Source organism: Peromyscus leucopus, chromosome 8b (assembly GCF_004664715.2).
Source record: "Peromyscus leucopus breed LL Stock chromosome 8b, UCI_PerLeu_2.1, whole genome shotgun sequence".
Taxonomy (NCBI): Eukaryota; Metazoa; Chordata; class Mammalia; order Rodentia; family Cricetidae; genus Peromyscus; species Peromyscus leucopus.
This window is the reverse complement of record NC_051086.1, coordinates 43,744,442-43,888,620: the sequence shown is the minus strand read 5'-3', so window position 1 is coordinate 43,888,620 and position 144,179 is coordinate 43,744,442. Positions and strand designations below refer to the sequence as shown.

At 46.9% G+C, this 144,179-nt stretch overlaps 2 protein-coding genes across 2 annotated transcripts; one reads left to right on the top strand and one right to left on the bottom strand.

Moving 5' to 3' along the window:
• Positions 1-43,069: 43,069 nt before the first annotated feature.
• Usp22 (ubiquitin specific peptidase 22) lies at positions 43,070-71,763 on the top strand. The gene is made up of 13 exons (XM_028857475.2): positions 43,070-43,407; positions 50,652-50,784; positions 52,671-52,784; positions 57,065-57,166; positions 57,904-58,073; positions 61,701-61,848; positions 62,490-62,595; positions 63,827-63,985; positions 64,945-65,071; positions 66,047-66,138; positions 67,704-67,766; positions 68,163-68,312; positions 68,991-71,763. Exons 1-13 carry the CDS (start codon positions 43,237-43,239, stop codon positions 69,031-69,033), a joined length of 1,578 nt encoding a protein of 525 aa, XP_028713308.1. The 5' UTR covers positions 43,070-43,236; the 3' UTR covers positions 69,034-71,763.
• Positions 71,764-76,512: 4,749 nt separating this feature from the next.
• Tnfrsf13b (TNF receptor superfamily member 13B) lies at positions 76,513-96,983 on the bottom strand. Its single transcript, XM_028857515.2, has 5 exons — positions 96,889-96,983; positions 86,828-86,954; positions 84,629-84,874; positions 78,895-79,074; positions 76,513-78,495 (listed from the first exon to the last, which is right to left on the bottom strand). The coding sequence occupies exons 2-5, from the start codon at positions 86,931-86,933 to the stop codon at positions 78,272-78,274; spliced, it is 756 nt and encodes a 251-aa protein (XP_028713348.1). The 5' UTR covers positions 86,934-86,954; positions 96,889-96,983; the 3' UTR covers positions 76,513-78,271.
• Between the last annotated feature and the right edge of the window lie 47,196 nt (positions 96,984-144,179).

Here is a 144,179-nt window from a genome sequence, read left to right as displayed (position 1 = left end):
GTTTCCTTCTTCCATGTCCTTTGCACAGGCTGCCAGCAGAAGGTGTGGCCCAGATTAAAGGTGGATCTTTAAAAAACCTCAAAAGATCTGGATTAAAGGTTTATCTTCCAACCTCAAAGATCTGAATTAGAAGTGAGTCTTCCCACTACAAATGATCTAATTAAGAAAATAATCCCTCACAGGTGTGCCCAGGCATTTTGGGTTTTAGATAATTCTAAACATAAGTCAAATTGACAACCAAGAATAGACATCAAATATATGAAAGCTACTGACTTTAGTCAGTTGATTTTGTGTCCTGCAACTTCACTGAAGGTGTTCATTACATCTAAGAATCTTCTGGTGTAGGTTCTTCTAAATAGAGGATAATGGCATCTCTAATTAAGGATAATTTGTCTTCTTTATAATTTTCATTTACTTTATAGCTTTTTTGTGTTCCAATGTTCTAAGACTTTAGATACTGAATGAAAGTGAAGAGGGCAGATGCCCTTGTCTCATTTCAGGTTTTAGAGAAAATGCTCTCAATTTTTCTCTGCTTCATATGTTGGATATAAATTTGTCATATATAACCTTTATTATTTTGAGGTGTGCTCCATCTAGTCCTAATTTCTCCAGAAATGTTATCATTCAAGGCACGTTGAACTTTGTCCAATGCTTTTTCTACATCCATTGATCATTTTTTTTTAGTGTGTCATCTTTTGAATCAAGCTTACATCACTAGAATGAAGCCCCTTTGATTCATGATGTGTCCTAATGCAATGCAAGTATTTTGTTGAGAATTTTTCCATCTATGTTTATCAGAGAAATTGGTCTGTAGTCTTCTTTTGTTGTGTCTTTAACTAGTTTTAGCTTCAGGACAGTAACTGACTTCATAGAACAAATTTAGTAGTGTTCCTTCGTTCGTGGAGTCATTAGAGAAAGATTGGCATTATATCTTCCTTTAAAGTTTGATAAAAGTTACTGCTAAATCCATATGGCCCTGGGCTTTTCTTGGTGGGGGACTTTCAATTACAGCTTCAATTTCATTGCCTGCAATGGTCTATTTAAGTGTCTTTTATATCTTCTGGCTTTAAATTTGGCAGGTCATATTTGTTTAGAAATTTGTTTTTGGTTTTCCAGCTTTTTAGAATACAAGTTTTTAAAATATTTCCTGATGACCCTCTGGATTTCACTCGAGTCTGTTGTAACATCTCCTCTTTCTTCTGCAATTTTATTATTATTTTTTCCTCTTTCTTTCTATAAGCGAGGGTGCAGTGAAACTTCCAAATTGGACCACTCCACAGGTAGAAAGAAACGTTAATTGGAGAAACTACTTGTCAGACCGCCTCTGGGAACAGAAGACAGCAAGTTGGCGGAAAGCAAGTGGATCTTACCTGATAGCCAGCAAGATGGCGGTGGAGGGGAGGAGGGGTTGAGCTGATGCAGGTGTTAGGACTGATAAGGAACCAGGTGCCTTGGTCTGAGGTAGTTAGCCATTCGGGAAGATAAGGGAGATAGTGGTTTTTCTGGTAAACAGAACTTGGCTTTACAAGATTCCTGAGGAATGCTGAATTTAGGATTCTGTTTATCGAGTCAGAGTCTGAGGTAAAAGTTCAGCACATGGTATTGATATAGGGAAACCTGAGTCCTGTGAGTTTGACAGAAGTTTTCTGTCTTTCCTCAGACCAGCTTTTAAGTTGGGAGGTAGGGTGCTGGATGCTTATGGTCACACAAAACTTCCACCAAACCAGTGGCCACTGGGTTCTTCCCTTGAAAATGTGGGGAATGAAATTCATGGACCAGAAAGGTTGAGTTTTGGAAAGTTTTATCACAGGTTCATGAGGGGAAGCTTAAGGCAAAAAGAAAATACAGCTCTTGAACAGAAAGCGGGGTCACCTGAAGTGGGGTACCGTTCAGGGTCATCATACTGGCATTTATAAAGCTTTGCTGGGTGGTTGCACGGAGTAAGGAGAAACTGGTCAGTCCAGTTGGCCTGTTCCCAGGCGTCCAGGTGCCTCTCAGTCTCCGTCACACCCTCAGATATGGTTTCCAGGAAGAGCGATCATTCAGGAGAAGAAAGATGATTGGAAGCCAGAACTTCCTCCTAATACCCCTGGCCTCTAGCGAGGCAGGACCAAAGTGTTTCAGGCTCAACACTTCTGGCATCTCTGGCACTCGGCAAGGACAGACCTGCTGACAGGAACAAGGACATCCTGGCTTTTAGTTGGGAAAAACCTTTCGGGGTCCTCTACCTTTAGACCAGCACCTGGCCAGTTTCTGTAATCCTGTGCTCATTAATACCAAACATCTATTTGAAACAACACAGTTTTCTTTAAATGTTACTCGTGGTAACTTTTACAAACACTGAATGACTGTAGTCTATCAAAATGACTACTTGGCAGATGCTGACACACTGGGATTTTTTAAAAAATGGTTTGGGTCTTTTGTCTGATATTTATCTGAGGGTCACACAAAATTGTTGATTTTTATAAATATCTATCTGTTCTTAATAATATTTCTAATAAATATACTTATGTTTTTCTCACTGAGCAGCCACTGCCATAACAGTGAGAAGATTTCTGTTTAAAGAATTATTCCTAACTGGTGCACTCTTGTCTAAATTACATAATAATTACAAAAACGTATCTTTCTAATCATAAAGATCGTTAATAGACAAATCCTAAAAGCTATTGTGCCTGTTGTCTCTAGTTCTCTAGACTGGTGACCCTTCTATATGGAAGAGACATTTAAACTTGCTTGATAAAAATTGACTAACTGGTAAAAATGATGCTTTGTTTTTACCTATACTGTAAGTTAAAATGATACTGTCTTTACTTTTTTAAAAAAAAATGTATTTTATTGTTTTATGTAATTGAGCATTTGCCTGAAAGTTGGTCTGTGTACCACCTGTGTGCCTGGGGCCCATGGAAGCCAGAAGACAGCACTGGATCCCCTGGAACTAGAGTTACAGGGAGCTGTGAGGCACTATGCAGGTGCTGAGAACCAGACCTGGGTCCTCTGCAAGAGCAGCCGGTGCTCTTAACCACTGAGCCATCTCTCCAGCCCCTGTGCCTGTACTTCAATCACATTTGGATACAATTGCTTGCTTTCCCAGAACTCCTACATTGCTTAAGTCAAGTCTTTATGTTTGCAGGGCTCATTCCCACATGTTAACTGATTCTCTTTTATCTTTGATACCATATACTATAACTGGGGACACCCAAAGAAATAAGTCAATTCTAAATGAAAACATGGCTCCTACACCTGCAACCTTTACTTCTTTTAGGGCATACTGCATTATTGATTGTTTTAATTCTAAGATTTGTGTAACTTATTTCAGAAACCAAGGGTTGGGGGAAACAGACTGGATCAGGGTGGCAAATAGTCTCACATGATCCAGGAATTTCTTCCTTAATGGCTTTTATAATAACTTCTCTCTCTCCTGAAAATCCACATTCCTGACTATTCAGCCTCATCAGACCTGGGAATAAGCTCCCAGCCACATAGGACAACATTGTCAAGAAACGTGATGTGTGGCCAACGTGATGTGGGTCCCGAAGTGATGACAGTTCCCAAAATAACTGCATCCATATTAGAACTTCAACAAGAAAGCTGTGCTTATTCCCAGACCAAGCTTTGATCTTAAAGCTTCAGACCCCAGCTGGGTAGTAGTGGTGCACGCCTTTAATCCCAGCACTCAGGAGGCAGAGCCAGATGGATCTCTGTGAGTTTGAGGCCAGCCTGGGCTACAGAGTGAGTTGCAGGAAAGGCGCAAAGCTACACAGAGAAACCCTGTCTCAACAAAAAAAAAAAAAACAAAAAAAACCAAAAAAAAACAACAACAACAACAACACACACACACACACACAACAGCTTCAGACCCCTCTCTAATCCCCCAGACAACTCAGTTTACCCAGACTGCTGCTGTTCAACATGCTACTTGGACTTAATGGATGATGTCCTCCTGTAACATGTCTCCCTGGTACATGGATCTGGATGTCAGCCTGGGACCAGGCTCATCCTAATCTACTACATCCCAATCAATCTCAAAGAAACATGAGAGCAAAATCTGGTACCCATCATCCCTTGAGTCTCCTGCTCTACCTTCACTGTCCTATAAGATCATTCCTCTGTTTATTTTGTAAATACAAAGGGGGGGGCTGGGAAAGTTAGATCACAGAAGCTGCCACTCCCTCTTGGAAATAAATCCACACCTTCCCCCATGGCTGTGGTCTCTACCTCCTTCAGATGTAGCCAGAACTTGTAAGCAGACCTTCTTCCTTATCTCTGCCACTCTGAGCAAGTAATTCTAACCCCTTTAAGTCATGGGCAGGTTCTCCTTCCCTGGGAAAACTTAGAAAAGTAGCAGATTTCTCTGACGACAGGCAGGCTTGTTTTTACTTTCTAGTTCTTCTCTTCTCTTCTCTTCTCTTCTCTTCTCTTCTCTTCTCTTCTCTTCTCTTCTCTTCTCTTCTCTTCTTTTCTGTTTTCCCCTCTCTCCCCTCCTCTCCTCTCTCCTCCTCCTCTCCCCTCCCCTCCTCTCCTTCCCTACCCTCTCCTCTTTTACCTTCTCTTCTGTTCAGAGTCCTGCTGTGTCTAAGAGCTCTCTGTCCGGCTTTCCCCCCGTTTCCCCTTTAAGTTACCTCTCCTACCTCAAGGCCTCATCATGGTATCCATGGTTTCAAGGCTTTCTCTTCCAATAAAGCCCTCTCGAGTTGTTTATTATGACATTTAGTGTACACACCACACCCTCTCGCTTCCCCTCCTCATCCATCATCCCCATTCGCTGCAGCTCTACACAGTGGGATGGGAGAGTCTGTGCGGCTGTGTACATGCCTGCCATTTTCTCCTGTTGACTCCTGTCTCAAGAGAGGACGACCACACTTTTACTTTCTCCAGGACAGTGGTTCCCACTTCTCTTTCCCTCCCAGAGGATTTGTGGCCGGTTTCAATGCATGAGTTTTCCCTTGAAGTCAGTCTGATCTGAGTGACTGGACAGCTTGGATCCAGAGTGAAACTCCTGTCCCCTGAGCAAGTGGAGAGGGTCTCCACTCTCAGGGAACACCCTGCTTAGAGCATACCTCAGCTGGCTCAGGCCAGTGAGATTGGTTGAGGGGACAATGGGGACGATAGTTGTCTCCATGAGATGCTTGCTAACTATTCAAAACGGCAAAGACATGAAATCAGTCTTGTGGAGCATACACACAATGAGATTTCATCTGGCCATACATAATCAAGTTATGCAATTTGCAGGAAAGTGAATGGAACTGGAAAATATTATAGTAAACAAGGTGATCCCAGCTAAGTCTGCTGCCTCTCACACATAGATCTTAGCTCCTAATCTTCTATATATGCATATCCATGTGAGGGTGATGGCCTAGAATCCAGAAAGGGCCCCATGGGAAGAAAAGATTACTTTCACCAGAAAACGGGCCTATAATTAAATCTCAATAAATAGTACCTATGCTGTATTTAAAACCTAAAATACCATGGTGGTTGGCTTAGCATCTTGACCTCTCAAGAGATCTTAATTTTCTGAGCACATTCTGTGAGGGGCCTGCTCTTCAGTTGACTTCCTCTCCTGGTGACTAATGCTACAGAAAATGCCGTGGCGTTCGTGTGTATGTGTGTGTGTGTGTGTGTGTGTGTGTGTGTGTGTGTGTGTACAGTTCTGGACATGTAACTATTTCTACTGAAGTTCATGTTTTATTTTGATCTTGATGTCTTTCATCTTCCATTGGTTTTCATTATGTCAATTAGAATATGCTAATAGATTAAAAAGGCTTTCTAGGTGAAAATTGCACTTCTGGGAGTACCCACACAACAGGTCTCGCACCCTCTATCCCCTATGACTCAGCCCTGGGATGTCAAACTGTTTGTTTAAATCGGACCCTCAGACTCTCAAAAGGAACTTATTTTCCTTTCTAACAAAAATTTATACCCACTCCAAGATACCACCACATGGCACATTAAGCTGTAACCAGGTCCTACAATTACTCTTTCAGCATAATTTAGAAAATGACTCTGAGATTCCCTGCATCCAAGGCACTGTGACTCTCAGCTGTGAGAGGGATGTCATATGTACCCCACTAGGCTCCTACACTGGCCGGTCTCTTTCAGCTCAGCCCCAGATGGCGTCTAGATGCACGCACAGCCCCAGATGGCATTCTAGATGCACACACAGCCCCAGATGGCATTCTAGATGCACACACAGCCCCAGATGGCGTCTAGATGCACGCACAGCCCCAGATGGCATTCTAGATGCACACACAGCCCCAGATGGCATTCTAGATGCACACACAGCCCCAGATGGCATTCTAGATGCACACACAGCCCCAGATGGTGTCTAGATGCACGCACAGCCCCAGATGGCATTCTAGATGCACCACAGCCCCAGATGCATTCTAGATGCACACAGCCCAGATGGCATTCTAGATGCACACACAGCCCCAGATGGCGTCTAGATGCACGCACAGCCCCAGATGGCATTCTAGATGCTCGCACAGCCCCAGATGGCATTCTAGATGCACGCACAGCCCCAGATGGCATTCTAGATGCACGCACAAGCCCCCACTCAAGCTTGAGCTTCTCCACACCATTCACAGTTCGCCCTGGCAATTCTGCTCACTCTTCCTCCTACTTAACTTCTCCGTCTCCCTCACACACTTTAGAATTTCATATATGGAACTGAAGGGACAATTCTCCTCAGAGAACATCCTTCCCCTTCATGAGGTGAATAATGGGGGCTTTGGTACCATCTGGTTACATATCCCCTTCTCCGTGTCTGACTAGTTCCAAATGCAATCCGGAGTATGGTCATTTAGCCAAAATCCCTACGCTCTCTTTCAGGAATTCAAAAGACACACTGTGGCTTTTGTCTAACCCGACAAGATCCTAACCACCCACTGCACACATAAGAAATCCCGTGTCTGCTCTTTAGCACAGACGGGTTAATTGGTACCTGAAATCTAGTTACAGCCAAGCCAAGCTCCTCTGGGCTGCCTGGTTTGGAATCTCACTGATCATATCAAACCACTGACACAGGAGGTGATGGGGAAGGACCTGTCAACTACTTTATAAAACCCACTACCATAACAGGATGCAGGGATAACACGTGGAACTCCTTTGTCGTCAAAGCTGAAGCCTGGACCTCCAAACTCGGGAAGGTCAAGCCAGCCTGGATGCACATTCGTAAGCCAAGCCTCTTCAGATTGTAAACAAAAGCTTCAAACACCGCATCATGGACCCTCTCCCACTTTGTTAGGCATAGCCTTCAATGTCTCTAAGAGACCTTTGAGGGTGAGAAGGACCGAATGGAAGAGTAAAAAGATAAATTCCAAGCGTGGGATGCTCCTGCAGCAACTGCCACGCCCCATGCGTCTCAGGAGGTCCTCGAGCTCCATCTAGTGACTGCCTGCTGCAGTCTCAGGGAGTGGAGCCAGCCGCTCCTCCAAGGACAGATTCCTGTTACCATGGTCCTCCGGCAATGTCCAAAGTCCCGGGTCTACCATGAGGCCATGTCTAGAATGCAAAATGGGGAACTACTGGAAGCGAGACTCTCCCTCTCCCCTTATGAGGGAAGGTCAGCCTCCATCCAGGGACCTCCCATTCAGGTCAAGTAGCTCAGCAATTCAGCCCTTGCCTAGCATGTGTGGAGATTCTAGATTTGATCTGCAGAAATGGAAGACAGTGAGGAGGAGGTAGGGGAGGAGGAGGAGACAAAAGATGAACCATAAGTGGACTGTTGTCTAAACTAGCTGATGACGGCTTACTTAATGACTAAATACATATATGTGTATAGGATATATATGATTATATATTTTTCCTTTTCTATTGTTGCAGTGCTGAGGATGGAACCCAGGTCCTCACTCATGCCAAGCAAATACTTTGCCACTAAACCATACCTCTGGTGCCCTAGAAGAGATGCTTAAAAGGCTATTTCATCTGGAAAGAGATTCAAATATACACTCCTTAAGATTTATTTGATTTTAATTATACTTACATATATGTGTCTGTCTGTCCAGGTATCCCTGGAGGGCAGATGTGTCAGATGCCCCTGGAGTGGAGTTAACTGCTGAGCCATCTCTCCAGCCTCAAGTACATATTTTGATGGAAAGATGTCCTCAGCATCAGTTTGAAAGGACAACTGCTGTGATGGTTGCTCAAGGGAGCATGGCATCATGGATTTTTTGTTTGTTTGTTTTTAAAAAGTCTTAAAATCATTATTGTGTATTTGGGTACGTGTGGGTGTGCATACCACTACACATATGTGGAAGTCAGAGGACATGGGAATTGGTCCTCTCCTGCCACCAAGTGGGTCCCAGGGATCAAAGTCAGGTCGTCAGATTTGGTGGCAAGCCCTTTAGCCTCTGAGCCATTGCACTGGCCTAGTGTTTCTGCTTTAAAGTACACAAGGTTCTGTGATAATCCTTCTATAATTTGTTCTTTGCTCTTTCTACGGCTCTAAAACTTCTTTCTTATCTGTGGACTATTAACACACTGTTTCAGTTCTAACAAAACCCATCAGGGCCAAGCCTAAAGTCCACACACAGTCAGTGTTCCAACTTCCACATAGCAAGTAAGGCATCTTACCAAAGGAACCTGGGCTTCCCAACACAGGCAAAGACTTAGGGATCAGTTTTGGGGGGTGGGGTGCGTGCCTAACACTACAACAAACAAACAATGAATAAAACAATAAGAAGCACAGAGAGGCAGGGGTTTCACAGGACCAAAGAATGCAAAGTGTAGGAAAATTTAAATGAAGCAGCCTTTTGATAGACTTAGTCAAACAGGATTTTGACAAGAATGACTGCATCTTGGTGTCATTAGTGCACAGGAAGTGCACCCAGGTCCTGTTTCCTCAGAAACTACAAAGTAAAGCAAACCTGGGATGATCTGTTTGAGAACCCCTTATCTGAAGCTCTTCATGTGGTCTGCTCTCAGCTTCAAGGATCTTTTCACATCCTCACTGATAGGTCAATCTGCGAGCTTTCTGCAAACCTAGGGTTTTGAAGATCAGTGTGTCTCAATATCAAGACCTGGTTCAAAGCAGTTCTGTAGGTCCACAGTCTCATCAAGCCCTGTCGAATAAGGCCAGCCCTCAGGATTGGTTTCCAAGGGAAAGGCTGGTCTGAAGCTGCAGGCACCGCATGCCCAGGTGGTCCAGAAGCAGCTGCATTCACAGTCCTAGGGCCATTCGCTGCACCTGCTTTCACTGTGGTCCTCCTTCCTTCCGTGTCAAGGGCCACTAGGTTGCCTTGTTGTCCCTTTCAAAAACTGATTGACACCAAGATGTAGTCATTCTTGTCAGACCCAGACAAAATTAGAGCTGGAAGCTGTGAAGGGTGATGAGTCATCTGTCAAGAACTTCGCAACAGCTCTGAAGAGGCTCTTTGCTTATTCTGTATGTATCTCATGAATATGGGCCTCAGGAATATGCATGATGTCTATAGCAATGTTTACCTCTAACGTTTAGTCCTTTATCATCATGGTGGGAATCATGGTGGCATGCAGGTAGGCATGGTAGCTGAGAGTTTTACATCCAGATCAGTAGAAAGCAGGAAGAGAGTACCACACGGGGCCTGGTCTGAGCATCTGAGACCTCAAAGCCCACCCCCAATGACACACTTCCTCCAACAAGGCCACACCCATTCCAACAAGGCCACACCCACTCCAACAAGGCCACGCCTCCTAACAGTGTCGCTCCTTTCTTGTCCTTTTTCCTTTTCAGTGGTGGGGATCAGACCAAGGGCCTCCTAACATGTGAGGCAGGGGCATGGCCACTTTGATTATACCCCCATCACCCTTCCAGCCTTTAAACTCTTCCCCTTGTTTTAACTTCCTTGAGCATACCCATCATTTCCCAATCTGCAGGTATCTGTTAAAACTCTGTTACTTCCAAATATATGCACTTTGGAGAGCATCTCCAGGTCGGTACCCTTCCAGGCTCTTGGGTGTAAGTGGGGTTATAAGAGACACTTAAGAGATGGTACAAACCCCCCAGACTTTTTGGTCTGGGGGGTGCACAATCAACTAGGAGCCACTGTCTCCACCCAATCCTTAATCACCAGAGGACACAGATGGTGCTCCCCCAGACTTTTTGGTCTTGGGCAGCTGGTGCATCTGTTACTGGGCAATCACGGTATCATCATACCAAGTGCTGCTCAGGTCTCTAGGCCTGGGCATGGGAGAGAGGAAAGGTAACAACTCCCTTGTGTCGCAGTACTCAACCAAGCACCACCTGCGACCCAACCAAGAGCCCTGGTGCTGGGTGGTTGGGCACCAATGTGGTGAGAAAGTACAGGATGGGAAGGTAGAAGATAGGGAGAGACTGAATGGTTCATGGGCTGGGGAGAGAGGTGGATCTGGAGAGTTGAGGGGGTAGAGAATGGGCTGACATGAATGGCCAGCTGGCCGCCTGAGTCCAGGGACATGTCTGGGCCCGGGCTATGACCAAGGGCCAGGTCTTGGTCCCTAGCCCTGGAGCAGCCGAGGGGACCTGTGCTCTTGACACCACTGGGGGTCATGCAGGGGCCTGTGGTCTGGGCCACCACCTGAGTTGGTGTCCGAGAGCCACACTGCTGCGGGGGCCATGCCAATCCGAGTGGCCTGCACAGCCACCTGGGGCCATGGTGACAGCTTGGCCTGGGCTGCTGCCATGGACCATGTCTGGGTCCATGGTCCTGCTACAATCGGCATCTGTGTTTTTGTCCCTGGTCCATGTTGGTGTCAGGGGCCACACAGATGCCCGGGGTGGGGGGTGGGGGTCTGGGCCACAACCTGTGACCATGTTGGTATCCAAGGGCTGTGCTGATTTAGGTGGCCAGGGCTGTCAACTGGGGCCATGGTATCGTCCAGAGCAGGGCTGTGGCCAAGGACCAGGGTCTGTGTTGATGTCTGTGGCTCCTGACACCATTGACAACTATGCCAATGCAGGGGTGGGGGAGGAAAAGGGGTGGTCTGGGCTGCCATCTGAGGCCATGTTGATATCCGAGGGCCACACTTCTGTGGGGGGTCATGCCAGTCTAGGTGGTTGCATTGCCACCTGGGACCATGGTGACATTTGGGCCAGGCTGCTGCCTAGGACCATGTCTGGGTCTGTGGTCCTACCACAGCCAGGGTCTGTATTGATGTCGGTGGTCCATGTTGCCACCAAAGGCCACATAGATGCCGAGGGGGTCTGAGCTGCAACCTGTGGCCAGGAGGGCATCTGGAGGCTGTGTCGCCACCAGGGACATCCTGATCTGAGTGGTCTGTACTGTCACCTGGGGCCATGGTGTCATCTGGGCCAGGGCTGCTGCAGAGGGTCATGTCTGGGTCCATGGCCCTACAGCAGCCAGGGTCTGAGTTGATATCAGGGCTCCTGTTGTCATTGAGGGCCATGCAGATGACTAGGGTCTGGTCAGCCACCTCAGACCATGTCATTGTCCAAGGACGGTGCCATGCTTAGGTCCAAGCTGATCAGGGTGGCCGGTGCTATTACTTGGAGCCATGGAGATGTTCAGGCACAGGCCACTGCCTAGAGCCATGTCTGGGTCTGTGGGCCTAGGGATGTCAGGGGTCTTGGGTTGTGTCCATGGTCCTGTGCCACCGAGGGCTCCGGGGTTGCCTAGGTCTGGTCAGTCACCTGGGACCATGCTGCTGTCGGGGCTGTGCTGATCTGGGTGGCCTATACTGCCACTGGGAGCTATGATAGCCTCCAGGCCAGAGCTGCTGCCAAGGGCCATGTCTGAGTCCATGATCCTGCTGCAGCTGGGGTCTGTGGTGATGTTCATAGCCCATGTCAGCGTGGAGGCATTGGAACCACTCTGTGCTGAGCCGGCCCTGCCCTTCACTGACCCTGGGATGGCTGGCCCTGCCCCTCGCTGAAAGCCACAACAAGCAAGCTGGCCCTAACCCTCAGGAGAAAGCTCACCCCTGCAATTGGGAAAGATGACCCCACCCCTTACCATAGGTGTACACTTCACCTGGGAAGCACACTAGAGTTAACCCTGTGGTCAGGGACATAGGTAAGCAGACCCTGAGGGCATGGGGGCAGGAGAGCTGCTCCCTGCCCCCCCATCTGCCATGTGGTGGCAAGGGTGAGGGAAAGATGACCTCCCCTCTCCGTCTTGCTACCTGTGGCAGGCAAGAGAACTGGTCCAGGGGTCACGAGAGTGAGAGAATGAGCTCTGCCCCACGCCAGCTACAGCACACAGGAGACAGGACCATGCACCCCACCTGGGCAGCACAAGATGGGTGACGCTGTTTGTAGGTGAGCCAGCCTTTAAGACATGAAATCAGAAGAGCTGACCCAGCCATCCCCTCATATTTTCCCCATAGCAATCAGGAGAGAGGGGCCTGTACCTTGCCTGTGCAAACATAGTAGAGCTGGCCTTGGTGATATGAGTGAAGGGGACCCAGAGCTGAGGGCCCAAGGGCAGGAGAACTGGCCCGCTCCTTGCTGTCGGCTGCATTGGGTGAGCTAGCCCAGGCAGTGCTGGAGAGCTCCCAGGGTAGTGATGAGGGAAAGCTGGCGGCTGACCAACCCACCTACCACCCGGCCCAGAACCAGGACTATGAGTTAGCCCACCCTAACATCTACCTCATCTATGAACTGTTGGAGCAAGGGAAAAGGACAATCCTACAGATCCGAAACAGCAGGATCTCTGTGACACAGGACAACAGCAGGATGTCCAGGTGAACTCCATTATTGGTGGTGTAGCAGAAACCAGGGGCCTCAAGTCAGACCAGTGACTCGTGGCAATGAACACTTGCAAGTAAAGATGAACGGACTAAGGGTAAACTGTGACACAGTGGGCCACACTGCAGCTTCCACAAGAGTCTTTTTTTTTTTCTGTTTTTGTTTTGTTTTCTTTATTTTTTTTTTTTTAATTTTTGGGGAGATTGCAAGGGCAGAGGGCAGATTCAAGGAGACAGGGAGATAAGTGGGATCGGAATACATGACCTGAAATCCACAAGAATCAATAGAAGGGAAAGAAAGAGACACTTCTAAGCTGCTTCTGATAAAGAACATCTGCTCCCCACTTGGGCCAACAAAGTAACTAAACACAGGACAAAAGCCCAGTCCCTGTGCCTTCATTCTGTGCCTGTCACCTTTGGACTGGACGATTGATTCCGCATGGGCATTAGACACTAGAGGAGAATCTTTCTTCTTAACCTATCTCATTCCCGCCCCCCTAGGCTGAAGGCAGAAGTAAGGCAGGGTCCTAAACCTGAAGTCAGCTTGGATTTCAGGAGAATAGAGCCTCTTAGGACAGAGCACCCTCCGAAGATGACGGTTATTCTTGATGGTGAAGCTGTACCCCGGAGCAGAAGAGAGCATCTGTAGGAATCATCTTGGTCCTGTCAGGCAATGACGATAATGAGCCCACTGATAATTTATTGGACCACCTTGGCAGGCCAGAGCTGAGACAATGATCAACTGGGAATTGGTCATGAATGCTTAATTATCTGTGTCTCTTTCCCTCTGCTCCAGCTCTACTTAAACTGGAAGTTTAGGTCATATCCTAAAGATGAGCTCAAGACCCCCTTTTCATTCCTCTTTCCAACGCACATTGACTACATTTCCTTTCTCTGCTCACACCGTACTGCTTCTGTAGTTGGCCTAAGTGGAGCATAGAGCCATGCCTAGCCTCTGCTCCAAACCTCCCGTTACAGTGTCCATGGCAGACAAACAAACCAGGCTCACCATATGGTGTTTGTCTCAGTGTGTTCCTTGTCGTGAACTAAATGAGAACACTGAGGTCCAGTGAGCTTGCACTGCATACTGAAGAGATGTCACACAGAATTCACAGCTGGCCATTCTGGATCCATGTCCAGATGTCCATGCTCATGTCCTGCAGATGTCCAGTGAAGAGGATGTGTTGGTTGGGTTGGCCTAGAGGCTACTTAAAATATGAGAAGAAAAGTTTAGCTGAAAGAGAGACTTTGTACACTGAGTGCCCATCTGGTAACTTGGAGGTCCCAGGTTCTTAGCGGTCTTGCTTGGTGGGTCCCAACTATCAACAAGCACCTGTCTGGGTCTTGGTTTGGGACCCATAATGACTGAACTACTTGCCTGCCATGGGTTTTGTGTCAGGGATCCCATAACATCAAGGAGGAAGCGGTTCCACCGGCCCAGTTCCCTGGATCAATTAAGCATATCACCTATCCTTCCTCCTTACCAGAAGTTCCCTGCAGTTCCCACTCAGAATGACAAGCTCCTCAGACAGATGAGTGTGTTCACTGTCCTGTCTGCATCTGTCTGTCGTGCCCAAGAGCAGTAGTCGGCACAGTACTTATTCTCTCCCTCATCTGTGTGTCACCCTTGTGCAGGAGTGTGAAATCTCCACGTTGTTCCAATGTTGGTGTCTGTGCTACACGTGTGAGCTACAGATCTCTTGAAATCTGACTGGTGTTACTGAGGACCTGAGTGTTTAATATTATGTTTTTTAACGTGTTCAGTCTTCCTGTTTTATTAGTTGCTAGTGGATTTCTGGAAGACACAATTTACAGCCCTCTGGTCACCTGCCCTGTGCATTCTAGCCATTACTGCTTCTCTGTATTCTTTATTGTTTTTAAATTGTAGTTTATTTCTTGTGTGTGTGTGTGTGTGTGTGTGTGTGTGTGTGTGTGTGTGTAATTAGAGGACAACTCTGGGGAATTGGTTCTATCCTTCCACCATGCTTTCCTGGGGATCAAACTTGGGGGGTTCTCAGGTTTGTGGAAGACACCTGAGCTATCTCTCCAGCCTGTGTATTCTTAATTCCAACCTTCCCAGGTTACCCAAGACTTAGTGATCCCAAAAAGAGCCTGTTGGTGCGGAGACTGAGAAGCCTTTGGCTCCTACCTTTGACCTGCATGTTGCAAGCTTTTAGTTTTGTTTAGTTACTTTAGAACTAATAGTTGCACTATTACTTCAGTTTCTTTCTTCCTTTCTGTCCAGGTTCACAGCTACTCACTTCCTGTTTTCCAGTGTTTATAATTTTTTTAATCTTGTTTTATTTTTATTTAACATGTATGAGTGTTTTGCCTAATTGCATGTCTGTATACCACATGCTCAGTGCCTGCAGGGGCCGGAAGAAGGCACTGGGTCCTCTAGAACTAGTTATGGATGGTTGCTAGCCACCATGGAGGTACTGGGAACTGAGTCCACGTCCTGTGCAAGAGCAGCAAGTGCTCTTACCCGCTGAGCCATCTGTCTGCCTCTACACTTTTCCAATGTTTGAAAGCCATTGTTTCTGAGCCCAGACTGGTGGCTCATACCCTAGTCATACCCCATCCACAGTCAAGAGCAAAGGAAGGATGAACACAGCTTTGCTTGCCCTCAACCCACTTTTTCCTCTCATACCTGCCTAGGAAATGGTGCCACCCACATGGGACTGGCTCTTCCACACCAACTAACAAGCTGACCACCCACAATCATGCCCACAGGCCAAACTGACCCTTATTAAGACTTCCTTCCCAACTGATTCAAGGTTGTGTCAAGCTGACTGTTAAAACTAGCCAGCACTGGTGCTGGACAGATGGCTCAGTGGCTAAGAGCAATGGCTGCTCTTTCAGATGGACCTGGGTTCAATTCCCAGGACCCACATAGCAGCTCATGGTTCCAGGGGAAGTAAGGTGGATGAGGATAAGGAATAATTACTAGTTCAACTGTGTTTATAAAGAAAACAACATAAGTGGATAAAGTGGCTGGGAGGGAAAAGTTGGGATACTATTAGAGTCCTCAGATTTTAGAGAATGTTGCATCAACGGAAGGTTGCAATTAAGAAGTAAAAACATCAGTTATGGTCTCACAGGTCTTTGGTCTCAGCATTTAGGAGCAGAGGCAAGCAGATCTCTGTGAAGCCAGTATAGTCTACACAGTGAGTTCCAGCCAGAATGATAGAGTGAGGAAAGAAAAATAAATAAATAAAAGAGGGGACCAGGATGAGAGAAAGAAGAAAAGGCATAGGAATGAGAGATGGGTGTGTGAGATGTGCCTGAAGGGTACAGCAAAGAATGCCTCATGGTAAACTGGAGTGGAGAAACAAGTACTGTAAGCAATGTACAAAGGAAACCTAAGTCATAGAAAGCAGGAAACAAAGAGAATACTCACACAGCCTTGCTGTGTTGAAAGGTGGTGTCCTCAGTCAGACCCACGTGGTGCTGTGGGGAGGTGTGAGTGGGAGCCTTGGGCTCTTCAGCCTCAGTGGTCTTGAGATTCTGCAGTGCAGCGTATAAGTCCTTTCCTGGTAGTTCCCTCAGCCCTCTGTGCTCCATGGTCTCTTTGGGTCCTACATGTCTATGTATGTGAGGGACAGCGTGTCTCTTGTATTTTCTGTTCAATTCCCGAGTAGCTGTAATTGGCAGGTCAGTATGGTATCTGTACAGCCAGAATATCTCCAGTTCTTCCTTTCCCATATATCTCTTCTGTTTCCATCTTGTATTGCCCAAGCTAAGACTTCCAGTACTATAATGAATAAGAATGGAGAGCATGAACAGCCTTGTCTTGGTCCCAAGTTCAATGGAAATGCTGTCAGGTTTTCCTCCATTTAATATGATGCTGGCTGTAGTTTTGTCTTGTGTGGCCTTTGTTGAGATGTGTCCTCCCTACTCCCAGTTTCTTCAGGACTTTTTTCATGAAACAATGTTGGGTCTTATCCAAAGCTTTTCAGTGTCTATTGAAATGATTATGTGATTCTACTCTTGGAGCTATTTATGTGATGTATTACACTTATTGATTTGTGGCTGTTCAATCATTCCTTCATTTCTGGAATGAATCCAACTTGATTGTACTGAATGATCTTTTGATGAGTTCTTGGTTTGCAAATACTTTGCTGATAATTTTTATGTTTTTCATCGGGAGATCACTTTACTCTCTCTCTCTCTCTCTCTCTCTCTCTCTCATGTATGTGTGTATTTATCTGTTTTTGATATCACTATAATACTGGTTTTGTAAAAAGAATTCGGCAGAGTCCATTCCTTTTCTACTTCATAGACAGTTTGAGACGCCTTGGTCTTAGTCCTTGAAGGTCTTGTAGAACTTACCAGTGACTCCATGTGGCTGCTTTGCTGTTGTTTGCATTTTAGTTATTGTTTTTGTTTTGCTTTTATTATTGTTTCAATCTCAATTTTTTATTTATCTCATCTTGGTTTGATTGTGGTAGGCCATGTATACCTAGAAATTCACTGATTTGTTTTAGATTTTCAGATGTAGGAGAATATGTGTTTTTTAAGTTTATTTTTTATGTACTATTATGTGTGTGCATGTACACATGCATGCTGTGGCATACCAGTAGAGGTCAGTGGACAACTTTGTGGAGTCAGTACTCTCTTCTTATCTTTAAATAGGTTTAAGGATCCAGCTCAAGTTGCCAGGCTTGTTGGGCAGGTGCCTTTCTCCACTGGTAGATTTATTTTTAGTGTTTTGAGGATTTTCCACACTGATCTCTAGAGGTGCTACAGCAATCTGCAGTCCCATTAACAGTGAGCAAGGGTTCCTCCTTCTCTCCAACCTTGACAGCTTCTGTTGTTAAGTGATTGTGATGATCTCAGCCACTCTGACAGAGGTGAGAGGAAACCTCCAATTTTTTTTTGTTTTTTTTGTTTTGTTTTTATGGTTTTACGAGACAGGGTTTCTCTGTGTAGCTTTGTGCCTTTCCTGGAACTCACTTTGTAGACCAGGCTGGCCTCGAACTCACAGAGATCTACCTGCCTCTGCCTCCCGAGTGCTGGGATTAAAGGTGTGCACCACCACTGCCTGGCCTCCAAGTTGTTTTAATTAGCATTTCCCTAATTGTTAGGCATGACGAAAACTTTTTGAGTTATTTTTTGGCCACTTTTATTCTTCTATTGAGAACTCTGTTTAGATCCCTCGCCCATTTTTTTAAATGGGTCATTTGTTTCCGTGACTCATTTTTGTTTTGTTTTTTCATTTTTGCGTATTCTGGATATTAGTCCTCTGTCAGATGCATTGCTGGCAAAGATTCTCTCTCATTCTGTGGGCTTCTTCTTCACTCTGTTGTTTCCCCATCTATACAGAAGCTTTTGAGTTTTATGAGGTCCCACTTGCCAGTGGTTTGCTTTAATTTCTAGGTAAATATGGTCCTATTCAGAAAGTCCTTTCTTTTTGGTGGGGGGGTTTTTTGTTTTTGGCTTTTTGAAACAGGATTTCTCTGTGTAGCTTTGGAGCCTGTCCTGGAACTCTCTGTAGCCCAGGCTGGCCTTGAATTCACAGAGATCTGCCTGACTCTGCCTCCCCCGTGCTGGGATTAAAGGCATGCACTACCACTGCCCAGCCAGAAAGTCCTTTCTTACACCTACATTTTGTAGGGTTCTGCCCATGTTTTCTTCTAGCAGTTTTAACCTTTCAGGTTTCAATTTGATGTCTTTGCTTCACTTGGGACTAATTTCTTTATAGAAATGGGCCTAATCTCATTCTTCTGCCTGTGGATATCCAGTTTTTTCCAGCACCATCTGTCGAATGAAGATGCTGTCATTTCTCCAGTGTGTGTGTGTGTGTGTGTGTGTGTGTGTGTGTGTGTGTGTGTTGCCTTTAACAAATATCAGATGGCTGTAGTTACGAGTACTCATGTTTGAGTCTTCTCCTATTTCATTCCACTGGTCTATATAGCCTGGTTTTATGCTAGTAGCACATTATATTTGTTACTATAGCTCTATAATATATCTTGAAGTCTGTGGTGGCAATTCATTCAGTATTATTCTTTTTGTTCAGGATTGCTCTGGCTAGCTGAGGTCTTTTCTCATTTCATGGTTTTTGTTTTGTTTTCAGTTCTGTGAAGAATGTTGTGGGTATTTTGATTTTGATAGCATTGAATCTATAAAATGCTTTTGGTAGGATGGTCATTTTCACAATATTAATCCTATCAATCCGTGAAACTGGGATGCCTTTCCATTTTCTAGTGTCTTTCTCAATCTCTTCTTCCAGCGATTTGAAGTTTTCACCGTAGAGGCCTCTCACCTCTGGCTTAGGTTTATTCCAAGATGTTTTATTGTCTTTGATGCTACTATTAATGGGTGTGTCCATGATCCCTTTCTCATGTTTGCCGTAGGTGTAGAGGAAACTGATTTTTAAATATTTTTATTGAAATTTATTTAATTTTTGTTTTTTTTTTTTTTTTTTTTTTTTTTTTTTTTTTTTTTTTTTTTTATGTGATTGTAGCTGGAGCTTCAAATACTACATTGAAAAGGAGTGAGGAGAGTGGACAGCCCTGTCTCATTCCAGTTTTTAATAGGATCAAAATTTTCTCCATTAAGGAGAATGTTGACTGTGAACTTACTATAGACAGCCTTTATTATGTCGAGGTATGTTCCTTCAGTCCCACTCTCTCTCGGACTGTAACATGAAAGCATGTTGTGTGAGTTTTGCAACTCTGGGATATGGTATCCGGAGTACTTGGGAAGTCAGGCAACACCTTGAGCTGCTAAGACAGCTCTGACAGCTGGAGCTGCGATGAGACAGCTCAGCCCTGGAGGGTGAGGTATCCCAGATACCTGGAGCTGCTTAGGACAGCTCAGCCCTGGAGGTATCTGACATCTCTGACAACGGGAGCAGCAACGAGACAGCTCAGTCCTGGAAGGGAAGGTATTCTGACTGCTCGGGAGAGTCAGGCCTGGAGCTGCTGGGACAGCTCAGCAGGGAAGGGTATCCTGACTGTTCAGGAGTCAGGGTATACCTGGAGTGGTGGGGGATGGTCTCCCCGCAGATTATAGCAATCCAGCTCCTCTCCTGGAGAGATGCTACAGCTGAGCTTTGCTCAGCCCCCACTTAAGGGGACTTCCTAACAGAGATCTGCTTCTTCTCTGGCCTCAGATGTTGCTTCTTTTGCTTCCTTCTATAGACAGGGAAACCCCTGCAGAAATGTAGCAGTCTCCTCCAGCTCCGGGGAAAAGTGTTACCTTTTCAGCTCTCCCTTGCTCTGTCCATTGAGAGATATCTCAGCAAGGATCTGCTGTCCAGCTCCCCCTTGCCCTGTCCGCTATGGGATGTCCCAACAAGGATCTTCTGTTCAGCTCCTCCTTACTCTGTCCACTAAGGTACGTCTTAGCAAGGTTCTTCTCTGTGCTAGTGAATGAAGATCTTCACACCAAAAACTCTTTTGAGAAAGAGATTTGGGGAGGAGTAATCCAGTTGAACAACCTACAACTGACCAGGCAGGGTAGTTTATATAGAATGTCTTAGGGGTGGAGTCAACCAGGGATTGGTTAGATTTTTTTCTGCCCAGAGATTGGTCAGTTTTGGAAACTGCTCTGTGATTGGTTGGTTTCACTGGTCAGTTGGCCAGGGGCAGAGACAGCTCTGATCTGAGAGCCAAAACTGTGTTTCTTTCACTGGCCTTTCTTAGCTTTTTGACACTAATTCTAAGGCCATGGTATATTTCTTTCACTGACTGATTCCAGGGACCAAGAGTGTTTCTTTGGTACTGGTTTCAGAGTCAGGCATGTTTCCTTGGTTCTGGGTTTGGGGAGAGAGTGTTGATTTCTCTGACTCAGGTCCCAGGCTGTGTTTCTTTCCCTGGTTCTGGTCTCTAGGCTCAGGGTGCTACTTTCCTGCTCTGTGATTGGTTGGTTTCACAGGTTAGTTGGACAGGGGCAGAGATGGCTCTGATCTCACTGAGTTTCTTTAACTTTAATCCCTACATGTTGGATTTTTATCAAATTTTTCTCTGCATCTATTAAGGTGATCATGTGATTTTTGTCTTCATCTATTGAAATGATTTTGGCTTTTTAAATTTTTTTAAATTTTTTTTTCCTTTTATTTTATTTTACAATACCATTCAATTCTACATATCAGCCACAGGTTCCCCTGTTCTCCCTCCTCCCACCCCTCCCCTCCCCCCCAGCCCACTCCCCATTCCCACCTCCTCCAGGGCAAAGCCTCCCCTGAGGACTGAGATAAACCTGATAGACTCAGTCCAGGCAGGTCCAGTCCCCTCCTCCCAGACTGAGCCAAGTGTCCCTGCATAAGCCCCAGGTTCCAAACAGCCAATTCAGGCAATGAGCACAGGACTTGGTCCCACTGCCTAGTTGCCTCCCAAACAGATCAAGCCAATCAACTGTCTCACCTATTCAGAGGGCCTGATCCAGCTGGGGGGCCCTCAGCCTTTGGTTCATAGTTCATGTGTTTCCATTCATTTGGCTATTTTTTTTTCAATAATTGAGTAAAACCGAAATTTGTTATAAGCCACAGTCGTCCTAGGAACCACCATGCTATATATATAGCCTCCATGGTTCTGTGGGTTGTGGTCTGATTGTTATTTATTTTATATCTAGAATCCACTTATGAGTGAGTACATACCATGACTGTCTTTCTGTACCACATTTTTTTCATCCATTCTTCCATTGACGGGCATCTAGGTTGTTTCCAGGTTCTGGCTATTACAAATAGTGCTGCTATGAACATAGCTGAGCATGTATCTTTATGGTATGAATCAGCATTCCTTGGGTATATGCCCAAGAGTGGGATGGCTGGGTCTTGAGGTAGTTCGATTCCTAATTTTCTGAGAAACCGCCGTACTGATTTCCACAGTGGTTGTACAAGCTTACATTCGCACCAACAGTGGAGGAGTGTTCCTTTTGCTCCACATCCTCTCCAACATTGGTTGTCATTGGTGTTTTTGATCTTAGCCATTCTGACAGGTGTAAGGTGGTATCTCAGAGTCGTTTTGATTTGCATTTCTCTGATGATTAAGGATGTTGAGCATTTCTTTAAATGTCTTTCAGCCATTTGTGATTCTTGTTTTGTGAATTCTCTGTTTAGCTCTTTAGCCTATTTTTAAATTGGACTGTTCAGTATTTTGATGTCTAGTTTCTTGAGTTCTTTATATACTGTGGGGATCAATCCTCTGTCAGATGTGGGATTGGTGAAGATCTTTTCCCATTCTGTTGGCTGTCTTTTTGTCTTATTGACTGTGTCTTTTGCCCTGCAAAAGCTTCTCAATTTCGAGAGGTCCCAATTTTGGCTTTTTATTACTCTTTCAATCCCATTATTTGTTTTTGATAACATCTTGGTTTAACTGTGGTAGCTTGGATGAATCAAGAAATCCATCCATTTCTTTTAGATTTCACAGCTTAATAGAGAACAGATTTTTAAAGCATTTCCTTATAATATTCTGTATTTCTTTGAGGACTGTTGTAATGTTCATGTTGTAATATCCATTCATTTCTGATTCTGTTAGTTTGGATCATCTCTTTCTTTCTTCCTCTCAGTTAGTTGGGCAAGGGTACATCAATCTTGTTTATCTTCTCAAAGAGTTAGCTCTTAGATTTTTGATTCTTTGTATTATTTTCTTTTGTCTTGAGGTTTTGTTGTGTTATGTTTCTTTTTCATTTAGTTCCAGAAGTATTTTGATTTCTTCTTTGACTCATTCATCGTACAGTAATGAGTTGTTTGATACCCATGAGTTTTAGTCTCCACAACTCTTATTTAGGGTTTTGTTTGCCATCCATTTTGTTTTATTACATAATGGTTGGATAGGATACATGAGGCTTAGTTAATTTTTCTGTATTTGTTGAAGTTTGCTTTGTGTCTATTTTAGAGAGGTTTCCATATGCCACTGAGTAGAATGTATATTCTTTGGTGTTTGGGTGGAATATTCTGTAGATATCTGTTAAGTCCATTTGATGTAGGATATCATTTAATTCTGAGGTTTCTACTTACCGTTTGTTCAACCTATTGGAGAAAGTAGCATGCTGAAATTACCTATTATTGGGTTTGTGTTAATCTGTCTTTCTTTTTATGCTTTTTTATAAAATGGGGTGCACCAGAAGTTCATGTACATATGTTTAAGCATTGTAACATTCCTTGGTTAATTGATCCTTGATTAGTATGAAGTGCCTTTGTCTCTTTTTAGCTTTAGTTTGAGTCTACAAAGTAGGATGACAACACCTGATTGTTTCCTGATCCCATTTGCTTGGAATAGTTTTCTCATCCTTTTTCTCTACAGTGGTGCCTATCTTTAGAACTAATATGGGTTTTCTGTAGACAACGGATAGATGGATTTTCTTTCTTAATAAATTCAGCAGGGCTGTGTCTTTTGATTGGAGAGATGGGGCCATTAATATTACAGTTATTGTGAAAGGTGAGTGTCAGCTGCAGTCTTTTTCTCTGGCTTGTGTTCTTAGTCATTCTTTGTATTTCATCAATTCTAGCTTCACTTGTTTTCTCCCTAGAGTCTCTGGGCTGTGCTTATCCCTCTCCGATTTAAAGTATTGCTTCCAGTATTCTGTTTTTTTTTGTTTGAACAAATGTTTTTTGTTCAATATGAAATTTTAGGCTGTTTATGTCATGGAAAGTTTTTTTATTCTCCTTCAACTATCACAGATAGTTATGCTACATACAGTAGTCTAGGTTGACCACCATGGTCTTTTAGAACCTAGAGTTCATTTCTCCAGGCTCTTCTGGCTCTTTCAGAGTTTCCACTGAGAAACCGGGTGTTATTCTGATGGGTTTTCCTATATGTGACTTCTCTTTTTTCTCTTACAGTTTTCAATATTATTTTTCTTTGTTCTATATATTTAGTGTCTTGACTATGACATGCTGTAGGGTATTTCTTTTTTGGTCTTATCTAGTTGGTGTTCTATATGCTTCTTGCATCTATATGGGTGTGTCTCTCATTAGTTAGGGGATTCTTCTATGATCTTGTTAAAGATCTGGTCTGTGCTATTGGTCTGGGATTCTTCTTCCTCATCCATGCCTGTAATTTGAAGACTTGTTCTTTTGATGATGTCCCGATTTCCCACATGTTCCTTTCCTGTGCTTTAAACTTTTTTCATATTTTGTCTAGATCCTCTATTTTATCTTTGAGTTCTGATTATTTTACCTTCTGTTTGATTCATTCTATTTGAAAGGCTTTCCCCTGAGTTTTCTAGCTGGAATTGAATTTTTTCATCTTCATTTCAGCTTTGTGTTCTCTTCAGTTTCTACCTCATTATTGAATTCAGTAACACCTGAATTATCTTCATCATTTCATTTAACCGTGCATTTGCATTTTCTTGACCATTGCTTTGAGTGTTTGTTATCCTCTTAGAGTTCAATGGAGTGTTTGTTCATGTTTTCATTAAACTCTTTGAATTCTTTTTTTTTTTTTACTCATTTTACATACCAACCACAGTTCCCCCTCCATCCCTCTTCCCTCTTTCCCCCAACCTCCTCCTCTGACCCACCCATCTGCTCCTCTAAAAGGGTAAGGCCTCCCATGGTGAGTCAACAAAGCCTGGTACATTCAGTTGAGGCAGGACCAAGCCCCTCCCAGCCTGCATCAAGGCTGAGCAAGGCATCCCACCATAGGGAATGGGCTCCAAAAAGCTAGCTCATGCACCAAGGATAGATCCTGGTCCCACTGCTGGTCATCCCCCCCCCCCGAAAAAAAAAAAACCAAACTGCACAACTGTCTCCCACATGGAGAGGACCTAGTTCAGTCCCAAACTGGCTCCAAAGCTGTCAGTCTAGAGTTCATGAGTTCAGTTATCATGAGTTCAGCCTGGTTCAGTTATCTCTGTAGATTTCCCCATCATGATCTTGACCCCCCTTGCTCATATAATCCTTTCTCCCTCTCTTCGACTGGACTCCCAGAGCTTGGCCTGGTGCTAGGCTGTGGATCTCTGCATCTGCTTCCATCAGTTACTGGATGAAGGTTCTATGATGACAGGGTATTCGCCAATCTGATCACAAGGGAAGGCCAGTTCAGGCACCCTCTCCACTATTCTAGTAGTCTTAGCTGGGGTCATCTTTGTGGATTCCTGGAAATTCCCCCAGCACCAGGTTTCTCCCTAACCCCACAATGGCTCCCTCTATCAAGACATCTCTTTCATCGCTCTCCCATTCCATCCCTTCTCCAGCTCGACCATCCTGTTCCCTCATGTTCTCATTTCCCATCCCCTCCCCTCTACCACTACCCCACCTCCAGTTTACTCAGGAGCTCTCATCTACTTCCCCTTCCCAGGGCGATCCATGTATCCCTCTTAGGGTTCTCCTGGTTACCTAGCTTCTCTGGAGCTGTGGGTTGCAGTTTGGCTATCCTTTGCCTTACATCTAGTATACACTTAGGAGTACATGCCATATTTGTATTTCTGATTCTAGGTTACTTCACTCAGGATGATATTTTCTAGTTCCATCCATTTGCCTGCCAATTTCATGATGCCATTGTTTTTCACAGCTGAGTAATACTCCATTGTGTAAATGTACCACATTTTCTTTATCCATTCTTTGGCTGAGGGGCATTTAGGTTATTTCCAGGTTCTGGCTACTACAAACAATGCTGCTATAAACATAGTTGAGCAAATGTCCTTGCAGTATGATTGAGCATCCCTTGGGTATATGCCTAAGAGTGGTATCATTGGGTCATGAATTAGATTAATTCCCAACTTTCTGAGAAGTTGACAGATTTCCAAAGTGGCTGTACAAGTTTGCACTCCCACCTCGCCAACATAAGCTGTCATTAGTCTTATTTGTCTTAGTCATTTGATCTTAGCCATTCTGACAGGTGTAAGATTATATTTCAGAGTCATTTTGATGTCCATTTCCCTGATGATTAAGGATGCTGAGCAATTCCTTAAACGTCTTTCAGCCATTTGAGATTCTTCTGTTGAGAATCCTCTGTTTAGATCTGTACCCCATTTTTTAATTGGATTATTTGGTATTTTGATGTCTAGTTTCTTGAGTTCTTTATTTTGGAGATCAGCCCTCTGTCAGATGTGGATATGGTGAAGATCCTTTCCCTTTCTATAGACTGTCATTTTGTCTTATTGACTGTGTCCTTTGCCTTAGAGAAGCCTTTCAGTTTCAAGAGGTCCCATTTATTGATTGCTGCTCTTAATGTCTGTGCTACTGGTGTTATATTAGGAAGTGGTCTTTTGTGCCAGTGTGTTCAAGGTTGCTTCCCACTTTCTCTTCCATCAGGTTTAGTGTAACTGGATTTATTTTGAGGTCTTTGATACACTTGGACTTGAGTTTTGTGCATGGCAATAGATATGGATCTATTTGCAATCTTCATGTTGATGTCCAGTTATCTCAGCACCATTTGTTGAAGATGCTTTCTTTTTTCCATTGTACAGTTTTGGCTTCTTTGTCCAGAAAATTTTATCCAGAAAATTGCCCACTTCTTTTAAAATTTCCAATTTTGTGGAGTACAGGTTTTTGAAGTATGATCTGATGATTCTCTGGATTTCCTCAGTGTCTGTTATGTCCCCCCTTTTGTTTCTGATTTTGTTAATTTGGATATTCTCTTTCTGCCTTTTGGTTAGTTTGGAAAAGGGTTTGTCTATCTTGATTTTCTCAAAGAACCAACTCTTTGTTTCATTGATTCTTTGTATTGTTCTTTGTTTCTATTTCATTTATTTCAGCTCTCAATTTGATTATTTCCTAGCATCTATTCCTCCTGGGGTGTTTGCTTCTTTTTGTTCTAGAGCTTTCATGTGTGCTGTTAAGTCACTAGTGTGAAATTTCTCCAACTTCTTTATGTAGGCACTTAATGCTATGAACTTTCCTCTTAGTATTGCTTTCATAGTGTCCATAAATGTGGGTATGTTGTATGTTCATTTTCTTTGAATTCTAGGAAGTCTTTAATTTCTTTATTTCTTCCTTGACTCAGTGGTGATTCAGTTAAGCATTATTCAGTTTCCATGAGTTTGTAGGCTTTTTGTAATTTGTGTTGGTGCTGAACTCTAACTTTAAACCATGGTGATCCAATAAGATACAGGGAAATATTCTAATTTTTTTTGCTTCTGTTGAGATTTGCTTTGTGCCCAAGTATGTGGTCAGTTTTAGAGAAGGTTCTATGAGATGCTGAGAAGAAAGCATATTCTTTTGTGTTTGAGTAGAATGTTCTATGCCTGTTAAGTCCATTCAAGTCATAACATCTGTTAGTTCCCTTATTTCTCTGTTAAGTTTCTGTCTGGCAGACCTGTCAATTGGTGACAGTAGAGTGTTGAAGTCTTCCACTATTAGTGTGTGGGGTTTGATGTGTGATTTAAGCTTTAGTAATGTTTCTTTTACATATGTGGGTGACCTTGTATTCGGGCATAAATGTTCAGAATTGAGACTTTATCTTGATGTATTTTTCCTGTGATGGACATGAAATGTCCTTCTCCATCTCTTATTAATTTTAATTTGAAGTCTATTTTGTTAGATATTAGGATAGCTACACCAGCTTGATTCTTAAGTCCATTTGATTGGAAAGTCTTTTCCCAACCCTTTACTCCGAGGTAATGTCTGTCTTTGAAGTTGAGGTGTATGCAGCAGAAGGATGGATCCTGTTTTCATATCCATTGCTAGCCTGTGTGTGTGTGTGTGTGTGTGTGTGTTTTTATCAGTGAATTGAGTCCATTGATATTAAGGAATATTAATGACCAATGATTGTTAATTCCTGTTATTTTTTTGGTGTGTGTGTGTGTGTGTGTGTGTGTGTGTGTGTTTCCCTTTTTTGGGATTTGCTGGTGTGGGATTACCTATTGCCTGTGTTTTCATGGGTGTACCTAACTTCCTTGGGTTGGAGTTTTCCTTCTAGTGCTTTCTGTAGGTATTGTTTAAATCTGGTATTGTCATGGAATATCCTATTTACTCCATCTGTGGTGATTGAAAGTTCTGCTGGGTATAGTAGTCTGGGCTGGCATCCATGGTCTCTTAGTGTCTGCATAATATCTAAGACCTGGCTTTCAGTGTCTCCATTGAGAAGCCAGGTGTTATTCTGATGGATCTGCCTCTATATGTTAGTTGGCCTTTTTTCTTTGCAGCTCTTAATATTCTATATTCTGTATGTTTAGTGGTTTGATTATTATGTAGCAAGGGAACTTTTTTTGTGGTCCCATCTATTTGGTGTCCTGTAAGTTTCTTATATCTTCATAGGTATTTCCTTCCTTAGGTTGGGAAAGTTTTCTTCTATGATTTTATTGAATCATTCTCTGTGCCATTGAGCTGATAATTCTTCTCTTTCAATCCCTATTATTCTTAGGTTTGGTCTTTACATAGTGTCCCAGATTTCCTGGACATTTTGTGTCATGACTTTGTTGGCTTTAATGTTTTCTTTGACCATTGAATCTATTTCCTCTATTGTATCTTCAATGCCAGAGATTCTCTCTTCCATCTCTTGCATTCTGTTGGTTATGCTTGCATCTGTAGTTCCTGTTCATTTACCCAGATTTTCCATTTCCGGAATTCCCTCAGTTTGTATTTTCTTTATTGCCTCTATTCCAATTTTCAAGTCTTAAATTGTTTCCTTCACCTGTTTGATTGCTTTTACTTGATTTTCTTTGCTTTCTTTAAGGAATTTATTGATTTCTTCCAATTTTTTGTTTGTCTTTTTCTTAATTTCTTTAAGGGAAGTTTTCCTCTTTAAAGGCCTCTATCATCTTCATAAAGTTATTTTTAAGGTTGTTTTCTTCTGCTTCATCTGCATTGGGATGTTCAAGTCTTGCTGTTGTAGAATCACTAGTTCTGGTGGTGGTGTATTGCTCTTTGTTGTTGAATGTATTCTTGCACTGGCATCTACCCAGCTCCTCCTCCAATTGGTGCAGGCAGCATCAATACCTCAGGCAGTGGGGGGCACTCTTCATGTGATCGGTATCTGTGTCTTAGGGAGCTGCTCTTGGTCCAGTCAATGCAGATGGTGTCTGTGTCTCAGGAAGCTGCTGAGATGGAGAGATATGGGTGGAGTTTGGGGGGGGTGGAGTGGGACTTGTAGATTACAGGATCTGATGAGGGGGTGGAAAGACCTGCCTGCAGGAGCCTTGCCTGCTGGCCAGCTAGTGGGGTTGCAATAGGTGGGGATGGCAGACATGGGGTGTGCCTTGGGGCCTAGGGCCTAGAGACTAGGTTGTCCAGTTTGGAGGACAGTTACTCACCTCTTGGTCCCATCAGCTTGCTGGTGATGTCTGTGTCTCAGGGAGCTACTGAGGTCACAGGAGATTCGTGGGTTTAGGGAGCAGAGTGGGATTTGTAGATTACAGGGTCTGGGCGGGGGGGGGGGGGGGAAGCCTGCCCACTGGAGTCTTGCCTACTGGCCCAATTCCTTAAATTCTTTGATAAAATGTGTTTGTATTTTTCATTATAACTCCTTGAATTATTTGATAAGGTTCATGATTGTTCTTTTAAACTCTGCATCCTGGGGTTCATCTAGGGAATTCTTGTCAGACACCACTTCTATGAGACTAGTGGAATTGATGGGAGACATGCTGTCATGCATTCACATTGCTTTTGATTTTGTGATTTGACGTGGGCACGTGGACTTCTTTGTGTGTATGATGTGATAATCTGGCTTTCCTTAGATTGGGCCAGTGCAGGAGATATGTAACCTGAGCTAAGATACTTAAAGTACTCAAATACATAGAACCCAGTTTCGAGAATGTACTGTTACAGCAGGGTTTAGACAAGTACCTTTTGGAGTGCGTTTCTAGTCGATCATTTCCCAGGATTGCCTGGGGAGGAGTGGGACAGCAGGCTCAGTGTTCTGCAGTGTGGAGTGTGATGCAGTGGTGTTCAGGGTGTGGCAAAGGGGAGGCTGGTAGTCATTATCTGAGGGGTCCTACGACCCTGCTTCCTGTACTCTGCTTCAACTTGTATTTCTGCAGGGCCAGTCTCTGTGAGGGGAAGAAGCACTTCCATGGCACATTCCACTGAGTTCATAGGTACAGCCTGGTTCAGTTGGGCAAAGATTCTCAGTGGCTCCTACTTGCTTTCCCTCAGAGACCTCACATGGCTCAGTAAGTTCATTCACAAATCTTGTCTCTTACAGGAAAAAGTTATTGTGTATTATCTCGACTGTTATGAGTTTTATTTATGCAGCTTCTAATCTCCTGTCTTATTCAGAAGCTCTCTATACTTAAAAGAAGTGTGTGTGTGTGTGTGTGTGTGTATGTGTGTGTGTGTGTGTGTGTGTGTGTTCTATATGTCTGGTATATACACAATGTGGTGCGGGTGTGTTGTTGGTTGTTTTTGCTCTTTTTGTTCTTTGGGAGGCCCACCACCAAGATCCCAAATAAATCACACACGGAGGTTTATTATTACTTATGAATATCAGGCCTTAGCTTGGCTTATTTATAGCCAGCTTTTTTTTTTTTTTAACTTTAAAATATCCCATCTGCCTTTTGCCTCTGGGCTTTTTCCTTCCTTACTTCTGTATATATTACTTTCACTCTTACTCTGTGGCTGGCTGGGTTGCTGTGTGGCTGGCCCCTGGCATCCTCCTCTCCTTGTTCTCTTGCTCCTTTTCTTCTTTCTTTTTCCCATATTTCTCCTTGTACTTATTCTCTCTGCCTGCCAGCCCTACCTATCCTTTCTCCTGCCTCACCATTGGCTGTTCAGCTCTTTATTAGACCACCAGGTGTTTTAGACAGGCAAAGAAACACAGTTTCACAGATGCAACATAAAAGAATGCATTTTAAAACAAAATTCCACAGCATAAACAAATGTAACGCATCTTAAAATAATATTCTTCAACACAGGTGCATACCGCCAGGCCAGAGGAGGACACTGATGTCCTGCTTCATCATTCCCCACCTTGTTCCTTTGAGGTGGGGGTCTCTCACTGAGCCTAGAGCTAGGCTGGCAGCCAGTGAGCTCCAGTGACACTCTTGTCTCTGCACTGGGGTTACAGGTATGCCCTCCACACCCTGCTTTTGGTAATGTGGGTGAACTCAGGGCCTCATATCTGTACAGCAAGCTCTTATCTGCTGAGGCACCTCTCCAGCTCTCTATATCATTCTTTTTAATGGCTCCACAGTACTCCCTAGAATGGCTATTTCATACATTATTCAACCATTCTCTCATTAATGGGCATCCAAGTTTGTTCCATCTTCTCCCTTAGGAAAGTTGTTGCAGTAAATGATGCCATGCATGTTTCCCCTGGAGTCCTCTCAAGAATACACTCTGCATTTTAAATTTTATGAGCAAAGCTATTCTGGTTATGGAGCTTTGGAGAGGTTTTTTGGCTTGTTTTCAGTTTGAGACCTTGTAGCCCTTGCCATCCTGGAACACTCTATATAGACCAGGCTGGCCTTGAACTCACAGAGATCCACCTGCCTCTGCCTCCTGAGTACTGGGATTAAAGGTGTATATTACCTCAACCTGAGGAAACAATGTTTTCAATACTCTTAGCTTTTTGCTGTTTTTCTCTTTTCCTGTTACACAGCCAGTGTTATAATTCGTAGCCACTTCCTAGCTACATGACCACAGATGCCTTTCCAGCAGTCAGGCAAAATGCTTAGTCACCCCAGGGCCTTACATCCTACATAATCCGCACACTGAGTGGTCAGTAATCTGCACGCAGCATGATCACGTAATCTATGCGCATGCATGTCATAGGTAAGCCCGTATCTACATAACAAGGGGTGACCTATAAAAGCAGCAGATTCCACCCATTCCCCACTGTCTTCCCCACTATTCATTTCTGGCAGGCCTATTCATGTTCCCCCCACCCCCAATAAAACTCTTATAGTGGATTCCCATTGTACCTCGTGTTCTCTCCTGCCTGGGAAATAGTGCCACAAGTAAATGACATTGGTGCTGTGACAAAGCAGGATCTCCCAGTGCAGAACTGAGGTTGGTTCATCTGTAACTGCCCACTTTTCATCTGCCCAGCCACCGGATTGATCCGCACAGCACCCGCTGCTTCAATTGGCAAGTTTTCCCCCTTACCAGCCAGCATAAACAGTTCCCTGAACCCATGGGAATGACTGTGGATCATCCTTCTGGTGTCCTTGGGACTGGGAATACTCCTGTTCACAGTCTTTATTGGCTACGGTCAGCCCCCCATCGCTGGCTATAGCCCTCAGCCATTCCCCACAACGGCAGTCTGAGATATCATTCTCATTCATTTCTTGTCTGCCGGACCCTCATTCGCAGGCTGTGGCCCCGGCCCTCATCCTTTCGCTTGATGGAGCATAGAACGACTTGTGCCATTCATCGATCCTCGCTTGATCTCAGGGATGTCTGAGATATTTTAGCCATTGGATCTCATTTTTTTATTTTATTTTTTTCTCTCTGCTGCAGCCATGGGAAACAAGGCTTCCAATCCCATTAGCCCCACATCTCCTCTGGGATGCCTTTTGGAAACCCTCAAACCTCTCAGCTAAATGTCTTACTTAAAGACTTCTAAGCTTATCCACCTCTGCACTAAAAAATGGCCCAAGTATCCCTTAGATAACAATAAAAAATGGCTACCTAATGGCTCGTTGGACCCTGATATTTTACAGGAGTCCTCTAACTTCTGTCAGGGAACAGGCAAATGGAAAGGGTTACCCTATATCCAAGCTCTCTCTACCTCAGCCCCAAGCCCTCCCTCCTTGCTCCTAGCTGTGCAACCCGAACCTGAGGAACCTCCCACCACTGCTGTAGACCTTGCTAATGAACCCCTGTGTTTCCAAACTCTCGCTCCTTCTCCTCCAGCAATTGCTCCCTCGGCTCCCCCAGCCCCTTCCTTCCTCACCAATATCAGGCCACTCCAACCGCTCCGACTCTGGCTCCCACCTTTACTCCTGTCACGCATTCTAGAGCAGCTAAGGAACCCCACCCCAGTCAGGCCAACCCAGAGGCTGTTCTCCCTTTGCAAGAGGTAGCCGAGGTGGACGGACTATACATGCTCCATTCTCATTAGCTGAACTCTCTCAGATTGAAAAAAACTGGGTTCTCATACAACTAATTCTACTTCCTTTATTAAACAATTCCAATACATCACCCAATCCTATAGTCTCACTTTTCATGACATATACACGATCCTCACTAACCACCTACTTCCTGAGGAGTGCAGACGAGTCTGGGAACAGGCTAGGATACATGCAGATGAGGTCCACCAGACTAATGCAGCCCATCCTCCCTGAGCAGAAGCAGTTCCCAATTGGGACCCACGATGGGATTATAACACCCCAGGTAGCTCTCTAGCTAGGGATTGCTTTACAAACTGCCTCCTAGCAGGTCTTCGTAAGGCTGCCTCAAACCAGTAAACTATGAAAAGCTAAAGGACATAATTCAGGATAAGGAAGAGAATCTGTCTCAATTTCTAGAACGACTTAGAAAGGCCCTCTTACAGTATACTAATCTAGATCCTGAGAGCCCAGAGGGCAGACAGCTCCTTATGATCCATTTCATCTCATAGAGCTTCCAGGACATTAGGACCAAACTTAAGCATCTGAAAAGAGGGCTTCTAACCCCACAGGCATAAGTCTTAGTGGTGGCTTTTAAGGTGTACCATGGGCAAGATGAGAAAGCCCGTAAACAAGACTGCCAAAGACTGCTGGCACAGGCTATCTGACTGGTCTCCTGAAGGTCCCCAGGTCCCTGGTTTTAAATGTGGTTGAGAAGGTCACTGGCTTGTACCTGCCCTGCCCCATGTGGGCCACCTGGGCCTTGTCCAAATTACCATCAAGAAGGACATTGGTCAATTTACTGTCCCCATGTACCTCGTGGCATGGGGATATCAAACAAAGACCACCCTCCAGCCAATCTCCTAGGTTTGGCAATGGATGATTGAAGGTGCCCAGGTTCCAACCTGATGACAGTCATCTCCCCAGGGAACCTAGAGTAGCCGTTACAGTATCAGAGCGATCCATTTCCTTCCTTTTGGACACTGGGACCACTTACTCAGTCATGAGGGAGTTTTGGGGTCCAACCTCTCCTTATTGTCTCCCTATTGATGGGGTAGGGGGACAGCCTTACCTACCTCATCAGACCCCACCACTTAATTATATTTTCAGGGGTATCCCTCTTACCCACACACTTTTGGTTGTGCCAACCTGCCCTGTGCCCATAATGAGAAGACATTTTTTTTTTAGCTAAGGTAGGAGCTTCTATTTCATTTGTACCCTCCATTCACCTGACCCCAGACTCGACAGCAGCTCCTCTCCTCCTCCTCCTGCTAGCCACCCAGCCCACTAGCTCTAACATGTCATTTCCCTTGCCAGCCTCTCAGGTGGACCCCAAAGTCTTGGACACCCAGAACCCTTATATTGCTAGGCACCATTCCCCCATTATTATTATTTTTTTTTTTTTGGTTTTTCGAGACAGGGTTTCTCTGTGTAGCTTTGCGCCTTTCTGACTCATTGTAGCCCAGCTGCCTCGACTCACGAGATCGCCTGCCTCTCCTCCGATGCTGATAAGGCGTCGCCCCACCCTGGCCATTCCCCCATTATTATCTCGTTGAGGACCCTACCCAATACATCACCCAAGCTCAATACCCTCTCTCACTCCAGAGCCTAAGGAGACTTAAGCCTATCACTCTGACCTTCTCAGAAAAAAGCTACTTCACCCAACTTCTCCTTTTACAAACCTATACTTGCAGTTAAGAAGTCTAATGGAAGCTACCACCTGGTTCAAGACCTCTGGCTCATTAATTCTACAGTGGTCCCTCTCCATTCTGTAGTGCCTTACACACTTCTTTCCACTATCCCTTCAGGAAAATTCCAATTCTTAGTCCTAGATCCCAAAGATGCCTTCTTTTCTATTCCTCTCAGTCCTCAGTCTCAAAGTATCTTTGCCTTCACCTGGACTGACCCTGACACTCACCTCTCTATGTAGCTGACCTGGACTGTCCTGCCACAGGGATTCAGGGACAGTCCACACCTATTTGGTCAGGTTCTAGCCTCTGATTTGCTTTCTTTGTCCCTCCCTGGCTCTAAACTAATGCAGTATGTAGACGAGATTCTACTCTGCAGTCCTTCATTACAAGTTGGTCAAGCTCTGTTCTCCTAAATTTCGTGTCCAGCTGGAGTTATAGAGTCTTGCCTTCCAAGGTCCACTCCTCAGGTCACCTATCTGGGTTTAACTATTTCCCCAACCCATAAGGCTATTACCATAGATAGAAAGCATCTAATCCAGTCTCTTATCGTCCCCTCTATTAAACAGGAGATTCTGTCCTTTCTGGGAATAGCTGGCTTCTTACTGTCCTGGGTTCCATCTTTTTCTCTCCTTGTTTGCCCCTTATATGAGGCAACTCTTGTTTCCTGCATGAACCCCTCTTTCACCCCAATACTGAACCCTTCCAGAAGCTTGAACAGGCTCTCCTCCAGGCCCCAGCACTTCACCACCCAGACCTAACTCATCCCTTCTTCCTCTCTAGAAAGAGAGGGATTTGTCCTTGGGAGCCTAGGGCACCAGCTGGGACCCTCCTTTGCACCTGTAGCATGCCTGTCAAAGAAACCAGACCTCCCCACTCAGGGAGGGCACCTTGCATACATGCTTTAGCAGTTGCTGAGCTCCTCATTCATGAATCAAAGAAACTAACCTTGGGGTCACCCATCACTGTCTTCTCCCACCACAACTTGTCCTATCTCTTAACTTACAAAGGCTCACAAACTTTACCTCCTTCCCGAGTCCTTTCTCTCCAAGTGGCATTACTGGAAGATGCCACACTTACTTTCCAGACTTGCCCACCCCTTAATATTTCAAGCCTCCTCCCTCCACCTAATGCTGACTATTCTCTATCTCTTTCCTGCACTGAAACCCTAGAGAAACTATTGCCCCATCCTTCACACATATAGGAAGGTACATTGCCTCAGGCCACTTATACCTGGTACACAGATGGCAGCTCCTTTTTACATGAGGAGACCCGTAAAGTGGGCTATGCCATAGTGTTAGATACTGGGATGGTAGAAGCATAGGCATTACCTGCACACACCACTAACCAACAGGCTGATAGCTCTCACCTGTGCACAGGGGCAATCCCTAAATGTTTATACTCCAAATATGCTTTTCATATCCTCCTGTCTCACACTGCTATCTGAAAGAGCGCAGGCTTCTCACAACAAAAGGAGTATCATATCTAACTCAGGGCAAATAATGGCCATGCTAAAAGCCTCCCATCTCCCCACAGCTATAGCAATTATTCTCTGCTGGTCTCATCAGACCAACAGCTCCATCATCTCTAAGAGAAATAACTTGGCTGACCAGGCAGCTAGGACAGTGGCCCTCCAGGCCCTAGACTCATCCCAGCCACCTCAGAGACTCCATACAGTACAACCCACATCCTCACAGTCAGCCCGACACAGGCGAATCCTGTCCTATCTACACCAGCTCTTTCCCCCTAATAGTCACCTCTGTCTCAGTTTGTCAAAGCACATCTGCAGCCTACCTGTGAGGACTTACAGTTCTTAAGAACTATTACGGCTGCCCAGGCAGTGGTGGCACACGCCTTTAATCCCAGCATTCAGGAGGCAGAGCCAGGCGGATCTCTGTGAGTTCAAGGTCAGTCTGGTCTACAGAGCGAGATCCAGGACAGGCACCAAAACTATACAGAGAAACCCTGTCTCAAAAAAACAAACAAAAAAGAACTATTACTGCCTCGTAAAATTTGCCAAAAGTCAGATCCCAATTCCAAATATTGGAGCCAACCTTTTCCCACCCACCAGGCTACAGGTTCCCTTCAAGGGAATGGACTGGCAGCTCGATTTTACCCATATGCCCACCGTCAGGTGAATTAAATATCTTCTCATGATCATGGACTCTTTTCGAGACATTTCCAGTTTCTAATAAGCAGACTCAGAGAGTCACTGACCTCCTTCTCTGGGAGATCATCCCCCAATTTGGGATCCCTGCCTTCTTCAGTCTAATAATGGCCCAGAGTTCACCTCCCAGATTTCCCAGACCCTATCTAAAGCTCTTAACATTCCTTGGCATTTCCATATACCTTACCATCCTCAGTCCTCAGGGAAGGTGGAACGTACCAGCCACTTGTTAAGATGGCACAGGAACTTCACCTTGACTAGGTGAAATTATTGCCTCTGCTCTTTTCAGGCTCCAGGCCCTTCCCAAGCAACCCCTTTCCACCAAGCCATGTGAACTCATGTATGGGAGGCTGGTTCTAACCCCGCACCTCCTATCCACACCTTCAACCCTCCCTGACCACCTGCTCACCCCCCCCACACACACACACACTCTGTCACCTCTGTCTCTCTTATGGAATTTTGCTGACCATTCCTTACCCCAGCCATGTGACAATCCCTGCCTACCCCCAATCCACATTGGGGATCAGGTCCTTCTTTCCCCTCCAGGCCGGTGCACCTCACTCCTTTCCCCTAAATGGCAGGGACCCTTCAAGGTAATGCTTGTAACCCCCACAGCTGCTAAGCTCGAGGGCTTCCCCCACTGGATTCATCAGTCTCACCTGAAGCCTTTTACCCCACCCCCAACCCAGGGGAATTCCTCCTCATACACAGTGACACAAACAAGGTCCTGCTCTCTTAAGTTCCAGAGGACACGGGATCAACTGCCTGGTCTCCAATTCCAGAAGAATGAGGTTTCATCACACAACTGTACTCAATCCCACTGGATTGGGAACCCCATATATTTTTCTCCCTGATTCCCCTCCTCATTGTCCTGTCTCTACTGACCACATTCTGCTTCATCAGTTTCTCTCTGTCTCTAATAACATATTCAAATTTCTAATTAACTAACCACTCAGCTACTGTTACAGGACCACCATCAGCCATAAAGCTGGAGGCACAAGGACCATCAAATAATACACCCAGGCAGTAAGAAACAGTAACACTCCAGAGGTATTCATACCCTCAGACTCAAAGGGTCTGAACTCTGAAAACAAACTAACAAACAAACAAAACAGGTGCCTTGAGGCTTGTCTCAGATGAGGATAAAAAGCCTCACTGATAAAAATTTAGAAAACCATGTTCCAGATTCTCTCTCTCTCTCTCTCTCTCTCTCTCTCTCTCTCTCTCTCTCTCTCTCTCACTAACCAATAAAATTCTGATAGCAGAGTACTAAACATTATAATAGCATGGCTACCAGCTTAGGATATTAAATTCCCTTTGGCCGCTTCTTAATATGTTTAAAATTTGTCTCCTTCATAAACTTAAAAAATTTTCCAAGCTCCAGAGCCAGCTTGGACCCACCTGGACAGGTCAGATCCACTTCAGATAAGTATCATTCAAACTTCCCTGGTCCCGGGACCCCTCTCCCTCACTGTGGGGCCCATCAGGACCCCCCAACTCATGTCCCCTTTCCCCTCAAGGTAAAATTTTTTCTAAACTTCTTCTTCTGCCTCACCAGCACCTTGTTAAATCCAAACAGTCAGATCCAAGCAGCAATTGACGATTCCACAAGGCTAAAAGCAGCGGTGAAGACAATTCAGCTACCTCAGAATGTCCAGCTACCTCAAGAAAAGCTCCCCTCCCTACCCCCAAAAATTAACTGACACCTACCTAGTTAGCTGGAATCAGTTCCAGGAGACATGACACCCCATTCCTGTTTACCTGCCTCTCTTAACCCCTTATTTTTATAATAACAAAAAGGATGGACTGTTATAACTCGTAGCCACTTCCTAGCTACATGACCACGCATGCACTGTCCAGCAATCAGGCAGAGTGGTCATGTAATTGCCCAGCGTGATCAGATAATGTATGCGCATGCATGGCATAGCTAAATAAGCCCATACGCACATGCAAGGGGTGACCTATAAAAGCAGATTCCACCCATTCTCCACTCTCTCTTCTGCACTATTCATTTCTGGTAGACCTATTCACTTCCCCCACCCCCCCAATAAAACTCTTATAGTGGGTTCCATTGCACCTCGTGTTCTCTCTCGCCCAGTAAATAGCACCGCAAATAAATAACAGCTGGGGGGGTGGGGGAGGACCTGATCAGAATAGGGTTTAGAGGACACTTGACATGAACATGCTCAAGTCTGAGGCAAGTTAGGACCTTTTTTATCTCAGAGTCCACTCACAGCAAGCTTCAACCACACATGACAAGCACCGAGACAGCATAGGCTTAATTTAAATTATAATTAGCCAGATTTTTATTTTAAGCTGCAGCTGTCCTCAGTTCCTGTGACTAGATTTGGACCTAAGGCCCAGCTTGGGGTGGGGAGGTGCTTTTAAAGGCAGATCACAATTACTTCATTCCTGTGGAATTTATAGCTAAATGAGGAACTACCTCGCTCACAAGCAGAGTTTACAGAAACCAGAGCAAGTGGTTATCATTTCATAACCGTTTTAACAATTTGGGGAAGGCAGGGGCAAGGAGTCAGAGTTGCTAGGAGCTTATCTTTAGGAATTTAAAATGGGTGCCTAGTACAAAATGGAATTTTCCTTAGCCGTCACAATTTATATTACACTAGGCTGGCCTTGAACTTGTGATACTTTTGCCTCAGCCTCCTGGATGCTAGAATTGTAGACAAGAAGCACCATGTCCAGACTCACAATATTTATTAGAATTAACTACATACAACTTCTCTAAAGTCCTGGGGGTCAAATTCAGGTTTGAAACATGCTAGGTAAGCCATTGTGTGCATAGAATCCAAAATTCCTGATTGACTTTTTGTAGGCCAATATTCTTTTCTCAAATATACCTCTTCTTTAATCTGTGAAGTGTTTTATTCTGTGAAGGTGTGTGTGTGGGGGGGTGTGTGTGTGTGTGGGGTGTGTGTGTGTGTGTGTGTGTGTGTGTGTGTGTTGTGTTTGTGATTCTCCTATAAACATGTTTGGTTTCAATTACCAAGTATGGTTTCAATTACCAAGTATATCAACTTGACACAAGCTAGAGTAATTAGAAGGCACCTCAACTGAGAAAATGTCTTCATAAGATAGGACTGTAGACAGGCCTGTAAGGCATCTTCTTATTAATGACTGATAGGGGAAAGCCCAGACCATTGTGGATGGTGCCATTCTGGACTGGTGGTCCTGGGTTCTATAAGAAAGCAGGCTGAGCAAGCCATAGAGAGCAAGCCAGTAAGCAGCACCCCTCCATGGCCTCTGCATCAGCTCCTGCTTCTGGGTTCCTGCCTGTGGTGATATTGTGTTCCCCAATATATCGTGCACCCTAATAAATTTATCTGGGGTCAGAGAACAGAACAGCCACTAGATAGACATAGAGGCCAGAAAATGGTGGCACACACACCTTTAATCCTAGCATTCCAGAGGCAGAGATCCATCTGGATCTCTGTGAGTTCAAGGCCACACTGTTAACAGCCAGACGTGGTAACAAGAGCCTTTAATTCCAGGAAGTGATGGCAGAAAGATATATAAGGCATGAAAACCAAGAACTAGAGCCTGGTTAAACTTTTAAGCTTTTGAGCAGCACAGTTCAGCTGAGACACATTTAGATGAGGACTCAGAGGCTTCCAGTCTGAGGAAACAGGATCAGCTGAGTAATTGACAAGGTGAAGTAGCTGTGGCTTATTCTGCTTCTCTGATCTTCCAGCATTCACCCTAATACCAGGCCCTGGGTTTGTTTTTATTAATAAGACCTTTTAAGATTTGTGCTACACCTGCCCTGCTTGAGTTCTTACCCTCACAACTTTTGATGATGAACTATTACAGGGAACTGTGAGTGAAATAAACCCTTTCCTCCCCAAGTTGGTTTTAGTCTTGGTGTTTCATCACAGTAATAGTAACCCTAACTAAGACACCAAGTTACAAATCAGCAGGTAATTTTGAATACTCAAATATTCTTGTAGGCATTGAAGAGTAGGAAATAAAACACACAAATTACATCATCATCAATTTTTCCTTGGGAGTTAAAAAAAAAAAACCTAGGGGCTAGGAATGTGGCTCAGGTGTTAGAGTACCTGCCTAGCATGCATGAAACCCTGGGTTCCATCCCTAGAACCTTAAACAATGGGCATTATAGTGTTTACCTGTAATCTTAGCACTTAGAGGGTGGGTACAGGAGATGGGTCATCTTCAGCTACATAGTGAGTTTGAGGTCAACCTAGACAATATGAGACCCTGCCTATGCTGCACCCTACACACACACACACACACACACACACACACACACACCCCAAATAAACAAACAAAAAAGAAAACTAAACAAATAAACTGTACACTGTCAGATATACATTCTTTCAAGTAAAATAAAGTGGGACGTAGGGGTGGAGAAAGATGACTGTCATTTATAACAGTGTAGCAGTGGAAGACCTCACTGTAAAGGAAGCTTCTGATGAAGCCTGGGAGGGTAGGGAATATAAACTGTGGGATGCTGGGTGTGGTAATAAGTCTTTTAGGCAGAGGCTCTGGGTGTCTGGTAATTTGGGTTTTTTTTTTGTTGTTGTTGTTGTTGTTGTTGGTTGGTTGGTTGGTTTTTTGTTTTTGTTTTGTTTTTTTTTTTTTTTTTTTTTTGAGACAGGGTTTCTCTGAATAGTCCTGGCTGTCCTAGAACTTGCTCTGTAGACCAGGCTGGCCTCAAACTCACAGAGATCTGCCTGCCTCTGCCTCCCCAGTGCTGGGATTAAAGGCATGCACCACCACACCCAGGCTCAACATGGATTTTTTTTATTCTAGTTTTCCATCCATTAAACCCGGCAGCTTTAACAGTTCAGGATCACGACAATCTGGATGGCAGTTTCTGTTCTGTCCCACCTGTGTTGGGATGCTGCAAGACAGGGAGCATGTGGGATGTGAACACATGAATAGTACTACCTAAGCCAAGGGGCTTCCCTGGTCTCTTTGCTTGTACTTTTCTTCAGTTCCCCCCCCACACACACACACACAATCTGCCCTGGGCAACTCGTTTACAGTTTTCCCTCAGAACACCAAAACCCTCAGATGCTCAAGAGCTAACTGTAAAATGGTGTAATATTTGCCTCTAACTTTATATGGCCTGCATACACACTACTGGGTTGGGTTTTGGGGTTTGTTTGTTTGTTTCCCCTTCCTTTCTCTTTTTGATATGAGTCTCACTATCTGGCCGCTGGCTGGCCACAAACTCCTGGGCTCAAGTGTTCCTTCTACCTCAACCTGAATAGTTCCCAAATAGTGGTGTACACAGGCACAAGAACCCCCCCAATCTTCTGCATGTTTTAACTCATCTCTGAGTGATACTCAGTTCATCATAGATTGTAAATGCCCAGTAAGACAGCATGCTAAGCCACATCTAAGCTTGGGTAAGACCATCATTGCTTCAAGGCCAGGCTGCTGCTGATCAGACAAGCCTCACCTGCAGTTGCTCCTGGGAACCATGACATGGAAATGCGGTCTATTTACATAGGACAATCCCCTCTCCCTCAGAATGTCTGTTGGCAACTTCTCTCGTTGGTTTTGCCTGCTAGCTGCTGTTAACTTGCAGTGCATTTGATGAATTCTCTACTTCTGCCTTTTTCTGCCTTGGTAAATTATTTCACTGTTCCACATCATGGGTACCTGTCACCAGAATTTGACACCTAGCTGCTATAATGTTTAAGGAATAATGATGGGGGGGGAGCTAATTATTCAGTAGATACAATTTGTAGGGAGGGAAAACTTGAGTTGGCTGACTGCTCATCTGTGTAATCCCCAGAAAGGAGGGCTGAATGCATGATAGGTCTATACTGTCCCCAATTAATAGTATCCAGTGTGTGTAATGTGGCTAGTACAAATTGACTATGCTGTACCAAATGTGTAAAATACGAGATTTCAAAGCCAATGCAAACTTTTTACAATATCTCACTAACAATTTTACAAGATCACATGTTGACATGATATTGTCTTGGATTACTTGTTAAAATTAATTTTCCCTGCTTCTTGTTGCTTTGTAGCCACTAAAAAAATATTCGTGTGCCGGCTGGCATTCTAGTTCAACAGGAAAGCACTGGATTAGACCCTAGGGAAGGAATCTCAGTCTGTGTTCTTGCCGCACCCAATCCCCGCCGTGGCACTGCGGTACCCCAACGCAGTTGCCAAGATGGCAGTCTGCAGAAAGGCCCACACAAGAAACTCCAGTGACCAACAAACAGAACCTGCCACACCCGCTCAGAAGAGAAAGCGCAGACGCAGAGCCCCGCCCCACCCCGTCCGGCGTCCCGCCTCTTTGCGGCAGAGCTCAGGCCGGTGCAAACCGGTTCAGCGGCCTGACGGACACTCGGCTTTACCCAATCCTTAGCACGCCCCGCCTTCCAAGTGGCGACTGGAAACGCCTCGTCGCTGGCGTCTCGGGAGGCGGCTCCAAAGCAAACCGGACCAGCCCTCCAGCCTATGACAACCGCCGACCGTGAAGCAGACTGGAAAACAACCAATGGCGCGACGCGAGGGCGGGACTCCGTTGGCCCCACCCCCCTCGCCCCCAGCGTCTCGCGGGAGCCAGCGGGCTCGAGTGGGGCTGTGGGGCGGGGCCTTGCGCGGCGGAGCCTGCGCACTGCAGCCGCCGGGCTGGGTGACGTTATGCTCTCCCGTGGACAGCCCCGCCCCGCCCGGCCCCGCCCCGCCCTCCTCGGAGCTGGAGGGTGCAGCGCGAGCCGTCCGTGCTGCGGTCGCCTGCCTCGGTTCTCAGCGCAGTCTTTGTCCGCCCGCTTTGTTCTCGCCGCGCTGGCGTCGTCCTCGCCCCCGTCGCCGCCCGCCCCGCGCGCCCGGGCCTTGCCAGCCATGGTTGCTCGGCCCGAGCCTGAGGTCGAGGCCATGGATGCTGAGGTGGCTGTGGCGCCGCCGGGCTGCTCGCACCTGGGCAGCTTCAAGGTGGACAACTGGAAGCAAAACCTGCGGGCCATCTACCAGTGCTTCGTGTGGAGCGGAACGGCCGAGGCCCGCAAGCGCAAGGTGTGCCCCAGGCCTGCGCCGCTCTCCTGCCTGGGACGCGGGGAGTGGGGGGGGAGTGGGAGGGAAGCTTGTCGGTGCGGGGTGGGGGTGAGGGGAAAGCCTCGCGGTGTAGGGAGGGAACGAGGGGAGGGAGCGGGGAGAAGCCTCGCGATGCCGGGAGGGGCAAGGGACCTCCTGGGGCTGTGGGATGGTGGCGGGAGGAAGCCTCTAGGTGCTGTGGGGTGGGGTGGGGGGTCGAGCAAAAAAAATGAATCTGAGGAGGAAGACTCCGCCTTGGCCATCAGCCTAGGCGTTCGTGGCCGAGTAGTTCTTGTCTGTGAAGATCACCGTGCGGGGTCGGGGTCTGCAGGGTGCTCTGTGGATAGCGGCCGGAGCTGAGACCCGCAGCCGACAGCTGAGGCTGGCCGGAAGCGAGATTTTAGGTTGTAGGAGGTGATTGACATTCGCAGCCATCGAGGTAGTAGTGGCTGTTGTGGTGTTTACTGGTCCTGCAAATCCCAGCAACTGTGATTATGTTATTAGTGATTTGGAAATCGGAAAACGTTCACCTTTAATCTTAAACTTCATTATTGCAATTTGCTTTTGAAGGTGAAAACTGGAATGGGGAATTTTGTTTTTCCTTCTTGATTCGCATTTCTTAACGGGAAAACTGACAGATTTGCCGGGTTGCATGTCATGTCAAGTATTAAATTCTCTGTTCTGTAACAGTCTGTTAGGATCAGGGATTTTTGGTAATAGAAGCATATGCCCTTAAAGAAAATACTAAGACTTGGGTTATTTTGTATTTTGAGACGGGAGTCTTTCTGTGTAGCTTAGGCTGGCCTTTAACACCGATCCTCCTGTCTCAGTTTTGTGAGGACTGGGATTACAGAGGTGAACCATCATCCCTGGCACAAAAATGCCAGATTGACACCAGTGTTGCACGGGTCATAATTTTGTCACTGCGCCATTCTATAGCTTCCTGGATTGAGATGCGTTGTAAAACTTGTTTTTACATGGGAGTAAATGGGGGATCCCCCTATCCCCCTTTCTCTTTCTATTTTTTGCTCCCCTCCATCTCCCCTGGCTCTGGTTCTGTATAGCATCACATAAGGAAATGAAAATTTTCCTTTTAAATTAGGACTGCTCAGCTCAATATTTAAATTTTCACTATGCTAGAAATTCTTTATTAAATGATCTGCACAACCCAAAATTCAGAAACCAGTGCAACACTCACAAATCACCTTTTGTTGGGCTACAGTGAAGTAGGAAATAGAGGCAGGTAATCGTGCTCTCGAAGGTGCCTGAGCTTGTGTGCAGAACTCCACTCCTGAAGTTCCCTCCAGCTCAGGATGTTTTCATTTCACAAGCCACTTACTCTTTAAAAAAAAAAAAAAGTTAGACCAGGCCGGGCAGTGGTGGTGAACGCCTTTAATCCCAGCACTTGGGAGGCAGAGGCAGGCAGATCTCTGTGAGTTCAAGGCCAGCCTGGTCTGCAGAGCGAGATCCAGGACAGGCACCAAAACTACACAGAGAAACCTTGTCTTGAAAAACAAAACAAACAACAAGCAAATTTGGCCATGCGTAATGGTGAGAAAAAGAATACAAATATCTGGAAAAGTGTTGATCTTGAGTCATTAGAGCATTGCTAGTTAAAACTGCATGGAAATTTCATCCCACCCCGGGCAAAATAGTTACTCCCAAGAAAACTGACAGAAAATATGTTATGGGAGAAGGGGGAGCCCTTATGTACACTGCTAGTGGGGGTGTAATCTACAGCCTTTTGTAAACCAGTGGAGCTTTCTCAAAGGACTAGAGGTAGACTACCATGTCACTGAACCACACCACTCCCGAGTCGAGACCCAGAGGACTTTAAACAGGACAGTGATGCAGAAGGGGGACTTCTGAAGGGGGAGGAAATCCGAGAAATTGTGGGGAGGAGACAGATAGTATTGGAGGTGAGTTTAAATAAGGTACAGCGATAAATATGTATTAAGATGTCATAATGAAACTACTATATGACAATTAAAAAACTGAGATGCATCATAGGTGTCTGTCAGGGTTGTTTGCAGCCTGTAGGGTGTGACAGCACCTTAGTGTGAATTTTGTGACAAAGGCTCCATGCAAGGCCCATTCCAAGTTAACTTTCAGTTCCCACAGTCCACAGAGCCAGCTTTGGCTGATGGGCAGGCTGACCCTAGGCAGGCTGCTGCCAGCTCAGGAGCCACATTCCTCTGAAGAAATCACAACAGCCACTCTTTGTAGGTGGAAAGCAGCCCAGCTACCACTGGCTCTAGAAGCCAGGCTGTGTGGCTCTACAGGTGCCCCATCAGCACCCTGTGCACCCCCACTGTGCCTCTCCCTAGCTGTTTCATTGCTGGTGCCTAAATTGTTTTTGTTTTTAAACCTGAGCCTTGAAGATGACTGGAAATTCATCTTTAAATTTATAAGTATTTTTTTTAGGATGGAAACTAAGGTAACAGCTGATATGAATCCTGTGTCCCTGGCCTAGGACTGCTGTAACAAATGACAGTGTAAAACTTCTGACAGTGAAATGTCAGAAGGGCTTCTCTGCCAGGACTCTGAAGAATTCATCCTGGCCTCCCTTTTCCATGACCCTGGCTACAGTCTCCAGTCGCCATTTGTCATCCACATGGGTTTAGCTTCTGGTCCTATTACTATCTCTTAGGAGGGGAGGATACTGTGCCAGCATTTAGTGCTAACCCATACAGTCTGGTGTTATTAGACTGTAACACCTTTTCTAAATAGGATGGCCTCATGGGTTCTGCCTTTGTTTGAGCATCATGAGTTTTGATTTTGACCGTGTTTTATGAAATACTCTAGAGTTTTGAAGGTTTTTTCCCCCCAGCTCTATGCATTAAACCCTTAATTTAAAGTAAACCCTTCACTTGGGATAAATGAACCCAGAAGACAGACTACAAATAAGCTCTGTGGGTAAATAGCACCCACCTTAGGGTCTTAAACTGTCACACACAGTCACCACTGGCTGTATATGCCATTTTAAATAAAGGTTAAATTTCTGTTTGTGCTAGACATACTTCAATAGCCTGAAAGCAACATGTTGCTGTGAGCTACCACAAAGAACAGTGCTCACATAATATAAAAGATGTAAAGGGAGGGTTATTATTAATGTTTGTTTTTTGTTTGTTTGTTTGCTTTTTTTTTTTAATTTATTTATTTATTATGTATACAGCATATGTGACTGCAGGCCAGAAGAGGGCACCAGGTCTCACTACAAATGGTTGTGAGCCACCATGTGGTTGCTGGGAATTGAACTCATGACCTCTGGAAGAGCAGTCAGTGCTCTTAACCCCTGAGCCATCTCTCCAGCCCCTTGCTTGCTTTTTTAAAGGAAGCATTTCCCTATGTAGTTCATGCTGGCCTCAAACTCAGCAGTCCTGCCTCAACTTTCAAAGTGCTAGGACCACACGTGTGTGCCATTGTGTTTTGTTAAAAGTGAGGGTTTTAAGACTGTATCAAAGACCACTTCCTGTTCTCTGTATTCATTGCAAATTCTAGTTTGTTGTCTAGCTGATAATATTCAGAAGGGAAGCTGTCCTGGCATTTTTTGATCTACCAGCCCAGAAAGATAAGATGTGTCTTCCTTGCAAGTGGCAAACCAGCAGTTCCGCCTTAGTCTCACTGTGCACATCTGTGTACAGCAGAGTCGCCATGTGGAGAGAGGCAGGCCTTCCATGAGGACTTTCTCCTGCTCTGAGGCTAGCACGGAGACCCTGCTGATTTCATGTGTTGGAATATGACACAGGTTTATTCCACAGCTTTAACTCTGTTTATTTACTCTTTTCTCACCACTCCCCCATGCTCTTCCACTCAGGTATGAGTCTTTACATTATTGCAGCATTTCACCTATTAATTGAACTATGCAGGTCCTTTTTGTGTTGTGTATTTTGTATTCTGCTTTTCAAACCATCTGTAGAGGATGTGTACATTTGATGATTTAATAGAGTAGACATAAAAGACTACTGTGGGGCCAGCAGGACGGATCAATGGGTAGAGGTGCTTGCCACTGAACCTGATGGCCTGAACTTGGTCCCAGGACCCACATGGTAAGAGAGAGCCAGCTTCCACAGATGGTTCTCTGACCTCTGCATGTCCCCTGTGACATTTGTATACTCTCACACAAGTAAATATAATACATTTTGAGAACAGGACAGCACCACAGAGGAGAGCACCCATCTCTTTCTCCAAATCCTTACCCTCATCTTCATAAGCATCTAATAAGGTTTTCATGGCGTTTGGTTTGCTTGCTTGTCTCTGTACTTCATGTGATGGGAGCATTGTGGTATGTGCTTATTTGTGTAGCTCCTTTCTCTTGGTGTTGTGTATGTTGAGACTCATTCACAATACAGATTACAGCCTTCATTTTTTTGCTGCATAATACTCTGCTGATCAACTGTTCTAGCATTTATTTATACTCATAATGAACATTTTTATTTCTGGTGTTGGGGTGTTAGAAATTACACTGCTGTGAACATTCTGTTGTGTCTCATATAAATCCAGGAACTGTACAGCTTATATATTCACTTTAATACTTCCATAAAAACAAGATATCTACAATAAATAACTTGTCATAAAAGATTGTCATATATTTATGTAGGCTCATTGGTTCATTTTTGCCATTCTTTATTTTATGTATGTGAGTGTTTTTGCCTGATGTATGTTGTGTACTATTGTGGTTCTCTGCAGAGGCCAGAAGAGAGCGTCCAGGTCCTCTAGAAATGGAATTATAGAAAGTTGTGAGTTGCCATATGGGTATTGGGAATTGAACTCTGGTCCTGCAAAAGCAGCCAGTCCTTTTAACTGTTGAGCCATCGCTAGCTCCATTTTTGCCATTCTTTTCCTCAAATTGTCTGAGAATCAGTTGATGACATCTGGGTAATTATTGCCATCGACCTCCATAGAATGAGGACATAGTCCTATGACCATAATAATGAACACTGTCCAGGAATAACAAGTGAATATGGCCATCTCATCTCATACACAGTCCATACTTAAATACTGGCTTGCATTGCCTTCAGTTACAGTGAGAAGTGACTGGAACCACATGTTCAACAGGTAGACCTGCTCTGCACTCTGGATCCAAACCTAAGCACAGGTTTAGCAGCAAAAAACCAGAAACCCAGTAGTCCAAGTACAGCAGATAGAGAGCAGTTGAACAACTCTGTACAGCCATGCCACCCAGAGCATGCCAGTTTCCATCGTTGAAGAAACACTGGAGCATGAAGTGGAGTGTTCAGTACTATGCAGTCTGCCACCTCCACCAAATTTTGGCACATTGCATATGCTCCCTGTCCTCCCTAGCCGAAGTCTGCATGGTTGACTTGTACTGTGTGTTTCATAACCTGTGATCATGCCCGTGCCCATATCGGCATGTCTTTGGTACAGGGTAGTGGCACTATGTATCTATCTGTTCATTGACTTGGTAGATATTTGGTCTAGTTTTGCAATTTTTGAGTACTGTTGTTATTTCATCTGGTGATTCTAGGATCCACAAATGATTCTGTTTAAGTCAGTTGTTACGTGATGGTTATAGAAAACGGGCTTTGTTTTGTCTTTCCCACTGCAGTTGTTTTATGGAATTCTCCTAGCAAGAAGACTTTGGGAGAGCTAGTATGTGTGCTTGTATAGCAGTAATTATAGTACAGACTTGGGTGCCTTTTGTTTTGTTTTTCGAGACAGGGTTTCTCTGTGTAGCTTTGTGCCTTTCCTTGAACTCACTCTGTAGCCCAGGCTGACCTTGCACTCACAGAGATCCGCCTGCCTCTGCCTCCCGAGTGTTGGGATTAAAAGCGTGCACCACCACCACCACCACCACCTGGCCTTGGATGCCTTTTGTTTTTATCAGGTTTAAGTTTTTTGGTTTTTTTTGTGTCATGTGTCCCCCACCCCCTCCCCCCCAGACAAGGTTTCTCTGTGTAGTTTTGGAGCCTGTCCTGGAACTTGCTCTGTAGACCAAGTTGGCCTTGAACACACAGAGATCTGCCTGGCTCTGCCTCCCAGGTGCTGGGATTAAAGGCGTGCGCCACCACCGCCTGGCAGTGATTCATTCTTGCTGTTGATATCTGTGTCAAATTGTGCCCTGGTTGCCCAGTGAGCATTCATAACTCTGGCCCTTCCTCTTTCCATACTGGCCCCCTAGTGCTACAAACTGGCATGTTCTTGGGTAGTGTTGTTATGCCCAGATCGTGTCCCCAAAGAAGCCACCAGAGACCTCAGGTACAGAATGCAAAAGCAAGGTTTATTCAAATGAAGTTTACAAGCCTCGGCAGGGGGGCTCGTTCCCAACCTCTTGCACACAGCAGGGAGGTTGGAAGGAGCGCACGCGCCTTTCTTTGTGAGGCTAGTTTTTAAAAGCACAGACCGCATAATTCATCTCCCACCGCCCTCATCCCTCTTTTAGGTTCATATCAGTAGTTTTTCATGTTATCTTTATTTCTTGTTTGTTCAGCAACCGTGTTTAGGAGTTTTATGAGCTGTCTCGGGGTTTGGGGAGTTTGGGATGTTTTATGACCACTTAGTCTCTGCCAGATGGTCGTATATCCTAACTTGGTGTTTTCTTAAGTTTCTGTAGTTGATAAAGCCACCTGGAAAAAGGCATCTAAGTTCTTATCTACACTTAAGAATCCTGGTTTTAGCTTCTCTTTGTCTATAGGGGATGAAGTGGGGGGGCGGGGGTTTACTGAGGTTTCACAGTGTGAGCATGTAGAACTGTCTACCCCTGGATTCGTATTTGCTGTGGTTGAATTGCTGGGTTTCTGTGACCTTATTTTTAGCAGTGTATTTTTCTCTTTTGTTCCTGTGTATTGTTTTGATTCATGCTTCTTTTGGTGTTTTTGGTTTTTTGTTTTGTTTTTGGTTTTCTTTTAAACTCATTACATATCTTTTTAGGACTTTGATTCCCAGGCCTCAAAATGGTACCTGGATTAAAGATGGCTGGGTATGAACTGCTGGCCGGAGTGCTTGAGGCACTTGCCTGGGGCGCCATTCAGTACTGGGTTTGAGAAAATGATGGCTGCTCTTGTTGATTTGCTTTTGAGCTAAACTAAGCACTTTGGGGAAAACAGGAAGAGTGGAGTGATGTGTTAAGGTGGTAAGACAAGAAGACAGTTCCTGTACTTCCTCCCACTAGTGTCCTGTTTGTGACCCTTGACTTGGACTCCATGTTTCCCCTTGGGAACTCCTGTTGTGTCCACACTGCTCACAACTCCTTCTCCAAATTTCAGGCAAAGTCCTGTGTCTGCCATGTCTGCGGCATCCACCTGAACCGGCTGCACTCTTGCCTCTACTGCGTCTTCTTCGGCTGTTTCACAAAGAAACACATCCATGACCATGCCAAGTCAAAGCGGCACAACCTGGGTAAGGCACCCTCCTGCAGCGGGGACAGGAGCAGGCGTTGGCTCGGTTAGCATGTTGTCTTCCCCTAGAGCCCAGTATGATAAAAGGTCCTTGTGAGCCGGGCGGTGGCTGCACACACCTTTAATCCCAGCATTCGGGAGGCAGGGCCAGGCAGATCTCTGAGTTTGAGGCCAGCCTGGTCTACAGAGTGAGTTCCAGGACAGGCACCAAAACTATACAGAGAAACCCTGTCTTGGAAAAAACAAACAAAAAGGTCCTTGTGAAACTGAACTCTCAAGTGGGTGGTGCCTGTTTGCTTGCAGCCTTTTAAACTGGTGTCGTATTTTAGCAATGGGTTTTCATTAATACAGGTTCATGAAAGGCTAGCTGAGCATCATATGACATCAAATATATGAAGTAGTTGTACCTGTGTGTGAAATAGTTGTGTAGGTGCTTGTGTTTGTGTGTGTTGTTGTTGTTGGCAGTCTCAGGCTGTGAAATTGTCATGCAACCAAAGGCGACCTTGAATTGAACTTTTGTGATTAGCCTGCTTCCACCTCCCCAGTGCTAGCATTATAGGTTATGTCTACCATGTCCAGCAGTTGCTTTGTTCTTTTCAACAGTCTTGTTACATAGCCCAGGATAGCCTCAGACATAGGCTCCTCCTTTGCCAGCCTTCAGCATGCTAGGATTCTAGGCATGCATCATCACACTTGGCTTGGTCTTGGCTAATGTAAGCACATACAGCCACCAATTTCCATCTTAGTACTGTGTCCACCCGTTCCCCAAGTCCCTAAGTTCTAGTGTGATAGGGTTTTTTTTGTTTGTTTGTTTTGAGACAGAGTTTCTCTGTGTTGTTTTGGTGCCTGTCCTGGATCTCACTCTGTAGACCAGGCTGGCCTCCAACTCACAGAGATCTGTCTGCCTCTGCCTCCCGAGTTCTAGTATTAAAGGCAATGCACCACCACCACCACCACCACCACCACCACCACCACCAATTTCTTCCCTTTCTTTTTTTTCTTCTTGAGACAGGGTTTCTCTGTATACCAGCCTGGCTGTCTTGGAACTCACTATGTAGACCAGGCTGGCCTCAAACTCACAGAGATCCACCTGCCTCTGCCTCCTGAGTGCTGGGATTAAAGGTGTGCATCACCATGCCCGAGAGGTTTTTATTTTCATTTCTCTTGAAATAGTTTCTCATTTCCCTAAGATTTCTCCCTTGACTCGGATGGGGTGCTTTCTGTCCCATCTGTGTGTTTTCCAGGCTTTTGTTTTTTTCTTTCCCCTGCAGTTGTAGTAGAGTTCAGAGTCCGGCAGCACCTCAGAAAGTGACCCCTGGAATTTTCCCTGTCGCCCAGCAACCTTAACCCCTAATTTTGAAGTAGCAGTTGGGACAGATACCTTTATAGGTTCAGTTTCTGTGCTGTGACATCAAGGTTTTTTGAGTGGAACCTGTTTCACCTGTCCCTGGAGAAAGAACGACACATAGTCAAGATAAGAGGAAACAGCAGATAGCTATTAGTCTCTCTTACAAGATTGCCAGCCGTTCAGGATGTGACAAAGTCTCGTTTCCCAGTCAGGTCCCTGAGAACCCTTGTGGATCTAAAATAAAAACTCCATGAACTTTTGCCCTAGTTTTGAGTTCTGTGCTTGCACAGCTGAAGCAGAGCATCCTGATCCTTGAATCAGTACTGCCAGCCTCAGATGTGTGCCTCCCATTCTTGCTCAGCCCTTGGAAACTTCTGGAGACAGCAGACACACTTCACCCACCCTGGATAAACCTTCACAGTTGGCACTCCTGCAGCTCACAGGGGTGTCTAGAGCACTTGGCTCATGTTTAGCTTCCTGAAGCACTATCTTGCCACGATAGATTTAATTTTGTTCTCTTCCCTCCTTTCTGCCTGCAGCTATTGACCTGATGTATGGCGGTATATACTGCTTCTTGTGTCAGGACTACATCTATGACAAGGACATAGAAATCATTGCCAAAGAGGAGCAGCGCAAGGCTTGGAAGTTGCAAGGTATGTTCACAGTGCTTCGAGAGAAGGTTAGGGGACCAAAAAATGGTCAAGGAAGCTGGCTTGGCCTGGGGAGGAGAGAAAAAAGCAAGTCCTACTTTTCCTGTGCCAGTCACACAGCTCACAGAAGTGATGAAACTAATGCAGGAACCATGTAGGTTTAGCTGACATGGGTTATTGGTCCTTAGGGGAGGATGGATGGCTCTTCCACCAAAATATCCCAGGCTGTGTCCTTCCTCTCCACAGAGGGTCTGTTAGACATTACAAGCCCTCCCTTTTTTTTAACCCATTCTCAACCCTGTCAGATTGGGATGTTGTATTGCTTCTTGCTGGACTAGTGTGGAAATTCCTTAAATATTGGGCCAGGTGTCTGGCTCTGTGGAGGAGCCATTGCCTAGCATATACATGGCCTCGGGCTTGAACCTCAGCATTACAAAAAAGGAAGAAACAAAAACTGTTGAAATGTGCCTGTCTAAGTTAGGGTTTCTATTGCTGTGAAGAGACACCATGACCTCGGCAGCTCTTATAAAGGACAACATTTAGTTGAGGTGGTGGCTTACAGTTGAGAGGTTCAGTCCATTATCATCATGGCAGGACATGGCATTGTACAGGCAGACGTGATACTTGGGAGAGGTAACTGAGAGTTATGCATTTTGCACAGGCAACAGGAAGTAGTCTCTCTGACTGGGCATGGCTCGAGCATATGAGACCCTAAAGCGCCTCCACAGTGACACACTTCCTCCAACAAGACCACACCTACTCTAACAAGGCCACACCTCCAATAGTGCCACTCCCTTTGGGGACCATTTTCTTTCAAGCCACCACAATGCTTGTGCCTAAATGATATGAGCTACTCTTATTTTTTTTTTTTTTTTTTTTTTTTTTTTTTTGACAGTCTGTGAGTGGTTAGATGCATCATGGAGACAATACCATTTAGAAATTTTCTTCTTAAGATTTTCATACATAGAGGAAAACCAGCTTGTCTCAGCATTCACAAAATGTGGGATATTCCAGGTAAGCAAAGCCCAGAAACTATGCAGAAGTACCCCCTCACAGCACAGTGTCACTCTTGTAACTTTTATTTCCTGAATTTACATTTTATCTAGTAAAAGGCCGTTTTGAAACTTTAAGCACTCAACAAAAGCATATGGTAACAATCGCTCCTTAAATGCAAATTATTATGTCTCTTCTTGGTAACGTTTAGTATAGTAAGATAATCCTTCAGGTTGTTACCTATATGGAAACTACCCAACCCAGTTCTCGAATGTTTCTGTGTGTAGAAGTTGGCATCTTCTATTAACCCATCATAAAAGAGAAGTCTTCCATTATAATAAGTGCTACACAAAGATCTGAGACAGGGTTTCTCTGTATAGCCCTGGCTGTCCTGGAACTTGTTTTTCTAGACTGGTTTCAACTCAGAGATCCGCCTGCCTCTGCCTCCCAAGTGCTGGGATTAAAGGTGTGTGCCGCCACCACCTGATTTTTATATGCACTGCAGCCTTAACAAAATCTCATAGTTAACAACTGTATACACAGTAATCCTGGAAAGAAACCCATAGTGATGAAAGGAGTTTTGCATTTTGTTTATGTGCAATTGTCAGTGTGCAATGGTGTGCATGCCCTCATGTCAACAGCAGGTCTTCTGTTGATCTCCAACCTGGAACTCAACATTTCAGAAAGATCATCTTATCAGTAAGGCCCTCAGATTGGACTGACTCTGCCCCGAAGCACTGGAGTTAGGGGCACATGCTATTGTGCCTGGGTTTTACATGGGTGCTAGGATCCTAGTTCGGGTTGTCGAGCTTACATAGCAAGCACTTTAGCCACGAAGCCATCTCCCCAACCCAGTGAAATGACTTACGATACATATGATTTAGAAGCATTTTAAATTTTATCTCTATAGTGTCCTTAACACGGGAGGCCGGTCACAGTGAGCCTGCACCTCTTTGAGATGTGAGAGTAGAACTTGATGAGACAGTGAGACAAAAGGAGCAATGGAGAGGCAGCCAGCCAGTGCTGCATTTGTGCAGATAGGCCTCTCCAGCAGCTCATTCCTTCATTACCAGTGGCATCAGGTCTGGCCAGGTACCCCAGTGCCCCTGTGGTTGTGACTCCTAAGGGGTACTGCCTGAGTAAGGCAAAACTCAAATCTGAGGGCACATTTGAGGACCTGGCTTAGCCCAGCCCTTACCAAATCAGTGTCTCCACCCAGCTCATCCAGACTGAATGATTCTGCCTGCAGACATCCCTGACCAATGATTTACTCTCAGCCCTGCAATATTCTGGAAAATGTGCTCTCTGAAGTAATTTCAAAAGTAACATACCAGTTCCTTGTAGGAGAGGCACCATTTTCTGATTGTGGGTGGAGAATGGAGTGTCTAGCTTCCCCAGGTGGCTTAGACTCCTGCACTCCTGGCAGGTGCTTTGTGGCTCTGGTAGCACCATAGTTTAATGTTTCTATCACACACTTAGTCACAGATACAGCATTGTTCTTTATTACTTCTGGGTTTACCTGATGTCTTAGTTAGGGTTTTGATTTCTGTGATGAAACATTATGACCAAAAAGCAAGTTGAGGAGGAAAGGATTTATTTGGCTTACACTTAGATATTGCTGTTCATCTTCAAAGGAGGTCAGCGCAGGAACTCAAACAGAGCAGGAACTTGGAGATAGGAGCTGATGCAGAGGCCATGGAAGGGTACTGCTTACTAGCTTGTTCCATATGGCTTGCTCAGCCTCCTTTCTTACAGAACGCAGGACCACCAGCCCAAAATGCCTCACAGCTGAATCTTACAGAGCCATTTTCTGAATAGAGGTTCCCTCCTTTGGAATAACTCTAGTTTGTGTGTCAAGTTGACATAAGACTATCAGCACACCATCCCCCCTCCCCCCAAGAGGCTCACAGTGGTTTGCATTAACAGTGCTGGGTCTGTGTCCCACTTGACCAGTGAGCACGGATCTCTCATGTGTCAGCACCATTGCTGTGTGCATGGGGGAGGAGAGCACAACCCTGACTTGGCTGGTTTTTTTTTTTGTTGTTTTGTTTTTGTCTTAGTTTGCTTTCTATTGCTGTGAATAAAACACTGACCAAAAACATCTTATCCTTTCGCGTCACAGTCCATCACTGAGGGAAGTCAGGGTAGAAACTAAAGCAGAGGCCATGGAGGAAAGCTGTATACTGCCTTGCTTCCCATCTCACTCAGCTATCTGTCTTACACACCCCAGACCACCTGCCCAAGGGTGGCACTCCCCACAGGCCAGTTTAATGGAAACAGTTCTTCAGCTGAGGCCCTCTTCTCCCAGATGATCCTAGCTGTGTTAGGTTGACAGAAAACTGAGCAGCACACAAATGAAGGCAGAAACAGGTGCTCTTAGGAGTCAGAGTTCTGTGTTTAGCAGGTTGTTTCTGTCCCCTCAAAACAATACATATCACCATTATGTGAGGATATATTATTTCTTTGTACAGGACACTTGAACTATTAGTTGATGTTCACATACCAGTTTGTGTTCATTCTGATGCAGTCTGGCCAAGTGATGTATTATTAAAGCTTCTTGAATTAGAAATTTTAAGTAGTGTAGGACAAGTCCCTCTGAGTGAGGTAAGAACAAAGTGTGCTCTGCATTATCTTTTGGATATCATTGTCATGGATTCTGGTCCTCTGCAGTATGTTCAGTAAGCAGATCACAAGTGCATTTTCAGCAGGCTCACAGTCCTAGCATTTCGGGGATGGGCAGGCTGATCTCTGCGTTTGAAGCCAGCCCAGTCTAAATGGCAAGTTCCAGGCCAGCCAGGGCAACACAGTGAGACCATAACGCAGACGACAAACTAGCAATACAAATAAAATGCCTTTTCTATTTCTTCAGCAGTTCTAAGGGTCAAACATGGACCACACGTATGGTAGGCAAATGCTCTACCAAGCTGCATCCCAGACTCAAAGTGCTTTTCCCTGTCAGTCACATTTTCAGGAAGATCCTTCATGACTTACCAGGTTGCCCCCGTTGGAGCTGATGCTGCCATCTCTGTACCCCAAGATCTAAGGCATTTGAGAAACATTAGTGTCTGGCAGTTTGATGGGTTACCTTCCTTGACTCAGTAACCATAGTGTGTTTATAGACACTCACGGAGGGAAGCTCCTGCAGTGATCTTGCACCTCTCACAGCACAGCAGGGCCTTAGAAGAAGGGTGCCTGTCTGCAATGCAGTCCAATGGGTGTCAAGTCGTCACAGCTTTTATTTCCAAGAGAACTTAGGTAACAGTGCCTGAGACTGTTTTCCATTTCCTCAGGTGTTGGAGAGAAGTTTTCAACTTGGGAACCAACCAAGCGGGAGCTGGAATTGCTGAAGCACAACCCGAAGAGGCGGAAGATCACTTCCAACTGTACCATAGGTGGGTGAGGGGGCATGCAGTGTTAGACAGATAGAAAGCCTTGCATTTCTTAGTGCAGGGTTCTGGCTGGGCCTTGACCAAATGGCCTTCCAGGATTGGGGCTGCTGTAGATGTGGGTTGCAGAGGGATGAGTGGAGATGATCCCTCCTAGTTCCTTGGCATCTGTATGTTTGAACAGACTAGAGCATGTTCTGGTCAGAGTTGCTCTTCATGGAGAGATGATATGCCAATAAGTGAGGATATTGGGTTTTCCATACAGGGTTTCTCTGTGTAGTCCTGGCTGTCCTGGAACTCACTCTGTAGACCAGGCTGGCCTCAAACTCAAAGGGATCTGCCTGCCTCTGCCTCCTGAGTGCTGGGGTTAAAAACATAGGCCAACACCACCCCAACTGATGACCACCTCTTCTAAAAAGGAAGAAGTATATAGTTTAGAGCTTGTTTAAAGAGTGTCTTGCCTCATTAGGCTCCATTCTGACCTGCCTGTTTTCATAGTGAATACATTTGGACATTACTGTGAGAACATAAAGGACAAAGTGGAGGGGGCAGTGGTGATGAGCGTCCTACAGTCCACACAGAAATTAGAGAACACTACACTTTCCTACTCTGCTCATGCTGCTTGAATGAGTTGAAGAAAGTGACTGGTCATGGAGATGTAAAGGAAGCTTCTGCTGGGATTTGGTGTCCTGAGTCTGAGCTTAGTGCACAGGTGACCCTGCTCTCGATGGCTCCCCATTCAGGTCTGCGTGGACTGATCAACCTGGGAAACACGTGCTTCATGAATTGCATCGTGCAGGCGCTGACCCACACACCGCTTCTGAGAGATTTCTTCCTGTCAGACAGGCACCGCTGTGAGATGCAGAGCCCCAGCTCCTGCCTGGTCTGTGAGATGTCCTCTCTCTTCCAGGAGGTGAGTGCAGGAACAGCTATACAACCGCTTTCTTTTCCCCTTTTTAAAGAGAAATGAAACAGTTGATGATAACCTTGCCTAATTATATTTCACTATGTGACTGTACTGTGGAAGACATGGCTTTTACAAAGAGATTGCTAGAGATGGGTCGTTGGTTTGGTTTTTGGAGGCACATTGTTCACCAAGGAGAGGAACCCCAAAGTGGGCAGAGTCAGCTTATGGATGGTATTCATCTATCTCTAGGAATCCTGGCAGTTTCATGTGTAAATTTTGTTGTCTGGGCACTGGAGAGTTGGCTCAGAGATTGAGCACTGGCTGCTCTTCCAGTAGACCCCAGTTCAGTTTCCAGAACCCACATGGCAGCTCACAACTATCTGTAACTCTAGTTCCAGGGGATCTGACACTCTCACACAGATATACATGCAGGTAAAATGCCAATACATGTAAAATAAAGTCAATAAATCATAAGGTTTTTTTTTTGTTTTGTTTTGTTTTTTAAATACTGTTGTCTGCCCCCTGCATTCAGGAAATTCTGCAGATTTGCATCAGCCCCTTTTCCTGCTTCCTTCTCAGCGGAAGTGGATAACCCTTCCCAGGTGTGCTTTGTCAAAGGCCTCTGCTCTACAGACTGGAGCACAGAGAGTCAGTGCTTGCTAAGGCTGTCCTTGATCTCACGATAGCTGCACTTGTGTTGTGCCTATCCATATGTACCCCCTAAGCAAAGCAAAACGTCCCATGGCTCAGGCATGGTCTCAGCAACTACTTACTGTCTTAGTGGCCTTAAACCAGGAATCAGAGCTAAAATAACTTCTTTTTCCATCGTAGAAATGGGGTGCCCTGCCCTGCACAGAAGCCGGCAGGCTGTCCTCATTTCTTTCAGTGATCTTCTATCAGTGTGCATCTAGGTATCTTCGCTCATGTGTTGTCAGGGCTGCCTTGGGCAGGATTGAGCAGAGGGCAGAGTTATACAGTGGCTTTGTAACTGAAATGATTCAGCTGGCCTTTCCAGAACAAGTTTTCCAATTCTTGTCCTAGTCCAGCCTGTTACTAACTCCTGCAGCTACTGGTGACTGAGGATACTTAGTAGGGAAAAGGGCCTAGCTAAAGAAACCCACCCTGACCCTGGAGCCCAGAACTAGGAAAAGACGGCTCAGATAAGGCCAATGAAAGAAACACAGTTTGGCTCAGTCAGATCAGAGCCATCTCTGTCCCTGGCCAACTGGTTTGTGAAACTAACCAATCACTGGTTGACTCTGCCCCCAAGACATCCTGTATAAACCACCTTGCCTGGTCAGTTGTGAACTGGTCATTTGTTGGGGGCTGTTCTCTCCACCCTGATAGAGGCAGCTACTCTCCTGGACTCCTCCTCCTCCTCCTCATATAAAGCTCTTTATCAAAAGAGTTTTGAGTGTGAAGATCTGCATTCACTGGCATACGGAAGATCCTTGCTAAGATGTCCCTTAGAGGACAAAGCAAGAAAGAACTGACTGAAAGAGCTCAAAGAGCTGAAAAAGTAACACTTTTATCCGGAGCCAGAGGAGATTACTACATTTCTGCAGTGTCTTAGGCCAGGGAAGCAGAGCTCTGCTTGGAAGTCCCCTTAAGTGGGGGCTGAGCAAAGCTCAGCTCTATTGGCTCTCCAGGAGAGGAGCAGGATTGCTAAATCCTGCGGGAAGACCATCCCCCATCACACCAGGTATAGCCTGACTCTCCCAAACAGTCAGGATACCCTTTCCTGTAGAACTGTTCTGGCAGCTCCAGACCTGACTTTCCCCCCAGCAGTGAGAAAAATTTCCCTTCCAGGGCAGAGCTGCCCTGAGCAGCTCCAGGTGTCTGGGATACCTCACCCTCCAGGGTTGAGCTATCTCTTTGCAGCTCCAACCATCAGAGCTGTCCTAAACAGCTCAAGGGTTGGTTATCTTACTCCCCAAGTAGTCAGGATACCTTTCCCCAGAGTTGCAAAACTCACATTTTGGTGCCAAAACCTGGGACCAAACCCACAGAGTTGCAACAGATTTACTTATGGTAGTGACAGACAGGTAAAATTGTCAGAGGTTACAAGCGAAAAGAAAACATGCTGAGAAGTGAGTGCTGGGGTTCACTGGTTTTAACTAGCTATTACTTTGTGAGTAATGCATCTCTCTTGGATTATTTTTAAACTCAGGCTTAGTAAGGTATATGCAATAAAACTAATTAGTATATAGATCTGTGAGATATAATTATAGATCTATAAATGCTTAACACCTCCACTTTCATACCTTCCTGAAGCAAAGCCCCTGCTCCTGGTGACATAGGTTTCTGCCCCCTGAATTCCTATTCCTGTGTACATGAGATGGATGGATGTTTGGCAGGTGTCCTCACACCTTAAATACCTTTCTGCCTCCTGCCATTACTTCCTGGGATTAAAGGCATGAGTTACCGTGCTTGGCTGTTTCCAGTGTGGCCTTGAACTCATAAAGATCCAGGCGGATCTCTGCCTCTGGAATGCTAGGATTAAAGGCGTGTGCTGCCACTGCCTAACCTCTATGTTTAATATTGTGGCTGTTCTGTTCTCTGACCCCAGATAAGTTTATGAGAGTGCACAATATTTTGGGGAACACAATATCACCTCAGGAGGTCACACACACACAAAAAAAAAATCTGAAAGCACAACAACCAAAACTTGAAGTCCAAAGTACCAATCTGAGGTGTTTTAGCAAGATTTGCCAGGGTTGTGTTGTATGACTTCACCACAGCCTTGGTAAGTGCTGCCTGAAACACCTCAGTGACAAGACTGTGGTGTGATTTTACTATGTATGCAAAGTCTTCTGCTTTTACAGAAACGTGATAGTGTTATTACAGAAAAACGAAGACATTGAGTATTTTCCTACCATCATTTCTCAGCATGTAAACATCTTCGTATAGCTTTAGATTGTGATGTTGAATGTTTGATTTTAAAAATTGCTATTTGAATTGCTGGCTTGAGTTTTGTTTTTGTTGTTATAAAAAGGCTTGGAATTAAAACAGAATTTCCCAGTTTCTGAAATGGCCTTAAATGTACTTATTGTCATTGTGAACTTGGATTTCCACCAAGTGGCTTCTCAGGCAAAGGCGTAACAAATGACACAATGGAAGAAGCCCTGGTCTGACGATGAACGTGGGAGGTGCACTCTGGTAAAAGGGATGGCAGGTGTTCTGTGAGGCAAACGTGTGGAATGGATCACTTGGTTTTGCTCTTCAGTGTGTGCATTTATCAGCAGAAATAAAGGGGCGGAAAGTGAGACTCAAATCCAGTGATTCCAAATAAAAATACAATTTGCAGGACTGGAGGGATGGTTCATCAGTTAAGAGCACTGGCTGCTCTTCCAGAGGTCCTGAGTTCAATTCCCAGCATCCATATGGTGACTCACAACTATCTGTAACTGTAGTCCCATGAGATCAGATACCCTCTTTCGGTGCACAAATGTACAAGCAGACAAAACACCCCTATACATAAAGTACAAAAATCTTTTTAAAAAATACAGTTTGTGAGAAGAAAAACAAGGAGGTTTGTTTGATCAAACTCCCACCCAGTCTGCAGCTGTGCATTCTTTGTATGATGAAGACTGACGGGTGTCCTAGTTGTCCCTTTTCCTTCTCTCTGAACAGTTTTACTCGGGGCACCGCTCCCCACACATTCCGTACAAGCTGCTGCACCTGGTGTGGACGCACGCCCGGCACCTGGCGGGTTATGAGCAGCAGGACGCACATGAATTCCTCATTGCAGCCCTGGACGTCCTCCACCGGCACTGCAAAGGTGGGCCTGCCACCATCTCCCTGCTGGGCTGGGGCAGGCGGGGAGTTTCCTTAAAAATGGAACAGAGCAAGGCTTGTGCTCACCCAGGCAACTGTAGGAGAACGCTTGACTTGTCTTATAGACGGTAGAGTCAGGTTCTGTTTCCACTAAGGAAAATCGCATGCTTGCTGCTAAGGAGTTCTCCACAGTTTGTTTTGTTAGTACCAATTGATTTGGATATTTTTGGAGGCAGGGTCTCACTGTGTAGCTCATACTGGCCTAAGGCACTGGTCCTCTTCTCTCAACCTCTTGAGTACTGGGATTACAGGTGTGAACCTCTGTACAGGAATAGTGATCCCAGGCCAGTGTGCTGGCACACATCTATAATCCCAACACTCAGGTGCCAGAGGCAAGCAGATCTCTGCAAGTTCAAGGCCAGCCAGAGCTATCTTACCCTGGCTCCAGAAAGAAAGAAAAGGATGACACACCCCACCTCCACCCTGCCACCAGATAGATCTCTTGTTGAAGTAAATGCCTTCACAGACCTCTTAGAGTTGGTACTTCTGGTATCTTCCTGCCTTTGCTGGGTGGATGTGGACTTGCTGACTGCTTTGTGCTGTCTTGGTGACGTCACTAATGGTAATCGCACCCTCTGTCCTCAGGTGATGACAATGGGAAGAAAGCCAACAACCCCAACCACTGCAATTGCATCATCGACCAGATCTTCACGGGTGGGCTCCAGTCTGATGTCACGTGCCAAGTCTGCCAGTAAGTGTTCCCATCAGCTGGACAGTCACCAGGGGTGTTTTCATCTGCCATGGTTGTGCCGTATCCTTTGCATTTCCCAGTCAGCAAGGGAAGGTCTTGTGTGGACTTCTAGCCTAAAGCTCAGCACCACCTTAGAGAAAGCCCCCTGAATTCTGTGGTGTTCAGAGTGGAGCACCTACACTAGCTTCAGGTGAAGGACAATTTTATTTAAATAGCTATGCCCTGGTCAATTGAGATAGAAAAGACACAAGGAATCAACAGATTACCTGAATCTGAAGGCTGGGAGCTCCTCCCTTGGGGAATGCGCTGGCGATTAGCAGGGTGTCCTCGGCAGCTTCGTACATATGTCTCTACTTTCTTTATAGTCTTTAGGACTATAAGAAGCAGAACAAATAGCCCCTTCAGATGGCAGATCATTGAATCCCATGGTCTAATATGAATCGGGCCCTTTCCCATCTGCTGACATAAAGCCACAGTTCTCCCCAGGGATAGCCATTGCTTGGTGCTTTCACCTTCAGAGGCAGAGAAGTCCCCCACCCACCCTGCTGTGCCTGGTGCTAGCTCCACTGGCTCACCCCTGGGTTTGCACACCCTGGCCACCATCCCCCAGTGCCCACCTGTACTCTGAACAGGGTTCAGGACCAGGGTACAGGAACCCAGGGGTGCTCCTATGGTTTTCCAAGAGCAGTTCTCCTTTGAGGCCGTATCTTTAAGCAATGTAGAATTCCTCTCTCTCTGGCCTTATAACTACTACATTCTGTTAGCAAGAGGTAGCCTTGAATTCCAGTTCAAACCTGAACCCAATTTCCTATTCTGAGTGTCCTCTTTAATATTGTAATGGAAGCCTCTTGGCAGGAGTCAGCCTTGTTAAATGCAGCGGTCCTTGTTTGTAGGGCTGCCAAGTTTGGCCTCTGCACTCTGTAGATGGAAGTATCTCAGGGTCTTTGCCCATGCAGGGCACCTAGTTTCTGAGCAGTGTTGCTGCACTTCCTAAGTGTTGTGAGCTGGGTACCAGCACACAGAGCTCTGCCTGTAGCTCAGGACTTTATACTCTGCCAGATCCCCCAAATAAAGTCATTACTGTGAATACATACTTCTCTTCTGTCCTGAGGTGTCTGGTAGACAGGTGGGCAGAGCACGCAGCATGTTTGGCCTATCTCTAGGGGCTGCCTCAGGCCACAGTACACACCAGTCCTCATGTGCTCTCATGTGTTTTCATCTTTTCCTGCAGCGGGGTCTCCACCACCATAGATCCCTTCTGGGACATCAGTTTAGACCTGCCCGGTTCCTCCACCCCGTTCTGGCCCTTGAGCCCCGGGAGTGAGGGCAGTGTGGTTAATGGGGAGAGCCATGCATCAGGCACCACCACTCTCACAGACTGCCTGCGAAGGTGAGACATCTCTTGCGGTGTTGGTTCAGAATGCCACTTCTTCCTTCCATTTTACTACATGATTCAATCTTTAAAAATTAACAGAAAAAAAAAGAAGAAAAAAATCACCAAAAAACAAGAGAAAGAGAGAGAGAGAAACAAAATTAGCAGATCTTTGAAGATTATCCTGCTGCTATAAGGTGACATGGTGCTCCCTGGTATCTTCACCCATCCCCATCATGAGACCCCACAGCACAGAGGGGTGGATGTGTATGTCACAGCAGGTTGCTGAAGCTGGTGTAGGCAGGAGCATCATAGTTTGTCCCTGTCATCCACCACCCTGTCAGGTCCTCACCTCAGCAGTTCAGTTCTGGCTTCCTCTAGATTCTCAGGGAGGTTTGAGAGAATCTCACAGCATGTCACCTGTGGGGTGGCCCTTCTACTTGTCTCGGTCTCCCGCAGCCCTGAGAGCTGTGTGTGGGGTAGATCGTGCCATTCCGCTGCTGACTGGTGGCCCATAGTGATGACGCCATTTGTTTATTGAGCCCTTTGTGCACTGTGGGTCTTCTGGACTGCTGCTGTCACCATTTGTAGCTTTGTGTGGCTGAATGCACCACTGTTAGGAGACAGGTTGAATTATATATGACATGTATAATGGAAAATTACCACCATTTCCCCAGACCTTCCACTAAAATATGTATGTAGGTAGGAGATGGATGGATGGATGGATGGATGGATGGATGGATGGATAGAAAAGAAAGAATAAGCTTCAGAGAAGCAGGGGAAGATACAGTTCTTCGTGTTGTGAAACACACCTTTAACTGTTGACATGTACTTTGGGTGGTAAAATAACCTGTTCCCTTTTCTCCCTTGTCCTTACCTTTCCACTTTGTTGTTGTTAAATAAAAACATGTTTGTTTGTTTGTTTGCTTGCTTGTTTTTAGTAAAAACACGGGTTTGGTTTTTTTAATGCCTTGTAGATTTACCAGACCAGAGCACTTAGGAAGCAGCGCCAAGATCAAGTGTAGCGGTTGCCATAGCTACCAAGAGTCCACAAAGCAGCTCACCATGAAGAAGCTGCCCATTGTGGCCTGCTTCCATCTCAAAGTGAGTTTCCCAGAAAACCAGCCACAGGGGCAGCCCAGCATTAGCCTGGAGCCCAGCCTCAAGCTCACCAGCTCAGGTTAGAGCCCCTCAGAGTGCACCAGTCCCAAGAGGCAGGAAGTAGAGCTGCCTCCTGCGCTTCCGTCTCTAGCTGACAGAGTGCACCTCCTTGTGAAGATAGCAAGGAGCTGCTGTAGGAGGTAGGATTGGATTTTACTACTGCCGTCTCTGAATGTAGGCCAGAGGAGACATCACATGTCCTGCTCTATCATACCCACCTTACTGCATGGAGACAGGGTTTCTCACTGAACCTGGAGTTAGGTTTGAGATTGGCAAGCCCAGTGGCTCTCCTGTCTGTGCTGAGGCTACAGGTGCGTGTGTTCACTACTGGCATTTTATGTAGGTGTGGGGATTTGAACTCAGGTTCAAGCTCGTTACTGCTGAGCCATCTTCAGCTCCTCTTTTAACTTTGTTTCACTTCAAAATAAAGACCCAGGCTAGGGGGTGTGAGTCAGTGGGAGAGAGAGCTCTTGCCTAAATGCACAAGGTTCTGAGTTCCACCCCAGAACCCATAGAAACCAGAAGAGGGTGTTGGATCCTCTAGGACTGGAGTTACAGACTGCTATGAGCTGCCTTGTGGTTGCTGGAAATCAAACTGAGGTCTTCTGGTAGAGCAGCCAGTACTGGTATTTGAGTCTTAAAGGTTACGTATGATCTGTGTTTCCTATTCTTTATTTTATACCTTTTAAAATGTAAAAGATCAGTCTGAGCTTGGTAGTACACAACTGTAATCCCAGTGTTCAGGAGGGTGAGTTAGGAGGCTCCTGAATTCTGTGTCTGCCTGAGCAGAACTGTTGGAGGAAAATCAGCGAGTAAAGTAGAAGCTCTTCAAGGACCTTCTGCCGGGGCCTCCAGGCTGGGTAGCCCAACTGTTGCTTAGTCTGCTCATGTGTTCCCCCCCTCCCTTCATCTCTGCAGCGATTTGAACACTCAGCCAAACTTCGGCGGAAGATCACCACATATGTGTCGTTTCCCCTGGAGCTGGACATGACGCCCTTTATGGCCTCCAGGTACAGAGGTTTGGTGCCCCTGTGTGTGTTCAGGTGGGGAGGCAAGTTGTCTTGTAGGTGATCGATTGCCCAGTGCCAGTTTTAAACAAGCTGTATTACAGCTGTATAGACCTCATGTCCCCAACCTCAGTACTTACCTGGTCTCACCTTGGGTGCCTGTCTGTGCTGTGACTCCTTCATTGATTATTTATCAGCTTTCAAACTTGGCAACTCATCAAGATAAAGTCACAGGCAGACTGTGTAACATTTTTGGTTGATGGAGACAGATTTTGAAATACAGATAAATAGGATTGTATTGCAACAGTAGATTCTCTTCCTTGAGGTCAAATCCTGTGTACTATAGACCACATAAGATTTAACACTTAAAAAACTACAGTGCTTGCTAATGTGTTTGCTGTCTGTGGCCAGCATTATAAATGTGGTAGCTTAAAACAATGGGAGTTCCGCCGGGCGGTGGTGGCGCACGACTTTAATCCCAGCACTTGGGAGGCAGAGGCAGGCGGATCTCTGTGAGTTCGAGGCCAGCCTGGGCTACCAAGTGAGTTCCAGGAAAGGCGCGAAGCTATACAGAGAAACCCTGTCTCGAAAAACCAAAAAAAAAAAAAAAAAAAATGGGAGTTTATTCTCACAGTAATAGAAACCAAAAACATGAAACTTGGTGAGAAGGATCCTGACGGTTCCCTGGTCTCATTGAGCTCCTGGAGGTTCTGGGTCCTCTTCTGTCTGTCAGTCACTGCCCTGAACCCAAGGCCCTTCCTGAGTCTGTGACTCATCTGTTGGCCCCTGCTTTCTAGATACTGGTGGTTAGGGATAGAGCCTGTCTAAAAGGCCTCATTTCAGTTTCCCTCATCCTGTCTGCACAGGTTTTCTAAATGGCTCACATTCGCAGTTTTGAGGGTCAAGATACAGACAGTGCATTTTCAGAAGCCACTCCTCAGCCCACTGTACTGTCTTGAGCAGCTTCCTATTATTAGTCTTGGTGCCCTTCCTTGTGGCTGTGTTCCTGGGTCCACAGGTCACTGACTAAAATAATATCAGAGACCATGAGAATGTTCTTTAGAAAATGAAGTATTAACATGTCCAGGGATGGGGTGACATTGTTGCTCATACTAAGGCCTCACAGGTCTTGCTTTCTTCTGCTAACTTTGCCTGTAAGTAAATAAACCAAATTAGTTTGAAACCTGGCATTTCCTGCACAGCCCCTCCTCCCATTCTACCCGACCTGCTGCTAGTGAGACACTTCATGGTGTCCTTGTGCTCTTTAAGAATGTTGTATGGGACTAACTTACAGCCTTTGGAAGGAGTTCTTTATTTGGTGTGTTACAAGCAAAACTTCACAAAGCCAGTATCAGAAGCCCCTGAAGCAGAAAGTGGCTTCAGGATCTCCTTGTGGGAGGGGGTGCCGCCACAGAAGCATTAGGCCAGGGATCTCCAGCCCTTTATGTGAGGCAGTCTGCCTAGGAAAACTGGCCTAAATGAAGTGTACTGCTTGGCATCAGTACATGCTGTCATTGGAGCCTGTCTCTCTGGTAAGTTAGTAATTCAGTTTTATTCCTGCCTTACAGCAAAGAGAGCAGGATGAATGGGCAGTACCAGCAGCCCCTGGACAGTCTCAACAATGACAACAAGTATGTGGGGTTACAGGGCCTGGGGGCCGGGTGCGTGGGCATTCTCAGACAGCTGACCTGTCCTTCCCTCCTTCCAGTCTCTCTGAACAGTCTGCCTCCTGGTGGCAACCCCACTCTAGAAACCTGGTGTGAGGATCTACCTAGGAGAGGAGCTCGACCTCATGAGCTTGCTCCTTCGGTACCATTCCTCCTGTTGTTGATAGCACAGGCGGATGGCACAAGTAAAGCAGTTACTGCCACTGGGGATCGTCACTGCCGCCACCTCTTCTGTGCAGTGCAGTTCCAGGAATTATCTTTGCTGGGCCAGAGCTGAGTGGTGCAGACCTGGCTCTCCCAACTCTGCAGCTAGAAAGCTCTGCTTTAGGCCTATTCAGATGCTCTCTCCTTCCACACCAGGTATTCCCTGTTTGCTGTTGTTAACCATCAAGGGACCTTGGAAAGTGGCCACTACACCAGCTTCATACGGCAGCACAAAGACCAGTGGTTCAAGTGTGATGATGCCATCATCACCAAGGCCAGCATCAAGGATGTGTTGGACAGCGAAGGGTATGTGTAGGGGTGGGGTTAGAGGATCTGTGATGGTGCTTGTCCATCTCTCCTGTCTGACCAGAGCCACGGGCTAGGCTGCATCTGCCACAAGGGATATTCACCTGAATTTAGTCTGTTGCTGAAGGGACAGTGGCTCCTCGGATCAGATGTCACCTTTAGGTCGTGATTACAGGGTAGGAGTGTTGCTGAACACAGTTGCTGTCTGCGCCTCCTCTAGATCAAAGAACATTGCAGTTAGCATTTGTCCTCCCCATGCTGGGCTCATCTGCTGTGGTTCTGGATCAGCTTCTGCTGCTTTTGTTACTCGTGTGTCGTCCACCCTGAGCCTCCTCGGGTCCTTAGAATTCCCAGCCCCAGGGTCAAGACAGACCGCCTGCCACAGATGTAGATGGTGGATGTGAGGCTCTGGGCTCTGGGAGCCCCCTGGGGAGAGCTCATGGAGAAAGAGTGTGCTGCTTACTGGACAGGGTTGGGGTTGAAGGAGACATGGAGAAGTCATGGCTACGGGAGGTCACCGAGTCCAGTTGGGTGATGGGAGGCCGGAAGTGTCCCTTTCCTGAAGACTTAAGGTGCTACAGTATCATACCATCAAAAGTCAGACTTGTGGATCAGTCTTGACTGGCATAGTGATTTTGGAAGTTAGGACTAACCCCAGTTTTCCCTTTACTTCCTCAGGTACCTACTCTTCTACCACAAACAGTTCCTGGAATACGAGTAGCCTCCTGCCCCGCTGGACAGGAAAAACAAAGAGAACAAGTTGGCAAGTTTTCCGACATGACCCCTGGTCTCCCCACATCAGAACACCGTGGTATCCCTCCTGTGCAGACGTGCCTCGCACATGGCCCCTCCACACTAGGGGATGTCAGGGTGGGCACAAGCTATAAGATTGAGTGGAGCGCGCCCTTGGTGGACAGGAGCTGAGGGGCCACCTCTTCTCAACCTTGTGGGATGCTGAGGGTGGATGTCCTCAGAGCAGACCAGCCTCTGCCTAGTGCTTCACCCTGTCATCCCGCACGGGTTTACAGAGCACCTGCATCATTGAAAATGAGCCTGTTAACGCTGTAGAGTGGGCAGAGTTGATGCCGGAGGGCAGAGTGCTTGGCCTGCAGCAGCCTTCTGTGTTCTGTGGCATTAAGGGCAGGAAGTGTGCCTGTTCTTTCTAAGGTTGTAAAATAGCCCTGGGCCCAGGTTGAGGCCACCCACAGGCTAGAAACATCTGTCCTACAGATAACTTAGCATCAACTGCATGTGGAAACATCAGCCCAGAGATTCCCTTTGTTTTCTAGAAATAGGCATCTTTTCTCTACCCCTTGCTCTTTTTCCACAGTAGTGAATTCCATAAATGTGATAGTAGTAAAGTGAATGATTACCGAGTTTATATGGAAATCTAGGTGATCTCTTTCCTCTGAGAGCAGAATGTCTTGCTTTTTGATCAGTGCCGTTGGCTTGCCCTGTGCTCTGCTTTCTCACACGGCTGGTGGCCAGGCAGTTGATCTTTGCAGTAGATGGAATATGCCTTGGTGGCTCCGTTGACCCAATCTTCCCATGTCCCTTCCTGTCTTTGGTCCTTTTGCCTGCCCAGGTGGTTTGGTGGCTGTGTGCGGTTTGCAGCTGAGTGGTCCAGGTTGGAGACTGCATTGCACTGTGTCCTCCGCTTGCCTCTGCTCTGTGTTTGCTATAGTTTCAGTTACAGCCAGAATAAAAAGGCTTGGTGACCAGTTCTGCTAACAGGGTCAGTCATGAAGTTTCTTGTAAGATATTTTGCATGTGTCTTTGGACAAGGCTTAGGTTGTCTATTTCTAAGAAATTAAAGTCTAGGGTCCCAGTGTTTTCTCTTTACACCACTGCCTTTTCAGTGGTGCTTGCCCAGGAGCCTAGGGCACATTACCCCAGGAGTTTCAGGACCGGCAAGTATTTCCTAAGCCAGGCTCTGAGCTGTAGCTCTACAGCAGGTATCTGCATCATTTTCGCATAGCAAGTACAGCTGTATTCTGATTGTCCTTGATTTACACACCCTAAATTTGAATTACATAGTTATCATGTAGGCAGAATTTTTTTTTAACTAATTGAAGATAAGAAGACTTTTCTTCACTGACAGACTATGAAAAAGCAGGGCAGATTCCAGCCCGGCTCCTTAGCCATTGGCATGGGATGGGGTGGTTGTGGCAGAGCTAAGTGGTGCTGTTCTAAGTGGTGGTGTGAAATCACCTTCAGAAGCCAAGGACAGCTAACCCTCCTGTACAGTGTGCTCACTTGCCATGTTCTCTGCTGTTGTGTTCTTGTTTCTGCAGTTAGAGTAGAGAACAGACTTGAAGCATGTTTTAGAAGAAGCCCTCTTTGAGAAATGTGGGTGAGCCCAGGTTCTCAGGCATGGACCCATGTTTGTGGACTCAGCTGTAGAGATGCCCTCGGGGAATCATATTCTTCTGTTTGTGAATACCCATAGGAAAGAGTTCTCTGCAGTTGGCCTAGAGGAACCAGAGCCCAAAACTACTCCTGAAGGTCTGTCTCCTTGACACTCTGGTGGATGGGGCATCCAGAAACAGGGGAAATGAGCAGGTGTGCTGGCCAGGCCTGCTTCCTCTGTCCCTACAGCACATGGCCCATCTCTCCCTGAATTTGGGGCACTGAGGAGGACAGCACCTGTTTTCTGTCAGCCTGACTTTAACCTTTTCTATCCAAATGCATTCCTCTTCTTTACCATGGACGTAACATTCTAAGCACTTCACTCTGCCCGCAGCAAGGAGGCCAACCAACTCTGACTGCCACACATCTGTCTGGCCCTACCTCTGTCCTGGGACCTTCAGCATGATGTCTCAAATAGACAGGCATGTGTGGATGACTGAGGGGTAGCAGATTTGAGCAGTGGGCTTGGGAAGGCTTTTCAGTTCTGCCTTTGGATAGCAAGGCAGGAAAAGGATTTCCCACCCAAGGACCATCCAGTGTAGGTGCTCAGATGGGCATGAAGTGTGTCTCACCACAGGGCTGTATTGCCCAGCCCCAGTCTAGAGCAGTGAGCAGACCTCTTCCCATATACCACTGGTACCAGCCTCAATGGAGGCCAGACCAGCCCTCTTCAGATGTCTTCAGTGCAGGAGGTAGAATGGGATCTGCAGTTCCTCTCTTCATCCCAGGAGCCCCCTCAAGCTGGGCACTGGCCTGAGCGCCCTACACCATGTGAACCTGAGTGCTGTTGTGTTTGGCTTGGTATGTATGCTTTTTCTTGTGTAAAATTATTGTTCTTTTTGACAAGTGGCTTGTTTCATTTATTATAGCTTTGAAATCCTTTTGTGATGGGAAAAAATTCAATGATTGTACTGTTGTTAGAAGTTTTATTACCAAGACATTTATGTCACTTTCTCCCCTGTCATTTTGAGGGGCTTGACTGTCTCCCTGGTGGCTTTGAGTCTTTCCTATATCCTAATAAAGCTGCATTCTATTCTGAAACTGACTGCTGACCCTGTTGCTAACACAGGCAGCCACAGGGTGGGTAGTAGGAGACAAGGTGGTAGAGAGGGTCGGCCATGGGTTGTCTGTGGGTGGAGATGGAACTTACTATGCAGATCTGGTCTGCATAGTAAGTTCCAGGTAAGCCAGGGTTACACAGCAAGACCCTGGCTCACTACACAAAAACAAACACTGCTATCTTCTATGGGCAGCAGGATCAGTGAGGTGGGAACATTCCTCTGGGCCAGCCCGTGGCTGCATACACAAGCAGAGATACATAGTGGATGCTGATACCTCTTCCCCCACTCCCAGCCTCAGCTGATCAGAGCTCACCTAGTTGGATCAGACCCTTGTCTCAGAAGCCAGTGAGATCTGAAATTGGTCCTTGACCTCACTGTGTGACAGTCATTAGATTAAATGGGACAACTGCTAGGTACCATAGGCGGAAACTTTCCACTCTCAGAGTCTAAGACTTTCAGATTAACACTCAGAAGTGGTGTGGTTAAAGCTGAGAGGTAGGACAAGTGCATTAGTGTGCCTAACAATGTAGGCTCAGTCTTTGGCACTGTCCGCCAAAAGAGGGGCGCTGGAGAGGTGGCTCAGCAGTTAAGAGCACTGGCTGCTCTTCCAGAGGACCTGGGTTCAATTCCAGCATCCATGTGGTAGCTCACAACTGTCTGTGACTCCAATTCTAGGGCTTCTGACACCCTCACACAGACATACATGCAGGCAAAACACCATGAACATAAAATATATTTGTAAAGCCCATTTACAGGGCGGATACAAAGGGATGGGGAGATGAATGAGATTGAGATGTGTGGTGTGAAAGCCACAAAAATATAATTTTTTAAAGCCCATTTAAACAAAACACTCAGATTTTCTGGGACAAGAAAAATAAGAACAAATCTGAGTTCATTTCTAAGCATAATATTGAGCAGGTTTCATAATCCCTCAGTCCAGTGTTGCACTGGCTTGTGAGGCACCAGCATTACATAATGGTTTCTAGTTCTAATATGAAGCCTGCCTCAGACATCCCATCACTTCCATTTATCAGTTCTCCCCAAAGTCCACCTAGCAGGTGAGGTGATGGGAGCAGAAGCCATTGCCACTGTCCTCTGCCAGGCTGGTGCAGAGTTGGCAGCGTGGAGGTGAGTGAAAGTGCAGCTTCTAGCACAGAGCACTGTTTGACTGACTGGAATCCCAATACATCCAATCTTGAGAACTCCAGTCACAGATTCCACCACACAAAACAGTGGGAGGGGTGGGGCTGATGCCACTCATTCCCAGCAGCGTCTCATGGTGGAGACCCATCTGGAAACAGATTTTCCTTCCTTAGGCATCCGTCACAGTGTTAATGTGGAAAAGACGCCACCTGCTTGAGCAGCTCCCATCTTCTGGATGGACCAGAGCTCATATCTTGAGACTGTCTGAGATAGTGGATGACTGCTACCTTAGGGCTGAGTGCTCAGAATACATGGAGTCCCAGGCAGTGGGCAGACTGCACCCAGCTTCTTGGGCTCTGGAGCAGGATGCTCTGCAGGTTCATGAAGCACAGAGCTGGGACTGCACACCCTGGCTTGGCCCAGCCCTGGGTGAAGGGTGTCCCCAGAAAGGAGGCTTTCATTCACTAAAGGCAGTTTCTGGGAGACTCCGCTCTTAGCTTAAACAGGCAATCCCCCTGCAACAAGGGAACATGTTTTTAGTCCCTGAATTCCAGGTCCTTGAGTTAGTCCAGGCATAAAAGATCATGAAACAGGAAGGTGTGGGGGTCCATTTTAACTATATTAAGCCTGAAGCACCAGCCTAGACCAGTCTACAGGAAGGGCCCTGCTCCCTCCTCTGAGTTCACATGTTCCCCTGCCAACCAGGAAACAAGCTGCTTTTTCCACCCACCTGAATGAAATGTTAAGTCACTGCTTTACCATGTTCCTTGTGCAATAAATGTGAAGGCCAATGTTGATTAAAGCCCCACATAATGCCCTCTCCAGCTTTGTCTCCCACAGAAAGCAGTTGATGACAGGAAAGCATTTATCAGGAGACCAGACTGCAGCCAGGACTCCAGTGGCCCTGGCAGTGTGTCCTGTGTTAGCTAGCAACGGTCCTATGTGACTTACAGTCCCTCATCTGTAAAATAAGGCAGGTGCTGGGATGGCTAGAAAGTGTCATCTCCAAAGCCTGCTTCTGATGGAAGTGCAGTAAGCCATGGGCAGATTCGATGGTCTGAAGCCAGGAAAGTGTCAGTGCATCTCGCTTGCTATAATTCTCTGTCTGTGGGAAACTTAAAAGGAATACAGGTTTACTTCCTCATGGTTCCGGAGGCTAGAAAGTCCAAGGGCCTGGTTCTATGTGGGTCAGCTGAGTGGGAACTGCAGACAGGGTGCACAGACCCATTCGCAGCTGGCAGTGGTACCACTAACAGGGCTGCCATAAGAAAAGATGTCCCAGAGCCCCAAGGCAGCATGGAACTGTGGAGACATATCTCTTCTGATCCCTCCTAGAACGCCACCAGGATTCAGTCACTAGGCTCTACTCTGGCATCACATAAATGACACCACTTCCAGAAGGTCCCTCTGCACACCAGTCAGACCTCATTTCCATCCCCATAATGCCTCTCTGGTCACTAAAGCCTTGTGGGGAGGGTGCAGCCTCATCCAAACACACCTCAGCACAAAGGGAACTCACACCCACCACAGGTTCTCCATATACCACCCGTTACATGCTGGGCACAGAGACCAGAGAGGCCCTCAGCCACTGTGGCAGAAAATGCATGAAGCTCACCAGACTCCAGGAGCTGCTGAGTAAAAGGCAGCAAAGCTGGTTGGCCTGAGGGTACAGGCCGAGAGCCACGGGGGTTGGGTGGAGGGGAAAGGATGTATCCTCTGCTGTGGCTGAGTGGCATGAAAGGGCTACTGCTGTTGAGGGAGAGGGGTTGAGGTGTTAGTGAGAATGTCTGTCCTGGGTCTGAGAGTATCTGGACTGCCTAAGCCTGAGAGAGCAGCAAGGCAGTAGATGCTCCCCATCTCATTCCAAAGACAACAGTCACCTGAAACTTAGGGAGAGCCAGAAACAGATGACCCTCCATGTGGCAGAGCCCCAGGAGAAAAGCGTGAAGCTGAGGTAGAACAGGAACACGCTGGACTCCGCTGCTGTCAAGAGGCCAGCAGCACTAAGGGATGTGAAGCCAGTGGGGCCCCGAGAGTAAGCAAGGTGACAACCCAATCCCACCTCAGTTCGTAACTAGATTATGATGGCTAACGGATCGGCAGAAATGAAGGTACTTCTCCAGTCTTCTGCACATATCTGGCAGTCAGTCAAAAGTGGCACAATACCGCAGAGCAAATGAAAAGCCCACTGTCTAGAGACAGACACGTGGACAGAAGCAGACAGGCGGACAGGGTGTTTGAGTAGGTGGGGATTGCAGCAGAGAGATGGAAGCTATCAGGAAGAGTCTGGAGGAAACAGGCAGCTGTGGTCGAGACCAAGTGTCTGCCCTAGACGCCTTGAAGAGGAGATTCAGCCGGTGAAGAAAGAAACAGAACTTGAGGTGTAGTGGGAATGACCCAGAGTGAACCACAAAGTCAACGGGGCCTCAGAGCTCGAAGATTCAGGAGAGAGAAAGAGAAACATCAAACAAATCTTAAAAGAACCCAAAGCAGAATAAATAAAACAAGGAACCCCTAAACATCACATTCAGATGACAAAGATCTGTAGGGCCAGGGGAAGATGAACAGTTGCTGTGTGAGTGCTACAGCTCTGAAGGGAAAGGTATCCCAACAATTGTTACAGCTCTGTTCCCACAGGGACCAATTTCCCCAGCAGAGCAATACAGTCCTTACTGCAGGAAAGGTTTCCATAATGCAAATATAATAAGTCTGCTCCAGCTTTGGAGGATTTCCCCAGTGAGGTTGTTACAGCTCTGCTCAGCTCTCCTGGAGTTGGGAGCTATCGAATACCACAAAGTCACACCGAACAACAAATCTCACTGGAAATTTATTGGGAAGGAGGAATCCAGGGGAGTGGCCGCCTCTGCCAGGGTGGGAAAAGGCGGCAGCAAACTGAACAGATTCAGGGTTTATATAGAGTTTCTTAGGGGCAGGGCTTCTTGGGACAAGTTCAGAGATTGGTTGGATTTCGTACTCAAGGGTTGGCTGTTTTTTATGCTTGGGGATTGGTTAGGTTTTGTGCTCAGGGATTCGTTGAATTTCAAGTCCTGAATTGACTAGAGGTAGGGTATAATTCCTCGGCTCTGGTCTCAGGGCCAGGGTATGCTTTCACTGGCCCTTTTTACCCTACAGTGCAGCCACAGTGCACACCACTGGCTGGCCACACCTGGTCCTTTACAGGAACACTGATCCATGGTGGGAAGAAATATCATCAAAGAGGCTAAGGGAGGCTGGCCCAAAAACCCAGGTAAGAAAATCAAGAAATGAAGAGGCTGTGAATGAATAAAAATTTATCATCTTCGAGAAAATGGTTGCAATGAGAAATCGTATTAAGGAAAATACGATTAAGAAAGACAAACACCAGGTTTTCTCACATTTACAGAATCTAGATTTTTTTTTCTGGAGCTGAGGACCGAACTGAGGCCTTGTGCTTGCTAGGCAAGCGCTCTACCACTGAGCTAAATCACCATGCCCTAGATATTTTTTTTAAAGACATGTAATTAGAACAGTACTGATTTATGTAGAGACCAGTGAAAGGAGGGAATTGTGGGGTAGGGGAGACTACCAAAGCACATTGTATACAGGCATGAAAAAGCTGCAGCAAAACCAGTTTTATTCAGTTAGTATATACCAATAAAAAAAATTTGTTTAAGGGGACCATGCAAGTCAAATCAGGCTATATTCTGCACGCTGACCCAAAACAACAGATAAAATTGGCAAAAGAGCCCTTCCTTTACAAAGAGAAAGTTAAAAAATTACACAGAGGAGCCTCTGAAAAGCTGACCAAACACTCTCAATATTGTCCTTAACTGAAGCTGAAGCTGGGTTCTCAGCACCCTGTGTCTTGGTACCTCTCCTTCCCCACCCCCAGTTCCAGAAACATCTTGTATTCACAGCTCCTTGGGGTTGGATGAGCAGAATTGTAAAACCATAAATCTTAAAGACTAGAAATAGGTTTATCTCCCAGAGAAGCTGAGCATTGGCATCTGACTCTGAGCATGTGCTGGGGTGTTCCTCAGCACACAGACAGCATGTGTCTGTAGCAGGGGTCAGGGGCTTCCTAGCAACCCTGTTGTAGGAGGTTGACCATGGTGGGCATGGTAATGATGTAGGCTGGCTCAGTACTTGACGGAGACACATCTTGGACAAGAACTTGTTGGATGCCAGCTTGTCAACAAAGAGCTCCTAGGACCTCTGTAGTGGATTGAATTTGTCCCCGAAAACTCATTATGTTGAAATCCTAACCCTTAGTGCTTCGAATGTGGCCCTTCTTGGAGATGAAGCTTTTACAGAGAAGTCAAAATGAAATCATTAGGTGGATCACAACATGAAATCTAAAAGGCAGAATGACGAGAGAGAGAGAGAGAGAGAGAGAGAGAGAGAGAGAGAATGAGAATAAAGTTTAGCATGACACGAGGGTAAGAAGCCAAAGACAGACTGCACATGCAGCCTCAGGATGAGCCAATTCTGTAGTCACCTTGACTGCCGCCTTCCAAACTGTGGACAGCTGCTTTGCGTTACTAGCGCTGCCATCTGTTCTGCTGTGAATGGCAGCCTCATTCCTGTGCAGCCCGCTGGCTGTGGGTAGTGAGAACAGGGGCCCCTGCTGTGTGGCCTTTGGGGTAGGTAGGTCTGCCAAGTACCAGGGTAGGAAGGATGAAATTTCACACTTCAGCTTGCTGGGAAAAGGCTTCTGAGGATATTTTCATGCACCTGGAGGTTTAAATGCAACTAGAAGGATAAGCATAGGTGCTCATTAAAATGAGTGCAATTGAACATACTCGTGGTGAGGTCCAGGGAACACTCGTCATTCTTTTAGATGGTTGGCCTTCACCTGGAGGCCCTCACCTTCCTGGCTACATCACATCAGCCACACACACATGTGAACACACATACTTGCCTGCACCAAATTCACACACATACATATACACGTGACTTATACAGACACACGATTCATGTACACATGCACACGACACAACCCAGCATCTGCACATACACATGCAAATTACTTAATTCACAAACACATACAAAGTGCACTCAGCTATCTGTCTAAGGCCCTAGGGAAGAACCCTTGTTTGTAACAGCTATGAGAACAATGCTCCAGGTGCCGGCCATTCTCCATCTTTCTCCACTAAAGAGGAGCACACGGGTTGACTGCTCTGCCTAAAGTATGGGACACAGTGGCGCAGGGGGTGCTGGGGTTGGGGGCACTGCAGGTGGTTGCTTCATTGCGGTGGGTGCAGCCGGGCTGTCTCTCTTCCGGGCTGTGTCTTCTTCCCCTAGTCTCCTCTCCATTCCTCCCCTCCTCTCGCACTCCATCTTCTTCATTGTCTCCTTCACTGGCTGTCAGGCTCCCGGACCAGCGTCCCCGATGGGCACGCGCACGACACCCAGGCCGCCAACCGATGCGCGCACACAAGGCTGCGGGGCTGCTGTGCCCGCTAAGCCGAGAATCCCGAGCGTGCGCATACTCTCCTGTGTGGGTGAGCTGCGCTCCGGGAAGCAGAAGCTACACGTCTCAACGGGCTGGGGTGGCAAGGCCACCTCACTGCGAGCCTCCATCGCTGGGCCTGAGGGGACAGAAGAGGGTGCTGTAGGCACCGAGGGCCGCGCCACACTGCTTGGTCCCCGAACCCAGCGCCACCCCAGGACTCTTCGTCCTGCGTGCCCCTGAGCAGGCTGTCAAGGCTAGGTTCACTTCTCTCTGAACCCCGACATCATCTAGCTCCCGCCCCTGGGTGACCCCCCCCTTTCTGGATCTCCTGCCAAAGCCAAAGCTAGCAACCTGACACCCACTCTCTCCTGATCCTGCTGTTTGAACCTGATTGCTCGGAGATGCTTCAGGATGCCCAGGCCACTCCAGTGGACTCAGAACCTGTCCGCCCGGAAGTAGGGGTAGCGGTGGATAGGGAAGGGGAGACTGCCTGCCGGCGCTTGTGCTTGAAAGGGGCCTGGCTTTCCGTACTTACGGTGGGGAGACTTTGCCTGTGGCCCACATGGCCCTGAACACTGGCTCGGAAGCCGCTCTCTTCGACGGAGGAAGCAAGCCAAGGCCACCAAGAAACAGCAGAAGATAGCGCAGAGGCAGAGCCCCAGAGTACAATAGACAAGGGCCAGCTGGTCGCTGCTCAGCCTCAGTCCTGTGGATGCTAAAAGACAAAGAACAGGAGTTCAGGGGGGGCACCCACCCAGTGTTCCCTTCTCACAAAGGTGTTATGTTCAGGCCTGCAGCTACTCATACCCTCCCCCATTCGAAGACTAAGTGCCCGCCCTACCATGGGCTTTCTTTTTACCTCATTAGGCCCAAACAATGAGATTCCTTTCCTGGCCCCAAGATGTCACTGCTATGCTTTCTGAGGGACCTGGCCCCTTCCGTCCCAAACTGATGGCACATTTTTCCAAGACCTTAAAGCTGGGCCTCTCTGGAGCTGGCCTGTTCTGTTCTCTCCACATGCTTTGGAGGTAGGCAGACCCAGAGACAGATGCGTGCATGCTTGTATGTAAGAATGGCAGTCCAAGAAGGATGACTCCTCCTAACACCAGGGTGAGCTTGGACTTGAAATCAGGACCAGGGAGATGGCTAAGGAGTCTGGGTGCAGGTGTGAAACAGAAGGACTCCAGGGTGGGGCATCGGACACTTAACAGCTCAAGACTTGAACCTCAGGCTATGGATGAGGGACTAAGACCTTGTCCCAGGCCACAGCTCTCTGCTCCTGACACTGCTCTTTCCAAATGATCCCCTAGGTCCTGCTATTTGGGAACTAGGGTATACTCTGTGCTAGAGAAGTGGGGGGACCACTCCCTTGAAGGAGGGAGTGGAAGTAATAAACTTATGTTATATAGGATTTATCAATAAACATTAAATTGAACAAAAGTAGATGTTTAACAATGAGCACTGGTCTGTCAGGCAGTTTAGAGGACAGCCCTGGCTGGCAATGGTAATTCATCCCAGAGCCTCTAATCAGGATGAGCAGAATTCTGCCAGCAGGCAGGAGGACCCAGTTAACTGTGCCTTGGGAAAAGCAGGGCTGGTCTGTCTGGTATAACTATGACAATACTTTGCACTGTAAATCTCCCCGTCTGTTCAAACATCCAAACCTTGGAAACCTGTCTCTGTAGAACAATGTATAATTGCTCGAAGTGTAACTTGGGGCCTTGAGCCTATATAAATTGAGGGGGTTTTCTGTTCAGGGCAGATTCCCTTTTGTGCATTGGCCAGAATTAATCACACACTATTATTCAGAAGTTTTTTCTTTATTAATCTCTTAAGTGCTTGAAATGTTTTCTCACTGAGAAAGCATAATGTCTCTATAATAGTTCAGCCTGCTCTGGGTGCCAGGTGCTTTTGTACTGGACTTTCCTTAATTCTTCTGTTCCCTGATTAAGGGGGTCAAAGATAAAGGGGGGGGTCAATACCTTTGTTTTAAAAACTGGGCTGTAATTTGTAAATCATCACATACACCACTTAGTGAATTTTGAATGTTCCTTTTTTTTTTTAAAGCACATTCATGAAGTTGCACAACCATCTCTACCCCCTAATTTGAGACTATTTCTATCTCCAATGAAAACGTCGTGTCCCATTCATGGTCCCTGCCCATTTCCTCTCACCTGGCCCCCAGTGACATTCATCTGCATTCTATCTCTATGCACTGACAGGCCTGTTCTGGACATTTTGTACCTCACACTCACAGGTTTGGGGAAATTATTCAGAATACCCATGTAGTGTCCGTGAGACATTACTGGACAACCCTATTAAAAAAAAAAAAAAAGCTGATGGCATTCTATTTCTCTTTTTAGTTGTCGATTCGATGCTGACTTTGAGTTCTCTCAGTTTCCAGCATTCACTCCTTATACAAACTGGAGTCTGTTGTAACAAACAGCTATTCTTTCTGTAGGGTTTTGTACATGGCCCACCTGGTTGTATGATTACAAAACAAAACTTGTTACATTTTCCTTATTAACTTTGCCTCTTTTTTTTAAAATGATTCATAGTTTATCGTTTTTTTTTCTTTTTTTTTCTTTGTGGAGCTGAGGATCGAACCCAGGGCCTTGCGCATACTAGGCAAGCGCTCTACCACTGAGCTAACTCCCCAGCCCCTAACTTTGCCTCTTAACATTCCTCCCGAGGTTGCAGTAGAGGAGACCTCTGAACTTAAACACGGTCTCCTCCATGTAGATACACCACCCTGTTGATGATGGCAACAAATCATCAGTCTCACTGACCCAGAGCCTGTCACGTGTTCTTTGGCCTGTCCAACCATTTTCGTTGCACCCCCAGTGAGAATTGTAGTAAGTGAACAGTCTTCCTTTTCGTGTGCTGCAGATGCTCTGTTGCTCACATAGCTCACGCCAAGGCTGCACATTGTCATCACTCGACTGTCTAAGGTTCCGGAGCTTTGCCCCTGTTTGTGAAGTGTTATGGTCCCTCAGATGGACCCTCCTCTGAGGGGCTCTAAATGCTGCCCCATTCTACACCACCCCTTTGCCAGCGCATAAGCAGTTAGAGCAGCCTGTGCCTCCAAGCCCTTCAGCAGTTAGGGTGATGTCTGAGAAGGGGGGATGAGGAACTGGTTGGACAGACTCTGGTAGGCAGACAGATAGGGAGAAGGCCATGTCTAGGTAGTAAAGATGGCAAACTTCCGAGACAGCCAGCTTCTTTCTTACCTGAGGCAAAAGACCAGCAGCTTAAAACAAAGACCGACTGGTGTTTCTCAGTGGGGACCCTGCTGATGGCCTGGCCCTACGATATGAATTCAAAGCCAGAGTGGGAGGCCACAGTTATGAGCCGGTCAGCTACCCTGTCACTGTTCAAATCTGTCCCAACTAACCCTTGCTGGTCATGGAGGCACACACCTTCGATCCCAGCACTTGGGAAGCGGAGGCAGGTGGATTTCTGCGAGTTTGAGGTGTGTTGTCTACACAGCAAGTTTTAGGACAGCTGGGACTACATAGAAGAACACTGCCCCAACAAAACAAACAAACAAACAAAAAACCAACAAGAAACAAAACTGACCAACCCTAAATTGGAGGAAAAGACCCTCCCAAGACTTAAAAATCAAAGCCTGGCTCTTCAGGAGAAACTGGATCTGGGCTCCCAAGTCCCCCTCTGTTCTGTAGAGGGTTTTCCCCTCTGCCCCACTTTCGGGTGTCTCACTGGTCTCGAACTGCTAATCAAGCGTTCCCTGCCCCACTCCTGGACCAGCTTGCCTCACACCCAGGCCTTCACTTCCCAGAAAGCTCCCGGGGGGCCCGTGACACAGTAAAGAGGGACTTCCTAAATGGGTTGGGCTCATCCTCACCAAGACCTTGGGAAACTCGCTCCTCCCCAGTCAGAAATAAGCCAGCATCACAGGACTACTCTGTGTCCACTCCTGCCAGTCTCCTCCAGCCTCACCAGTGCATCCTCACCATCGCCACCATCACCATCCTCACCATCACCACCATCACCATCCTCACCATCACCATCCTCACATCACCACCATCACCATCCTCACCATCACCATCACTATGCTCACCATCACCACCATCACCATCACCACCATCTCCACCATCACCATCCTCACCATCACCATCACTATGCTCACCATCACCATCACCACCATCACCATCACCACCATCACCATCACCATGCTCACCATCCTCACCATCACCATCCTCACCATCGCCACCTTTGCTCACAGGACTATCTGAACCACAGCCTTACCAACGGCCCCCCGGCACTGTCCACGGTTTTCCATCTGTCTGAATCCTCTTCCGGTTCCGAGTACCGCGGGACAGGGAGGAAGACCTGCCTTCCCCATTCTAGGAAAATCCTTTCAAATCCGGAACCACCCATCCCCGTTCAAACCTGACGCTGCTGCCACGGCCTGTGGGCTCCTAGACAACCCCAGTGTTCCCTCGACCTTTCCCAGCTCAGAACGAACTAATTAATTCACTGAAATAGACCTGTCTTCCCAGTCAGCTTGCAGCCTTTCGCTGCCCTGTTCCTGGGACACGCCTCCATTGTGGCGACCGGATAAACCTAAAGCGCCCTGCAGAGGGAATCATCGAACACCAGACAAGCACTGTGACACCGTTCCCTGTCTTTCCTATAAAGCGCGGCTCTTTGGGGTTGCCAGGCAAGTGTCTCATATGTGTGCTTGCCCAGGGGCTGGACCGGTACCTATACTTACCCATCGGTTTCCACCGTTCCCCTCGTCCCCCACGGAGCCCTAATCCCTGCATCAATAACACCTGAATCAGTAAGAGCAAAGTGGGCCGTCCAACTGGCCCCTCTTCTCACCACTCTGGGCATCCTCCCAGGACAATAAAGGGGTTTCTTTAACCTCTCTGTCTCAGCCGCTCTCAGACAGCCTAAAATTCCAGATCAGCTCCACACACGCCAGGCCCTCCCCCGGGAACAATGATCCTTCTACGCCAACAGATCAAAACTGGTTCCAGACCGGCACAGAAATCTCAGCAACAAGCCTCCTCTGGATGGACTCCTGGTTCCTGCCCATCCTGGCTCCTCTCCTCTTATCCCCTTCCTCCTTAACAGGCTCACACTTTCAGTTTACCCTGTCTTTTCAACACTTTCTTCAGTTTCTCCTAGACTGCATCACTGCCATCCCCTGGTCCCCCACACGAGATGAGGACAACCCCCCTCTAGAGTCACTCTAGACGTGGGAACCCCGAGGTGATGCTCCCCCATCGGAAAGTAGACAGATAGAAAACAGCACCCCCATCCCTCATATGTATAGGATCTGGAATTAAAGGAAATTTCACCCCTAGCCCCTCATGCAAAACTGACACCCTAAAACAAGCCCAAGTTCCCAGGAAATCTGCCACCATGGGATTCTCAGAAAGCAGCTAATCCCCTGGAGGGTCAGGGGAAAGCAAGTGACCAATCTTCCATCCTGCCTTCCAAGAAACAGTTCGTGTAGAAGAGCAGCTCACTTCCTCATTCTGGCCCTGGCAAGACCCTTCCCTCTTCCTTCTGTACCCTTAGAGTGCCACCCCCCCACACACACACACACCATGTAATCTGCATTCCTCTGCAGGTTCAGATGCTGTCTTGGGCTACCACCTCTCAGACAAATAAATGTTAGCTTTCGCCATCACAGTTGACTTGAGTTTTTATTCTTTCATTTCCCTCTCATTATTTAATTCTTTCGTTTACCAAAAAAAATTGCCACCTCCACCAGGCACTGTGGAATCATTCTCTTCAACTCCGTTCTGGGCTGGGCCCTGTTTGCTCCCATAGAATGAGATGCTCAGAGAGGCTACGTAGAAAGGGACAACCCTGGGAGGCTGGGTAGACCATGCCAATGCGTTGGGTGTCTCAGAAGCTAGAGCAATGTGTGCATGACTCGGCAGCTGGCCACTTGACTAGCGCCATGGGGATCGGGGTCCAGCGCCAGCACTGCACAGTATCAAGGGAAAACTTAGATTTGGAATAATTTCACTACAAAGACTTGGTTTCATGTTTGAAGCATCAGATTTGAGCAGTATACACAATGCGTGTGTATTAAAGTGACCCATAGACCTCTGAAATTTTTGTCTCAATAATTTTTCTACCCTGGAGTGACCTCCCTGGCTTCTGGCTATTTGCCTAGAGTCTAGGCCTCTTGAACCAAAGACACTTGTTATTGCAGCCGGCTGCCTGGTCTCCTCCTACCCATCTTGATCCTCAGGTACCATAGGCATTGACCTCTAGTCACTTACCTGGGACTGCCTGCAAGCCTCCCTGCTCGGATCCCTGGTGTCTTCCTGAGTTGCCTGGCCTGGCTTCCACCTCCCTGGCCTGTGGTCTCCTGAGCTCGGGCTGGAAGTTCACCTGGCTTCTGGCCTTTTTCTCACAGAATTGTGCACATTGCTGGGGGTGCTGTGTGCAGGTGGAGTCACAGTTGACACAGACCCCCAAGAGGTGGTCATAGTACTTGCCTTGCTCTCTGCGGCAACCGAGGAACTCTGTGAGACAGAAAGAAAATGCTAATGGGTGTTACAGGCTGTTAGGCGCTTGGGGTCTGACAATAAACTCTGTCGAAGTAAAGAAACAAAAACAAACCAACCCTACATAGTTCAATGTGAAAACAGCAAGTCCAGGACAGTTGTGCCCTCTGGGTGCTCTCTAGCTGTAAGATTCACATTCTGATATTTGTATCTATATTTATATGTATCTTCCTGTTTCAAGATGTTTCTTGTGACGAGAGCCCCAAACTTCCGGCTACAGTTTCTGTTTCTTGTTGTTGTTGTTGTTTCTTCTTTGACCCATAAATTCTTCAAACTTCTTAGTTTCCAAACATGGTGGGTTTCTACATATATTTAAGTTTTTTAGATTTCCTTTATATGCATGAGTGCTTTGCCTGCATGTATGTATGTATGTGCAGCGCATGTGTGCCTGGTGCCTGTGGAGTTCAGAAGAGAGTATGAGACTCCTCGGAATGGTTGTGAGCCATGGTGTGGGTACCAGGATCAGGACTGAGGCCTCTGCAAATGAGCAAGTGCTCTTAACTGCTGAGCCATCTCTCCAGCCCCCTCTACACATCTTAAAATTAATATCTAGGTGATTATATTGTCATATAAATTGTTTATTTGAATTTTCAAATCTCCTGAAGGAGAAATGTACTTTAAGTTAGTGGAAGGAATAGAAGAGAAAATGCCAGAACCCTCTTTGGAGAGCTGGGGAGGGAGCTGGGAAAGTCCGTGGTGATATGTTTGGTAACACGTGGGAACCACAGCAACCTACACAGGTAGTGTTGCCCCCAAGGGTCCCATCTGGTGAAGAGATCATGGGAAGCTAATCTCCCGGGTGAGTGAATCCACCCACAGCTTCACAGCCAGGAAGGCAGGACATAGGCCTACTTGGAGGAAGTCCATCCGGGAAGGGGGGCACTATCCACTTATTCCCCAATAAGCTACCTCCAGCACATGCCCAGAAATAGAGAGCTAAGTGACATGGATTGAGACCCCCCTGAAGCCGCAAGCTTTCCCTCTTTAAGACTAAAGGAGTCTTAAATGTCTTTAAACTATACAAGGGTAGACCAGATGGTTCAACAGGATAGGTGTTTGTCACCAAGACTGACTACCTAGTTTACCTAGTTTGATCCCTGGGGCCCACATGGTGGAAGAAGAGCACTGACTACCAAAAGTATCTTCACACACACACACACACACACACACACACACACACACACACAAACTAAGTTTTAAAACTGAGAGATAATCAGTAAATGTTTGAAAAACACATGAATGGAAAAAATGGGATTGGAAATGAAAAGGGTAAGTTTTAACAATTTCTGAAGACATGCATGTGGGTGTGCTGTGCTCTCCTGTCCCCATGTTTATATATTTGATGGTTTCCATAGTAAAATGTTTCACAGCAAAGCAATAATAGAAGTGGGGAGGTGGTACATGCCTGTAATCCCAGTACAAAGAAGCTGAGGCAGGAGGATCTCAAGTTCAAGACTAGCCTGAGTCACATAATAAGACCTGTCAAAAAGGAGGAGAGAGAGAAGAGAGAGAGAGAGAGAGAGAGAGAGAGAGAGATATGATGTATTATGTCTTGAATTACCAAAGAATAAACTTAAAAACATTTTTTTAAGGAGGAGATAGAGATGAAGGACTAATTCCTTCTTCATGTAGTCAGAGAAATCCTCCAGGATATCGATAAGATGCACTGAAGGCTGAGTGAGAAGAAGCTAAGAGAAGATTAGAGAAATGCATTCCAGGCGGGGGAGCAGGCAATTTTCAAGGGCACGAGGCAGGAAAGAATGGCCATGTACAAAGAGCTGAAAGGCTGAGGAGAAAGAGAACATACGGCATATCATTCCTCCATCCCTGCTCCTCCCCCTGGCTGCAGATGGACCAGAGAGTCTGGGGCAGGCGAGGGAATGGCCCCTGTGCTCAGACTCCAGAACTCACTGCAGAAGTCTGGACAGGTACGCTGGCTCCTCTGACTGCAGGAGACACAGGAGACACAGGTTTTTGTCAAGGGGTCCCAGTGCTGCTCTCTGGGGCAGGATGTCATAGTCACCCCTAGCCACCAGTCCTGTGGAAAGAGAGATGGGGCATTAGGAGAGCAGATGGCCAAACAGAACCAGGTAGCCTCTCCTGCCGCATTCTGGGACAGACAAAGTCGGCTTCCAACCCCAGCTGCAATCCGGGGTGGGTTCTTCACTTTTTTATCCTGGTTCCCGTTTATAAACTGGTTTCTCTGAGGGTCCCTCCCTGATACAATTGCATCCTGTCTGTCCCCACATTGTCCTTCTTGTGTACCAGGCCTCCTCCCCAGGGTCTCTGCTTATTTCCCCATCATCCTTGACATCTGTCGAAACATAGGGGACTGTGGGAAACCCATAGGGGACTGTGGGAAACAGAGGGCTGTAAGGACCAATTTATGTTTAGACAACCTGACACTGATATAGACGTCCAGCATGGGCTGAGATGGCTAATGGTAGACATCAGGGGTCTATGAGTTAGCATAAAATACCTGACACTGGATGTCTGGGGAATCCAAAGCAAACGATGATGTCATCTCTTCTCTAGCTGTCTTTGAAGAATGCCATTTTTGTGTGACTCTCTATAAATATGGTTTTGAGGTCAGAAGCAAGGGCTTTAGCGTTCACTTTTGCCAGCTTGTCTGTGTATGTCTGCCTATAAGCCTGTATGTCTGTGAGGCCTGTGTGCTGGTCTGCATGTGGGCAGGCATGTGCCTAGGTACCTACCATTGTCTGCCTAGTGGTCCATGTGGAGACCTTCATGCACAGAGAATAAAGTATCTTTTTTTTTTATTAAAAAAAAAGATTGCTTTATTTTAATTTTATGCATGTCTGTGTATATGTATGTCTATACACCACATTTACTCCTGGTGTCTGTAGAGGTGAGGAGAGAGCACCGTATCCCCTAGAACTGGAGTCATAGGTCATAGGTGTGCTACTTTATGTGGGTGCTTGAAACCAAACCTGGGTCCTCTGCAAAAGCAGTAAGTGCTCCTAACCACTGAGCCATCCCTCCAGCCCCAGGACAGTATGCCTCATCCAGCCAAGGCTCCTTCATCTCTTCGATCTCTTTGCCTCCTGAGACCCTCCTCCTTTCTGAGCATCAGAGCATGGACCTCAGGGGACCCTACTGCCTCCCACTACCACGCACCCCCTTCTTGCTCCTCACTGTGGCCTTGGCATCCATGAGTGTGTGGCTGCTTCCCACCATTAATTAGATTCACCATGGGCATCATTTGGCAAGGCCTGGTCCTACCCTTCTGTCCAGTGGTGGGTCCTCAGGATTTAGTAGAGTGTCCGCTAAATGAACAAAGTTTTTAAAAGCAGGCCTGGCCAGTGCCACACCTACAGCAGGCACTCAGTGTAGAGTTCTTCCACCTTTTCTTTTTTGTTTGTTTGCTTTGTTGTTGTTTTGTTTTTTTCGAGAGCCTGTCTGAAACTCACTCTGTAGACCAGGCTGGCCTCGAACTCCCTGGCCTCGAACTCACAGAGATCCACCTGCCTCTGCCTCCCGAGTGCTGGGATGAAAGGCGTGCATGTAGCTCCATCGGAAGTCCTCAGAGACAGAGGGTAGTGAGCAGCAGGTGGGAGCAACACTCCGGAAGTCGGCAGGCCCAGGGGCAGCACGAGGTGTTCCTGGCATTGGGAGTGAGGAGACTCTGCCTCCTGATATGGGCCTCCCTCCCTCCCCTCCTCCAGCCTGCACCTAAGCACCACGTGTCAGGCATGTAAAACTCATTCTCTCCACCCTGGGGCTGGCAGAGGTTGGCAAACATGGATGGGGAAATGGACTGTGGGGAGATGCGAAAGGCACCCTCTGTGGGAAAGTCTCTCCAACAGTGGCCAGGATCATGACCAATCACACAGGACCAAAGCAGCACTGGGCCACAGTGGAGCAGAGCCATGCCAGGTCACAGTGGGCAGAGTGACATCCAGGCACACTGGAGCAAGATGACCTTCGTCACAGAGCTGGCGTCACCAAGGCAGGCAAACACAGAGATAGTTTGGTGGCCTAGGGTACTTGGTTTTGGTTATGTAAGCCTGTCTCCTGGTTGCCCAGCCCCCTCGCCTGTACATACTACATACCCATCCCTCTTCAAACAATGTACTGCCAACCTCAGACCCCCACCTGCATGGAACTACACCTCTCTCTGAACAACTTAAGTTGCTCTGCCCCTAACAGCCATCAAATGTAGTTTCTATTCAAACATATTCCTAATGTAGCAGTAGGAAGAACAGCGAGGCCAATCCAACTTGAACTGGGTTTGGGTGCCTATCTGGTAAGACAAAACTGCTTCCTCAGGCCAGGAACTTTTCGGGAGCACCCCCTATTTACCAGCTTATGCACATTCATAATTGGTTACACATATGACTAAAATCAGATGCACTATAGGAAGAGACATGTGCAATAGAAAAAAAAATGGTTATATGACCTAATCTAGCAACCAAAACAGAGAAGTGCCCTTATTACCCCCTTAGACACCAGACTCCTCCTTCTCTTGAACCCTGTGAAAGACAGCCCCAGACAGTGATTGGGGCTCTCAAGTATCTTCTTCACTCTTGTGGCCGCTGCTCTTTTGCAGCGTATTCTGGTCATGTAGCAATCCCTGTGAGCTTTCATTTCTATTGCTTTTGCAGAGTTTTCTCGCTACTTGGCAATCTGTGTGGGTGGGGGGGGGGGGGCTCTGTGTGCTTTGCACTTTCTCATTGAACTTGAATCAAGAGATCGCCTGCCTCTGCTCCATGCTGGATTAAAATGCCACAAGGCCGCTCTGTGCACAGTCGGTGCAGACAGCCACCCTGACACTGGCTGCAAAACTGGAGCAAACTGCTCACATGGAGCCCAGCAAGGACCAACAAGAGGCAGCATCCAGATGGCAGTGAACTGAAGTGTCTCATTATTAAACAAACAAAAACCCTCAGTCTTTTTTTTTTAATGTGTAGCCCAGGCTGGCCTCGAACTCGTGATCCTCCTGCCTCTGCCTCCTTCAGCATGCACCACCACAACTGGCAATATAACTTTTTTTTTTTTTTTTTTTTTTTTTTTTTTTTTTTTTTTTTGAGACAGGGTTTCTCTGCGGAGCTTTGCGCCTTTCCTGGAGCTCACTTGGTAGCCCAGGCTGGCCTCAAACTCACAGAGATCCACCTGGCTCTGCCTCCCGAGTGCTGGCAAAAGGCGTGCGCCGCCGCCGCCGCCGCCGCCGCTGCCACCGCCACCGCCACCACCACCACCACCACCACCACCCGGCAAACCTCAGTCTTATTAAGAGCATGTAAAAGATTTGAGCAGACACTTCCCAAAAGAAGACAGAATCGCCACAGGCACCAGCAAAGACACTCAACATCATAGCTCATCCGGCTTTCCACAGGCCTATGACTCCAGCCATCAGGGAGGCTGGGGCAGGTTCCCCAGCTTAGCAAGACTGTCTCCAAACTAAAAGCAGTAAATAAAATATATACAAATTTAAAAGGCTGGGATCCAGCTCAGTGCTAGAGCACTCGCCTAGTACATGTGAGGCCCTAGGTTCAGTCCCTAGGACCATAGAGAGAAAGCCAGGAAAGGAGGAAAGAGGAGGGGGAGATGAGAGGAGGAGAGAGAAAGGAAAGGAAAGGAGTGAAGGAGGGAGGGAGGGAGGGAGGGAGGGAGGGAGGAAAGAAAGACCTCAAACCCGTGCCATGAAACCTTACGATGAAATTACAGAACCCTGGGGATAAAGAGAACTGTAAAAGTACAAGACAAAAGCAACCGTTGCCAGGGAGATAGATTTGCTGCGCAAGCCCCAACGAGCTCAGTTTGACCCCTGGGGCCCCCATAGGGGTTAAAGAAGACAGCTGACTCTGCCCAAGCTTCCTCCGACCTCCACATGTGTGCCATGTATGACACATGGGCCTTCATACCTATGTACATTTCCCCCCTACCCTCTCTCTCTCTCCTAGTATACATTCATCATTATCATCATTATGAAGAAAAAAAAATAAAAAGAAAGGCAACTCATTATGTACAAGGGACCCTCTGGAAAACTAATGGAGATGAGAAAGAATGGGATAAGAGATCTCAAGGCCTGGAAGAAAAGAGCTGCCAGCCACAAGTTGTCTTGAGCAAAACTGCCTATCAATAATGAAGGAGAAATTAGGACATTTCTGGGAAAAGAAAATTTGAGAGATCACATTTCTGGCACCAAAGGCTACCAAGAGTCCTTCATTCTGTAATGAAAGTGGCCGGACTGTGCCTTGGAGCCCAAGAAAGGATGAGAAACACTACTAAAGGTCCCTGCACAAGAAAACATGAGTTTTTCTTTTGTTTTCTTTTTCTGTATATGGGCGTTTTGCCTGTGTGTACATCTCTGTACTGAGTGCATGCCTGGTGCCTGCAGAGCTCCTGGAACTGAAGGTACCAAAAGCTGTGGGCTGCCAAGTGAGACCTGAACCCAGGTCTTCTGGAAGAGCAGCTAGCGCTCTTAACTGCTGAACCGTGTCTCCAATCTCTGCTTTACTTTATTTTTGAGACAAGGTCTCCTTATGTAGCCCTAGCTGGCCTGGAACTCACTGTCTATACCTCCTGAGTGCTAGGATTAAAGGAATGCACCAGCCACCATGTCTGGATAGTCAATTAATGTGTGTGTGTGTGTGTGTGTGTGTGTGTGTGTGTGTGTGTGTGTGTGTGCACTCAATTGTGTGTGGTACTGAGGACTGAACCTAGGGCTTCACAAATCCTGGATAAGCACTCTTCCAGTGAGTGACATCTCCAGCTCTTTTCTTTGTTTTATTTTGAGACAAGGCCTTGTTAAATTGGCCCAGGGTGGCTTTGAACCCCCTCTCTAGCCAAGAGAGAGCCTTGAACTTGTGATCTTGTTGCCTCAGTTTCTCGGGTACCTGAGATCATGGGCCCTGCACAACCAGATCTGCCAAGATAAGCTTTATAAAGGCAAGAATTGATGCATACTTGTTATGAGTTGAAACTCCTATTTCTCTACATAATTTAATAGACACTGCATAAAACAATTATTAAAAACCTATATTAACAGTCATTTGGTGCTCAAAGAGAAAATATGTAACATAACAACATCAAAAGAAAGGGGCAGAGATTTTTAGGAAAAGAGTTTTGCATATTAATGAAACTAAGTAGATATTCAAATTGAGATATCACAAGATCAATTTGTTAAATGTAATCTTTAAGATAATCACTAAGGAAATAAATTAGAAATCTACATAAAAGAGAGTGGGCCAGTGCCCTGACTCAGTAAGTATAGGTACACACTACCAATTCTGATGACCCGGGTTCAATCACCTGAACCCTTAAATTGGAAACAGGAAATCGGCTCCCACAAGTTGTCTTCTGACCTCCACTCACTCTCCATGGCACTGAAGCCCCCACACATACACACATTCATGCACAAAATAAATAAAATGGAAGCAATATATAAACAGCAGAAATAAGTCTTCATCAGAAAAAAATATTAAATGTAAATGATCTGAACTCTCTTACTTAAAGGCAGAAACGGGCAGACAGATTTGCAAAAACCCACAAGATTCATCTATATGCTATTTATAAGATTTGTTTTTGTTTGTGGTGGTGGTTCCCACGGAGCCCAGGGACTAGAGCACTAGGCGGTCTCCCCCTTTAGCCACACCCAACCCCAGCATTTAGATCAAAGGACACAGAAGACTTAAAATAAAGGCCTAGAGCAAGACACTTGGTGCACATAGTGCTCAGAGAGCAGACGCAAATTTACAATTATTATCTGACAGAATACGTCTTATGTCAAGGCCCAAAGAGGCATTAAAAGAAAAGAAAACCCCAGACAGATATGTCCATGAATACAAGTGCAAGTTCCTCAACAAAACGTCAGCATACCGAATCAAAGGGGATTGTTCCTAGACTGCTGCAAGTATTCAGTTCTACAAAACCGAATGTACAACATTGGAAGAATAAAGAAGGAAACCACACAGTCATCCCAATGGGTGCAGAAAAGGTATTTGACAAAAACCCAACATCTTCTAATTAAACAAAATGAAAACAAGAAAACGCCAGATGTAATAAACTAGGATTAAAAACAAACCTTTTACATAAGAAAGGCCATATACAAAAGATTTTACAGACATTAATGTACTCATGGGGAAAACTGAAAAGTTTTTAGGTAAGACCAGGTACAAGGCAGGACTGTACCCCTCACTCCCTTTTGCTCAGCCTGGTATTGGGGTGACTACACACTCTGGCTGATTCCTGACTCCCGGTCCCAGGTCCTATGGTATTTTCTTTTGTGTCAAGGTGGCCTCTGGTCAATGATGCATGCAATTCTCCAGGAAACTTTAGGTATTGGTGTCCTTGGTGAACATGCATCTGTGGACATGGTTGCTGGATACAGATAAAATTAGAGTAGAAGCCTGCCCTAACCCTGGCACATGGGCAAAATAATAATGATAATACTAAATAAAGGTATCCAAATTGGAATGAAGAAAGGTAAGTTCATCTTTGTCCACAGAAGACATGATCTTATAGTAAAAAGGACTATAAAACTGTTGGAGTTGATAAAAACATAGTTACAAGATTTTAAAAAAAAAAAAAATCAACCATCAAAAGCCATTGAATTTTCATAGCCTTGCAAAGAACAACACTAAAGGAAACGAAGCAACAATTTAGCTTATAATGACACAAAAAGAAATAAAATACTTGATAAGTTTAACCAAGAAGATGAAGTATATGCCAAAAACTATAGAATATTGTAGAAAGAAATTACCTAAACAAGTCAAAAGACACCTGTGTTCGTAGACTGGAAGACTTAAGAAGTCAATACGGCCCCAAATAATCTACCAATAATATCATCTATAACAGAATCCTAACAAGTTTTTTAAAACATAAATAGAAAAGGATATCCCAAAAATTCGAATGGAATTGCAAGGAACTGGGCAGTCAAAATAATCTTAAAAGGAAGGGGGAAGCGGGAAGAGTCACACTTCCTGGTTATGAGACGGCACAGAGCTGCCACAGCCAGCAGTGTGGCACCGGTGCAGACAGGGGTCCAGTGCAGCCGGATGGGGGCACAAAGAAGCCTTTGCAGGGATGAGCAGATGGCTTCTTTACAGGAATAGCATGAGCATTCAAAAGGGCAAGACCCAGTCTTTTCAATGAGTAGTGGCTATCATTCAAATTAGGATGTCATACGGTTAAGATGTTACAGTAATCAATCTTGGAAAGAAAGCTGGACAGGCACATGTAAAAGAATCAAGTACTTACCCAATACCATTATAAAATAACTCAAAATTGATCAAAGACTAAGGGTTACACCTTTAAAACTTTAAAGAATGGGCCAGGTGATGGTGGCACACACCTTTGATCCCAGCACTCGGGAGGCAGAGGCAGGCAATCTCTGTGAGTTCGAGGCCAGCCTGGTCTACAGAGCGAGATCCAGGACAGGCACCAAAACTACACAGAGAAACTCAGGGAGGGGGAGGGGAAACCTTAATTATATGTTAGAGCACACACCAAGTGAAGCTGCTGATACAAAATCTCCCAAATAAGCAAATCTCTAGAGATGGGAGATGGATTAGCTGTAGTCTGAGACTGGAGGTGGGAGATTGAAGATTGACAGGGTTCCTTTTGGGGTTTTGGAAACCTCCTAAAATTAGATTGCGCTCATAGCTGTACAATTGTGACACAAAATCATTTGCTTTAAGTGGAGCTCCTGGTCTCCTTGTGGAGCGAGTTAGATGAGCAGGCCAGCGTGAGAGGCTCCACGACCCACTGGAGGTCTGTAGCCACCACAGCCACCGGATCTGACAGGGAGACGCAGGTTGACAGAGGGCAAATGCCAGCTAATCGATGGGAAGGAGCTGTGTCCACCCTTCTTTCTCACCCACCACCCAGATCTGTGGAAAGCCCAGAAGCACCACCCAAGCCCTAGGATGGGCAGAAGACCCCCCCAGGATGATGGCGGCCAAGGCAGGTTTGAGAAGACAGATCTGTTGGTGAATAGCAGGGAAGGAGGGATTGCTCTCATAAACTAGATTCGTGTAGTGGGCTCAGATCAACACAGAGACTCCCCTGGACCCTGAAGCCCAGTCAGCAGGACCTCCAGTTCCTAAAGGCCTCCTGACATGATGGCAGCTGCTGTGTCATGGAAGACCGCTGTGGCAGATCTGTTTGAAACCTGCTAAAGAAACTTAGGACAGCGGCTTGCATCACACAGAAAGACCTAGCATGTCTGCAGTGTGGTGCTGCGGGCTCCTTTACAGAGGAACGTGAGGTCAAAGCCGGGGTGCAGCTACAGGTACTTCTGTCCCAAGCTCCACGCTGATGGCATTCCTCACCCCTTACTGCAGGCGTTAAGGAAGGCAACTTTGAACCCTCGAATTTGTCAGTTCCCACCTTTTGAAAGCTGGACACATGGCGTGTTTGGCTGCTGTTGTGAATACCTTGAAAGAGGAAGGAAAGACTCCTCGAGTCTTTGAATACTAGTCAGATGCCAATGTGAGCAAGCAGTCCCACGCTGCCATTAGAACGAAACACTCAGACAGTTGTAAGAACACAGTGAGGGCCAAAGTACAGCTTTTTGCTATTAAACCAAATACTTGTGGTTTATTTCATTTTCATACAAAACATTTTTCCACTTGAGCAAAACAAAATTATTTGTTATGTGAACTATATAAAGGTGGTTACTTTCATTTTAATGGCTTTCTGTTATTATTATTAATTATTATCTTTTTTTTTTTTTTTTTTTTTTTTTTTTTTAGATAAGGTCTCACTATGTAGCCCTGGCTGTCCTGAAACTCACTATGTAGAACAGGCTGGCCTCGAACTCACAGAGATCCACCTGCCTCTGCTTCCTGAGTGCTGGGATTAAAGGTGTGCGCCACTACACCTGGCCAATAGTTTTCTATTTTTAATTTCATGTGTAACTGTTTTAACGTTTATTGTTATAGAGGAACTATGAGCCGAAAAAATATGTACCTATTTCATAGTGGTACAAATATAAGAAATGCTAAACTATTTTCTAAGCCAGGGGATTTTTGTTACGTTTAACTTCCCAGAGCCTTTGTTTGTGACTCTTCAAGAGGGTCTGAAGGGTTGAGAGCGGGTTTGTGGTTTCGAGAGCCGTTCTGTAGGTCAAGAGAGGCGGCTCACCCGAGGCCCAGGGCAAGTGTGCTAACAGCGGTAGCGTGAACTCTCCACCTGTCTCAACCCTCACTGCAGCATCAAGAAGCTGCCCTGGCTTCCAGAGCACTCTGGCTGACTCCTCACTCCTGGTCCCAGGTCCTCTAACATTTCCTCTTGGGTCAAGGTGGCCCTGGTCACTGCCCCATGGGATTCTCTGTGAAACTTATGTATTGGCATCCTTGGTGGACATGGTTGCTGGACAGAGACAAAAATTCTAGCAAGGGCCTACCTGAGCCAAGTCTGCGTGTGGGGATAGGTAGAGCCACTGTGAGCCCTGAGTCCTGATGGCGAGCCTTAGAAGTAACCCTAAAACCCCATCAGCTCTACACGTAAACAGCCCTGATTTGTCAACAATAATCAACAAGGAAAAGAAGGAGACAGAATGGTGACAGAGAGAGGCTGAGACATGGAACCCAATTTCTCCTGTGGGCCACGAAGGACCTGGGCTGAACTTAGCCACCGAGGACACCATAGACACTTCGTGCTCAACACCTTAGGTGTTCTTTAAGAGTTCTTAGAAATTCATGACAGTTAAGTGGGGACCGAGTTCTAAACGCTAAGGTATCTAAAATCTATCAGATTCACTTAAAAACCATCCAGGGCACAAGGAGAACAGATGGAGCATGTGGACACAAAAAGAAGCCCCTACCTGTTTGGCTGACCCCATGACTCCCTGGCAGGCAAGACCCGAACCCGGAGCCCTCTCCCAGGTACAGGACGGGGGCTGTCCCAAAGCTGAGTGGCCCTAGCTTGTACCTGTGTTGACACTGCTGGATCCCCAGCCCCCAGAGCACCTTCCTGGCCCTCACCCACCACAGCTGGCTACTCACCACGCTCCTGTGCCGCTGGCTCCAGCCTCCTGCCTGCCCTGGCCCACGCCACTCATTACTCAGGGCGTTTATTATTAGCCTGAGATTTTGTTAGGCCTAGGCCACACTTCCTGGGTTTTCCCCTCGACCTGGGCATGTAAATAAGCTAGCCTGCTGACCTGCGCCTGCGCCTCAGTCCAGGGAGTACAGGTGGGTGATCTGACCCTGTTGGCACAGCAGTAGCGGCTTAGCTTGACCTGGCTGTGAGATGACAAGGCTTGGGCACGTCTAGATCTTCCCTGGCCCATTTCAGGGGCCTGGTTCCTGTTCAGTGCCCATTCTCCAGGCTAGGCCGCCCAAACAGCTCTTGTCTTCCCAAAATAGCCTTCCCTCCCTCAGTCCTTCCCTCCTCTTGGACTACCTCATCCTGTGTTGCTGCCTGGTCAGTTCCTGCTGTCCCTTCTACAATTCTCCATTGAAGTATCACCTCTCCCAGGAAGCCATCTGTGATTGCCCCAGGTCATTAGGTGCCTATGTTTGGGGCAGACCCTGCAGATCTGGACTTTGCTTCAGGGTCCAAGGCCTTGGTGGGGGCTTACATACGCAGTGACCTTGTACCTTCATGTTCTCATCTGAAAAATGGATCTTTGAGTCATCGTGAGAATAGCATGTGTTCATTCACACGGTCACTTGATCATTGTTTGTTTGGTTTTTAGTTCTCTTGAGACAGGTGCCACGAAGCTGCCCAGGGCTAACTTGAACTCAAAATTCTCCCGTCTCAGATTCTAGAGTGTTGGGATTTTAGGTGTGCTCCACCATACCTGGCCACCACAGGCTCATTCTCACAGCAAGTTGGCAGCACACAATGAATCCTCCAATAAGCAACATGGAAAAATCTGTGCTACAGCCCTGATCACCTCGGGCTTTAACTCCATTTCTACATATTCCCAGGACTTCAGAATCCTGCAGGGATAGAAAGCCCAACAGTTGAAAGTTTATTGCAGTACTGTTCACAGTAGCCCAGATAGGGAGTCAACCTGCATGTCGTCAGTGGGTGACTGGATAAGAAAACTGTGGTGTGTATAAACATCAGGATTCTATTCATCCTCAAAAGAGAAGGGACTCCTGCCATTTATATCAACCAACATAAATGGGACTGGAGGCCCCCATGTTAAAAAAAATCAGGCTGGATGTGGTGGTGTCATATACCTTTAATCCCAGCACTTGGGAGGCAGAGGCAGGTGGATCTCTGAGTTCGAGGTCAGCCTGGTCTACAGAGTAAGTTCCAGGACAGGCTGGGCTACACAGAGAAACATTGGCTCAAAAAAGAAAGAAAGAAAGAAAGAGAGAGAGAGAGAGAGAGAGAGAGGGAGGAAGGAAGGAAGGAAGGAAGGAAGGAAGGAAGGAAGGAAGGAAGGAAGGAAGGAAGGAAGGAAGGAAACTAATCAATGACAAACCAATGTCACCCATCGGGTTGAATCTCTGTGTGTGATCCAGAGGCAGCTGCAGAAGATCTAAGGAAATAGGAACATCCTTCAGCTGGAGCTTGTGGCTGCCCAGAGCCATGTTAGGGGACTCTCTACCCAGTGCTGACCCCTGAAACCTGGAAAGTCCATCGCTGGCAGCTCATTCACGGCAACAGGAGGCTGACAGTGAGGCGATTGCCCATCCACTGGAGGATGGCTGCGGAGCCAGGGTGCAGAGGTCAAAGGAGAAGCCCCAGCAGCTGTGGGAGTGTGGGAGAGGCTGGGCCGATGGGGCAGGCCACTGAGAGGAAAAGTGGAGGAGCAAGATGCTGACAGTAGTCTGCACACACACACACACACACACACACACACACACACACACACGCACACACACACACGGCACACAAACATACACACACATTCATACACACATAGACACATAACACATACATATATACAATCACACATACATATAAGCATATACACATGCACATATATACACATACATGCACACATACACATGTGCACACATATACACGTGCACATATACATATACATACATGTACATATATACACATATACATATACACACACACGCAGGTGCTGTTTTTCACAGAATGATGTGCCTGGGGATGTGATATGTGACAGATGAGACAAAAGGGTGATGTTTGATGGAACCCCAGCCTTCCGTGGGAGGTTTTCATAGCTAGTGTTAATGAACAGTAGCAAAACCACAGCTGGGCAGAGGAAGTGACGGGTAGAACCCATTACCAGGAACATTCTGCCTCCATATGGGAACAGGGCAAGCTCGGGGTTGGTGGAGTGCCTTGGGCTGTGGCCCTCCTCGCCTGTCTGCACGGACCTGTTGGAGCTGGACTCTGCTGCCTCACTGGGGAGCTGCCTGGGGCTCAGGCCTGTGTGGGAAAACTCTCTGGGACCGCTGAGCCCCCTGTGCCTCCCACAGCTGGAGCTGGGATGTGTTAGACTGACCTGTCCTGATCTCACACACCACCTGGGCCGATACTTACAATGTTCTGAGCATAAATGCGAGCCGCACAAAGCCCTGGTTGCTCTGGAGAGACGGCGAGCGGCCGGGCGCGGGGCGGGGAGGGGGGGGATAGAAGGGGAGGGTCCCGCTGGTCACGTCCAGCCACCACCGGCTGACGCTCCAGTGCACATGTGCTCTCTTAGAATAGAGCTGGCAGTTTCCAAACCTCATTCTGAAACCAGACTTTTCTGAGCTGTCTCCAGGGGCACCACCGGCTTCTCACTGTGAGTCACATGGCCAGAGTTTTAGAACCCGGAATAAAGACACTTTGCACGCTACAAGGCTGGAGAGCTGGTTCCTTTACCCAAATAGGCTCCAACAATTAAACTGCGTAGGCAGTTGGGATAAGTCCAGAGAGCAAACCCCCGGACCATCCAAACACCTGGGTGTGTCATTTCCAACTTTTTAGCTGAGCCGCTGGGGGATGTGACCACTCCCGTGCCCCTCTTTGCTTACATCATGCTGGCTGGGACAGCTCAGACTTGGTGTTTCCCATGTGACTCAGTCTCTGAGGTACATCCTCCAGCAGCTCTCACAGGGACGACGCTGCCGCCCCAGCTCTGCTTCAATGCTTCGTTCTATTGTGTTGCGCACGGTCCCCCTGAAGGCCTTGAGGTACCTCAGCGCGATTACCTAATCAAAGGGAACGCTGCCCATTATCATTGTCCAACATTGCTTGTGCACATGGTGGCGTTTCAACCTACGGACCCATGGCGGCAGCTAGCTCTGACCTACCTCCCCTCAAGTCCTGGTACTGAGGCACGCCACTCAGTAATATCCTCTGAGTAGGTGCTGGGATGAGCAAGTGTCCAGAAAGGGACATTTTTAGACTGACAGCTGGAGCCCTTGTCAAGACTGCCATCTACACACGAGACATCCATGAGCACTTCTCAGACGTGCTAGCTGCTGCGCTTGGGCAGATCCCGATTTGAAGAAGCAGACAGTAGGCTCGTGGTTATAAGGAGTCCCAGCTTCTTACGGGAGGCGCTGGGCACTCTTTTTTACTTTAACATTTTTTTTCCCTTTTTCCTTTTATTGTGAACATTTCAAAACAAAGAGCAAGGTGTAGACAGGAGGGCAGTCCATCATGGGGGCCTCTGCCTGCTCACGGAGTCTCTTCGGGTATACCCATCTGCGTCTGCCTTCCTGATGAACGCCACCTCTGTCTGCCAGTCTTGCTTGTCTAAAGCAGTGGTTCTCATCCTGTGGGTCTTAACCCCACCCCCCGGGAGGGATTGAATGACCCTTTCACAGGAGCTGCATAATCAGACATCCTGCATAGCAGATATTATGATAACAGTAGCAAAATTACAGTTACAAAGTAGCAACAAAATCATTTTTTTGGTGAGGGGTCACCACAACATGAGGAACTGTGTTGAAGGAAGACTGAGAACCACTGGTCTAGAGTGTTCGCTATGATTTCCAATCTTCCATTTCTTCTTTGATCTGTATTGTGGTTTATCTCGATGTTCCTTAAAGGTCCTTGTGCTGGAAGCATGGTCTGGGGCCTGAGGAGCTGCTGGGAGGTGATGGACCCCATAGGGAATGGGGTCGGTCTGTGGAAGGAAGCTGGGCCGTTGGGAGCCTGGCCCTCCCTGTCTCTCTGCTCCCCACTCCGCCCACCCTACCACGGAAGCGGCAGAGCTAGCATCAGGAGCTAAACTCAGGGAAACCACCAGCTAAATCAGTCCTCTCTCCTACACGTTGCTTCTGTCTGGTTCTTCACAGGATGAGAAAAGAAACTACCTACCAGGCGTCTCCTTGGGAGGTAACGGTCCCTCTGGCATCTGTGGGCTGTGCTCTGGCTGTTTCTCCCACGGCCGCCCTTGTTTGCACAGCACTGGCTTATATAGCTCAAGCCCAGCGTAACAAAGATGACCTTTCTGTTGACAACTTTAATTGATGATCCTTGGCAAAAACGAATGTCACCCTCGCAAGCCGGGGGCTTCCTAAACCTGCTGTCATTTTTGTATTTTTAGTGTCTGTGAGGAAAGGCTCTCGCTTCTCGCCGTCATAGAGATGGGTCCTGCGATCGACTTACAGACCTGTGCTTGGCCTGTGGTGTCGAAGGGAGAGAGTGGTACCAGCAGGGATCAGAGCATCCATTGCGGGAACCAGTTCTCCCCTCCCACCATGTGGGTTCTGGGGATTCAGACTCAGGTGTAAGTCAGGCTTGGCGGCCAGCCCCCTGATTGGGCTTCTAGAAACTTTCAGGTCTTAAGACAGGAGAAGATCTATTTCTCTCCCCACTGGTCCCTTGTCTCTCTAGTTGAAGTCCTCTATTGTACAAATCGGGAGGGGAAAGCTGCCTCCTCCAGGATCCTCAGTGCTCTAGAAAGGAAGGGACTCACAAGTGGATGGCCCTTCAGGGGACCACCTATTTTACAGACGGGAACATTGAGGGCATGAAACTTCTGGGCTCTGGGCTACTTGAACATCTGACTTGTCCTCGGACTCCAGCAAAGGACCCAACCCACACCACCGTCCATCCATCCAATAGTTTTTGAACGAGTAAGTGAATGGAAATTACAAGCAAGTGAACAAAACCCCAAGTTCTGGTTCCTAGTAGAGGTGACCAATTCATGGAAGGAGAATCAGTGAACCAGGTCCTTTGTGAAGAGAAAAGGCCACAGCCTGAGGGAAGATGAAGGGGGCCAATGACTCAGAGAGCCCTCTGTGCACAGCCTGTGACTCACAGACCAGCAGGGAGGGAGCACACGAGCCGAGAGTAACCTGGATCCATCGAGGGCTCTTCTCTCCCACATCCCCAGATCAGCTCCACCGCAGCCATGCCTGGGGTGGGCCAGGGACATCCCTGGGAACACCCATAGCCTTTGCCCTACTTCCCTGCCCTGGCAATGCCTGGCCTCCTGTGCTCTGCACTAGAAAGTCTTGTCTCCAGCCACTTTGAGAGTCTGTTCAGGTACTGGCCAGAGTCCCCATCTGTCTTAGTTAGGGTCACTATTGCTGTGATAAAACACCATGACCAAAAACAACTTGAGGAGGAAGGGGTTTATTATTACAGTTCATCACCAAAAGCAGTGAGTGCAGGAACTCAAGCAGGGCAGGAACCTGAAGGCAGGAGCTGATGCAGAGGCCATGGAGGGGTGCTGCTTAGTGGCTTGTTCTCTATGGTTTGCTTAGTCTACTTTATTATAGAACCCAGGACCATGAGCCCAGAAATGCCTCCTCCACATTAACCACTAATTAAGAAAATGCCCTACAGGCCTGCCTATAGTTGGATTTTTTTTTGGTTTGGTTTGGTTTTGGTTTTGGTTTTGGTTTTTTGAGACAGGGTTTCTTTGTGTATCCCTGGCTGCCACTATCTTGGAACTCACTTCCATAGATCAGGCTGTCCTCGAACTCACAGAGATCCGCCTGGCTCTGCCTCCCGAGTGCTGGAATTAAAGGCGTGCACCGCCACCGCCCGGCTTACACCTGGATCTTTTGGAGGCACTTTCTCAATCAGGGCTCCCTCCTCGCCAGTGACTCTAGCTTGTGTCAAGTTGACATAAAAATAGCCAACACAACTGACCCTTGTCAGCTTGACACACAAATCTATCACTATTAAGTCACAGCCTTTCCTTTCGTATTCATCCCCAAGATCTCACAGCAATAGCAACATTACATTATAAAATATTCTAAATTTTAAAAGTCCCACTGTGTTTAAAAATTCAAATACTTCAGCCTGGTTTACAGAGCAAGTTCCAGGACATCCAAGACTACTCAGAGAAGCTCTGTGTCAGAAAAGAAAAATTCAAATACCTAAAAGTTCAAAGTCTCTTTAAAAATATCCAAACTTTCTCTTAAAATCCAAAGTCTTTGTAAAATTCCAAAGTCTGTTTAGAAGTTTAAAGTCTCTCAATTGTGGGCTCCTATAAAATAAAAAATAAGCTAAATACGTTCTTACTTCAAGAGGGAGGAACCAGGGCACAGTCACAAGCTGAACAAAGCAAAACCAAACCCAGCATCTCAATGTCCAATATCTGGGATTCACTCAGGATCTTCTGGACTCCTCTGAGGGTTGGGTCACCTCTCCAGCTCTGCCCTCTGCAGCACACACAGCTTGTCTTAGGCTCTGGCTGGCTCCTCTCCACTGCTGCTGCTGTTCTCGGTGGTCTTCCCATGGTACTGGCACCTCCAAAACTGCTTGGGTTCCTTGATTCTACTGGGCAGCATTTGCACCAATGGCCTCTCCTGGGCTCTCTTCAGCTGCTCTCCATGGCCCCTTTATACCATCAAAACAGTGCCACCTAGGTGACTCTTACACTGCCAAGTTTGGCTGCCAGCACATTGTACAACCTTGGCACTCCTGGCACACAGCTTCTGTGTGCCTGACCCTGAGGAAACACATCCCAGAAGACTTTGCCTCAGTGATGCTGGCCTCTTTTTAATCACAGCTGGTTCTTCAGCCCCAACTGACCAGACACCAGATTCTTCACACACACCAAAGGCCCAGGAGAGTTTGTGCTTCCCTTTAAAACCTGACAAGCCAGGCCTTCATCTCTGCACTGCTCTCGACATTCTTATTTTCCAAGCTCCCAGAGAGCAGCCCACCAAGCTTTGAACACTCAATGGCTTTTCTAGCCCAAAGTTCCAAAGTCCTTCTACAATCCTCCCCAAAACAACGTGGTCAGGCCTGTCACAGCAATACCCCACTCCTGGTACCAACTTGACTTAGTCAGGGTTACTATTGCTATGATTAAATACCATGACCAAAAGCAACTTGGGGAGGAAGGGTTTATTTCACTCGTAGTTCCATATAACAGTTCATCATCAAAAGTAGTGAGTAAAGGAACTCAAACAGGGCAGAAACCCAGAGCAAAGGCCATGGAGGGGTGCTGCTTACTGGCTTGCTCTCCATGACTTGCTCAGTCTGCTTTCTTATGGAACCCAGGACCACAAGCCAAGGAGTGGCCCTAACCAAAATTGCCTGATCCCCACCCCATCAATCATTAATTAAGAAAATGCCCTACAGGCCTGCCTCTAGCCAGATCTCATGGAGGCATTTTCTCAATTGAGACTCCTTCTTCTCCAGTGACTCTAGCTTGTATAAATTAACATAAAACTAGCCAGCAAGCCATCTGAGCCACATCCCTCTACCATGAGCTTACGTTTTCTCTGCATACATTTCTGTGCTCATCAGGGGCCACCTGCTTTCTCATGTGCTTTCTCAGCTAGCATGTGAGCTCCAGGCCGGGCGTGGTGGTACACACCTCTAATCCCAGTTCTCAGGAGACTGAAGAATGAGGAAAGTCACAAGTCTGAGGTCAGCCATGGTGGATCATAGAGTGAGCTTCAGCGCAGCTTGGGATACACAGTGAGACTTATCTCGGCAAAACCAGACAAAGGAAAAGGAAAGTGAACTCCAGGACCCCAGGGGCTTTTTCTTCACCTTAAAGAGAACTTGGCATCCAGAGCTGTGCCTGGCATGCGAATGGTATCCAACAGATGACAGGTGGCCAAGAAGAGAGGAAGGAGGTTGGGCTGACCGCTGTGCCGGGGTCTCTGGCATCCGCACAGAAGGGGGCTGAGGCTCATGGTTTCAGTGAAGTTGCCCGTTTAGTGAGTTGGAGTGGGCAGGCTAATAGTAAGTGATCAAAGTTTGTTAACCACCTGTCATGTGCCGGGGACAAGGCACAAACTTGATTTTTCATCCTCAGGCAAGATAGCTGCATCCCTTTGCACACATAAGAAAGCGAGGTTAGAGAGACTGAGCATTTTGTATACCACCTGTGGTGTGCTGGAGAGGGGATTTGCTTCCACAAATCTCGACCCTCAGATCATGCGCTCCTCCTACCAGGGCTAGAGTCCCTGGCCTGTGAGAGCCACATTCCTGCCATCCCAAGCTCTTCCAGCCAGTGGCCCCAGCCTCTGAGAGGACGGACAGTTAAGAGGCAGAGAGGTCACCTACACGGTCCACAAGCAACCAGGCTCCAGATGTGGAGCTGTTGGCAACAGCAAGCTTGAGGCAAAATTCTGTGCTAGTGGAGCCCACAGTCTGCTGGAGGTGGGGTCGGGTGGGCCAGCGGCCTGTTTCCAATAATGTTATTGCACAGTTCTGCTGCAGTTTGGATAAACCCAGAAGGTTTACGCGTTTCAGGCTTGGTTGGTCCCGGGTGCTGACTCCTGTTGAGCAGAAGAAGCCTCAAGGAAGCAACTCTTAAGAGGTGGTGGAACTGCGGAAGGTGGGGCCTGGCTGGAGGCAAGCCTTTGAAGGACATCTTGTCTTCTGTCCCTTCTTCCTGCACTCCTTTCTGCTCCCTGTGCCCTGCCCCAGGACACATGCATCTCCGAAGTCTGCACCTCATCTCAGATCCACACTGTGAACGCCACCGTCTGCTCTGTCGGCCGGAACCTCAGACGCCCTCAGCCAAGGCAAGTCCTTCCTCCTTTAAACGGTTCCGTCAGACGTTTCCCCAGAGCCTCGAGTTGCAGCAGTTCCCACGCGAGGCTTTAGCATCACCCTGCAAGAGGCTCATGGTCTGTCTCAAATCCACGGCTACTTAAAAGACCCTCTCAGGAGCGGGGATGCAGCTCATTAGTGGACGGCAAGGCCCTAGGTTCTATCTCCACCACCCTCCCTCCCACCACGCACACTTATTATTTTCTTCTGTTGCCATTTCCTGTACTATTACCACTGCCCAGTGCCTTTTCCTCCTTTGGGACTCTGGTTACATACATCTTTTATATTTTTTAATATTAGGTTTCAAATGTTATTATTATTATTATTATTATTATTATTATTATTATTATGGTTTTTGAGACAGGGTCTCTCCTGGCTGCCCTGGAACTCACTCTGTAGACCAGGCTGGCCTAGAACTCACAGAGATCCTCCTGCCTCTGCCCCCAGAGTGCTGGGATGAAAGATGTGCGTCACCGTGCCTGGCTTATTCACCATCTATTTAGTTTTATTCTTCAGTCTGGATATTTTCTCCTGACTTATCTTTCAGTTCCTTACAACCCTCTCCAGCTGTATCTAATCTGTTATCAACTTATCTTTTAAGTTTTTTAATTTTAGTTCCTGAAATTTTTTAGCTCCACGTTTTCTAATTTGTAACTAATCCTTTTTCAATTTTTTATTTCTTTCCAGTACTTTTCTCTCTACTTTCTTTTTTCTTAAATAGCAGATACTTTTAGTGAAGACTTAGTTTCACAAAAAAAAAAAAAAAAAATGTGTGGAAGATGCAGAGCTCTTGTATATCTTAGACAACTCAGCAGCGGCTTCTCACCACCCGCGTCCTGCACGGAGGGTGCTGTACTTTTCTCATAGCTGGGACAGAACACCTGAGAAGCAGCAGCTTCAGGAAGAATGTATCTTGGCTTCTAGTTCAAGAAGATACAGTGCATCATGGTATGAAAGGCAAGGCACAGGCTCAGAAAGCCGGGTCACATTCACATCTCCTTCTCAGCCAGGAAGCAACGAGTGATGGACGATTGCCCAGCTCACTTTCTTCTTTTTATTCAGCCCAGGGCCCCAGCTCATGGAACAGCACTGCCCACTTTGGGGTAGGCCTTCCAACACCAGTTAACCTAATTACGTAGTCCTTCAAAGACAGACCCAGAGGCTTGTCTCTTAGGTGATTCGAAGTCCAACCAAGTTGTCCATCAAGATGAAGCATCACATAGGGATGTATTGGTTGCAGTCAGTGGATCCACACTGCCTGGTCATTACGCTTCAGAGTCCCAGGTTTGAATCCCTCACTGTGCACCCTAAGTTGGCCTCTGACTCTGGACTCAAGTGAGGAGCAGCAGTGTGGCTGCCCCAGTTCCTCCTTGCCCTGGCCCTGCCTGCCTGTCAGGCTGAGGGCTCCCTGGCACTCTAGGGGCAGCCTCACCTCGCCCAGCAGGAGACTCCCAGGGAAGGAGAATCTGAACATCTGTCTGGCCTGCTGACCTGTCCCCCAGGGACCCTTGCAGGATTGTGTCCAGTGTCCCCAGCAGAGTGGAAGACCCAGATAGCTGCTGTCCTGTGGGTTTCGTCCCTTGACGGTGACTGTGTTGCCAGTTAAATAAAGTGGGAAGACAGATTTCCTGGTTTATTTATTTTAAAACAACCGTGATAAAGTCCCCGGCTTGTCAGCACACACAGCAAACTGGGAAGTCGGACTATGGAGGCACGGAGGCCAGAGTGAGAACTTCTGCAGTCTCGTGTTCGCAGACAGCTTTGGCTCACAAGCCAGCGCCCGAGTGCCAAGGATGACTGGATCACACAGTCAGACTCGGGGTCAAGGCAGGGTCTGGCAGGTGCCATCGGGACAGGCCATTGAATGCTGAGGACACAAAGGCGTGGTCCTCTGTCAGAACTTGGGTCCCAGGGCAGGACGTATGGCCCGGCTCCCTTCCTTCCTGGGCCCTTTTGGAGCCTGTTTCCCCCTCTGGGGAAGTGAACCATGGCGGCCTCCACTTCCAGGGCTGCAGGGAGCTTTGCCTTTGAGAACACACCCAGCGCTTTGCACCGCAGATACCAGGTCTTGTGGTTTCTCGCTGACAGGGTATGGGGGTACACTCCCTTTCCTCCTGCTGTGCGGTCTAAGACAGGGCTGGATGGGGAGAAAGCAAAGAGCCCGAGATCCCAGTGTTCGCCACACTTGGCAGCGTGAAGAGAGGCTGAGACGGGACAAAAGAGATGACCCCCTCACACTGCTATCCTGTGACCCTAGATGTAGACTTTCCTGATCCTCAGTATGGTGGCTTTTTATTGCAGCAAAGACCCAGAAGAGCTACAGACTGGCCAGGTCTCCGCAGGGGACGGGCAAAGTATTCATCCACTACAGGCAGCCAGGACAGAGAAGACAACCCTGAAGTCCCACGTGACTGATCTCCCCCCTGGCAGCCTCATCTCCAGCCCTGTGGTCCCTGTGGTGTCATCCTTAACCAAGACCCACTGAGACACTGGGTGGTAGGGAGGGTGTCTGGTCTCTCCCTCTTCCAACGCCAGCAGATTTCTTTGGTTATATCCACACAACTAGGGCCCATACCCCAGTCCGAAGAAGGCTCACTCTCTGCCCCCACCCCACCCAAAAAAGGGTTACTACTGCCTGTGAGGTAAGCCTTGTCTAACAGTGACTGTCACATGAAGGATTAACATAGCATCTGTTTGTGGTACCCACGTCCGCCCCAGCATTACGTGTGGATTTGTTTGCTGTGTATAGCGATCCTTCATCCATGTTGTTCCATTCTATGAACTTCCACGGTCCTGTCCATTATCCTGTTCATGGAGAGTTGGAGTAATTACTGTTTGGAACTGCTACAAACAGGGCTGCACGAGAGTTTTTAAAAATACGAGTTATAGGGAAAATGTTAACATAGCTGAGTTGAATGCATACCCAGGAGTAAGGTGGCTCCCGAGAGGAGGTGTGTATTTGGCTCAAGTGATGATTGCCACATCATTTGAATACTTTCTACAGTCCTGTGCCCTCTACCCTGTCACATCCCGGGGCCCTTAGGAAGATCCATATTCATGCCCCTCTGCCACTTAGGAGTTGTGATGCTTGGGCAAACCACATGACGTCTCTAAGATTTGGTGTCCCATCTGTGAGTGGAGTGAGCCACAGTGTCCCTGTCTGTGAGTGGTGGTCACCCTGCCTCATAGGGCCACAGTGAGGAGTAAGAGGTGAGAGCTCTCGCCTTGAGTGACGACTCTTCCCTGCCTTGGAGGAAGATACCTCCATGGACTCACACGGAGGCCTGGGAAAAAGTCACCAGAGTCGGCCTTCACCTGTCTGAGAAGGAAAGGCCCTGTGCTGTGTGTGAAGAGGTGCCCCACTCCCCAAAGGTTCATGTGCTTGAACCTTTGTTCTCAAGTTATAGAGTGAGTGTGAATGGCAATGGTATTTGGAAATTGGGTCCTTGGGGGGTGATTAAGATTTGATGGGGTCATGAGGGTAGGGCTCTGCTGTGGCGTTATTGAGTTTATTTGTTTGTTAGTTTGTTTGTTAGTTAACAGAATCTTGATGGGCAAGATTATGCCCTACCAACCAGCGGGCTTTTCCAGCAGTGGGGAAGGTCTTCATCTGCCCATCCAGCTTAGAGCCCAGCTGGGCTCCCTCTGAAGCACTGGCCTTGGACCCATCCCCTGGTCATTTACGGCATCTCATCTCAGTAAAAACCTGTAACTCAGACCCAAGGGGCTGAGGACAGCATGTGTCTCTCCCCTCTTCCCAGAAGTGGGCACCCCCTTGTAAATCACTCTAGAGACAAGGCACACATGTTGCCCATTTATGTGTGATGGCAGCCATCCACTTCAGTAACAACAAATCACTATTTCCACGTACCAGGAAGTTCTCAGTCCGTCACAACCACCCCCACACCTCATACTTCTCTACCTGCATCCCCTACAAGTTTCTCCTGATACCCACAGAGCCCTCCCATCATCCTTCACAGGCCCTGCACCCACATTATGGTTCCCCCATTTCCAGAAGCTTCCATCCCTCCTCTTGTCATCCTCCTCCATCCCAGCTGGCATATGACACTTCTGGGACCCCTCTGCCAGCCACTGCACTAATGGCATCCCCAATGTGTCACCCCCCACTCAGACCCTGTCTGTCTCCTTTGCAGCTTACAGTGACCTCATGTTTTAGCCTCTGGCTTGCTGCTTATCTGTCTTCTGGAAAAGAAGTTGTGACTGTGAATGTGTCCCTGGCATGATTGATCCGGGGGCTGTGAGCACTTTTCAAGGGGGATGACAAGTTTGGAGGTGACAAGACACCTGCTGAGGTCACACAAATGGTGACTCTTGGCCTCAGAGGGACCTTCGTTGGCATTTCCCAAATCCTCAGTGTGTCAGTGCTGAGCTGACCCTGGACACAGGATGGGTGAGCTCAGTCCTCCACAGATGGGAGCCAGAGTCTTGGCCATGGCCAGGCACACAGCCAATGCCTAGCCGTGCTGAAATCAGAACCCAGAATATCTGGTTCTTGAGCTGCACCGGAGAACAATGGATGCCGGGTGACCCCCAGCAAGTCCCTCCTCCATACCCCACCCTCACCCAGCCCAGGTGCAAATCATGCAGGAGTCACTTTCAAAATGATTCTGGAATAGTCACTCCTCCCTCCCTGGCTGCCCTAACAGCTAGCTCCCTCTCACCTGAACCAGCCAGAGACCCCCGTCAAGGCCCCTCCTGCTGCCATCTATACCCTCACTGATACTCCTATCCAGATGTGACCTGTTAACATCAAACAGCTTATCCCTCTTCTGCAGGATTCTCTGCTGGCTCTCCAGCTGCTCTGAAAGCCCAGCCCCTTCCCAAGCTGATGTCTGCTACCCGCCTCTTCTCCAACTGTAGATGCAGGACTTCCCTTCCCTACCTCAAGCATGTCTATCACGCTGCTGCCTCAGGGCCTTTACACATGCTGTTCCCTGGGTCTGGACTGCTTTGCCTGGATGTCTACTGGGGTAAACTGTAACTTCCTACCGATGTTCAAATCTCACCTAACACTACACAGAATAGGAAAGGAGAGGAGGAGGGGAAGGGGGTGAGAGCCCCAGGCAGTGTGTCCTCAGCCTGTCTGAACCTCAGTCTTGCTCCCATCCAATCAGGGGCATTGGATGTTGACACTGATGAGGCAGGCCCTGGGTCTACTGCCTCCTGGGCGTTTCACACTCTGATGCTGCTGCGCTGCACCTGGGGTGACCACCAGGCCAGGACAGTGTCACCTGGTGTCCCCTCTCTACCACCCCTTCTTCTCGAGAGTGGCTCGGGTTTCACATACTGCAACTAGGACCCCAAAATAGCATGCGGCCACTTGCTGGTGTCAGAAAGGAAGTGAGAGAAGCAGCCGCTTCCCCTGGGTGGAAAGGGCCTCTTTCGCAGTGACGCTTCCCCAGAGGCTTGCTGTCCTGGTTCCCACCTCATCCTCCTATGGGAGACAAAGGCTTAGCTGGCCAGGGAGGCAGCTGCCCCACGGGATTCTCTACAGTACATCATTCCCGTGAACCACCACAGGGGACACGGTATGTCAAGAAAGTTCCCCGAAACCTGAGTGACCTGTACTAGTCTGTTTCTGCCCAGCTTGTTACACCATATTGCTTGGGGGAAGTCAATGTGATCGAATCACATCAGAAGACTGTGAGTATGTAGGGATGTTACCTTATCATACATTCTGAGGCGGTTTAAATTCCCCCACAGTCCCCAGTGCTGAGGATAAGATTCCCAGGTCTCAGAAACTGATACTGTTTACTTGAGTCTATGGGTCCTTTAAAATCTCATGTGGTTTAATTAAAGTTGCAGACCAGCCAGCTCCCCCATGGGAAACTGAGGTCAAGTCACTCATCTCCTGAGGCTACCGTAGAAGTAGCTGCTACTTTTAGCAGGGTGTTCAGCCTGAAGGAAAAGTTACAAGGATCTTTTCTGCCCTCACATATTTGGAGCGTCACAGGATGATGCTGGCAAAGTAAGAGTGGCATGTAGTTGCTGAAAGGAAGCCGTTTATCCCTGACTGCCTCGTACAACCCTCCATCCGTGGAGGCGGTTTAGAGTTGATGGTCATCTCTACTGAATCCAGTCCCCCTTAGAGATGCTGTCCTCCTCCATGGCCTTGTGCTTGGTTGACGTATCTAGGAAGAAAGAAAACCAATCCATCGTGTTAAGTCATTCTTGAGTTCTCGCCTCTGCTGTTTGAATGAGCTGAGGCCTGCAGGTCTTTCAAGAGTCCACAGATGCCCTCTGACGCAGAAGCGTCCCCTGCCAGACATGGAGCCAAAGCCCACCTGATATGGCAGGCATTTAGAAATTGCTTTTACTAGCCGGGCGGTGGTGGCGCACGCCTTTAATCCCAGCACTCGGGAGGCAGAGCCAGGCGGATCTCTGTGAGTTCGAGGCCAGCCTGGGCTACCAAGTGAGCTCCAGGAAAGGCGCAAAGCTACACAGAGAAACCCTGTCTCGAAAAACCAAAAAAAGAAAAAAAGAAAAAAGAAAAGAAAAAGAAATTGCTTTTACTAAAAAGCATCAACTCCACTTGATGATAAACACAGGATGAAGGCCTGGCATCTCTGCCTTCATTCTGGGTTCATTTCCTTGACCTTGGGTTAGACTCCTGCCTGACTCTACATTGGCACACTGATTACAATGGTGTATCTGCCTGCCTCTGCTGTCTCAATCTCCTGCCCGGCTGAAGACACATCGGGAAGTCATTGTTCTAGACCAGTGTCATCTTGGATTCCAGACACCCCACCCCCAAGATGAAGTTAGTTATCCACTGTGCCGAGGTGCTGGAGAGGTAGTCATCTCGTAGGAGCAAGCTTGCTCTCCTCAAGTGACAGCAATTACAACCGCTTCAGAACTGCCTTGTAGGACAAAGACTGAGACAAGTTATCAACCAAACCGCACCTTGACCAAGACTAATTATGGATAACTTTTAAATGTATATGGCTATTTTCTGCGTGTATGTATGTGTACACATGTGTACCTGGTGCCCTTAGATCCCTTGGAACTGGAGTTATAAAGAGTTGCGAGCCACCATGGGGGTGCTGGGAATGGAACCCAAGTCCCCTAATTAGAGCAGCCAGTGCTCTTAATCGCTGAGCCATCTCTCCAGCCCCTAATTATGCATAACTTTTAATCCTATTCCAATTCCTCCTCTGTTTAAGCTTAAATCTCATGTCAGTGCTTGGAAGACAAATTTAGGGTGACCGGACCCATGTATCTGCTCCTCTTCCCCAGCGTTGATTTTTCTCTGCTTTACACCGTTGCTTGTCTCTTTAGTTGGTGTTTTGAGATGGGTGACTGAGCGGAGCAGTTGCAGCTACCGAAATGTGCTTTTCCCCCAAATTCCCGTTGCATCAGGAGAAGCATTTCGGGTAGCCACACCAACCACAGGCAGCATTATAAATGGTTTGACTAGTTTTAGACACGAGCAAACCATTTTCTTCTGAAAGCCTCCAAGGAAACGCTTAGCGAACACGACGTCAGAATCGCTGTGTTCCAAATGCGTCAGCCATGTGTTATCACGAAGAGTATTTTCTGTCTGTGGAAAAAAATTCGGTATCTATTTGCATGCACAGGCGGAATCACTCTTGAGAATGTACCACATGTATGAATGCCAGGTGCCGAGACCCTGTGGGACCCAGTGACCGAACCTTCCATGCTGTAAGGCATACCTGTCTTGTGTGAGCCAGGGTTACAAGTGAGTCAGTGCCATCATGAACAGCACACGTGACACATAAATACCGAGCACTGGAGTGACTCCAAAATAGATGATTTTCACAGGAGACAGGACCTCCCTATGCCATTAACAGCCATTGTTCTATTGGCGTTCCGAGGACTGGATTCCATTTCATAGACTCTGAGGCAAGCGCCCAACCAGGTGCATTTGAACCCAGGCAGAGACATACCACTGTAGACAAAGAAGCCCCAAATAAAAAGAGGAATTTCTACACTTTCACTAATCCTCTGACAATTCCCTCCTTCTTTCCTCTGGTAAGCACATGCACTACCCATGCATCACAGGGCAGATTAAAGGAGCCTGTCTTGAGCATTCAGTGGGTGAAAATATCCTACAACACTCCCGGGCTCTTACTTTGGCCGGTTTGACTTGATTTGGTTTTTAAGTTAGAGTCTCTTGGAGCCGAGGCTGGCCTCAAATTCACTAAGTAGCCAAGGATGACTTTGAACTGCTGACTCCTCCTGCTGTAATTCCCAAGTGTTGGGAGTGCAGGTGTGCGCCTTTGTGCCTGGGAATTTTGACTTTGGCTTTTCCTTCTATCACTTTTCTGGGGACTAAGCCCACAAATGCAGTCTGCACTTGTGAAAGCTGCCCAAAACCACCTGAACCATCATGGACACTCTTTGGCTAAGGTTTCCGTAGGGACCAAAAGGTCAAAAATTAAAGTAGAAATTAACTCACTCTACCGATCAGACTGTGGCTGCCCGGATTCTGACCTCCTTAACTTGGGGCATCTTTCCTTTTATTGCTGTTGTTGTTTTAATTGTTTGAGAATTTTACATATGAGTAAAATGTGTTTTAGTCAAACCCTCTCCCCCCCCACACACTTTCCCTTCTCTACTTCACATTCTGTTTTAAGTCACCGAGTCCACTCAGTACTGCCTATTTGTACCTGGGTGTTGGACCAGGAACTAGAGCGGGGCAAGCCTCTGAGGAGCCACAGCCCCACAGAAAAGTCCCCACCCCCAGCTCCCAGCAGTCATCAGTGGCCAATAGCTCCTCAGACAGGGGCGGGAGCTCATGAGGCCCTCCCCATCCAGGCTGGGGTTTTGGCTGGCTTCATCTTGTGCAAGTCTTCTACACACCGCCCCGGCATCTGTCCATCCACGTGTGTAGCTGCACGGTCATGTCCAGAAAATACTGCGGACACCCACTCCGTCTGGCTGGTAGAATCTTTCTGCTCCCAACTCTGAGATGATCCCCGGGCCTTGCAGGGAGGGATGCGATATAGATTTAGAGTTGAGCCCTCTTATAGTCTCTTCTTCTCCACACATTGACCAGTTGTGGGTCTCTGTATTAATAACTGTCTACTGTTAAGAAAGTAAATAATAAATCAATAAATGCTTCTCTGATGAAGGATGAGACATGCACTAATTAATCTATGGTATAAAGAAAGAGTTAGGGGATGCCTTATGACTTTGTTCATTTAGCAGAATCATAGGGCCCATGACCCAGGCAGCTACATGATCTTGGTCCAGTTAACAGCACCTCGTGTGAGTTCAGTCTTATGGAGCAAGCCTTAAATTCAATCACAAAGTTGGGTGGTTACTTCCATAACATTTGTGCTATGATGGCACCAATGGGCATTTCTTGCCAGGCCAGTTATTATTGAAACTTACAGGGTTCACAGCTGGGTAAGATTGTCACTTATTAGTCCAACACCTAATGACCCTTGACACCTTGTCCCAAATAGCCAAAGTCAAGAAGACAAGTGATGCTACAAAATTCACTGCTTAATTCTAGGTGTGGTGGCTCACACCTTTAGTCCCAGCACTTGGGAGGCAGAGGCAGGTGGATCTCTGTGAGTTCAAGGTCAGCCTGGTCTACAGAGTGAGTTCTAGGACAACCAGGGCTGTTACACAGAGAAACTCTGTCTTGGGGGAAAAAATAAGTAAATAAATAAACAACTGCTTAACAAGATAGTGAGTTGCCCAGTTATCTTTCCAGATATGGATCCCATAAGACAAACTGTTTGTTCTTAACTGTATAAAAAATTCCCATTCTCTTTTAAGGAAGGATTATCTGAGAATTTGCCCCCTTCATCTCCCTGTCTTTCCTCGCAGCATACTTTATTTAATGAATACATATATATATTGGTATATATACATATATATGTATGTATGTATATATATATGTGTGTTATATATATATATATATATAATATATATATATATATATATTCTGGTCTGGCAAATGCTTCCACTCTCATGCCTTTAGCTTGTCACATGTTCCCAGCACATCTTGGTGACCCACAGGGAACTCTCTCCTTGACTCCCGTGACCTCTCCACACTAGAGAGTTTATTGCCGATCATGGACATGAAGGCTTCATGGTAGGGTTGTACTCCAAAGACCTACAAGCTAAGGCATGCCTTTGCAGCCTGTCAGCCTTTGCAGAAGGCTTTACTTCTCATTTGCAACTGGAGGACACAGGCCAAGGCTTTGGTGGCTCCAGAGAGGAAGATGGCCAGCTCTAAGTCAGAATAGAGTCACCTTGCCATCCTAGGAGTCACACACACCGCCCCCTCCAACATGGGACATGGCTGGCAGTAGCAACTTGTCCAGGATGAGATCCTGCAGATTGTGAGGACTTCTTCCATTTCCCCCCTCACCCACAGTGCTGGTCCTGGCATTTGCTGCTAGTCTCTGGAGCAGGCCAGAGGGGAGCATGTGGCTGACTTTGATTATAGCCACCCTTTCTCCATCCTGGCCAGAATTTCTGATCCAAAAAACATATGGGTAAGAAGCCCCTCACTTTCCAGCATGACTGAGTCCTAACCAGCTTTGGTTTGTGATGTTTCCCCTTTAAGTCCAGGCTACCCTAGCCAACAATGGTGATTGGGCTCTGAAGTCAAACTATGACTAGGAGGGTGTATTTAGTCAGGGTGGCCTGGCCTTCCCAACTCCCAGAGTCTCCATTAGTACATTGCACGTGGTTTCAGCTAGCCCACATTATAACGCAAGAGGGCAAGGGATACCCCAGCTTGGAGCACACCTCAACTGTGTCAGTGTGGTGAGACTAGGTCTCAGCCCTGACAATAAGGGAGGTCAATTGTCTTCAAGGGACATCGGCTTCAGGAGGACCCAAATGATGGGACTCTGACCATCCATCTTTCCTATGATTGGTCCCTGGAACATAGTCTCAAAAATTGGACTAAATTTGATCCCCACTCTTATGGGGGGGACCATTTTGTTTTACTTTGCAACAAAATAGATCAAGAATTCTGGCAACCTCATGGCACACTGAGATGTCATCAGCCTGTAATTAAAACCTTTGTGGATAACTCAGGGAGGACATTGAAATGCCTTCATGGTCTATATACTCCATGGCTCTTCCACAGTTTTCAGCGGTGACAGGAATTCTGCGTGTGGCTTACTGGAGTCTCCTACACAAACTCATCTTTGACACCTTGATGGCCTTCCTTTGTGTGCACGCCAGCCTCTGCTCAACCACTGGCTTCTCCGACACCAGCCTGGCCTCCTCCTGGCAACTGTGCTCTCTCCTCCCTCTTAGTCAGCTCCCACGGCTCCTTGTTCTTCTCCGCCTGCAGAGCCCCCCCCCTCCCCACCCTCACCCACCCCTTGCTGCTCTCCCTGAGAGCTGTATTCTTCCTCATACACTCACTCGGGAACTTCATGTAGGGAACTTGGAATGATAAACAGTCTCATGCCCTCTCCCTCAGAGAACATTCTTCTCCTTCATGAGGAGGCTAATGGGCACCTCGGCACTACCAAGTACCTGCCCCTTCCTCGTGTCTGACCTGTCTCAAGTACAACCCAAAGTAGGCTATTTAGTCAGTATTTTCCACCTTCACTAAGGACGTCAAAAGACCCACTTTTGACTTATGACCCAACATGGAAAACATCTGTTCGTCCTAACCACCTGCCGCACACATGAGAGGTCCCAATCTGGTCTTTAGCACACCACAGAGCTGATGGAGCCCATACTCGTGACCTAGTTAACTGGCCGGCCAGGGTCCACGGTGATGCCAGTACAGAGGCCCAGGGGTTGCAACAGGCCACACTAATATAGAAAACAATGGGGTGGGAGCCGAGTTCTGCCAAGACTGTGTGATTGTCTACGCAGGGGAATGAAGGGAGGCTGAAGCCAAACCGTTAACTACTTTATCAGGGATAACACGGGAGCCTGAGAACCCGGCCCTCTTGTGTTGGAGTCTAGGGCAGCTGAAAGCATGCTCAAGTGTCCTGATGGCGACCCTGGGAGTCAGGAAGGCCACGCCACTCCGACTGTGTTACACAACTGCCATTTCCCAGCATTGACATTAGACAAACGCTTGGAAAACTAGACCAAGGTCCCCAGAATCCTTTGTCAACTTTACTGCACACACAGCCTTCAAGGTCTTTAGAAAATGAGAGCCAGATGTGTCACACTGGAACAAAGTTGATGAACTGGCAAGTTCCATACGTGGTTGTAACAACCGGCGGGTCCCTGACTAGCCCAGGAAATCCTCCAGCGCCATCTAGTGGCGTTCTGGGCGTTCTGGGTTAGTCTAAATGTACAAGTGCTTTCAAGGGAGGCTGTCTGCCTGCCGTGAACCATGAATGTGACCCAGCATGAAATCCTAACTTGACCTGAAATATTATGAGATTGGATTTTTGTTTGTTCGGGATTTTTGAAGGAGGCTCTTGTAGCATAACCGCACAGCTCTCAAGCGTGAACTTTTAGGTGACAACTTCATGCTGTAATGTCTGAAGGTCAGACATGCTTAGAGGAAACAAATCCAGCCTCAGGTGTGAAGGGCTTTGCGGCTATGATTGCGGTCAGCCAGGATATCTCAGCTCTTAAGTGCCCAAAGCCAACGGGTTATAACACTACTCTGGGGCAATTTCTAATCAGCAAAATGGGGTTCCTATAAGGGAAAAATACTCTTCTCTTGTTCCTGAGGAAAGACCAACCTTTTGTTCAGGACCTCATGTTAGAATAAATCTTGAACAACTCTGCCAGACCCTAACTAGTGCCCTATGGTGAAATTCCATCCCTTTCCCCCTGTGAAAGTGAAGCCTGGGTTGCATTGGAGACCCCAAGATGTTGGAGATGCCAAAACTATAGGCTGTCTGTTAAGGAAACCTGCATACATGGAGCAGAGCCAGCCCAAGAGAGAGGACTACGCTTCAGGCAGTAAAGTTGGATGGGCAGAGCCATCTAAGCCCTTTTATGTTGAGCATGGAGCCATAGGATTTGGTGTTTTTCCTGCTGGGTTCTGGTCTTGCTTTGGTGTAGTATTTCCTCACTGCCCCCCATTCCTCCCCTTTAGAATGACAATGTGTATATCCTGTGCAATTGTGAGGTGGAAGTGTGCAACTTGCCTTTTGATTTTACAGAGGGTTACAAATAAAAGAGATTACCTGGAGTTTCTGATTAGGCTTTGGACTTTTAAACACTGTTGAGACTGTGAAAGACTATGCAATGGAGTGAAATGCATTTTACAGTATGATATGTTCATGGCCCTACGAGAACCAGAGGATGGGGTGTCATGGTTTGAGCGAGAATGTCCCCCACGTGCTCACGCACTTGGATACTTGGTCCTTAGTTGATGACACTGTTTGGGGAGGTTTCGGCCATGTGGCCTTGCTGACGAAGTGTGTCGCTGGGGGCAGGCTCTGGGAGTTGAAAGACCTTTGCCATTTCCAGATGTTCTCGCTTTGTGCTTTTGGTTTAAGATATGAGGTCTCAGCTTGCTGTTCCAGCCATGGTGTCTGCCTGGGGCCATGCCTCCCCACAGTGATAGGGATGGATGGACTCTTCCCCCTCTGGAGCTATAAGCCCAAATAATGCTTTCCTTCTGTAAATCGAATAGTAACTAATAACCAGGGATGGTGATATTTGCACACACCTTTAATCCCAGCACTCAGGAGGCAGAGGCAGGCTGATCTCTGTGAGTTCAAGCCCAACCTGGTCTACAGAGTGTTCCAAGCCAGCCAGAACTTCACAGAGAGACCCTGTCTCAGAGGTGTGAGAAGGGAAACTAATATAAGGAGGAAAGGGCTTATTTGGCACAAGTTAGAGTACAGCATAAAGAAAAGTCAGGACAGGAACCCAAGGCAGGAGCTTGAAGCAGAAACCAATAGAGGAACACTGCTCACTGGCTTGTTTCCAAGCTCACAGTCAGCTAACTTTCTTCTACAGCCACACTTGCCTACCAAGTATGGACCACCCACAGTGGGCTGGAGCCTCCTAGTCAATTTTCATTTTGAAACAAAGAAACAAACAAACAAACAAACAAAGCCCACAGATATTGCCATGAGCCAATGCGATCTAGTGAACTTCTCAGTTGAGGTTCCTGCTTCCCAGGTGTCTCTAGGTCAATTTGTGTCCAATTGACAGCTAAAGCTATGACAGTAGATTAACCCAAACTAAGGGTGTATGAAGATATCTCATAGAAACCCACTAGTTAGTAAACTCATTCCAAAATATAACTTTGAAAAAAGTTTGAAGGGAATTACCCTTCAAGGCAGACGGTGCTGCTTCCAGAGGTTTTTTAAACAAAAATCACAGTGCCAGGCATGGGATACCTCCCTAGGAGTCACTGGCCAGGGGGACCTCAGAGGTCTCCACAACCGCACAGGCTATTACCATTGCCCTCCATTTTCCATGAAACTCCATGGCAAGGCCTTTTTGCTGGAGATACCACACGCTCTTTGGCTGCAGAACACAGAGAAGTCAATCTCAAACTAAGCAGGCAAGTTCCTCACTGTTGGCATGGCAGGTTTTGTGGTGCTGGAAGATACTGTGTAAGCTACTAGGGAGCAAAGATATCAGTGGTCATCCCCAGCACTGGACAGTGCATGCTCTAATACTGAGCAGCTGGCAAGATTTCTCCACGTGCCAACTAGCAGGACAGCTGTTAAGGGCTAACGACACATCCTGGTTGGAGTTGAGTCCTGACACGCAGGAGGGGCTCTCACGCCGGCCAGTGTAAACCTGACCAAAAGCCTGTGTCTGGGGAGGTCACAGGGACTGGGGTGGAACCTTCTGCTGTTTTTCACTATTGTTGTTTTGCGGAGCGGTTACGTTGTTAAATTGTCTTCTAAATATTTATGTTGATATCCATATACCTGGAACACTCTTCATCTTCGTTAAGAGAAATATTTTTGTTTGTTTGTTTGTTTTTGCAGTGGGCTGAAGTCAATGCAGAGAATGATAACAAAGTGCTAATAATAAGTGTGTGTGCTCAGCCCTAAACTGGATATCTATCACACACACACACACACACACACACCCCTTCCAAGGCTCAGGGATCATCTAAAGAGGAGGAAAGCATGTAAGAGTGGGAGGATGTAGGAAGGGGTGCTGTAAACACTGTCATGACTCCTGTTAATTTTACATCCTGGCACTTTGATGAAGGTGTTGATCAGCTCCGAGAGTCCCCTTCTGGAATCTTCAGAGTCTCTCCCGTCGTCTGCAAATAGAGATGGTTAGTTCCCTCTTTTCCTAGTCATGTTTTATTTACATCTCTCGTCTTATCGCTCTAGCCAAGAGCAAGAATTTCAGTTCTATACTGGTCAAAAGTGGAGGTAATGGACACCATGTCTTGTTCCTGATTTTAGTGCAAGTGATTTGAGGGTTTTTTTTCCATTTAATATAATGTAGTCTATGGGCTGGTCATATATAGCTCTTATTATGTTGAAATATATTATTCCTCATCTGTGGTTCTTCAGGCCTTTTATCTATTGGGATGACCATGTGATATGACTTATGGTCACTTATGTAATATATAATATTTATTCATTTACTTGTATTGAACCATCCCTGAACCTCTGGCATAAATCTAACTTGATCATGACAGTCCTTTTTAATGTATTATTAAATTCAGTTTGCAAAAATTGTTTGCAAACAATTGTTCAGAATTTTTTAGTCTAATTCATCAGGGAGACTGGTCTGTAATTTTCATTTTTTTGTTGTTTCCTTTTCATCTGTTTTTGATATCAGAGTATACTAGCATTATGAAGAATTTGGCAATGTTCCTTTTCCTATTTTATGGAAAAGTTTGAGAAGCACTGGTTTACTTCTTTGAATTTCCAGTATACCCAAAAAAAAAAAAAAAAAATCACCAGCAAGTCCCTGTGAACCTGAACTTTTTAAATTGGGAGATTTTTAATGACTCCATTAGTCACACTGTTTGCTGTAGTTCTGTATACATTGTTCATGTCCTCTTGATTTAGTTTCCATGGGTCATATGTGACCAGAAACCCATCCCTTTCTTTTAGATTTTTCATTTGCTGGGATGTGTTTTCCAGTAACACCTAATGGGTTTCTGAATTTCATTGGCATCTGCTGTAATGGCTCCATTTCATTTCTTATTTTCTTAATTTGGGTCTTCTCTCTCTCTATTTTGGTGATTTTGTTACTATGTTTACCTTTTTGAAGAGCCAACTCTGTTTCATTGGGTCTTTGTATTGTTTTGGTTCCATTTCATTAATTTATTCCCTATCTTAAAGATTTTTGCCATCTACTTATTTGGGTTTGTCTTATTCTTTTTACTGAGGCCCTCAGGCATATCAATAAGCTTTGGGTTTTGTTTTGTTTTTTGAGACCTCTCTGATTTCTTAATGTAAGTACTTAGAGCTATAAACTTACCTCCTGAGACTGTTTTCATTCTATCCTGTAGATTTGGGTATATCGAATATTCATTTTTATTTTATTTAGTGATTTTTTTCCCCTTTCGTTCTTGATTTCTTCAAGGCTTCTTTCATTATTCAGTAGTGTGCTGTTTAATCTCCATGAGTCTGTGTGTGCTCTAGGGTTTTTCTTGCTGCTGAATTAAAGTCATACTCCATTGTAACTAAGTAGGATACAAGGAATTAGGGCAATTTTACATTAATGCTAAGACTTGCTTTGTATCCTAATATATGATCTAGTTTGGAGAAAGTTCTACAGATTGCTAAGAAGAACGTGTATTCTGCAGCAATTGGATGGAATGCTCTATTGATGGTTGTTAAGTCCATTTCATCTATGATGTCATTCAATTCTAATATTTCCCATTTGGTTTCCATTGGTGAGAGCAGGGTTTGGAAGTCATCCACTGCCATTGTGTTGGAGTTAATTTGTGGTTTTACTTTTCATAGTATTTGTTTTGTGAAATTGGGTGCACACCTTTAGTCCCAGCACTTGGGAGGCAGAAGCAGGTGGATCTCTATGACTGTGAGTTCAAGGCCAGCCTGGTCCACAGAGTGAGTTCCAGGACAGCCAGGACTGTTTCACAGAGAAACCCTGTCTCAGAAAAAGAGAGAGAGAGAAGGGAGGTGGGAGGGAGGAAGAGGAGGGAAATGTGGTGAATAAAGATAAGGATTAAATATTAGATCGAGTTGGGGGGGGAATCTAGTAGATAATAAAAGAGCTTGAAGGGGAAAGCTGGGATATAGTGAGGGTTCACAAAGTTTAGGAATTGTTAATTAAAAAGTAAAATGAAGAGGGGATAAGTATAGGAGAGCTAAGAAAAAACAGAAATCAGAGGGGAGCACACGAGCGAGCTATGGTTGGTGTACAGTAAAGAATGCTTCATGGTAAACTGGGTGAAGAAACAGAAGCTACGGTCTTCAACCTGCCTGAGCAGCGTGCAATGAGAGGAAAACCGTCAAAGCCGGGTGTGGTGGGGTACTCCTTCAGTCCCAGCACTGAGGAGGCAGAGGCAGATCTCCATGAGTTCACAACCAGCCTGACCTACAGAGTGAGTTCGAGGGCAGCCAGGGCTACACAGAGAAATCCTGTCTTGTAAAACAAAACAAACAAACAAAAAAAGAAAGAAAGTAAAACCACTGTGAGACGTACATGAAGAGAGGAGGTTAGATAATAGGAAATAAGAAATAAAAATAATACTGACGGAGAAAATTGCCGGCATTGCTGTCCAAAGGTGAAAGGCTAAGGTCTGGATCCCCTCTGGCTCTATGTGGCAGTCTAGGTGTTCTTGGGGCTCTGGTGTGGTGAAGGGAGGCTCCAGGCTATTTTTCTCTGGGACCCCGGGAGTCAGCCGGGGCCTCTCCAGTGCTGCAGCTCAGGGCTCCGGCAGCACGTCCTCTGTTGCTGCTGCCTTTTTTTTTTTTTAATTTATTTATTTATTTATTTTGGTGGTTGTGGTTTTTCAAGACAATGTTTCTCTGCGTAACAGCCCTGGCTGTTCTGGAACTCACTCTGTAGACCAGGCTGGCCTTGAACTCAGAGATCCGCCTGCCTCTGCTTCCCGAGCAATGACCTTTTTTTTTTTTTTTTTTTAACATGGCTGTTAGTGCACATCAGCACAAGAGCGTCACAGCTCTAATCTCAAATGGAATAAGAGTTCATTCTGGAGCTGTTTTGAGTTACCATGGCCAGGGAACACAGACTTAGGTCACCCCAAATTCCACGTTCAAACATGGAAGCAGTTTCGGGTAGATTTATAGTTTTACAGAATAAAGTCATAAGTCAAGGAAAGTTTAAAATATGTGAATGGGAACACCAGTACGGTGGCTATCGCGAGAAGGGAAGGGCGTTTCTATTGGTTCAAGATGCCATCTAATGGCATTCTTAGTTTTGGGGTTGGTGAAAGCTAGTGGTCCACTAAGTTTCAAAGGGTTTTGTTTGTTTTTTTTCTTTCTATTATTCACAAGATTTAGTTCGAACACAGTGAGCAAGAAATGGCTGTCTTGAAGGGCTAGAACTAGACACGGTAACTAGCCTCTGGACCTGCAACATTCCAATCTCCCCACAGGACTGAAGTTCTAATCAGTCAGTGAGTCTCTGCCGACACAGCTTCTTCTCAGTTTTCCTTCACAGACTGCAGGCCTGCCAGAGAAACTCACAAGCGAACACACCCTCTCTGTCCTGGCTCTTCTTAGGTGACCTACACCTTGCTCTTGGGAAGGCATTGCTGTTTGCCATTTTTTAACATGCTGCACGTGACCTTGAACTGCGCATGCTCGGCAATGTGCCCGCCTCGGCTTGTGAGGAGTCTTCTCTACCAGACTTTGTGAGTGCCACCAAGGTCCTTGTTTGGTCAGGGACGGCAGTGCTTTGAGAATTGTCCCCTTACTTCTGGCAGCAAACCTGTCTGGAATCATCTGAGTTTCGCTCCTCAGCTTTGGACTCCCTCACTTGGGGTTTGGAGAACACGGATCAAGCCAGCATCTCTCCCCCAAACCTGCCAGTCCTGCAGCCACGCTTGCAATGAGAATGACCTAGCTGAACCCAGGACAGAGGACAACCATCAACTTCATCAAAGAATTCCAACAGTTTAAAAATAGCACAAACAGCCTCATGAAATTATGGAGAAAGGACATAAGGAGAATAAATGCCTGACCAAGGCCCAAGAAAACAAAAGCATACGGCTGATGGAAATGAGGCAGACAAGGCGCGATGTGAGGCCAGAATTCAATAAGGAAACAGAAACACTGGAGAAGACTCAAGAATTGAAAAACCGAATAGCTCAACTAGAAAACTCAAGTAGAATGAAAAAGCAAAAGATAGAAGATTGGGACCCAAAGATAAAGCAGAGGATCTAGACCAAATAAGCAAGGAATATAAAAAAAAAAAATTAAAAGAAAGGAAAGGCACACACTGGAAATGTGGGACACCATGAAAAGACTAAACCTTCGATTATAGGCAGAGATGAGGGAGAATAGCCCCAGGTCAATGGCATAGACCAAATTTTCAGCAAGATCATAGAAAAAAACTTCTTTAAAAATTAATAAATGTAGCGGGGCAGTGATGGTGCACATGCCTTTAATCCCAGCACTTGGGAGGCAGAGGCAGGTGGACCTCTGTGAGTTTGAGGCCAGGCTGGTCTACAGAGGGAGTTCCAGGATAGGCTCCAAAAGCTACACAGGGAAACCCTATGTCAAAAAAACCAAAAACCATATATACATACATACATACATAAAATAAAAACTATAAAAAAATTTCTTGTGAGTGTTGTTTTGGTTTTGATACTGGGTGTGGAGGCTCGTATCTTTGATCCTAGCACTTGGGAGGTACAGACAGGTGGATCTCTGTGAGTTCAAGGCCAACCTGGTCCACATAGTTCCAGACCACCCAGAGCTAGTGACATAGTGAGACCTTCTCCCAAAATAAAAAACAAACAAAATAAGGTCTCACTATGTTGCCCAGGCTGGTCTCAAACACTTGGGCTCTCTTCACCCTCCTATGATATTCTTTGGGAAAATGGGAAGTTTTTAAAATATAAAATCTCCAGACCGACTCATTCCTTTAAATATAGTGGAAAGGGTGCAGATTCAGTACAGTCTCCTCTTCAGCTCAGGAATGCTTCTCAGAGCTGTTCTGGAAACTTTATCCCATGGAAATTCATTTGGCAACCACAGCTGGAAGTGAGCTATGTAAGAACTTCAGGAGCTAGGCACTGGTGGCGCACACCTTTAATCCCAGCACTCGGGAGGCAGAGCCAGGCAGATCTCTGTGAGTTCCAGGCCAGCCTGGTCTACAGAGCGAGATCCAGGAAAGGCGCAAAGCTACACAGAGAAACCCTGTCTCAAAAAACAAAAAACAAAAACAAACAAACAAACAAAAAGCTTAAAAAAAAAAAAAAAAAAAAAGAACTTCAGGAATGGATCTGAGATGGAGACCTCGAACTGAACCTCCACAGCAGGAGCCCAGCAGGGCCCAGTCTGCCTGCTCCTTCAGGGCCTGGCCTGGCAGACACCTTAGTCACACCTCACACTCTGCTCCTGTAGCCTACTATAACACCTCCCATTCCCAACCCCTCACCCCAGGAAGAGAAAGAGAGTTAATCACATGAAATGATTTACTTATGAATACAGTCACTGGAGGGGAAAAGGTATTTAAAGTCACTTTCCAATCACTCTTCCAGATCAGTTCCTTGAGGGGAATGAACGCTGCCAGCAGGGGGCAAGATGCACAAGGCTGTGCTGATTTCAAGCAGCCAGAATGGAGGAGAGAATGGACTGTATTTTAACTGCAAAAGGAAAGGCTAGTTTAAGTTAAATATCAAATTTCAATGCAATTTTTATAGAGTACTAAAATCCCTTGGTTACCAGATGAATTGGGGTGCATTCATCTCACCAGAACACAGCCTGACTTCTGGCAACCTTACGTCTACCAACCTGAAAACACATCTAAGATTGGATAGTCTGTCCAATTTATTCAACTGTATGAAATGCGAAGAAGCTCTCTTTGTCTCACTGTGCCTGTCCCCTCCTCAACTACTCTAACTGTCTTGGTGCCCTGCAGTCGGGCATGCTGGGACAGACGCCGGCATCTGTGGGACTCACGTTCCAGGTTTTCTATGAAGGGCCTATAAACCGATGGAATTTCCTTTGTGTTGCAGAAGGTGTCGCTGAGTCGTGCAGTTTTGTCAACTTGCCAGAAATGAGCATTCGGGGAGGTTGTCTGCCATGCCTCAGTCTTCCCCCAAATCCTAAGACATACCCAGTGTGAACTCACATAGTATGAAAAGTCTGTGAATGAAAACTCAGTGCTGTTGTGTTGGGCACCAAGTCCCCAGCATACCCAAACCACAGTCAAGGGCACCAAATACAAACGAGACAGAAGCTGGCAAAGAGCAGAAGCCACCGCAGAGGAGCCTGGAACAGCACCTCCACTCAAGGCCTAGCTAGGAAGCCCTGAAGTGCCCCTTCCTGATGCAGAAGCTGAAACTGGCAGTGTCACGTCTGCCCATCCTTGTTAGTAGTAGAAGCAGAAGTACAGACGGGGGGGCTGTGAACTCCGGCCCCAGGGCTGACTGCTCTACTGCACCAGACCCAGACGGTCCACTCGTATTGATCTAGTCACGCTAGAAAATCACAATTTCCCCCCATGTCATAAGACTCTTCAGGAGGAAAAAATGACAAATGGAACACTATCGCCTTGAAGAAAGGTCACGTGACAGCACACATTTCATTGCTTCGGAATACTTTGGGACCCTATACGAGACAGAAGACTGGAGCACAAAGGGATCAAATCATCTCTAAATTCATGGTAATTTGCATCTGTTTTTTTTTTTTTTTTCTGATGGTGACTTTGATAGCAAGACTAAATGAGCTATCATCTCAGCTGGGTTCTGGGGAGAAGTGTGCCTCGCTGAGCGGTTGGCTCTATGATGCCTAGCGTGCTTGGAGAAGTGTGCCGAGCTGAGCAGTTGACTTCACAATGAGCAAATGGCCACATTCGCCAACTCATTGACTTCCCAAGCCCTTACTTTAGCAAGTCGTTAATGAGTTGTAAAGCATTTCATATCTGGCTGGGATGGTTTCTAAAGCCACTGGCGATCACAGAATTAATCGTCTCATCTTGCTTAAGTATGGAGTCCTGAGAAGGATTGCCGCTTGCTGCCTCCTAATATATGGGATATTTACTTGTGAATCTTCGCATGTCACCTGCATCCCATGAGAAAGGCACATTGAGCTACAAAATGAGAGTGAGATCCATAAAGGAACCACGAACAAAAGCACCAAGCAAACACAGGCCTGATGAGCAGGATCAGGACATCTACTCACAATGTGCCTTGCCATCCCATAGCCCAGGAGAGGAGAGCAAGAGCTGGCTGATGGGATTGCATGAGATTAAAAGTCTACGAAAGGAGCAATCAGCAGAGTGGAGAGGTCCAACAGAATAAGAGGGAGTCCTTCTTTGCCAGTGATACATCTGACTGGAGTTTAATATCTAGAATCTATAAAGAACTAAAGAACTAAAACGCCAAAATCAAACCCATAAATCACCTAATCGATAAATGGGTAAATGAATTGGACAGTTCTCAGAAGTAATAAAATGGGCCAATGGATATATAAAAAGATGTCCATTTTATTCCTGCATCCATTAGGAAAATGCAAGTCAAAATTACGTTGAGGTTTCATTGTGCCCCAATGGTATGGCTATCATCTGGAAAACAAGCAGCGAACCCTAGTAAGGACAGAGGAGCGAGGAATGCTTACCCATTGCTGGGAGGAACAGAGCGCAGTGCTGGCTCGGCCACTGTGGAAGAAGCTAACGACAGAGCTACCAGAGCAGTGCCACCCCTGGATATACAGCTGAAGAAGATGAGGGTTGCTACACAGCTCTCTCCCATGTCCTTTACTGGACTTCATACTTAATGCCAATGTTTGGGATCAAGTCAGCTATGACAATACCTGAGCATCTCTCTGTAGACCTGAGTGGCTTGCTCTGCCATGGATACTCTGGGAATCCCAAGTCCCTTCTAGGAAACTCTCCTGTCCTACTGGGGACAAAAAGTGGCCTCTGGAGTTTGGCTGGTTCACAGGACCCAGGTGCTTACACATAGGGCTTGGAAAGACTGTGATCAGAGCCCACATTACCTGGTAGCCTCCGGGTGGTCAGACTTGTCACACAGGTATACATGCCTTCCCTAAGAGCGCTCTGAGGATTTATTAGGTGGCCTGCATGATATGGGCTGGGTAGTCCAACAATGGCTATCTACATGCTGGAGAGGATAAGAGCCCAGTAGATACTCAGTCCCAAGGCTGGATGCTTCAGTAGTATCAGTAAAGGCCTGAGGATTCCAGAGAGTCACTGCTCTTCAGTCCACTTTGGAAAAGAAGCTGATAGAGGCATCAGTAATAGGATAGATGGCCTCATTTGCAAGAAGGAAAGGTCAATAAGTGGGCCCCATTGCTTTCCTGACCTCTTCAGATCTGGACCACTGCCAGAAGATGCTGTCCACGCTATGGAAGGATCTCCTGCCTCCCCAAGGTAATCTTTCCTGGAAGCCCAGGGTCACGCCTCTCAGTTGATTCCAGATGGCAATTAAGATAAACTATCCTACAAGGCCGGGAGCCACAGGGATTTTGTTGGTTTGTTTTGTCTTTTTTTGTTTTGTTTTGTTTTTAGCAGGTTCTTACTGTGTAGCTCTGGCTGCCCTAGAACTGGCTATATAGACCAGACTGGCTTCTAACTCACAGAGATCCATCTGCCTCTGCTTCCCAAGTGTTGGGATTAAAAGAGTGTCTCACCACATCCAGAGTGACACATATTTATGATCCCAGCTACTTAGGAAGCTGAGGCAAGAGGCTACGGATTTGAGGCCAACCTGAGTTGTGGAGAGCTCAAGGCTAGCCTGGGCTACTTGCTGAGACTCTATCTCAAAATAAAAGGTGGAAAGAAACTGAGAGAGAATATTTACAATATGGAAGTAGAGGGTAAGCCGTGTAATATTTTAAAAGCTCCTAAAACAGACAGAAAATATGAAAAGTGAGTACGGTGGTCATCAGAATCTCTTTGAGTAGTCACAACTCTGGTGTGGGGTGAGTAGGGAGAGATGGACACTGGGAAGCCTGGTGGAATCTAGTCAGCCACAGAGGAAGCTACTTATTGCCACGGTCTTCATGACAGCTGAGTTATGAAAACAGTGACATCCCCACCAACAGGCAAGTGGGCAAGAGAAAATGGAGGTCTATTTCAATGGAGTTTGTTTCAAAAGAAAAAGAAAAAGAAAACATTCAGGAAAAGAGAAGGGGACTGGACAACATCATAGTGAGTGAAACCAAAAGACAAGTAAGTTGTATCTTCTCTCCCATGTGGGCCTAGCGGGAAGACAGGGAGGGCACGTACAGCACATCACGTGCTTGAGTGAAATTGCCATTGTAAAACCCATCATGTTGCAGGAGGAAAGTATGCTAGTTAAAAAACAAAACAAAACAAAACTGAAGCACAGGCTGGTCTGAAACTTACTAGGTAGCCCATGCTAGCCTTGAACTCATGGCAATCCTGTCGCAGGCCCTCAAGTGATAAGATTATAGGCAAGAGTCACCCCTACCCAGCTTATAATCTTTTTTTTTTAGCACACACACAAAACATATTGTCTTAAGTACCAGAGGCCTGTCCAAAGTCTGTTGGCTGAAATCCACATGTTAGAAGCATGTCTCTCAGTAGAGACTGTGTAGAATTTGGTCCTTGCTCTCTCAGCTACTGGTGGCTGCTGTCTTTCCTTACTTTACTCACCTCCTTCTCTGTCTGCCTCCATCTTAGAAAAACACCTTTGACGGTAGTTAGCTGACCCAGGAACTAACTCACCCTCGTCTGAAGACCATTAGCATTTGGTCACACCCACAAAGTCCCTTTTCCATGGCTGGACACCCACAGGGAGGAGGGCCTGTGGACTTGGGCAGCAGTTCTGCAGCTGACCACAACATGTCTTCTCGGACCTTACTTGACTGTGTTGGTGAGGCCTCTTCGCTTATCAGACATGTGTCAATGCTCAAGTGCCGTTATGGCGATCCTGAGAAAGTCGCAATCAAGAAAAGGCAGCATGGTTTCTGTTCTTTTTCTTTTTTTTCTTTTTTTCTTTTTTTTGGTTTTTCGAGACAGGGTTTCTCTGTGTAGCTTTGCGCCTTTCCTGGAACTCACTTGGTAGCCCAGGCTGGCCTCGAACTGTGGGGGTATTGTGTCCCCCAAAATATTGTGTATTCTAATAAACTTATCTGGGTCAGAGAACAGACAGCCACTAGATACAAAGCTAGAAAATGGTGCATCACACTTTAATCCTAGCATTCCAGAGATAGAAATCCTCTGGATCTCTGTGAGTTCAAGGCCACATTGAAACAGCCAAACATGGTGACACGCCTTTAATCCAGAAAGCCAGCCTTAATCAGAAAGCCAGCTTTAATCAGGGAGGTGGTAGAAAGCAGGAAGATATATAAGGCGTGAGGGCAAGAACTAGAGGAATTTGGCTGGTTAAGCATGTGGCTGGTTAAGCTTCAGGCTTTCCAGCAAACATTGAGCTGAGACCATCCGGATGAGGACTCAGAGGCCTCCAGTCTGAGGAGACAAGACCAGCTGAGGATGGCCGTGATAGCTGTGCTTGTCCTGTTTCTGATCTCAGCATGGACAATAACTCGCTCGGGTTTGATTTTATGATAAGACTTTTAAATTCAGTACATCGAACTCACAGAGATCCACCTGCCTCTGCCTCCCGAGTGCTGGGATTAAAGGTGTGCGCCACCGCCGCCGCCCGGCCTTTTTATTTTTTTTTCAAATAGAGTAAACTCTCCACCTACTTCTCTCAGGTGGCTTCTTTGAGAACCTGGGGCCTGGCAATACCAGCACATTCCATTTGTGCTGCCCCTTCCCCACCCCCACCCCCAGACAGTGGCTCCCAGTCAGCCGTGCCGGGAGGGACACTCAGGTTCATCGGCAGGTCAAAGCTGGTAATTCATGGACACATTATGAGTAGGAAATATAAAGTAGTGTCTCTCCCAGTGGGAACATCTTTCCTCTCTATCCCGGAAGTGATATGAACATGATTAATTTCCCCCAGGGACCCCAGCTGGGCCTCCAGGAAATGGCATTTCATTAGCTTACAGATGGTATCTGTGGCATCTTCTTCTGTCTACACTTGGTCATCCCTCTTTCTGTCATCCCATGGTCATCCCTCTGTCTGTCATCGTCCCAATCTCATCTGATCTCACTTCACCTTAATCATCTCTTTAAATACTCCAAACACTGAGTTAACACTCTGCGATAACAGGAGGTCATGAACTTGGAGGACACAGTTCAGCCTCCATCCTGAAGCTCTGATGGGCCAGCCCAGGAAAAGCTGGGTGGAAAAGTCCTTGGTTATATAGGTGATAATTTGGATGACGAGAACAGAAAACACAGTGCCAGAAGTCAGGCTCAGGCACAGTCCTGCGATCTAGATGTTCTGGAAAATGACAGTCTGGCACCCGACTCTGTGACCTCAACTTCTGTCCTTCTCACTCAGGACCTCCAAGTGTCAATCCCCGGTCACCATCTCCTGCTCCCCCACACTCTCTCCTTATCTGTCAGCCCCTCTGGTCTCCACATCTTCTGCTCCATGGTAGACTTGCAGCCCATTATTCAGCCACCATCATTAGAACCCCAGCCCAGTCTTCCTCCAGCAGCCTCTCCTGACGGAAGCTCCAGTTTCTGTCTGATGAGCCTTTATTAGCAGGAGGTTGGGACTCACTGAATAAACTCCCACAGGAATGGAGACTGCTACCAGACTTAAAGTCCCTAGTCAGTCCCAACATCACATAATGATCATTCTTCCATGCACTCATCGGCCTATCCATCCACCCACCCATACATCCATCTATCCCATCCACCCACCCACACATCCATCTATCCCATCCACCCACCCACACATCCATCTATCCCATCCACCCACCCACACATCCATCTATCCCATCCACCCACACATCCATCTATCCACCCACCCATACATCCATCTATCCCACTCACCCCACATCCATCCATCCCATCACCCACCCACACATCCATCTATCCCATCCACCCACCCACACATCCATCTATCCCATCCACCCACACATCCATCTATCCCACCCACCCACACATCCATCTATCCCATCACCCACACATCCATCATCATCATCCATCCCACCCACACATCCATCTATATCCATCATCCATCCCACACCCATCACATCCACCCACACATCTATCCACCCACACACATCCATCATCCCACCCACCCACCCATCACATCATCTATCCATCCACCCACACATCCATCTATCCCATCCCACCCACACATCACTATCCCACCCACCCACACATCCATCTATCCATCCACCCACATATCCATCTATCCACCCACCCACCCACACAATCATCTATCCCATCCACCCACACATCCATCTATCCCATCCACCCACACATCCATCTATCCATCCACCCACACACACATCCCACCCACCCACACATCCATCTATCCCATCCACCCACCCACACATCATCTATTCCATCCACCCACACATCATCTATCCACCCACCCACACATCATCTATCCCATCCACCCACCCACACATCATCTATCCATCCACCCACACATCCATCTATCCCATCCACCCACACATCATCTATCCATCCACCCACACATCATCTATCCACCACCCACACATCCATCTATCCATCCACCCACACATCCATCTATCCCACCCACCCACACATCCATCTATCCCACCACCCACACATCATCTATCCATCCACCCACACATCCATCTATTCCATCCACCCACACATCCATCTATCCATCCACCCACACATCCACACCCACACATCCATCTATTCCATCACCACCCACACATCCATCTATCCATCCACCACCCACACATCCATCTATTCCATCCACCCACCCACACATCCATCTATTCCATCCACCCACACATCCATCTATCCATCCACCCACACATCCATCTATCCATCCACCCACACATCATCTATCCATCCACCCACACATCCATCTATCCCACCCCACCCACCCCCACCATCCATCTATCCCACCCCCACCCATCCCACCCACACATCCATCTATCCCATCCACACCCACACATCCATCTATCTCATCCACCCACACATCATCTATCCCATCCACCCACACATCCATCTATCCCATCCACCCACACATCCATCTATCCCACCCACCCACACATCCATCTATCTCATCCACCCACACATCCATCTATCTCATCCACCCACACATCCATCTATCTCATCCACCCACACATCCATCTATCCCACCCACCCACCCACACATCTATCTATCCCATCCACCCACACATCCATCTATCTCATCCACCTACCCTATCCATCTATCTAGCCATTTAGCCATGGATGGCCACTCATTAATTACATATAAGTTTAGTAAGTGCCTTCCACATTAGTCAGAATGCATCAGTGTACAAAATAGATGAAGCCGGCTGCTTCTCGGAGCTCACATCAGAGGCTATGTAAATGTTTTCTATAAACAATGAGATATTAAATATTTTAGGGTTTGCAGCCCATATGGTCTCTCACAAATACTAAATTCTGCCATAGCTGTACAAAGGCAGTCATCTATCCATGGATGAATCAGCATGGTTCTATTCCAAAAGACATTAGCATTGAGATTTTGTATTATTTTTATACACCACGATTATGTTTTATTAAAACAGCAGAAAAGGTGGCTGTTCTACCCCAAGGAATCATGTTATCTACACATCACAAATGCTTTGATTCCAGCCCTTTGTCCCTGAGCCTTCAGGAGTGTTTCAGCACACGAAATAAAGCTATTACCTCATCTCAGTATAAATGTGACTTGTGTTTTCTCTTGCTTAGAAAAAAAAATATGGTGGATCTGACTCCTCTGGTACCAATCTATTCCCATTTAATTTAGATTCTTAAAAAGCCAAGGCTGTGTTCACACACACACACACACACACACATACACACACACACACAGCGCGCGCGCGCGCAGGTGGCAGTTTCAATTTTCCATGTTGGATGTTAATGAACGGACTCCAGCAGTTGAAGGAGCCATGTTGCTGATGACGTTGCCAACGGTCGTGACGAGTCGAGACAGCTTCATCACTCGCATTCCAACTCCTTTCTCTTTGATCGGCAAATGTATTTTTGTGAACTCTACCCCAGCAGGTAACGCGTACAAAGGAGGAAAAGGCGAACAAAATTGGCAATCCTGATGGAATATTCAATTTTTTATTGGGTCCTTCTACAGAAATTAAAGTTAATCTTTGTATTTTTCCACTGTAACTTGAGTAACCATCCTGTGTCCCCTGCTACCCCATTGCAGAAAAGCTATTTGGACTTGTGCTTGCTGGTTAAGGCAGAAGACTTAGCTGTTCTCTTTAAGGGTGTTTATCGGTCCAGGTGCCAAGAACCAAAGACACCAGAATGTGACTTGTACATAGTCTTGTACACATTCCAACAACTAGGGGGTTTCTGTCCTCTACTGGTTCCAATGGTTCCAAGTGGATTATTTATTTATTTAGGGGTGTGTATGTGTGTGTGTGTGTGTGTGTGTGTGTGTGTGTGTGTGTGTGAGAGAGAGAGAGAGAGAGAGAGAGAGAGAGAGAGAGAGAGAGAGAGAGAGAACAAGTTGGGGGCTGAAAGTGCACATATACAAGGTCAGAGGTCAATATTGGAAGTCTTCCTCAATCTCCCCTCACCTCCTTAGAGAGAGGGTCTGTTGGTGAACCCAGAGCTCACTGATTCATCTAAACTGCCCGGGTGTCGTGTCTCCAACTCCCCGGCATGGGAATTTCAGGTGCCTGCTGCTTTTACATGGGCTCTGGGGATCCGAACTCTGGTCTGCATGCTTGTTTGGCCAACACTTTACTGACTGAACCATCTTTCCTGCCCAACAACTGTACCCCTATGAGTAGAATTTCCACGCATTTCCCCTTAAAAACAAAATAAGCAAAAATAAAACGATGAAGAGTATGAAAAGTTGGTGTGGCTCTTAGCCAAAGAGCCAAAATCCTGATTCCACGTAAGACGTCACTGAAGGTCATTGAAATTGTAAAGCTTTGCCCAGAATTTAGATTCCCAGTAGAGTTCAATAATGATGACACTTGGGAAGGTTGTCCGCCATGCCATTTTCTAAACAGAGGGCCTCATCTCCTAGCCCTTGCAGAGAATGCTCTGTGAAGGCCGAGAACACCATGCACCACTGTCCAAACATAAGTCAACCCGATGTCAACGTCAGCCTTCCCATGCCTTTCATTTGGTGAGTGATCCCAGTCGGCTCCAGGATTTCTCCCGCTGAGGCCAGGAAGCTTTCAAACTGGAAAACACAGACATATGAACATCCAGAGGAACAAACGCACAGATGCACACGTGGAGAAGCAAAGGAACACACACACACACACACACACACACACACACACACACTCACACACATGCACACAGAAACACACATGTGTGAATGACATTGCACAGCTTCAGGACCAGTTACCCTGTACTCTTTTGAACTGATGTCATCTGTCGTCCTTGAATGATAACGTGCCATCACCTGCCAGCTCTGACTTTTTGAGACCTCTCTGCTGAGACGCTGCTGCTCTGTTAATGTGCAGGTGACGTCATTGTCGCTAGCCAGGCCCACACATGACCTCTGCACTGTGTAACCTCCCTAGGGGAGTGATCCAAGAAGGATGGGGCCCAGGATCTAGGAGTCTATTCTAAATGTTTCTTCTTGTAAATGGCAGGTGCCCAGCTGTGGTGGTATTCTAATTGTACTGAAATGTGATTTTGATTGTATGTTAGTAAATAAAGTTACCCGGGGGTCAGAGCTATTAGAGCCATAGCAAGAGTGTGGCGGTGGTGGCACACGCCTTTAATCCCATAGATCTCTGTGTGTTCAGGGATACAGCCAGCATTGGAGATATATGCCTTTAAGACCTGGGGGGCTGTACATACAGACAGTGATGAGGCAGTCACGTGTTTGGGTTTATAACCAATGAGAAGGCAGAACAAAATACTATAAAAAGACGGACAGACAGGATATAGCTCTCTTTCGGGAAGCTGGGACACCGCAGGAGGAAGGGTGAGATTTTAGCTCTGAGCTCTGACCTCTCGGCTTTCTCTTTTACATTGGTTCTGTGTTTCTTATTTAATAAGACTGTTGGTTACATCTACACCCAGCCCCTCACTAGTTAATGTCTCTACACAGTAGCATAGTGTAGAGAGCCATGGCATTTCAGCCAAGGGCTTTTCCACAGCTGCCGGGGATAAGAATGTTAGTCTTTCTCCATGGCAAAGTTCAACACTTAGAAATCAACAGAGAGAGTCTTAAAGAGAAGAGACACTGTTGTGGGGTGGGGCGGGGGAAGCATTTTGTTCATCTTTGTGGGAACACGCTTGCAGGTCTTCCCCAGTGAGGTGTGACACAACCCCACACACACACACACTTCCCACTCCAGACGAGTACAACCAGCTCCAGACACTGCTGATTTGATTTGCACACACACCACCTGAGGGGGACGGTGTGTCTAGCTCTGGAGGGTAGAGGATACTTGCCCACTGCTCTCCTGGGGCCGGAACCGGTGAAGGGAAAGGGAGAGACAGGTGTTTGGTCCAGGGAGCCCTATGAGGAACACACTGCAGCCCTGAAGAGGAAATCAGTCTGCATCAGACAACACAAACCAAGAACCCTGAGGAAAACATCAGGACATGGTTTTTACTCTCTCAAGGACATCCGTCCTCTCCAGTTGTCTCTCCTTACCTGTCTCGGCCTAACCCATAACCACCCCTACAACCGTAACACCACCCTACCCAGCCTCCAGACACCGTACGGGCTATGGTTTTCATACTTCTGGTAGATGTATGTAGAAGGCGGGCATGAGGTGGAGGCTCCAGACAGGTAGCTGCTATGACCCAAGACCCTCTCCCCCAAATGCTCCACTGGCTTTCTGTCATTGAGCGGCAGACCCTCACACACTCACACACTCACACACTCACACACTCACACCCTCACACACTCATACCCTCACACACTCATACCCTCACACACTCACACACTCACACACTGTTCACTGCCTCATCAGCCTCCTTACTGACCCCGCTGTGCCTGCCTTCCTTCCTTCCTTCCTTCCTTCCTTCCTTCCTCCTCTCCTCCCTCCTCCCTTCCTTTTAAATTCTTTCTTTCTTTCTTTCTTTCTTTCTTTCTTTTCTTTCTTTCTTTCTTTCTTTCTTCCTTTCTTCTTTTAAAGACAGGACTCATTATATAGTCCAGATGGTCTGGAACTCACAAAAAATCCTCCTGCCTCAGCCTTCGAAGTTCTGATATTACTCAAGCCACTGTGCTCAGGATCTTAATGGGGCCTTTACCACCGCTGGGCATTCAGCTCCATCCACACCTTTGTCTCGCTAGTCTCCACCCTCACACCTGCTCTCCGGTCTGAAATCCACACACCCTGGTGCCTCTACGTGCCAGTTCCATTGGTTCCTTTTTTTTTTTTTTTTCTTTCCCCTTTTAAAAAAATCAGGTGCAATTTGCATACGCCCAGTCTTGTGAGCTTCGAAGCATCTACAGACACCCCCTGCACCTCCCCACCTCCTCCTGCACACAAACATATCCTCCGTACCCCAGCCCCTTCCCTACACCTGTGCTCTGAGCCTGGGGCTTTGTATTCTTCAGAATGTCACTTGACGGTCATGTGATGGAACACAGCAGGAAGCCCATTGGGTCTGGCTTCTTTCATTCCACTTTATGGTGTCAAGAACATCCTGTTGTGCCCATTTTTTTTTATTGTTATTCAGTAAGATCCCATCATGCAGTGGGCCATGGTCTAGTTAGCCAGGAAGCAGTTAGGGACATGCCAGGGTAAAATACACACATCAACCTGATATGCTAAAAACATCAAGAAGCTGTAATTGTGGAAGATGACCCTGTGCCTTACCTATCCCTCTACGCAGGCTGCAGACTCCCTTAACTTTGAGGAGGATGGTGCCTTCCTCCTACCAGGGGAGAGAAGCAATCTTAGGCCCCAAGTCTGGGCCCTGGGGCTGTGTTGGACCTATAGAAACATCCCTCGGCCTCTGCCCGCACGCCTCTGGTGAACGACTGTTCCGGAACCCACTGACCCACACCCGCAGTGCAAGTTCCATCGTTTTAGACAATTCATCACTATCTGTCTAGAAAGGGGGTATCTTAGTCAGCCTGGGATCCATCCCTAGCTCTACAGAATTATTCAAATGAATTTAAAACGCTGATGCTTTTCTCTTGTAAATCTGTCTTTTGCATATTTGGTTTCTAGAGCCAGAGATGCCACTTCAGGTCACAAATACGTAAGGGTCATTATTAGTATCCTCTGTGCCTGCTCATCAGCTGAGGGGCTCACCTTACCTCCTAGTCAAAAGAGAGCTACCTACCCTAACACCAGCTCAAGCTTGTGTATGGGCATAGCGTCGTTTCTCTTTTCTCTTCAGTAGCCACGGCTCATGGAAAGGCTGAGATGATTTGAAAAGTCAGCCTATGTCTGGATTTATTAAGAAACTGCTGGATTTGGGACATTTTTGCCACATTCATTCTCTCCTGAGCAAGCAGGAGGCTCTGTCGTGGCCGCTGTCACAGGGAGGATGCTGGATGCCCCTGAAGCTGGAAATGGGGTCAGTATCATCTGAGAACGCAGCTGTGGACTTCACCTGTCAAGAGTGGCAGGACCTTAGAGGAACCTCTGCAAGGATGTGATGCTGGACACCTACAGCAGCCTGGTGCTCTTGGAGCACCCCACAGCCAAACCTGAGGTGGTCTTCAGGTAGGAGCATGGATTTGAACCATGGAGTGCAGCAGAAGCTTAAGTGTTGAGCCTCTGAGGTTGACAAGACTCCCAAGGTCAAGAGCTAACGTGAGAAACTCAACAAGATGTCACATTAAAAAAAAAAAAAAAAAAAAAGGAGCCAAGCTTTCTACTTGAAGTGTGCCTTGTGTGACATCCAATCCCGCATCAGTGCAAAACCCTACGAGTGAAGACAGCCACCTCCTAGCTGAGCCTGACACGGCACCAAAAGCCAATAAAGGTCATCAGGCTGAGGCGCACACTGTAGTAAAACAGACCGCTATAGTTCTCCTGACTCTGTGCCAAGATCCACTAAGAAATCCCACAGACCCACATTAGCAGGCATCAAATAACTTACGACAGTGGGAGCTCACTTGAAATTTAAAAATAAATTGGGCTCAGGATGTGGCACAGTGGCAGTGTGCTTTCAATATTTGTGTCGTGTGTGTACATTTATAAATTCTTCATGTTATCTTTATCTTGAGGATACATACCCATGGGTGATTGTTTGTAAATATAATCAGTCATGGAGAAACTGTAGCCAATTTAGAAATCTCCTTGGGCAAGGACATTTGTTCGATCATGGTGAGTTGAAAAAAAAAAAAAAAAAAAACACTTTGCTAAGAAACGAAGTGCTGATGGGTAACGTACAGTCTTTGAACTCACACTGTTGCTCCAGCCTCACACTGTGGCCCTGGCTACTGTTAATCTCCATCTTCCTTCATCCTCTTGACTGACTGGATTATGGCCACATGTTACCACACCCAGCCTTAAATTTGTAAAGATTTTTTGTTATAACATTGAAATTTAAAATTTTATACCTCAGGATTTCTTTTTAAGCAAAATGTTCATATATGTAAGTCTAATGTTAATTTTAAAATGGAATTATTATTGGACAGTAAAGTAGTTCAACTATAGGCAAATAAAGAAACATAATATAGAAAAAAAAACAGAAGGAAGGAAGGAAGGAAGGAAGGGAGGAAGGAAGGAAGGAAGGTCAAGCCAGATGTGGGTGTGGTTCAGTGATAGGGCATGCATTTAATATGCACAGGCCTCAGGTTCCACCCCAGAAAGGGAAGAGAAGGGAGGAGAGAAAAAAAAATGGGAGAGGGAAGTGGAGAAGGGAAGTAAGGGGAGGGGGCTGTCAAACTGACTTCCAAGGTGGCTGTGCCATTTTTGAATGTCTTAAAATGTCCATCAGATGCCATCATTCTGGCCAAGCCTAGTCCTCATCCACCGGCTCTCAAGCCATTCAGCAGGCAGCCAGACCCTTCAGGACCCATGGACCCAGCTCCTTAAAATCCCAGCCCCAGGCCCTGTCTACTGCTCTTAGTCTGGGCCTTGTTGCTGGCTCTCAGTAGTTCAGCTCAGTTGGCCTTCTCTCTGCTCCTCAAACTCACTGAGCACCAGCTCAAGGCCACCCTGCCAGGGACATTGGAGCCTGTGCTTAACGAAGTCCTGCGGGTGCTGAGCACTGTTACCAGCAGTATCTCTGAGTCAGGGAAGGTCACTCGAGAGATCTTCACAAGCTGTGTTCTGATCATCAGCTCCATTTCACAGAGAAGAAGACTGAGGTAGAGAGAAGCTCACTCCCTGGCCTGGGGCACCAGACAGAGGCACTGACGGCAGTGGTGCCTTCAATTCTGTCATCCACAGAGCAGAGAGCACACCGATGCCCTGGGCCTTCTTGGGATGCTTCCGAAGAGTGGCTGTGCTTGCTGAGGAAGGCAAAGACCAGTGTGGCAGGCCCTGCTGGCCAACGGTTAGTGAAGAGGTGCAGCTCACCACAAACGGATTCATCAGATGCTGAAACCGTGTTCCAGTAACGTGGGTTTCCCTTGAAAGCCTGGGTACTCTTTTTGACGTAATGTCCTTCAAAGTGTTATTCTAAAAGGATGACACAGGACACAGGACATTTTTAAAGCATTCAGCAGTGAGTTCCTAAACTGGGTCTAGCGATTACCATGCAGCCTGCTTCCCCTCCCCTCTACCTCCGGGGCAGCTCCACAAAAGCCTCCTGGCTCTCCAAGGGTCTCATCCTCCCTGCCCCCCATCACGGACGCTCCCCTCCCACCCAGCTAGGAACAACAGCCCACCTCTTCTTCCTGTGGTTCTTTTATATCTCTTATGGGGCACCTTCTGGGTAAAAGGTTTGCTCTTCTGAGTGCTGAGGCACGAGTAGGGAGAAGAGACGCTCCTGCTCTCAAGAGCAACGACATTCTAGAGAGGTCAAAGCAACCGTGGTATGTGGAGAGCTGAAAGAGACTGAGTGCCGGGAATGAAGGTTGGTCCCAGCATGGCGCCCTCACCCTTGGCATCCTGTGTCCTATATAGTATTGATGGAGGCTTGTGGAGTGTCCTCAGGAACCTGAGTGGCATGCATGGGGCCCTGTGGGATACCTTGTGCAGTATCCACAGGGTCCATCTGGGGCCCTCTGAGCCCTGGTCACCTGTCCTAACCCAGCCCAGCAATCCTGCTTCCTTTTATTCTCTCCTATATGCTCTGGTTTGTGCCAGAGATCCTCCTGGGAATCCCCTCCCCATGCAGTTCAGTCCTCAGCCCTCAGAGGAAGTGTCACTTCCCTGGAGAGGTCTATCTTGGTTCCTCTAACTAGCTAGGCCTCCCAGTTTATGCCCCGACACCCTAACCTTGCATCGCATTATACTGCACTGTTCTGCCCCAGAACACCGGCCCCAGCTGCCCTTCTCAGGAAACCCACCCTAAGTGGACAGGAACCACCATGCTCAGAAACAGAACTCTTGAGGTAGCTATAGCCAAGGGCTGACTATGAAGGTTACAAACCCCAGTGCCCTTGAAGGTGGGATGGCTCCTGGTGACCTTCATACTCTAGAGAGGAGTTGTCAAGCCAGACTTCTCTGGCTGCTGCTGGCCACACACTGCTCTCCTAGTGCCTTCCCACCAATACTGTGTACCTCTTTCCCTGAATCAGAATCCTCACTGCTAGGGGACCTAGACCAGGACGCTAACTCAGCATCTATCTCCTAGATCCCATGAATGGATGCTCTGGACAGCAGGAGCTGGACCTGGCTGGTTTCCTGACAGAGAGTGGCAGCTTACAAACACTTGTGGGAAGGATGACCGGGACTCTTCACCTACTTGTATAGAGAGAACGATGGGCAGAGTGGCAGGTGGACTACAGACAGAGCCCAGAATCTGGGCTTCTGAGTCCTCATCAGCCTAGAATGAGCCCCTCTGCATTTCCTGAGGATGAGAATAGATCAAGAGTCCAGAGGCTTCCTAAATCCAAACTCCACCTAGCACAAAGCCTACCCATCCCACCCCAAGCCTACCCTCTGGTTCTGGCTCCAGATTTCAGCTACCTCTGGCCTCAGGCAAGGCCATTCCCTTCTCTAGGTGGCTGGTGGGCAAGCTTGGTCCAGGCTGGGTCCCAAGAGGGGCTGCAGAGCCCTCTCTGTAGATGGGAAGCCTGCAGGTCTCGTGCTCCATCCATTCACGTACAGTAGAGGTGTACTGTACCCACCCCTAGCCCCAGGGACCCAGGGAGACCAAGAGACAAACAATCCGCACCCTGACCAACTTAATAGCCCCAGGAAGGACAGTGAACAAGCCCAGGTATTATAGGGATTAACATGCTCAGAGGCCATTGAGGATGAACCCCACCTCCTGGTCTACTTTAGGACTCACATCCCATTTCTCTGGGAATTCTAGAAGAACGAACATCAGCTTTGCCACCTTTTAGGATTTAGATTGCCATATGAAAAGGTGGACATATTTGGATTTTGTTGAGGCCCATTAAGGTGAAACTCTTTCCTCCTGTTCAGAAGAATAGAATCTAAATTCTGTGTCTGGCCTAGTGTGGAGACCTGGCAATCTAAGCCTCCCTAAACATCATATACTATGGTTTTCTCCCTTAGGAGTCAATCCAACTAGGCTTGTCAATCACCTAGGCAGGAGTCCACCCAGCCCCAGCCCAGGAAATCTGATTCACCTGGAGACACCTAAGAGAAGGGAAGGACTAATGATCCCCTGATGAGATCACGTATTTTTCCCTCCCAGAAACCCCTCCCTAGTGCAAGCTCACAGAGCTTCCACCCTGTAGCACCATGGAGCCCACCAACTTTTAAGGGTTGTTCAGGAAAGTATACCTTTTCTTTTTCCTTCTTTTCTATCTCTTTCTTTCAGATAATGGCCAAAGCCTTGGTGTGCTTTTTCTGACACTCTGGGCCTTCTCACTCATTCTGGGGAGCTCCTCCCCAACCTCTTTCCCATCATGCATCTGATTATCCACCATGTGACTGCTCCCTGATCTCCACCACTGAACATGCGACCCTCATTTACACAGCATGGCTTCTTCTCCTTCTCCCTTCTCCCGGAGGCTTCTGGCCTTGCACACCCTGTTGCTATTCTCTCAAATGCTCATAAAATAATCCTCAAGTTCCTTCTGAATCCATTTCTAGTCTAAGAACTGGAAGGCAGGAACCCTAATCTCCCCAGTAACACAGGGAAAGATGGCTGAACAGGGCTGCTAGAGAGGGAGGCTCTGCTGTCTATCATCACTGCTTGGGGGGAAAAAGAGGAGGAACGTCACTCACTTGCCAAGATGAGAAAGGGGGGCCAGCCAAGACACTGCCCACCAACT

Excerpts from the sequence above, each read along its gene's own strand:
- Tnfrsf13b (XM_028857515.2), bottom strand. The coding sequence starts at position 86,933 with ATGACATCCTGCCCCAGAGAGCAGCACTGGGACCCCTTGACAAAAACC. Across the intron at positions 84,875-86,827 it reads TACCTGTCCAGACTTCTGCA|AGTTCCTCGGTTGCCGCAGA; the intron begins GTGAGTTCTGGA and ends TCTGTCTCACAG. Across the intron at positions 78,496-78,894 it reads ACAGGCAAAGTCTCCCCACC|GCCCAGCGATGGAGGCTCGC; the intron begins GTAAGTACGGAA and ends CTGTCCCCTCAG.
- Usp22 (XM_028857475.2), top strand. The coding sequence starts at position 43,237 with ATGGTTGCTCGGCCCGAGCCTGAGGTCGAGGCCATGGATGCTGAGGTG. Across the intron at positions 58,074-61,700 it reads TGTCCTCTCTCTTCCAGGAG|TTTTACTCGGGGCACCGCTC; the intron begins GTGAGTGCAGGA and ends CTCTCTGAACAG. Across the intron at positions 68,313-68,990 it reads GATGTGTTGGACAGCGAAGG|GTACCTACTCTTCTACCACA; the intron begins GTATGTGTAGGG and ends TTACTTCCTCAG.